The sequence below is a fragment of the Bos indicus x Bos taurus genome, chromosome 8, assembly GCF_003369695.1.
Source record: "Bos indicus x Bos taurus breed Angus x Brahman F1 hybrid chromosome 8, Bos_hybrid_MaternalHap_v2.0, whole genome shotgun sequence".
Classification (NCBI taxonomy): domain Eukaryota; kingdom Metazoa; phylum Chordata; class Mammalia; order Artiodactyla; family Bovidae; genus Bos; species Bos indicus x Bos taurus.
This window is the reverse complement of record NC_040083.1, coordinates 57,258,970-57,380,865: the sequence shown is the minus strand read 5'-3', so window position 1 is coordinate 57,380,865 and position 121,896 is coordinate 57,258,970. Positions and strand designations below refer to the sequence as shown.

At 42.5% G+C, this 121,896-nt stretch overlaps 1 protein-coding gene across 9 annotated transcripts; it reads left to right on the top strand.

The window, feature by feature from the left end:
- The first annotated feature begins 3,913 nt into the window (after positions 1–3,913).
- Positions 3,914–96,842, top strand: TLE1 (TLE family member 1, transcriptional corepressor). Of its 9 annotated transcripts, none has more exons than XM_027549539.1 (20): positions 3,914–5,245; positions 6,027–6,127; positions 7,566–7,629; positions 7,743–7,787; positions 33,878–33,940; positions 35,506–35,580; positions 50,788–50,992; positions 51,742–51,758; positions 63,100–63,216; positions 66,653–66,706; positions 67,201–67,353; positions 68,770–68,914; positions 69,970–70,160; positions 71,578–71,654; positions 87,644–87,893; positions 89,606–89,853; positions 93,259–93,406; positions 95,004–95,154; positions 96,033–96,109; positions 96,253–96,842. In XM_027549539.1, the coding sequence occupies exons 1-20, from the start codon at positions 5,222–5,224 to the stop codon at positions 96,358–96,360; spliced, it is 2,313 nt and encodes a 770-aa protein (XP_027405340.1). In that variant the 5' UTR covers positions 3,914–5,221; the 3' UTR covers positions 96,361–96,842. The 9 variants fall into 9 exon arrangements, with proteins under 9 accessions (XP_027405340.1, XP_027405336.1, XP_027405345.1 ...); XM_027549535.1 differs by having other exon boundaries at positions 35,506–35,610; XM_027549544.1 differs by having other exon boundaries at positions 5,162–5,245; positions 50,791–50,992; positions 69,973–70,160.
- The last annotated feature ends 25,054 nt before the right edge of the window (positions 96,843–121,896 follow it).

The window sequence follows — 121,896 nt, the reverse complement described above, 5'->3', positions numbered from 1 at the left end:
CAGAGGATAAAGAGGGAATTTTTTTCAGAGACAATTTCCTATGGAAGCAGAGTACTTAATATTTCATGTAAAAACATCATCAACGTATGAATATGTTAAAGGTAAAGAAGATTATGGTTAACAGACTTTAAACAGAAGACCAAAATTACAGATTTCGTGAGTAGAACTATTTTCCTTTAAATAGGCTGTAGGCAATCTGCACATATATTATTTATTTAAAACATAAGATTAAAGCTACTTGATTGTTTAAACACCATCATTTGTAATGCAGTTTGATGAGAGTTTTGTAGTATAATTATTACAGCATGACAATCACATAGGAAAAATGACCTTGAAAGGGGGCCCAGCCTCCTCTCTCAAGGAGGATGCGCTGTAAGAGAAAGAAGCCATCGAAAACCAACCATCTTTATGCACACAATTGAAGGCCTTTCAATTTTCAAATCAGTATTCTTTCTTTTCGCCAAATACTACATCAGAAGGAAATCAGAAGGCCTGGTGTATCAAACTCTACTGGTAAAGAAGCACGAGTTAAAAGAGAATTTCTTGTTGTTCACCTGAAACTGTCACAACATTGTTAATCAGCTATATCCCAATACAAAATAAAAAATTTAAATAAGCAAATAAAAGAAAATTTCTAATTTTCCCCTTTGGCAGACTAGGAAATATGGTTGAGTAGACATGTTCGCTGTGAAAAGTTATATTAGAGACCATTGGCCTGGCTGCAGTCCATGGGGTCACAAAGAGTCAGACACGATAGAGTGACTGAACTGACTGACTTACTGACTGACAATATATTAGGGATTTCCACAGTGGTCCAGGGGTTAGACTCTGGGCTCCCAATACAAGGGGCCCAGGTTCCACCCTTGGTCTAGATCCCACATGCTGCAACTAAAGATCCTGCGTACTGCAGCTAAGACCCGACACAGCCAAAACAAATACATATTAAAATTAAAACAAACAAACAAAAATGTGTTAGAAGACATTTTGAAGGGGATGAGGAAGGGTGAGAAGTAGCAACATTTTTACTCCTGTTTTAACTTCTCTGAAAGTGAAATTGCTCAGTCGTGTCTGACTCTTTGCGACCCCATGGTCTGTAGCCTACTAGGATCCTCTGTCCATGGGATTTTCCAGGCAAGAGTACTGGAGTGGGTTGCCATTTCCTTCTCCAGGGGATCTTCCCAATCCAGGGATTGAACCTGGCCTCCCACATTGTAGGCAGACGCTTTACTGTCTGAGCCACCAGAGAAGTCTTAAACTTAACTACTAGCATGTGCCAGTAAATCAAAGTAAAGTTTGGGTAAAGCCATGAAGTCTTGGTTGCCCTAGTTGTCCCCGCATGCAGAGGCATATTTGTGGAATCCAAGAACTTTCTACACAACCCTGGAGCTGATTACGGGATGAAGCAACCATAGACTGGTATAGGTGACCCAATACTATGTGATTTCAAGGCACATAGGTTGCCAATCCCAACTCAAGGAAGCTATGAACCAAGCCGCGCAGGGCCACGCAAGAAAGACAGGTCATGGTGGAGAGTTCTGACAAAATGTAGTCCACTGGAGAAGGGAATGGCAAACTACTTCAGTATGTTTGCCTCAAGAATCCCACAAACAGTATGAAAAAGCAAAAAGATATGACACTGGAAGATGAGCCCCCCAGGTCAGTAGGTGTCCAGTATGTTACTGGGGAAGAGTGGAGAAACAGCTCCAGAAAGAAAGACTCAATGGACATGAATTTAAGCAAACTCTGGGAGACAGTGAAGGACAGGGAAACCTGGTGTGCTGCAGTTCATAGGGTTGCAAGACTCAGACACGACTGAGGGACTGAACAACTAACAGGTTGCCAACCCATGGTTGTATGATTCAAAAACTCCTGTATGTGGAGCAAGACTACTCTCATCACTAAATATAACCAAGAAAAGGGGCAGTGCTTCCTTGCTATTCATTTCCAATGTCAGCAGAAATGAATAATAGAACCCACTCCTTTAACCCCACTTAATGAGCCACAATTCTGAATTTGTTTGAGAATTACTATGGCGTTGTACAGACTGGCTAAAATCGCTCCTTCAATTTTTCATTTATAATTGATATTTGGGATTGATCCAATTATAGACAAATCAATATCATACATATTTAAGAACTCCACCAGTGAAACGTATTATCTAAAATGATTCTTTTAATATTTCAAGGAAAAGATCTCTGTAAAAGCAAATCTTCGAATAAATTGTATTTCTGTTTAAATAAATGCCTTTCCATAATTCTCTTGAAAGTAAAATAATGGGAACATGGGGGCCATTAACACCAAAAACTGAAGTATATTCCAACATTAGATGAATGCTTGTCAAAGATGTGTCTTTCTCATGGAAGAATTCACCCCTATTTGGCTAAAACAGCATTATTCACTTACCAATCATGTGGAAATAGCTCAACTGAACTGCTCTTTAACGTATAAAAGCAGCAATATTGAAGGTTTTCTGTGGGATGTATTTTAGAAAAACTGACAAAAACTGGAGATTTACGCAGTATGCTCCGTTTATTTAAAATCTTAAAATCCTTTTCAAGTCAAGTTCCAGCTCATAAGAATTTTTTTCGACGTCTTTTCCACAAAGCTTCCCATTTAGCTCCTTACATAGCTTAAGGTAGGGGGGGGTACCACCCGAACTATGGGGGTGAGGTGGGCAGGACAGGTTTTTCAGGTCTCAATGCTGTTTATCCCATTGTCTCCCTTTGTTTCTAGAAATTGGAAACAGACTCGTGGTCGTGTTCCTGAGAGGCCCCTGGAACTCTCAGTAGCCCTCTTCTACCCAGTACAGCGAAATCGGGACTTTAAAACAGAAGGACCCGAGATTTCGCGCGGCGGGCAAAACATCTCATCCTTGATCGGGACGCGCCAGCCTTACCCTGACAGCTCCTCGGGTATCCTTCCCGCCCCAACTCAGGTCGATCTTTTTCCAAGGTGGTTTGAAATACTCCAATAAAAAACAATTCCTACCACCTTGAGTGCAAAAGGGGGCGTGGGCATTAGAAGCCTAGTCCTAAGCCGCTAGTGTATCTACGCAGCCAATGAGTTGCCTATTTATGCAGTTTCCATGAAGTGCACAGTCCACTCCTCGGGCATCCGCGTAAAGACAGCTCAAGGGAAAACAATCCTCACAGAAATTTTTTTTTTTTTCAGAAATTTTGAATATGACCTCACTTTCTAGAGTAGCATCGAACAGGGGCCTCCGAAAGACACCTTTGGCTTGAACTACCAAAAAGCACCCACTCTCCCTCTTAAGAAACTACGCGGTTAGTCTCCGGGTTACTTTCACTGAGATCTGAGGATTTTCATTAAAGGGAAAAGTGAACAAGTGGCAGGATTTCTGCAAACTCGAACCCCCGGCTTCCGAGGCTGCACGCTCGCGTGTCCCTCCTGCTCGCGCGCTCCCGCGCGCTCCCTCGCCGACCCCACGTTACTTTGATTGACAGCCCGGCCCCGCCGCTCTCCTTCCTACCGACCTTCCCATCCACCGTGCCAATCTCCGCATCTCGCTGCTTCCCATTGGCTGGTTTCGGCATCCCGCGGCTCCTCCAGGAACAGTTCCTCACCGAGCCCGGGAGGACGCGGCTGGCGGAGGAGTGGTGGGGGTGGATGGGAGGGGAGACGGGGGAGACGGCGGAGATGGAAGCAAGTGGGGTGGGAGAGGAGAGGGGGACCGGGTGAGACGGCCTGTCCGGTGCCGCGCTGCCATAGGCTCTGGGGAGGCTTCTCGTCAGCACCCCACGTTGGGCGCGCCGTAAGCGATTGGCTGACGAGGGCCTTCCCCCCACCCCCCTCCACCAGACAGGCTCACGTCCCCTGCCGGCTCCGCGCTCGCGCGCCCCGCCCGCGCGGTGCTGGGCGGGGCCGGCGCTGGTTAGCTCCGGAGTGTGAAACCGCGTGTTAATGTAACCGGCGCGAGAGGCGCGGGCGGCGGCAGCGGCTGGAGCGGCGGCTGCAGGAGCGGCGGCGGCGGCGGCGGCGGCGGGTACCCTGTGTCCTGCGTCCCCGAGGCAGCCGACTGCGCCACTCCCGCCTTCGCAGGACCGGGCGGGAACCGCGCCACCAACCGGGACCTCCGCCTGCCCTCGGCAACTTAACCGCCTCCGCGACTACTCCGGACTTGCCCGCGGAGTTTGCCGGCCCGGGAGGGAGGCCGAGCGGCGGAGCGCACTCTTGGGCTTTTCCTCACCGTCTCTTGGATGTCTTTCTCCGGGTCGTGAGAGAACTTTGGAGCGGGCTGGAGCGCCCTTTGAGGAGAGGCAGACGAAGAGAAGGAAAGAAAGGGGATCAACAGAGAGGCTCTGAGAAACGGTCCGGAGAGGTCTGGCCGGCGGTGCAGGACGAGTGCGCGCGGGCCGCGGCGCCTGGATGCGCCCAGGTCTGGAGGAGCAGCGGGCGGCTGCGGGATTGCCCTCGGCGGAGTAGACCCGTCGGCCCAGGAGGGTTTGTGCAACCTCGGAGAACACCCAGAGCCGGCTGCACTGGGCGTGCCAAGCCGCCTCCCGGCGCGCCCTCCGCACTTTCCCCGCCTCGTCGTCATCCCGCGCTCCTCGTCTCGGGTTAAAGCTGCGGAGCGCGGGGCGGGGAGCCTCCGCTGCCACCGGGACCTCGCACCCCGCCGCCTCACGGGAGCCTGCGAGCTCCCGGTCGTGAGCGCTGCCTGGGCCCGAGGGGGTCACCCCTGAACACAGTCAGGTTTGTTTGTGTGGGGTTAGCCGCGGGCGCCGCGCCACCTGCACCTCGCCGGCGGGCGCCTCGGGGAATACCCGAAGAAGAGGCGGGCCGGGAGAAGAGCAAAGGAGAGCAGTCCTCCTCTGGATTTGTTGCCCGGGACCGCTGCGGCGCACGCGGATTGCCGAGGGGAGCACCGAGTCACCGGGCTCGTCATCTCTCAGCCCGGGCGGCCGAGGCCCTAGGGTGGAAGCGCAGCCCCCGCGCTCTCCCCACGAGCACCAGCGGCGTCCCGCAGGTTCTTGGTGCGGCCGGGCCCGGAGTGCCCTGTGATGTGGCCCTGAGCGCGGGAGTCCGCACGGGCGGGAGCAGAGTGGCCTGTGCGTCCCGCCGAGCGCGCCTGCGTGCGTGGCCAGCGCGCTGCCCGCTTCTGCCTGGCTTCCCGGCTTAATTTTCCTCGGCGGGATTAAAGTTGGAAATTGAGCGGAGAATTGAGTTGCCCGGGAACAGAGCCGCGGCCGCCGCCAGAGCGATGTTCCCGCAGAGCCGGCACCCGGTGAGGCGCGGTGGTGGCGGAGTGGGGGGAAGGGAGGTGGCGGAGTGGTAGTTGTTCTTTCTGTGCGGTGAGGAGATGGGTGGCTGCTACAATCTGACCGAGCCCCCTGGCCTCCAAGGGTACAAGACTTGGGAGGTCCCGGGCCCTCTCCTCCTGTGTGGGAAGGGGGCTGAAACTCTCAATTCAACCCCTTTGCTCTAGGCTCCCTCCTACTTGACGTCTAGACTGGGCGGGCGGGGCGCTTGGGGAGACTGGGGTTTCTCCCGCGGCCGTATCCTCTCCCTTCCCCAGGCGGGTAGTGCGCCCCCGCTTTGTTTCTCGTCTCGCCTATTTACATATCAATGAGGCCCCGGTTCCGGCGCGCCTGGAGGTGGCCCCGGCGACTCTGGGAACGGGGAACATCAGGGAGTTTTCTCCTCTGGTCCCCCGGGTCATTATCGCCCCCTGAGGGAGGAGGCGGCGTCGTCGACGACAGTCTGGCCAGGTCCTCCACGGCCGCCGCCGGGAACCCTTGTCCCTTCAACCAGGTGACCCAGGCGCACTTACCGCGTCCCGCCCTGGAGGCTGGAAGAGGCTGCGAGCGTCATTTGAGGATCTTCGGATCTGGGAAGGTCCACCTTCCCTCTCCCCAAGTGAAGCGCTAATTGGAGTTCGGGACTCCGTTTGGTGCCACTTCTAACTTTATTTTTCGTTTATGTCCCACCCACTCTTTGATACTCCGACTGCTTTATCCAACCGCCCGCATCCCCGTCGCTCGGTCCCCCTCGCTGGTCGCCCTTAGACGCCGCACCAGGCTGCAGGCCAGCCCTTCAAGTTCACTATCCCGGAATCCCTGGACCGGATTAAAGAGGAATTTCAGTTCCTGCAGGCGCAGTATCACAGGTGCGTGTCGCGCCGCGCCCGGTGAGTGGTCGCCCGGGCAGCGCTGTGCCCCGGGTCGCCCATCCTGGTGGTGGCGGCAGCTGTACTTAGTACTTGCGTCCAGGCGGTGGCGCGTGGAGTCACAGTTAAGACCTGTCATTCACGTTACCCCTTTCCCCTGCTCTTCCCGGGCCGCCTCTTCTCTTGTCTCCTCCTCCTCCCATTGTTTCCCCTTTGCCCGTTTGCTCCTGTTCCAAGGAGCCTTTTTTCGTGTATTTAGGAGTTGCATGAGAACTGTCAATATTTGCACTTCATGTATTTATTTTGCAACAGGCTGAGCTTGGTTCAGTCAATGCCCCAGCTCAGGAGTGCAGGTTCAGAGAGGCAAAGCCAGTGTTGAAATCGCTGTTTGCCATATTAGAATGGGTTCTTTGAGGCAAAGTCCATTATGGGAGGGCAGATGCTTTTAGCTGTGCCCATCCTTAGTGGGGGTGCTGTGGATGTGTTTAGGGGATAGCTCACCTGCTTTGGCTTCATTCTGGGTTGGTTTGGGTAGGGCACGAGATTGGAGTCACATTTGTAGTCGTCTCACCTTTAGTCTCTTCATCTAATGAAAGCTGCTTCAGAAAATTTATAAAGAAAGCTATTTGTAAAGCACCCAGTCCATAGTAAATTTTCTAGAAATGTTAGTTTGTTCCCGTTTCTATGAAATCTTAGCTGATTAGAGCTAAGAAATAACTGTAATGACAGGTTTTGTTTTTGTCATGCCCCAGAGAAAGCACACAGCTGCTGGGGTGTGAACTTTCTTATTTTTGTCAGAGGCTTTCTGACTATTGACCTTTTGTCTACTTGAAGATAATAGTCTCTAGAGCTTGAAACATCCCTGCCCACACCATGTTTACCAGGAAGGGAGGACTTCAGCCCACTTTAATTGCAGAAGCTATATGACATATTTTGGCAGGGAATTAAAAAACAAAGGTATTAAAAGGGACCAACAATTGTAGAAGTAACTTTACAGGTACAGTTTTCAAACCAAGAGACTGAGTTGGCAGAGGTGACACAGCCTGTGCCTGAGACTGAAGGTTATACAAAGGCCAGATTTTGGTTAAGTCCAGGGAAGCAAACTTTGATGCAGTGAAGCAAGTAGGAGTGAACAGATGACCATGAGGAGAAATCAGTCTTCTGAGTAGATCAGAGGTTTTGACAGATCTTTTGGTCTTGGCATCAGAGCAGGTATGCACGAAGAAGGAAAAGCTTAGTTTCTAAGTGGATACCTTGCACTGTTCCTCTTATTCCTTTTCCCCATTTCATGCAAGGACAAAGCTTTTGGGTGTTTACCTAGATAGTTTATGGCTTTTCCAAATTGGTCTGTGTTTTTACTTGAAGTGCAAATATGTGAGGCAGATGTTAAAACAAGTGACATAATGTTTACATTAAGTTGCCTGTTTTGTTTTCGTAGCCTTAAATTGGAATGTGAGAAACTGGCAAGTGAAAAGACAGAAATGCAGAGGCACTATGTGATGGTAGGTATCAAAGATGAGGTTTTTTCCCTTTTCATGTAATAGTAACAAATATGTGTTCTCGGCGTTACAGAACATGAGTTAATGAAATACTTGGTTCTTTTTTCTTTTTACAGTATTATGAAATGTCATATGGATTAAACATAGAAATGCATAAACAGGTAAGCTTTAGTGAAGTCTCAAGTTGAAATGAGAAATAAAGTCATGATTCTATAGTGCTGGCTTTGTCCTCTGTAGTGGGAGGTATCTGCATGCCATGTTTCAGCCGTGGTTTCCCTTCCTGGGAATTGGGGGGCGGTGTTCTGGAGCAAGAGCTGGTTCTTGACAGTTATAGAATGTTTAAGTTCCTAGGTGAGAGGTGCTTTGGAAGTGTAAACTAGCCTGTTTATAGGCAGGTTGGAATCGAGGCTTTGACTTGACTTTACTGCCTGGATACATTTATTCTCCTCTTGGAAGACGTGGATATCCTGTCAAGTTCTGAAGTTCAGAATAGCTAACGTTTTTGTGCTGATTTGGAAAGAAGTGTGGCCCTTTGGGAGAAAGATGGGTATTCAGGAGTTTCTTTACTCAGGTTAAACAAGGTATAAGATGAACTATGGAGTTTTGGGGGCTACATAAAGCGACACTCAGGATTAGTGGCATATTAGCAAACAATTTTTAAAAAATGTCTCAGTTGATACAGGTTTGGAGGTGAAAAAACCATCCTTATATGACCACAGCATATGTTGGGAGTTGCTTCAGTCCTAGTGGTTTTAAAAGCATGAAAAGATTAGTGACTGGAAAGCTCAAGCTATGACTATGAGTTTGCAAGTTCCCATAAAATTCACACTTATGGCTACTATAATGGTGTATAAAAAGAGTATTGAGCTGGAACAAGGCACTAAGGACCTCATAAGAGAAGAAAAGCTAAATGATTGCTCAGCCCAAAGGACCCTCGATTGAGTAGTCATTGTCTGCCAAAGAAAGCATTAATGGCAGGGTGTAAGTATTCTGGAGATATGCTGACATTCACTTTTTCATCAAGACTCTGGTACAATAAGTCTTTTAGAAATCGATTGCCTCTTAAAAAATTATCATCAGATGAAGTTGCACAGTTGGACACATTTCAAAGTGCAACAATACAATTCTTACTTGATGTATATGTGCTATTTCATCTCAAACCCTTGTTTCATTAAATTAAAGAGCATGGCTGACCGGCTGGGGCACAGTGGAGAAATTGATTAGTTCAGCCTTCAGATCTTCCTTATATTCAAAGACTTTCATTAAGCAAGTGTATTTCAGAGTTGAATTCTGCTTTTGTAACTCTGCACTCTTTGATTTTTAATTCATCATAGATTTCATAATGTTATGTTATCATCGTGTACCTTAGATCTGTTCTCAGATACGTGTTTGGAAGGAGATGGTTAAGTTCAAGGCTTTTCATTAGCAGTGTAATGGGCCTTTAAAAATGCCAGTTCTGTTCCGATTTGCAAAGTTGGTAGCCTAGTTTCTGCTGGGTTTGTGTCTTTGTTTCTATGTGCTTAAAGGGGCCAGTGCCTGATTGAGGCAATTGTAACTTATTGATAGTAATTATACTGAGATATATGGTCATTTAAATGAATTATGCAAAAAAACTTGGTGGAGGATTCTAATGTGCCACCTTGTTTTTTTAAAGTTACCCTAAAGGCACATTTTTTTCCCCCAAGAAATTTTCTGGAAGGGTAAGGAGGAGATTGAGCTTTCTCTTAAACTCATGAACTCAAAGGATGTAATAACCTCACTGACTCCGTACAGGGGAACGCCACCTCTGTGTGATGTGTATTGGTGCTGGATTTATTGGGGGAGCTACAGGAGGTGTGAAATTCTCCTCGGTTCCTGTAAGTTACTTGGTGGAGGACTTCTATCAAAACGAAGAAGGGATAAGGAGGATCAGGAACCCCATGGTGTGAAAATAGTTTTCTAATGAGTTTCTGGACTCCATTGGGCATTTGTGGGTATATATTGTCTGTTCATGAGCCAGTGTGCGTTAATAATATGCTGTGTATAATTGGCTCAGTAATTTGAAAAATGTGAAAAGCTGAGAGATGTTGTGTTCTCCATAGTAGGATATTAAGCCCCCTGAAATTTGGTTTGTATTGTAAATGCTGACAGACCCTTAACTAGAGTAGTACGCAAAGCCGTGCTGTAATTCAGTTTAAAGTGGCCTTACATTTGAAAAACATCCTTCTGAATGTCACACATTAATAATAAGTTCTGAGGAGGCATTTGGTGCAGCTAGTAATCATAATTCTTATTAAAACTGGTGACGTCTGGCCCCCAGGGTGTAGCCAGGCTCAAATTGATGCTTTTTGCCGCCTGATCACCAGCATGGCCTAAGTGCTCATTATATTGTAGAGAGGGCCTTTGGAGCTCTCATTAGATTTGACAGGAATTCTCTCTAGGGGGAAACTGGGCATTAGCAAGACTCCTGACAGGCTGAAATTAGTCCTGCTTTATGGCTTATAACCAAATGCTAGCAAGGCATCATCAGGGGACACAAAAAATTGTCATTTCTGACAACATCTTTGTTACTGGAAAAAAAAAATGCAGTGATGGGGAAACTTTCCATGGAGAGTCCTTTAATGTTGTTAAGATTTGTCTCCAGCGTGACGACCGCTCTCCTCCCCACCTTTCAGCAGCTTTGTTGAGGGGTGAGTTTGAGAGATTTCAGTGTCAAATCTCACCACCACCTTTTGCGTCTGGAAGTTTGAAAGTGGAAGTACATCCAGATCAAGAATGGCATAATTGTGGTTTCCTTAGCTGGTTTGGTGCCCGCAGTCCGTGTGTCAACACTTCCTGATAAGCCTTCCCCTTACTTTCTCTGCTGCCATCTGTGGCCAGTTACCAAAAAGTCAGTGAAATCAGGGTGGTCATGGATATTTAAATCTCTAATTGTAGCATGAAGACAAAATTTTTTTCCTTTGTGCTTTTTATAGCTTCCCACCTGTCTGTCTGTTTTCAGGTAGGTCATGTAAACTCTAGATATCTCTATACAGGAAGGTGGGGACTGTTCATGAAAGCTGGAGCAATTCTGATACCACCAGTGTTCAGGTACATGAAAAAATAGGTTAACGTGAGTCTAGCTGTTTTTGAGGTTAGGACTGTGCCTAGTGTATTTGGCAGCTTGATAAAGTTTTTTTTTTTTTCCTGTCATGTGGCATGGTATTGTTTCATTTATATTTTGGGGAACAACATGCACTGTAAATCCTTACTTAGGGCTTATTTATCCCACTTGTGTACCTGTTCAGCACACTGATAAAGCCATGCCATAAGTTGTCATTAGTGGCATGAATTTGTACAGCACTTAGTTTTCAAAAGCAAATTGGCCTTGTCCTCTGAAGAAAATTGGCTAGGTGTTAGATTGGGTAGGTGTTGTGCTCTGCCTTGTAATGTGGGGCCAAATGCTCAGAGTCTGCAACTTGTCAGGGCCAAGAATCTACTGAAACTTGAGTTTGGGTCACCTGGTTCCCCATTCAGTGCTTCTTCCGTGTCTCCTCCAACCCTGCTGCCTTTGGAGGATGAGGCCAGTAGTGGAATCACACTTGAGCCTGTGTTTAGCGACCTAAATCTACTTTGCTGCGTGCCTATGTTTGATCTTTATCTGTTTTGACCAATTTCACAATTTGCAAGACAGCTTGGGGCAAGGCACATATTGTAGAAATTAGGAATATCAGCAGTACTGACTGGTGGGTGGAGGCCACAGCTGTGGGCAAGTAGAAAGTTGTAACTAACTGAGCAACACTGTCCACAGGTTAAAATAGGCCTAAGAACCAAAAAAAAAACAACCATGAAACGCGTTATCAGGATTCCTAGTTGAAACCCAGCAATGCAGTGAGTTTGATTGATTACTTTGCCTCTCTGTGCCTGTATTCTTTTGAAGAGCAGGCAGTGCTTAGGGCTCTCCAGGGTGGTGGAAGAATTTAAAAATAAATGAAAGGACTAGTAGGAAGGTTTTCTGCAGTCCTGATTGTGGGGTGGGGAAGGAGAGGAGAAGGAAGGAAAAAAAAAAAGATGAGAGCTGAACATTTCAAAACTCTGTGTGATAATTCAGCAAGCACAGTGTCTCAGACCATATAAATTTTGGAGTTAAAACTGCTTTCACAGTTTTGGTAAGTGCTTTAAAGTTCCTCTCTAGAAAGAAATGTTCTTCAGTAGTGTTTTAAAAGTGTTGTGGTGGAACTTTTAGGGGTTCACTCGTGGGTTAATTCCTTAGATGTGACCCTTATTATTTTGTCTGTACGCTTTACCTTTCTTCCTGCTTTTAAACCATGTGGGTTTTCAGTCTACAGCTTCTCATTTTGAGATCTTTTTCTTTTTTTTCTAAGTCAGCATCTCCGAATGGAACTGATCAGCTGGAGTATAGGCACTTGGAGTTAAACCTCCATCTTGTAATACAAAGAAGACAGCTGTCATCAAGGTTGGAGTGGTCCCTCACTTCATTTCATTAGCCAGGCCTGTCCTTTACAAGTAGGAGTTAAGAGATAAAGCTCCCTGTGTGTAGAACCTAGATTCCGAGGTGCAAGATTAGCCTTTGTGGGGTTTTTTTTGTTTGTTTTTATCCTTCGCTCCTTACACAGCACCCTCCTGACCCCTTCCATAGCTGGGCTCGTTGTGGGTTTCTTTCCAGGGCCATGACTAGGGTAGGTGAGTAAGGCATTTGCCTTGGGCACAGAGTTTAAGGGAGGTATCAGAAAGCCTCATTGTTGTTCAGTCGCTCAGTTGTGTCCCACTCTTTGCAGCTCTATGGACTGCTGCACGCCAGGCTTCCCTGTCCTTTACTGTCTCCCGGAGTTTGCTCAGACTCATGCCCCTTGAGTCGATGATGCCATCCAACCATCAAGCTTTTTAAATATTTTTAAAGTTCGAGATCAAAGCCAAAAAACCCGTGAGGAACAAAATGCCAGCATTTTATGTAGGGGCAGAATCTAACAGGGTTGGGAATAGGGTGAGGTGAGGCCAGGGAGGCACATGTGGGGTCAGAGAGCCGCCCTCCCCTCCTCTTTGCTCTGCATCTCCAGAGGACAGGGTGAGGTGGAATGTCCCAGTGATGTGTGGGATCTATCTTGGTGTAAGATAGAGCTGACTGAAGTCACTTATTAGGGACCCTGTTAGCGATGGGGTGGGTCATTAACAAGTTGCCTGGACCCTGGTTTCCGGCTCTGAGAAGAGGGTGATGAGACTAGACAGACTCTGACGTAGAGCTCTGCCCTGCAGAGGGGACTCACTCCTCCAGAGCAAGGAGCATCCTCCACCGGACTTCGAACCCAGCTCCGTGTATATGTCAGCTGAGGAGAATCTTGTCTGGAGGCTTCAGAGGTCCCTTCAAACAGTGTTTATTAAGAAACACAGAAAGAAAATCTGTTCCTTTAGCAAATATTTAAATAAGTATCTTGTGTGGTAGTTTCACTAAAGATATATTCAGTTACTGGCTCCTGGAACCATTTTGAGTTTCCCTAGATCTGAGTCTTTGACTTGTCTATTATTAAACTTTTGTGGTCTCCAGGCTTGGATTAAATTTGAGGAAACTAAGAAACTGACTGGGCTCTCATTAAGCCTTGACTGACTCAGTCATCTCCTATGCCCCCTGCCCCCTACCCTTCCCTTCCCTGGTACTTAGCTGTTGCTTCAGATTTTTTAAAATTGAAATTCTTAGGACCAGTACGTTTGATGTGGAGTATTTGGTTTAATGGTCTTTAATTAAATTTTAGACAGCTGTTCTGGGAGGTTGGCTGATTTGACAAGATTAGGCATTTATAGCTTCAAAAATAGTGTTCAATAATGGAACTGGTGAATTCTGTAGTAAGAAATGTGCCATAGGATTGTTCCATGAATATGGCTTGGTGCTTGAAGTAGAGAGAGAGAGAGAGAGCGTGTGTGTGTGTGTGTGTAGGCATGAGTCCCTCAAGTGTGGGAGAGATTTTCTAACTTTTTTCTGAGGCATGGTTTGATTGGAAAAATGAAAATAGTTTACACTGAAATTTTAACATAAATTAAGAGATTCCTGTATTACTATTCACTTGGCTAAAGAAAAAAAAATGGTTTCTAAAATTGTTTGCAAGAGCACAGTGATTACAGAACTGTTCAATTGATAGATCACCCAGTCACCATAATGCTTTTTGTGAAACTACAAGAAATTTTGACACAAAGTTTTACCAACTAACCTGTGATTTCAAACAAGTCTGTATTTCATTATTTTACATTTCAACTTTTGGTACCTAGTAAATTTTTAATTCTATTTGCCTACTTTAAAGCAGCATAACAGTCATAACCATGAGAATATTGTTTACCTTCATCCCCGCCCCACCATGTTTTCATACTAGATATAACAAACACATTTTTCTAGTTTTTCTAGTAGCATTATTTGCTACTTGGTCATTCTTTGACCACAAAATATGTTTGCCAGAAAAGGGAAGGATGAAGGCTATTTTGAGTATAAGGAAAATCAAACCAGAAGAATTCTGTTCATTGAATCAGCTTTTCCACTTGCCAAATAGAGGAAAAATTGCTATTAAGTGTGGTGGGTGTGCATTGCTGTGCATGCTGAAAGGGGTGGTGTACCTATTTTCAGTAGATTCTCATTAGACAGTCATTATTCATTTGATAGTGGAATCAGTTGTCTTTGAGAACATAGGTACATTTGAACTTGTATGTCCAAATCATGCTACTTGTTAAACCGCTGAAATAAATACAGGTGGTACTAGGTTGGGGTTTTGTTTTTTTTTTTTCTTTTTTCCCCTCTGCTGCATGACTTGAGGAATCTTAGTTCCCCAGCCAGGGATTGAACCTGCACCTTCAGCAATGAAAGCATGGAATCTTAACCATTGGACTTCCAGGAAATTGTCTAGGCTGGGTTTGACTGTACTGTCTTCAGTGATCTAACTAGCTTTGTACAGCCTGTCAGTAAAAAGTTAAAAAATGTATCCCCAGACTTGTTTACTTGTGAATTGGTAAGTTCTGTAAATATGTTACTATACTGATTGTTGTATACATGTATAATAAATGGGAATTTTAATTGGAGGGGTTAACAGCAAACTTCTCACAGTCTCTGTGCTCCCTGTTGGCTTGTCCGGTGTGGCCCTTGGGCCCACGGTCAACATTAACCCACATTGTAAACAGTCTTGGAACGCTCATCCTGGAAGGGAGCATCTTTAAGGGAGTGAATGGGGGGCTTGGGTCTTTTCGTCTCTTCGGTATGCCCAATTTTTCTAAATTTGACTTCCCAATCGGGTGGTTGCTTCTCTACCCATCACTCACAGCCTCTGTGTCTGGCTCTGGTCACTGTCCCTGCCAGTCTTACCTGGTCACCTCCATCCTCTTCCCTCCAGGTCATTTAATCCAGCCAAATGGGTCCTTTCTTCATACCTAAAACATGCTTTGTGTTTTTCTGTTTTCTTAAATGTCCAGGCTCTTTTGTCAAAGTTCACATGGCCTTTTTCAGTATCCTTCAAGATCCAGTTCAAATACCAACACTACCTTTCTACTTCAAGGCCTTCCATGGCTACTCCCAACAGGAGGCTGTCACATCACTTATTTTTGCTCTGATTTTTGTAGTGGTGTTTTCATGTGCCTTTTTTCTGATACTTCAACTATGCTGCAGTCTGCTTGAGGCTTGAGTTTGAGATTTGCATCTTTCCCAGTGAGTTTGAGTAGGCATTTAAAAATTAAAAAAGAAAATAAGGAGTATTTATTTATCTATTTGGCTGTGCCAAGTCTTAGTTGTGGCATGCAGGACCTTTTTTCTTTTTTTTAATGCAGTGTGTGGGATCTTTAGTTGTGGCATGTGGGATTTGGTTCCTCAACCAAGAATTGAACCCAGGCCCCCTGCATTAGGATTGTGGCATCTTAGCCACTGGACCACCAGGAAAATCCCTGAGTAGGCATTTAAGAAGCATTTATTGTGCCCCTCAGAGCCTGTAGAGTAACAATTTTGGATCCTGAACCCATATGAAAATCAGGTAAAACCTGCTTGGCAAAAAACCGTATGCATTTTGATACACATGCAGCTTTGCCAAACAATTTTGGCTCTTTGTGGACATCTTAAGATCCATCAGCAAGTCCATGGAATCTAGATTAAAAACTTGACTCTAGAGTACCAGTATGAGTCCTTATGATAAAATTAAGAGTGAAATCTGTTTGGTTTCACCAGATGTTTTGTAGGATTACAGTTCTAATCTCATCCAACCACTTTTGCTCAGATGTTTTTCTTTTGAAAAATGATTTATAGTCAAATATCTATAGAGGCTACTTAGAGAAGTTTAATTACAGTAATATATTTCAGTTTGTAGTAAAAAGGTAAAAAGAGAGAAAACAGAAGTAGTATGCTTCTGAGGTCTGGGTTTCCATGTGAATTGAGTGTGTGCATGCTTTACTGCCCTGGGAACCACCATTTATCTCCTAAGGATGACCACAGCCGCTAACAGAGCTGTGGATAAGTTGCATTACAAGCTTCTTCCAGGGCATTAGACTTGACTTAATCACCAGGTTTCTTAATAATTATACGATTGATTATTTACTTATAGAGGCTTCCCAGGTGGCTCAGTGGTAAAGAAGCCACTTGCCAATGCAGGAGACGCGGGTTTAGTCCCTAAGTTGGGAAGATCCCCTGGAGAAGGAATGACAACCCACTGCAGTATTCTTGCCTGAAAAATTGCATGAACAGAGGAGCCTGGTGGGCTACAGTCCATGGGGTTGCAGAGAGTCAGACCCGACTGAGCATGGGCATGATTTACTTGTCTTTACAGAGTTCATTCCCCCACCCCAAACATTTTGCTATGAAGAGTTTCAAATATACAGAAGAGGAGAAAGAAATGTAAAGTGAACACCCTGTATTATACCCACCTATTTGATCCCAGGAGTCTGTAAAGTAGCATTTTTGTAGTATCTCTGTCCCATATTTTGCATAGAGCGCTTGCCTTCTGCTCACCCTGAAAGATAAATAGGTAATTCAAGCCTTTCTTTAGCAACCTTTGAGTCTGGTGCACATGGAAGGGGAATTTCTCCAAGTATACACCATCTGAATAGGTGTTTATCGCATTTTGTAACATTTTCCTTCTAACTTGCCCTTTGTGTTTTTGGCGTGATTGTATTAGATGATCCACCATTATTTGGTGTTGGGGCGCTTGCTCTTATGCTCTCATCTGAGAGCAGAGGTTGGTACTTAAAAAAGCCCCTTCCCCTTTTGGTGCTTGATAATGCACCTTTCAGATGTGATCAGCAAATTCACCAGGGGAACAGCTTTAGTGTTGATAGGTAGGAAACTGGGAAGGATTCTGATCAGGACTCTGATTTTGAACTTTGTGTGAATGGAAGCTCTCCTGATGGAGAATTTAAGGTGGCCTCTCAGATGCTGTGGGTGTTACTAGGATGTGGATTGCCAGAGACCAAAACCTCTTTGAAGATCCTGGCCTGAGGAGGAGGCTCTCCATCGCTGGAGCCTCTAGGAGCACAGCCTTTGTCCTCTGTGCCCTCTTGATGCCTTGAGCAAATAGCTGGGCAGAGCCTCTTACAAGTAAGGTGACTGGCCAGTGTATTGACACTCACAGACACGATAAAAAACTGCATTAGGAGGTGAGCCACTGGGATTTGCAGTAAATATATTACAGAACACAAGTGACTTGCCGATACTGCTTGTTTAGCAGTTTGCAAGGGCAATGGCAGTATGGATTTTTGAATTAGAAGGGAAGGGCTGTTCTTTCTCTGTGCAGGAACATCTAGTTGATGGCTGGGGAGAAAATTGATTTAGAGAACAAAATGCAGCCGCCTTTATTTGTGCCATTTGAAAGGCTTCTATGGCTTAGTGAGTGTAAATAAAAAGGTTGCTTTTGGTTTAGGAAAGGGGGTCTTAAACATTGATCTGCATCTTGGTCTGGTATGGAAAGAAAAATGGTTGGGCCCCTGGGATGGAGGAAGGGCATCTGGTCCCCATGCAACCTGCAGCTATAGGTGCCCACTCAGTTCTCAGACATTTGTCTGTTTCAGCACTTTGGCTTTCAAAAGTCAGCTTCTTAGGTCTATTATTGTTGTTATTGTTTAGTCGCTAAGTCGTGTCAGACTCTTTGAAACCCCATGGACTGTATCCCTCCTGGCTCCTCTGTCTATGGGATTTCCCAGGCAAAATACTAGAGTGGGTTGCCATTTCCTTCTCCCAGGGATCTTCCCGACTCAGGGTTCGAACCTGTGTATCTTGCATTGGCAGGCAGATTCTTTACTACTGGGCCACCAGGAGTAAGCTTATTTGAGACACGAGAGTAAATATTCTTAGCTCCATGTATTGAGCCACATGTGCCCTAGAAATTGTACAGTATGTTGTTATTGAGTCACTAAGTCATAGCCGACTCCTTTTGCAACTCCATGGATTGTATCCCACCAGACTCTTCAGTTCATGAGATTTCCCAAGCAAGAGTACTGGAGTAGGTAGCCATTTGCTTCTCCAAGGGATCTTCCTGACCCAAGGAACAAACCCTTGTCTCCTGCATTGCAGGCAAATTCTTTACCACTAAGCCACCTAGGAACTCTCTGTAAATCCTTCCAGCCTCCCTTGGGTATTAATTATTCCCCCTTGCAAAGGAAAAAAACAGGCAAGAAGGTTAGGGGATGACAGTAGCATCTACTGTATAGGGTAGTTATCAGGATTGAGCGAGTTTCTGTGTGCAGGAGCCTGTACTTGGGCAGTCTCAGGACAGCTGTTCTCAGAATCTGTTATTGACTCTATTATTGATTCCTTTTAAACTATACACTGTATTTGGAATTCTAGGCCATGCTCCCTATTGTTTTTCCAAGTCCAGTTTCCTTCCTTCCTGCATCTGAACTGTTTGCTTTCCAGTATTTCCCCTCAAAGTTTTTATTGTTTGTTTACTTTTAAGATCAGGAGCATTTATCTGTAGGTTCAAAAGGGCATTTTTTTCCCTCTCTTTTTTTAATCTCCTGTTGGCAGCCTCTATGGTGGCTCAGTGGTAAACGAATCCACCTGGAGTCCAGGAGATGTAGGAGATGAGGGTTTGATCCTTGGGTTGGGAAGATCCCCTGGAGGAGGAAATGTCAACACACTCCAGTATTCTTGCCAGGAAAATCCCATGGACAGAGGAGCCTGGCAGGTTACAGTCTGTAGGGTTGAAAAGAGTCGGACACAACTGAGCACGCACATACGTACACACGCACACATATGTGCTCTAGAGGAATTAAGGTGCCTTATTTAAGTCAAACAGCAAAAGGTGCCCTTGGAAGGCAACAGTGCTAAGTAGTTAATACAGCTACCAGTGAGAATAGTTTTGTGTTGAGTTTTTTCATTTATGGGGATGGGTGAACAACAGAGAACAGATTTGGTTCATTTTTATTGAAGTGAGTTCTGGCAGAATAAAGGATGGGAGGTGTGTTTCCTATATTTTTTTTCTTTTTGATGTAACGTAGAAAATCAAATTTTGAATTGGAAGATAATTTTATTATCCTGAAAAAAAAAAGGTGTGTGGATGAATTAAAGACAGTTGTTGCTTTGTTGGAGAAAGGGAGAAAAAAAACGTGTGTCTTGATGACGTATACATACATACAGTTTTTTGGTTTATTTTTTTTTATTGAAGGATAATTGCTTTACAATATTGTGTTGATTTCTGCCATACGTCTACATGAATCAGCCACAGTTATACATATGTTCCCTCCCTCCTGAACCACCCCTGCCTTCGCCATCTACCTCCCCATCCCACCCCTCTGCTGCTGCTGCTAAGTCGCTTCAGTCATGCTCAACTCTGTGCAGTTCCATAGATGGCAGCCCACCAGGCTCCCCCGTCCCTGGGATTCTCCAGGCGAGAACACTGGAGTGGGTTGCCATTTCCTTCTCCAGTCCCACCCCTCTAGGTTGTCACAAAGCACTGGGTTGAGCTCCCAGTGTCACACAGCAAATGCCCACTTGCTGTCTGTTTTACATATGGTAATATATGTTTCCATGCTGTTCTCTCAATTTGTGCCACCCTTTCCTTTCCCCACTGTGTCCACAGCCTGTTCTCCGTGTCTCTGTCTCCATTGCTGCCCTGCAAATAGAATCATCAGTACCATCTTTCTAGATTTCATATGCATGCGTTAATATGCAATATTTGTGTTTCTCTTTCTGACTTACTTCACCCTATGTAATAGGCTCTAGGTTCATTCACCTCATTTAGGACTAATTGCCAATGAAACAACTGACGAAGGATTGATCTCCAAAATATACAAGCAACTCATGCAGTGCAATACCAGAAAAACAAACAACCCAGTCAAAAAGTGGGCAAAAGACCTGAACAGACATTTCTCCAAAGAAGACATACGGAGGGCCAACAGACACCTGAAAATATGCCCTCATCACTCATTGTTAGAGAAATGCAAATCAAAAAAGTGCAATGAGGTGTCATCTCACACCAGTCAGAATGGCCATCATTAAAAAATCTACAAAATTGCTGGAGAGAAAGTGGAGAAAAGGGAACCCTCTTACACTGTTGGTGGGAATGTAAATTGATATGTATAGTTTTCTTTGGCTATGAAAATTCTGGAGTGCATGCAAAAGTTTGAGTAGATGTGTTGCAGTATTTTCCATGTACTCCATGGGCTTGAGATTTTTGTAGACTGTCAGTTCACAATTGCTACTTAAGTGCTAGTATATGAGGAAGCAGGAAAACACACACACACCCACAAAACCCACAGGAGAGAGAGAAAAGCAGGGCCATTGGGATTAGATGGACTGGAAGTTAGACTGTTGACTCTTACTGCCAGGCATGATGCAGTAGCAACTTTTTGTAAGTATTTGGGTTAAAAGAGGTCACACCTGGACAAATTGTGCCAGTGCCTGCTCTCACGTTTGCTTAAAACCCCTGCTGCCTACTGACTTCAGTGTGCTGAGACGCCCCACGTTGTGGCTCTGTGTTTAGCTCAGGTCCTAAAGTCCTCCGAGTGTCTGTAGGCGAAGCATGAAGTTCTTGACAACCGCTTGGCCTGCCAGTTGGCCGGGGTTGCAGAGCCTTTTCGTTTTCTAAGCTGGCTGGCCCTCTTACAGTGCCTGGGCCCTGTGCTCCCTCGGAGCCAGTGTCCTTGTAGAGCTCCCGAGAAGATTGGAATTGGACCATTGAAATGTGTCCAACTCCTGTCCTTTTTAGCTCACCAAAGGCCAAAATTATACCACTAACTCAAGAGCGGCTGACTTTTGAATCTTACAAAAAAATCTCTATTTCATAATTGATTATTCTGAATGCTGTGACTGTTCTGAATTCATGAATTAAATTAAATTAATGGGGTGTCACATTTCAACTGGATTTCTCTAGGGATACAGAGATTTTTGAACTGGTTGCTAAATCTGTATTCATTCTTACTTTTTATAATGTACAGTGTCAGATGTGGCTTACCCAGAAAGAGCCCCGGACAGAGCAGTGGTGGTACACTCCTGTCATCTTGTGCAGCCATTGTTTTGCTCATGATTTTATCACAAGGTCAAGTACCCACCAAAAGCTGAGATTTTTATTTTATTATTACTTTTTCTGATAAACTCTTTGGTTTCCCTCAAAATGCTGAAATTGCTCAAGATTAACATGGAATGGGTACCAACTGTTGCTTTGCAAATTAAAATATTATAAAAGGGAAGGGGCTTTTGGGTAGACTTTGCACAGTGAGGATATTGGTGTTGACATCCTTAGAGTTTGGAGTGTAGTTTGAAGACCAGATTCTACTGTTTGTCGCATACTGGTTAATATGGCCGTAAAGAGGAGATGAATGTGGCTACTTTTCCAAGTCTATTACTCAGGAGGACTGTAAATTTGATTGGCTGTTACAATTCTAGCAGAATCATTCGATTTGAGAGCAATAGAAAGATAAGATATCCAATTACCCAAATGATTTGCAGGGTTAGCCAACGTTGTCATGGAGACACGAGTTGGAACAAATTAAATTTTAAGCAATAAAATAATCTTAAAGCCCGTCTGGGAACAAGAAAATTTGGCAGTGGCACTTACCTGAATTGAATCTTAGCTTGACACGATGTTGTTTGACATTGATATACTGTGGGGGCCTAAACTTACATATGGACCATCATTACCTTCACAAAGGAGCTTGACCAAACCAGGGAAGAGGAGTATTAGCGTAAAGTCAGGGTATTAACATTTATTCCGTGGCTTAAGTGATAATTAGGCTCTGGGTTCCCAGGAATATTTTGTATTTAATGATTGAAATGCTTTAATAATGATTAAGGAGCATTAATTGGACACTTGGAAGAAAAAAGATTCCTCAGCAGCACACAGCTTTTGGAACTGCTGTTCCCCTTTGTGTTAGCAGACGTAATAGAAATCGTGTGGATGTCTTTTGGTGGCGGGGCGGAGGTGTGTGAGCATGCATATATTTGCATGTACAAATAAGGAGATTTTTGGCACATGCCCTTGCACTGCAGACGATTCTCCATATTCGTTAGAATTTCTCCTTTGCAGTACTGCTCGCAGACTGGAAAATTGCTTTCCAAACTTGAGCTGATGCCCTAAAACCTGAGTAAGTGTCAGTCTGGGGCTTAGAAGGTTATTTCCCCTTATTAACGTATTGTTTAACTGGTTCCTGGCTTGTGCGGTGGATTTGAAAACAGCAGAGTGGCCCAGAAGGAGGGAGGCTTTTTATCCACATGTCTATTAGACAGATGGAGATGGAAATTGGTCTGAGGTCAAGCCATTTGCAGCGTTCTCACAGCCTTCGATTTTCCTCTCATCCTCACCACAGATCATCTCAAATGATTCAGTAATGACCAAAAGTGCAACATTGACCTTTATTCCCTGGTGGATTACTGTGTTTCACAGTCCAAATGGCAGGAAGTCTATTCTGTTCTTCCAGAAGAAGCTCGACATTATTGAGCCAGCCCAGCCCTGTGGGAACCATGCGAGTGCAGACCCGTGTAACACAATACGTGGGTTAAATTTGGTTTCTTGTGCTCTGGGAAACAAGAATTGACATGTCTTGAACCCACATAATTAATGGAAGAATATCTAGGATGCTTTCTAAAAACACACGAGCACAAAAATTGATTTGTCCACTTGTAAAATAACTGGTGAATGATAGGAGTGGTAACTTCTGATGACCCCTGGTTTATAAATTGTTCTCGCTTGGATTATCCAGTATTCTTTCAGTATTCTTTCATCCCTTCTTGTTTAATTCTTCCCTGGTAAATGTTAGACAACACATGACATTGATGTGTCATTTTAAAATTACAAGGTGATATGACGGCATAAGGGGGCTTTTCTTTAAATACTTTTAATTATATATATATTTGTGGTCAATCCATGTAGCCCTGACTAAATTATCTTCAGACAGCACACTTTTTACCCCCTGAAAGTAGCTTGATTGTTATGTTGGAGAAGTGATGATTATTTTTCTTACTGCTTAGATTTCTCTGTGGATCGTATTGTGATGCAATGTGATGAACAGGTGCTTTGTTTAAGAATTAACTTGTATTTATTTATGTGTGCTGGGTCTTAGTTGTGGCATATGGGATCTAGTTCCTCAACCAGGGATTGACCCGGGCCTCCTACATTGGGAGTCTGAACCACTGGGCCACCATGGAAGTCCCTTAATTTGTGTTTAAAATGCTGTTTCTCTTTGCATCCACCTGCATAGCCAAGTTAATATCCTGTGGCTCTTGAGTGTACTAATGAAGTCTGACATCTAGGATCTTTGTGCTTACCATCTTATAAATACTTAAAAGTTTTTCCAAAAGGTGATGCTTTGAACACAATTTTCACCAGCCTATCAGATTTCATTTTTTGTAAATTAATACTTTATTTTTGGCTGCATTAGGTCTTTGTCTCTTTGAGTGGGCTTCCTTTAGTTGTGGTGAGTGGGGGCTACTCTCTAGATGCAGTGCACAGGCTTCTCTTGTGGCTCACAGGCTCTACAGCACTGGCTCATTCGTTGTGGTGCATGGACTTCGTTGTTCCACAGCATGTGGAATCTTTCCAGATCAGGGCTCACACCTGTGTCCCTTGCATTGGCAGGTGGATTCTTAACTACTGGACCACCAGGAAAGTCCCCAGATTTCATTTCAATTATGATCTAAGGTGCTTTTGAGAAAGTAATTTTTTCCTTGACTTTTGATGTCACTGTGCACATTTTTTTTTTTTCCCCTCAAACTTTGATGCTTTTCTGGCACTGCTAGGTTCAGCAGAGGACTGTCCTGAGGCAGAAGCCCAACCGCAGTCTGCGATAGAGCCCCCTCCCTTCAGATTCATCCTCTGGCCACTCTAGGGGGTAACTTGCATTCTGGAGTTTGTTGGTACATGATGTTGATGGAAAAGAGAGCCCCAGGTTTCAACTGGGAATGCCAGGAACCTTGTCTTCCTTCCCAAAGGACCACCTCTCCAGCAGTTCAACCTGTGAGGAGTCAGGCCCAGAGATGGGGCTTTCCACCTTAGACTTGAGTTTGGGACTCAAGGATGGCCTTACCAGTGCATACACACACACGTCTTTCTAACTTGGGCCATTCTCCTGCATGTCACATGGCTTTGATGGCGTAGACCTCTTGATGAAGTAGCTGCTTTTCCCAGGAAGTTGCTCTGGAACAAGAGTGGCAGCCATCCTTCATGTGTATGGGTCATTCAGCTGCAACATGCTTATAAAATTAGTGAACCACTGTTCATGGTCCGTTCAGGCAGGAGATTCCTTTCCCACCATCTAGACTGGCTGAAGATTCCAACCTTTTAGGGCAACATTCATACCTATCCAGTGATCTCCAGATAAGATGTGGGGAGAGGGTATGATGAGAAATACTAAAGCTGATGATAAATTGTGCTTTATAGTTGTGTGCACTGGATGTTTGCTTTATCGTGATGGGGGGCAGGGGCACAGTGATGCAGACTGTTAGAAGCCAGTACCATCCAGAAATGGGTTTGTTGTTGTTTAGTCACTAAGTCATGTCCAACTCTTTGTGACCCCATGACCTGTAGCCTGCCAGGCTCTGCTGTCCATAGGATTTCCCAGGCAAGAATACTGGGACCCTTTCCTTCACCAAGGGATCTTCCCAACCTAGGGATAGAACCCTCGTCTCCTAAATGGGCAGCTGGATTCTTCACCACTGAGCCACAGGGAAACAGACCTAAAAGGTTGCTCTGATGAAAAAGAAAGGGTTTAAGTGTTATTACAAAGAAAGTAACTTTCCAAGTTTTGAATCAAGACCATTCTCATAAACCCGGTTTTCAGAGGCTACTTGGTTTTTGCATATTCTTGTGCAGTCTTTGTCTTTACGTAGGTATATTTTATTTTCGTAATTGTAATTTTAGCCTTCGTGCCATGATGATGTAGCCCGTTCTTCCTCCCACTGATCTTCCTGCTGTTGTATGATACTATCTAATTTCTCATGAGCTCCCTAAACGACTAAGCCCTGTGAAGAGGGTGAAAGGTGTAGGCTTGCTCTCTTTCCATTCCCAGAACAATAGGTGATTAATTCATAGTATTGTTCCGTGGTTCACCCCATGGAGTTTGTCTTGAAACCCTTCTTGTGGCACAACAGAGCGCATTTTCCTCTGACACCACCAAATGCTGTCTTTTTGCATCATGGAACGAGTCAGAACGATTTCTTGTGAGCAGCACTTTCTGAACTCCGCAACAAGGGTTTCTGAATAATGGAAATGTGCTGTTTAGGCACTGAAACAGCTGCAATGCTTTTGTCAAGGATGCATCTTTACCAAAATGACAAATTAAAGCCCAAATGCTCTGCTTGGCAACAGTTGGGTCAAAACATTTAAGTCATTAATTAGAAGGAACTGAAGGGGGAAGAATTTACACAAATACACAGCTTTGCAGACTCAACTTCATCTTGGAAAATGCAACTGAATTCTTTAAAAAAAAAAAAAAGAGGGCAGCCTTCAAGTGGGGCCTGCCAAGCTTGTCATTTGCAAATAAATCAGAAAACTGTCATTGCAGGAAGGAGGACCAATGAATAGAGTTGCTTTGTCCTTCTTTGATGGGCCCCACACTCAAGCCTGCTATTAAAAATGAATGCATTCAAGAGGCTCTGCATTAAGGACATAAACAATTAAGGGCACTTGAGTTGCTCTGCTGAGAGCTGCTGCGAAGATCCGAGAGCTTTCTCCGAAGATGCAGGCCCCTGCGATCTGCCTCACAAGGAGCCAGAGAATGGGAGCAATTAGCGTTGCTATCTCCGCCCAGGCAGCCTTCAGCAGGTTTTTCTTTCCCTTTATTTTAACTCCTCCTTGCTCTGAGAGAAACTGTGAGTGTGAAAGGTGAGCAGTGGAAGGAGAGAGTCGGCGCCCTGTTGGAAAGGGCTGGGGTCTAGAATGTGCTTGTAGAAGCTGCCAGATGAGGAGGAGGCAGAACATGCAAGTTATGATCTTCCTGTAATTGGCGTCTTTGTATTTTGATTAATTGAGCCACTGAAGGGGTTCTGTCATCTGGCCCTCTTTGTTTTGCTTTAATTATCGGGTTGAAGAAGGGACGAGATTACATTGCCATGGGTGGACTCATTTAAATGAATATAGTTTGAGCTTTCCCACAGTAGGCAAATGGCTTGCTCCAGCCTTGGTTTGTGTTCTTGCCTTGGTCTGATTTTCTAAAAAGGCATGGAGAAAGGCGATTGTCTCTCTCTGTGGCAAGGCTTTGGAGAGAGACAGATCTGATCTCCCGTCCTGCTTAATTCTGACCCTGGGCGAGTTATTTTAACCTTTCCGGTCCAGTCTCCAAGGGTACCTACACTAACTGACATTTAGAGCCTGTATGTAATTGGAGCTCAGGTGTGTTAAGCAGTAGACGCTGCCTCTGTCATGATTATTCAATTTCCAAGGTTCTCAAAGTGTGGTCCCTGGTCCAGAAATCTGCAGAGCACCTGGGACCTTGTTAGAAAGGCAGATGCTGGGGCCCCAGACCTCCTGGCTCAGAAATTCTTTGAGTGGGTCCAGCTGTCTGTTTTATCAAACCCTTCAAGTGAACCTGGGGCACTCTTATTAAACATGATAACCTCATGATCAGTATATCCTCAACTTAAAGAGATCGCAAGTCCTTTTCATTTGGATTTCCCCCAAATCGTGGCTAGTCATTTATCTCCGTCATTATATTTTAAACAGAAAAGCTACTCTGATGCATTAGAATTTCTGATAAAATTCCTCTTTCATGAGTGTGCTGGTGAAGCAAGGTGTTAGTCTGATGCGTAGCTATTGTTCTGAAGGCAGTCTCTAGCCTAAAGGGGTGGGCAGAGTACTGGAAGATTATTTGCAGAGTTTTGCATAGATGATTTTGGGTATGCTCTACCAGGCAAACATCTTGAATTATCTTTAGGTACATCAGAGACAATGTTCAGGAAATGAGAGATGTATTTGTGGCTTTGTTTTCGTGGATTCTGCTTCATTGGTGGGCCAGGTTGTCTGAAGTTAGTGCTGAGGCACTAATTCTCTTTGCCTCTGAAAGGTGAGACAGAGGTGTGTAGTTTGGCTGCTGTTGTTTATTTAAGGTTTGCAGTTTAGGACTGAGGCTCCTTGTGAAATGCCTCCTTTGCCTTGCACTGTACTTCTGCCCAAGGCAGCAGGAGTCCAGTGACCCTGTCACTGACATACGGTGGCCACGTGTTGTGGTCCTGTCGTTGGCTCAGCAGTGACATGGCCTTGTGCTGCTGTGGCCCTGTGTGGGCTCTATTGCTTTGCATACAAAGCTGAGTGTTTAAGCTTTGTTTCTGGTCTAGAGTATGTTCCAATTTCCCACTTCCACTTCCCTGGAGAAAGAGCTAGGCAGTGAACGTGGCTTCTTATCTTTATGATCCTGGGCAAATCGTTTCATTTAGGTGTTTGCTTCCCCATGTGTGATAAGATGTTTGTGAGAGGGCTGGGCACCCAAAGGGTGTCAGGGTTTGTCAGCATCCTTATGACTCAGGGCCAGGGTCCATCACAGGAGTGGGGGGCCTGATCACCCTTCCCCATTGAATAATACATTCAAACGGTAAATCAAGGGCAGGCGACATCTGCAAGGTCACTCTTGGGGGAAACAAGGCATTGATAATGCTGCCATTGCAGGATAATCACTGGTTTTATTTGGGGTATCAAATTACAGTGCTTCGCCACATGCATATGTTGTTAAAAAAAAACAAAACACAAGCACATGAACACCACAGCTTTGTTCTCCTCCTGGTTCATCTAGTAAATATGTTGGCTATTTAAGCATCATTATCATAAATATGACTTTAAAATGGTTACCTGCCATGCCTTTGGGTTGATGTCGTGTATTTAACCATTCTCCTAGTACTAGACAACTGATTTATCAGGAGGGCAAATGTTAAGTTTTTCAAAAACTCTGCAGATGGTTGTGATGTGTCGAACTACTGTTATATCTTTACCTGACTTTTTCTCTTTTGCTTTGAAACTTATGCTGCAGTGAGCAGCTTCATGCATGGAATGCTTTTCATTTGAACTATTTCCTTAGGATAAATTCTTAGCTGTGGGAAGCCTTACCAAAAGGTTTGAATAATTTCATGCTCTTGAAACACATTGCCCAGTTGCTTTCCAAGATGACTGTACCAATTTACTCTGTCATCAGTAATGTATGATTGCTCCAGTTTCCCAGAAGACTCATCAGCTTTGGATTTCATTAATTTTTTAAAAAATAAGCTAACATAACTGGTGCAGAATGACCCACCTTACTTAGAACTACATTTGCATTTTATTTGGTTGCCGCTGAGGCTGAACATTTTTTCTGGATTGAAGGCTGTCATTTCACAGACTCTGAACCTTCTAGTCAGAAGGGATTTAGAGATTATTTATTTCCTTTTGTGTGCTTTGTTTTCATGTTCTTGCCCGTTTATCTTTTGCCAGATACTTATGACCAGCTCTCCACTGTGTTTTTCTCTTGGCCTCCCACTTGGTTCGAGGAAACCAAAAGATCAGTTTGCCAGCCTTCAGCATAAGCGGCATTTTTTATGATCCATCAATTTGCAATTTAATGGTGGTGGAGTTTCCCCTCCCTAAGCTGACTTTGGGCAGGGTGCCATTGGATTGCTTTGAGACCCATGGGCAATTTACTCTTAAGCAGCCCTCGCCCTGCTTTGAGCCTCCAACAACCCTCATTATATATTACTCGGTGTGTAGTGGAGATCAGTGGGCAGCCGTTGGAAAGCGGGCTGGCTCTTCAGTCTGGTAATTAGATGAGGTGGAAGGAATATGATAAGGTGGAGAGCTGAGCTTTTAGGAATCGTGAAGTCCAAAAATGTAAGTTCAGATGCTCAGAAGATCATATCTTCAGTTTAAGAGTTCGGTTCATTGCTGGCCTTTGAGATATTTGACCTCTTTAACTCTGTTAAAATATACATGTATCTGAATCTTGCAGGCTTCCCAGATGGCTCATTGGTAAAGAGTTCACCTGCAATGCAGGAGATGCAGGTTTGATGCCTGGGTCAGGGAGATCTGCTGGAGAAAGAAATGACAATCCATTCCAGTATACATTCCTGGAAAATCCCATGGATAGAGAGGAGCCTGGCAGGCTACAGTCCATGGGGGTTTCAAAGAGTCAGACACGACAAAGCGGCTAAGCAACAACACCAACCTGACTCTTGTACTGAGATGTGATTTCTTATTGTAAACAGAGCCTGTTCCTAACACTGGTTAGGAATGGTTTATGTAGTTCCATGTTGGTCATTGAGTTTAGGATGTATGGGGATTCTGTTTTGGTTCTGTAAGGCATTCCTTTGAAAGTTCCAAATGTGGAAAGAGTATCCTGTGGTCAGTTTTGATGGGGAGGGTTCAGCGAGGAGCTGAATCAGGAGTCTTCTCCTGCTTCCCTGTTAGGTTAAGATGCATGATGCCAGCCTTGATGCTGGAAGCTGTAGGAAACTGTCCAGAAGCTTCATGTCAGATGTGATTTTCAACATTTAATCTTAGTTTACTAAATAAAGTTAAATTGCTCTGGAGGATCTTGAAGGGCCTAGAGTTTGTTTATTGGTGTTACAGGGGAAAGGCAGCTTCTATTTGGATTTGAGGTCGTCCTTAAAAGACTGGGATGAGAGCACAGCACTTTATAATAGTGCAGCTGTAGTTTACATATTAGCTTATGTGATTCTGATAAATCACTGAAGTAGATTGGTGATAAGAGACCTGGCGCTCAGCCGTTGAAGTGACTTAACTCAGGACGCCTAATACTATTTTGCTGAGATGCAAACCCAAGTTCTTGGATTATGAGGGCTGACTCTTATCACCATAAGCAAATCAGTGAGAAAGGAGTTGGCACTGATGAGAATAAAAGCTGGTTCTGGGGACTTCCCTGGTGGTCCAGTGGTTAGGAATCTGCTTGCCAGTGCAGGAGACAGAGGTCCAATCCCTGCTCTGGGAAGATCCCACGTGCTGCAGGGGAACTAAGCCATGAGTTGCAGCTACCAAAGCATGAGCACAGCAATGAAGACTCAGTGTAGCCAAAAATAAAATAACTCATAATGCACTTTAAAAAAAGCTGGTTCTGAACAGACGAACTCCTGCTGCCTTGGTGGGTGCTTGCCGTCCCTGAGGCAAGGCCTGATGCCGGGGCCTTTACCAAGCTGGGTAAGTTTTTGGGCGCAGTGTTTCCATGCAGATCTGGTTTGGGTCTGGCTCTTGAGTGCTGACTTAGTGTTGTTGCCTTACATGGTGTCAGAAATACAGACACAGGGTAAGTTTACTTATAAACAATATGTCTGTTAGCAGGTACCAAATACATCTTCATCTTGGGTCAGGAAAATGATTTCTAGGTGGAAAACACAGTTAGCCTGAAGTTTTGTTTTTTTTTTTCTTCCATTGGAGTTGTCTGGTCTTTGGAAGAGGTAGAAAGAAGGCAGTCTGAAAAGGTTATGGGACTTTCTCAACACCTGCTTAAGCAGGGTCAACTATCCAGTCTAACCTGCTTGTAAACTCTGTGGTCAGGAATAGAAGCACAGGTAGAAAACACTACTACTCGTTAATTTGTGCTAAGTTCTTGTCAGAATATCCTTATGTTGAAGCAAGAGATGATGCTGGAGGATCGCTGTCAGTTGTCATCCAGACTGTTTGAAGGGCGGCAGTGGTGGTGATGTGTTAGACCTCCCAGAGCACTGTCAGGGAGATCAGATGCGTCCTCACGCTGCCAGGAGCAGGGACTCTACAGCTGGCTCAGAGAATTTCAAGGTAAACCAGAGGTGAGGTTGGAAGCTAGATTTCCTGGCTCAAGTCAAGCTCACTTGTCAGAGGATGGTTTTAAGATTAGGAATTAGAGACCTGGCAGAGGAAGGAGACAGCTGGGACAAGATCCTTCTCTGTTATTCTTGTTTCTGTTTCTTTTCCAAACCGTTTATTTAGAATTCCCAGGACAAATGGTATGGCTTTTGATGTTTCTGCATCAGTTTGAGCTTTGATCTTTAACACTCGTCCTCCTGTTGCAGTCTTAGCTGCTCTAACCCAATTTATGTGGTCTGTGCTCTTAATCCGTACTTCTTTTATTTTCCTCTTAATATTAAAGGATTAATATTAAAGGTTTATGAGTTCGTTTCATTCAGACCAGGTCTTAACTGTCCCCTGACAGTGAAGTTCACTTCTACCTTGAAGCCACTCTGTGTAATAACATATATAATTATTAATTAAAGAGGAGATCATCTTTCCTTCTTAAACTAAAATAAATTCCATGTAGGTCAAGTAATTAAATGTAGAAAGTACAGCTGTAGCAGCACTAGAGGAAAATTAAGAATGGCTTCTTTAATTTGGGAGTGTTCTAATCCTCACCCAAAGGCCAGGAACATAGGAAGGCTATTCTTTAGTCCGACCATGTAAAAATGTAGTTATGTATAGCAAAAAACCCATACTAAGCAAGGCTGAAAGACAGGTGACAAGGTGGAAAGACCGTGGAAAAGTCAGTATTTATCTTATAGAAGGAACTACTACAAGAAGACAAGGGTGAATAAATACCAAAGGAAAAATAAAGTGGGCCAATCAATATATGAAAAGATGTTTAACTTCAGGAAGAATCGGAGTAATGCAAATAAAAATGAGATCATTTTTTAATCTATTAGATGGATAAAGATTATAAAAAGGTCAATGAAACGCAGTATTGACACTGGGTGGGGGAGCAAGCACCATCATAGACGGATACTATAAATTGGTAAGCTTCTCTGCTGGGCAGTTTATCAGCATGCATTACAGTTTAAAATATGCAGACACTTTGACCTAGCAATTTCACTTCTAGAGATTCCTTTTAGAGATCTAGGGAAAGGGTTAGTTGATGTAGAGCGTGTAATTGTGGAATATTAGGTGAAAAATAAATATCCCCCGATGTTGGGAGTGTTCAGACACCTGACTGCTTGTGTAGTGGGATATATTGATGATGTTCTTACTTATATCTGTTTTTATGGAATGGAAGGGTGTCCATGACAGGTTTGAGTGGAAGGAACAAATTGCAGAAGAGCAGTATACCTCAGGGGATCCGTTGATATCAAGGTGTCTCTCTCCACTCTGGGCTTGTGCACACACAGATAATGAGAGCTTGGGGGGTTGCTTCCCAGGATCACCACAGAGTTATTGTGGTTGTCTCTGGGTGGCAGACTTAGTTCTTGTGTATTTCTGTGTAGTATACATCTGTGGATATGTACTCAGAGTGAGCAGATGTCATTTTTAACATAGGAAAACATGAAGAGAATTTTGGAGGCCGGGTAAGAACAGAGTGCTGTTGGAATGTATGGCAGGTGGAAAGTGGGGAGCAAGGACTCAGACCCCACAAAGGGCATCTCTGCCTCTTTATGTCTTCCCAAACATACAGGGTAGAACCTTGTTGCAAAGGCAAGGGTAGCTGGCCCGTGCTTTCCAGGAGAGCCATGACCTTGTGTTCACTTGAGAGGGTGGCTGTGATCAAACGAGCTAGGTGGGGCTGACCCAGTTTTGTGATTGCACCTGGTACAGCTGTGCCCTTTTTGCATATGCGTATCTGTTAGCTCCACTTGTTCAAGCAAGGTCATGGGATTGTTCTCTATACCAGTGATTTCCCTTTCTAGTACATTTCTTCCAGTGCATGGTCTGTAACCCTGTCTCAGTGGTGGTCAGGGAGAATTGAGTTGGGTTGGCGTAAATCCAATCCCATAAAAGGAAAGGCTTGTTGCTCAGTTAACTGGAATCATCTCAGAGGACAAAAGGCAGCTCTTTTTTATATACTTGATTATACAGTTCCTGAGGTTTCTACTTTATCTCACTTATTCCATTCTGTCTTTCTCAAGGGCATGGGCTGTGCTCTTCTAATTTTTTTCTCCCCATAGTCCTTTTCATTGCCTAGTTCAGTAATAGAGGTAGCATCAGTAAACATTGACACAGAAATGACGAAATATATACATAAGGTCAACCTGGGACTCTTCAGATGTCTTTCCCCCTCCACCCCCCAAAACAAAACTGTTCTTCAGAGTTAGAGGGAAGCAGGGTTCCTTTGCATAGCTGCAGGGTGTTGGAGGAGGGGTGGGCAGGGGGAGCCTTCCTAGTCTGGGAGCAGAGCACACTGTATTCCCTCCTTTGCCAATTTGTCCCTCTTCCAGAGGGACTCCTGTGCCCTTGGAGCTGAGCAGGGACTATTCCTCCTTGCTCTAGAATAGCCTGTGCCACAGACACTCAGGACACATTTTCTTAAACTCAGTGGAACCGTGGGCTCCTGGCATTTGATGCTGAGTTGTGGTAAAACTTTACAGATATCTAGAACCCCTTGGCTTGACTGTCTGGATTTGAGTCTGTTTCAGCGGTGTTTTCTAGGCTTGTTTGAAATTTTGAAACTTGGTGAAGGCTTATTAACATTAAAGTTCAATTTCAGTTGTGCAGGAGTTGAAACAAGTGGAAGGAGGTCTTCCACTCTCACTCTGGACCTCAACTTGAGAGCCAGTCTGCTTTGGCAGTGCTTCTGCTCTCCAGGGTTCTGACTTTGGTTTGAATGAACTTGCTTCATAAAAGTGCTCTGGTATGCCATAATTGAATAAGTGTACAGAAGGGTTTGGAATCACCAGGTTAAGTGATTATGTAGCCTCAAACTGCATAGATTTTCTGACTCAATTAAACTACCCATTATCTCTTATTTAAGTGACCAATAAAACGTGCGATTATGTCTTTCTTTGCAAGTGGGATTAATATCTACTGTTTATCTCAAGATAAATATTGCTAACATAGCCTGGGAAAGCAATTTTATGCCCTTAAGAGTGAGGCAGTAGAGGACTCCACTGTTGTGTATGAAGTTTTATCTTCTGAACTGATTATGAAATATGCTAACCATTTATATGGCTTTGTCTTTATAGACTGAAATCGCCAAGAGATTGAATACGATTTGTGCACAAGTCATCCCATTTCTGTCTCAGGAAGTAAGTAAAACTGTTCAGCTGTTAAAGTGCAATTATGTTGCTTCTCTGTTTGCAAATTAGCTAGTTTTAAGATGTTAATTTTATCACAAGGAACAAGTGTGAAGAACATCTGTTACAGCTGAAGTGTGTAAACCCCCTGCTATTCCATCTCATAGATCTAAGGGCACACTGTGGAAGCAGTGACGATAGCTCAACCTTAAATTAATTCTTTTCTATGGAAAACTGCAAAATGACTATCAAGCATAAAGCTTTTCTTTTCTTCCAGGAGTAGTATAAGCTTGATCGCTTCTGATGATTAATGTGTCCTTTTACTGTTTCTTTTACTGCTTTTTAAAAATGGTTCCATCAGGGTTGACTTGATCATGGGAGCAGGTATTTCATTTGTCCTTGTACCTCAAGGCAGATTGACTTAATGCTGTCTGTGGAGGGAGTGGATGCCAATACTCTTAAGGTTAAGAGCATTCATGTTACATGTTCGTGTTACCTTGGCTTACAGAGTTATATCCATATATGAGCCATTTTATTGTTACAAAGTCATAGATAGTTTAACCTTAATATTTTGAGAGGGGAAAGCTCTTTGTGTGAGTAAACCTATGAAATTGACTCAAAACCAGTATGTTTTAGTTTTGCCTTAAAGTTTACTTTTGGATACAAGCTAATAAATGTAAAACTGTGTTTTAAGTGTGTACAAGATGCATATATCTTGAGACAGAGTGAAAAGCTTATGGGCCTTGGAGCTGGAATGCTGAGTCTCTGCTCTTATTGGCATCTACTGCTCAATGCTGGGTAGCACCATCCCTGCTATTACTATGGCAGCCTTTTCCAGTGTAGCATTTACGTGATGTTACCATTTAGATTTGTTGGCCTTTTGAAGCCTGTTGTTAGTTAGACTTTAGTAATTCGGGGTCTCTGCTATATATAGTCTCCTTTCTCCCAAAGAGACGTGCAACTTTGTTTTTATTTGTGAGTGGACCTGGGAGGTGTGTGGGCTATTTCCATATTTCCAGCCTGTGATCTCAGAGTGTGTGTGTGTGTGTGTGTCTTTCCTTTCTCCTGTGGCGGGTGAAACATCTAAGGACTAAAGGAGGAAAGGAATTCCCAGAGTCCAGAACCAACTGGTGGGTTGAGATTTGTTGACCAGAGAAGAGATTGCAGGTTTAATGTTTAAAATTTGAGTATCCAAAGGGGTGTTTTAAATGGTTGTAAATTTCTCCTGCTCAAATCTATCATAGCAAACCCTTTCTGAGAATCAGGATGATCTTCCAAATCCCATACTATTGATTTCTAAGGCTTTACATGAGCATTTTTGATATCTTTTTTTTGCCTTTCTACCATTCTGAACCCCAAATTCCCATCAGAAGTTAACTAGGGCTGTTTAGAAAGATGGGCAGCACCACTGTTTTCCTTTCCCTGGTTGTGTTCTGTGAAATATGTGTTCCAGCAAGTTCACATTTAAACTCATATTACACCTCAGTCTGTACCACATGCAGCATTTGTCTTGTTGTTGAAAGGTACAGTGAAGTTCTTGGCTGCCTCACTAATACTTTTTCTTCTTGTTTTCAAAGCATCAACAGCAGGTGGCCCAGGCTGTCGAACGTGCCAAACAGGTGACCATGGCAGAGCTGAATGCCATCATCGGGGTACGTGGCCTACCAGGTCTACCTCCTACAGTGTGTATAACCAGCTTTCATTTCTTCTAAATTTGTTGGCTTAATCTATATCTAATCTGTATATAATATGAAGTTAACCTTGACCTTTTTGATAAGTGGGAGAGGGGGAGGCAGTTTCAGGTACAGGGAAGTGGTTTCAGGTACACTGAGGTGTATAAGGGATGAACACTTGGCATAAGGGAGGTAATAGCAACCTTTTTTAGGATGGGAACAAAATAAATCTTCTTTTCAATGGAAAAATAAATATAGTTTATCCCCCTCCCTTAGGTTAAAACTTTAGGTAAAGGTTTTAAATACCTACTTTCCTTACTTCTGTCATATAACTTTAGATCCCAATTGGGGTCAAGACATCACTTGGAATTATTTCATTTTGTTATCTTTTGCTTCTTTTGCCTTTTGCTTTCCCAGGGTATTAGAACCTATGTATAACTGTTTTGATTTTCTTGTGGCTCTTTCATGAAGTTTTAAGTGGCACCCCAACGAAAAGAAAGCCCTCTTGCCGTTGAAGAAGTGATAATTGTCTGCCCTGGTGCCCTCTAGCCTTTCACGAGGTTTCTGCTCTTCTGGGTTGAGTTCAGTTAGTGCTCCTTGCTGGCAACTGGTTGTCAATCACAAGTCATTTGCTCTGCGTTAATGAGCCCGGTGAACCGTGGGGTCATCTCCTGCATGAGTTCATTCCCCACCCCCTGACCACGCCCCCTTCCTTCCCCTCAACTGCAGGATCCAGGACGGTTCTCATGTTTTCTGCCCTTCCAGACTAAGCGAGAGAAGTAGCTGAAACAAGGGACCGTCCTTTCTGATTTTATTCATACGTGAGTGCCTTGAGCGGATTCAAATCACTCATTTATCAATTTATGTTAATTGCTTGTGAGAAGATGCCCTGCTGGTCTTTATAGTTCCCTCAGACACTTTGTAATGATAATTAGACATGCTGCTCTACGGATTAAGAGTGCCATAGTGCAGTGACGGCCACAGACAATGGAACCAGTTAATCCATCAGGGTTTAAAATTACATCCCAACTGGAGATGGAGAAAAACATAAGAGCCAAGGAGGATTAAAGAATGAGCCTCAGCTTGAAAACTCTCCTTTCATCAGTTTCTCAATTGCAGATCTGCAGTCGGGTTGCCTGTGGTAAGCTATTGGCAGTCAATTAGGTGAAATAAACTGGGAGGGTGACCTTCATTTCCTTTTAATAGCTTTTTCCTCCCTGAAATGGGGAGCTTCAGTGGATTTTCAGCTTAAATTTTATTCAAGCTGCTTTATTACACTTGACAGCTTAGCTCTGCATAAACAATTCTCCCTCCTCCCCTTCACCCCAGATCCAGGCTCTGCATCTCTCCCCCTTCGTATCACATTTTTGACTGTTACTTAGTGGGCTCTCTAATCACATTCAACAAAAAACACAATTACATCTGCATTTGTCTGCTGCCTTCTGTACCCTTTTCTTGTGTAATGAATTGCTTTATTTCAGAGATCAAATCAAATATTCACTGGTACTTTTGCATGTACTGTGTTTGATTAGCAAAGACTAATAGCAAATTGTACTTGTAGCTCTAGCGCAGAATTTTTTAACCCAAATGAATGAGGATGGAAAAGCCTGTTTTGATTAAAGGAAAACATATGCAAAGCAGTTCTCAAGTACCCAGTTCAACTTTGTGGAACATGTTTGTTTTCTGATAGGCTCTAAATTTTTACATATCATTTCTTGATGGTAAAACTTTGTACTCTTTATGTCCTCAAAGCCACTGCCCAATTGTACCCATTAGAAAGGAGGAAATTGTGTTAACCACATGTTTATAGGTAATACTCATTTCACGTTGAATCAGAAAATAAAAATAACAGGTTGTTTTGCAAGGGCAGATGAATCGCTAATTTTATGAGTGGCTTTAGTCCAGGAAACATGTTGTTGAGATTATAAAGGCAGATTAGCTCTGATAGCTAGCAACAATAACCCAAATCAGTGAATTGGGCCCAGCACAAGACTTAACGCCAATTGTGAGTCTTCAGCATATTGGCATGTGCGGCTTTTATAATTGTAATGTTTGGATCAGTATATTAATTTATGTCGGCAGGCTCTTTTAAAGTTTGTAGTGATCAATAATTATCCTGCACCATAAGTTTCATGCTCTGGCATATGCTTGATTTTTGCTTGAAAGGAATTGTGTGCGTCCTGGAAAATCGAAGTAGCATAAAATTGGGTTGACAATTCAGTGGACCTTTGCACCCCTTCATTGAACATGCAGTGTGTCAACCTTTCTCCCCAGAGGGGAGGAGGCTCTGGGAGGCTGTCTGTTCCTACAAGCAGCAGCTGCGCGCAGAGTAAATGCAGCCTGGTTTGATAGCAGCTGTCAGTATTGTTCAGGGACCGACTTAGGGTAAAGAACAATGGGAGAGGCCACGGTCTTCGTCTGCATCGACTTTCAGGCTAAGAAAAGAAATAGTAATTTAACGGTTTAGACATCTATTACAAGTGTGAAAGATCATGAAAGAGTACCCTTTAAAATGCAGATGAACCGAAAATTTCTCATCCCCTTTAAGGTACAATCAAGGAACTTACTGCTTGCTTAACAGGGCTAAAGATTTCTCTTTAGCAAACCTGGAAAAAGTTATATCTTCCTAAGGACACCAGGCTTCTAAGTGAGATTAGCTGTGTCCTGGGACTGTGGATGCTCTTTTAGTAGGAAGAGAGAGGTTCTATTATTTTTTTTTCCATTTTTGTGAAGTGAATTAATGATACCTGTTTTGCACTGGCATAAAACACTTAGTTCTCATATCTGATGGGAAATACTGAATTTTAAATCTTTTCCACTGCAGCACCTGCCTTCAACTTACATAGATTACTGGTATTTAAGAAAGATAAACTTCTTAGATATTTGAGATATTTTTGGTTATACTTTTTAAAAATAACTTTGATGGTAAATTTTATAATTGTCAGAATAATAACTGCAACCCTAGATTTTGAATTTTTTTTAAGCTCTCTTGCTATTAAACATATGTTCTTGTAACAATAAAAAGTAATAATGCAGAGATCCTAATAGGCACAGGGTTTATTCACTTTGACACAAGCTGACTTGTATTTTAGAAAACAAGTTCATTGTGGGAAGGGAACTTACTTGAACCTTGATTCCCCCCCCCCCCCCAAACATTGGGATAAACAACACAATTTAATCAGCATTCCTCAAATATTTTTTTAAAATTTGGAATGCTATTAAAAATGCTCAAAATGAAATAGTTTATTGACTTAATGTAACATTTTATTTGTGGAATAGCTAATGGCTACCTGAAGGAAAAGAAAATTGACCAAAGACCTCTTTAAGTTCATTACTCCCCATTGTAGTATTTGGGTAGTTGGAAACTTAGAACTCTCCTTTACCTGCTCTGACACTAAGTAATTGATTCTAAACTGAGATTAGGATTACAAATAATTAGTGTTGTCTTTTAACTGGATTTATTATATCACATATAATTGGTTTTATATCATATAAAATTAATATGTCATACAAATATAGATATGGCTATGTACATACCTGTACACACATGGATTTTTAAAATTTGATGTGTAATTTACACGTGAAATGCACAGTGTCCAGACTGACCCCTGGCACAGGCACACACCCTTTGGGCCACACTCTCTCTCAGGGTACAGATTGTCCCCACCACCATAGAAAGTCCCCTTGTCTTCTTGTCAGTCAAGATTTCCCACTCCCTGAAGAAACATGGTTACTTTTTGATTAAAAAGTGAAAGGATAATTAGCAGAGGGCAATTTCTTTTTTAAAGAAAACAATTGCATAGTTTACCTATTTCTAACCAAATACCTGCTGCCTAACTTCTCAGTGTTTCATTTATGCTCAAAAAGGCCATTTACATCATGTTCTAGAACTAACACCCCGAAAAGATGTCATTTTCATTATAGGGGACTGGAATGCAAAAGTAGGAAGTCAAGAACACCTAGAGTAATGGGCAAATTTGGCCTTGGAGTACAGAATGAAGAAGGGCAAAGGCTAATAGAGTTCTGCCAAGATAACGTACTGGTCATAGCAAACATCCTGTTCCAACAACACAAGAGAAGACTCTACACATGGACATCACCAGATGGTCAACACCAAAATCAGGTTGATTATATTCTTTGCAGCCAAAGACAGAGAAGTCCTATACGATCAGCAAAAACACGACTGGGAGCTGACTGTGGCTCAGAGCATGAACTCTTTATTGCCAAATTCAGACTTAAATTGAAGAAAGTCAGGAAGACCACTAGACTGTTCAGATATGATCTAAATCAAATCCCTTATGATTATACAGTGGAAGTGAGAAATAGATTTAAGGGACTAGATCTGATAGGTGGAGTACCTGATGAACTATGGACGGAGGTTCGTGACATTGTACAGGAGACAGGAATCAAGACCATCCCCAAGAAAAAGAAATGCAAAAAAGCAAAATGGCTGTCTGAGGAGGCCTTACAAATAGCTGTGAAAAGAAGAGAAGCAAAAAGCAAAGGAGAAAAGGAAAGATAGATCCATTTGAATACAGAGTTCCAAAGAATAGCAAGGAGAGATAAGAAGGCCTTCCTCAGTGAACAACACAAAGAAATAGAATAAAGAAAATAGAGATCTCTTCAAGAAAATTAGAGATACCAAGGGAACATTTCATGCAAAAGTGAAGTCGCTTAGTCGTGTCCAGCTCTTTGCGACCCTGTGGACCTGTAGCCTACCGGGCTCCTCCAAGATGGGCTCAATAAGGACAGAAATGGTATGGACCTAACAAGCAGAAGATATTAAGAAGTGGCAAGAATACACAGACTGTACAAAAAAGATCTTCATGACCCAGATAATCACGATGATGCAATCACTCACACTCACCTAAAGCCAGACATCCTAGAATGTGAAGTCAAGTGGGCCTTAGGAAGCATCACTATGAACAAAGTTAGTGGAGGTGATGGAATTCCAGTTGAGCTATTTCAAATCCCAACAGATGATGCTGTGAAAGTGCTGCACTCAATATGCAAGCACATTTGGAAAATTCAGCAGTGGCCACAGGACTGGAAAAGGTCCGTTTTCATTCTAATCCCTAAGAAAGGCAGTGCCAAAGAATGCTCAAACTACTGCACAATTGCACTCATCTCATATACTAGTAAGGTAAGGTAAGTCACTTCAGTCGTGTCCGACTCTGTGTGACCCCATAGACGGCAGCCCGCCAGGCTCCCCCATCCCTGGGATTCTCCAGGCAAGAACACTGGAGTGGGTTGCCATTAATCCTTCTCCAGTGCATGCAAGTGAAAAGTGAAAGTGAAGTCGCTCAGTCGTGTCCGACTCCTAGCGACCCCATGGACTGCAGCCTACCAGGCTCCTCCGTCCATGGGATTTTCCAGGCAAGAGTACTGGAGTGGGGTGCCATTGCCTTCTCCGCATATACTAGCAAAGTACTGCTCAAAATTTTCCAAGCCAAGCTTCAGCAATATGTGAACTGTGAACTTCCAGATGTTCTTGCTAGTTTTAGAAAAGGCAGGGGAACCAGAGATCAAATTGCCAACATCTGCTGGATCGTCGAAAAAGCAAGAGAGTTCCAGAAAAACATCTATTTCTGCTTCATTGACTATGCCAAAGCCTTTGACTGTGTGGATCACAATAAACTATGGAAAATTCTGAAGGAGATGGGGATACCAGACCACCTGACCTGCCTCTTGAGAAACCTGTATGCAGATCAGGAAGCAACAGTTAGAACTGGACATGAAACAACAGACTGGTTCCAGTAGGAAAAGGAGTACATCAAGGCTGTATATTTTCACCCTGCATATTTAACTTAAATGCAGAGTACATCATGAGAAATGCTGGGCTGGAGGAATTACAAGCTGGAATCAAGATTGCCGGGAGAAATATCAATAACCTCAGATATGCAGATGACACCACTCTTACGGCAGAAAGTGAAGAAGAACTAAAGAGCATCTGGATAAAAGTGAAAGAGGAGATTGGAAAAGTTGGCTTAAAGCTCAACATTCAGAAAACTAAGATCATGGCATCTGGTCCCATCACTTAATGGCAAAAGATGGGGGAGACAGTGGAAACAGTGACAGACTTTATTTTTTGGGGCTCCAAAATCACTGCAGATGGTGACTGCAGCCATGAAACTAAAAGACGCTTACTCCTTAGAAGGAAAGTTACGACCAACGTAGACAGCATATTAATAAGCAGAGACATTCCTTTGTCAACAAAGGTCCATCTAGTCAAGGCTATGGTTTTTCCAGTGGCCATGTATGGATGTGAGAGTTGGACTGTGGAGAAAGCTGAGCGCTGAAGAATTGATGCTTTTGAACTGTGGTGTTAGAGAAGACTCTTGAGAGTCCTTTGGACTGCAAGGAGATCCAACCAGTCCATCCTAAAGGAGATCAGTGCTGGGTGTTCATTGGAAGGACTGATGTTGAAGCTAAAACTCCAATACTTTGGCCACCTGATGTGAAGAGCTGACTCTTTGGAAAAGACCCTGATGCTGGGAAAGATTGAGGGCAGGAGGAGAAGGGGGCAACAGAGGATGAGATGGTTGGATGGCATCACTGACTCAGTGGACCTGGGTTTGGGTGGACTCGGGGAGTTGGTGATGGACAGGGAGGCCTGGCATGCTGCGGTTCATGGAGTCACAAAGAGTCGGACATGACTGAGCGACTGAACTGAACTGAATCTTGGATAACATGGTGCCCGTGTTGGTACCCATGTTACCTGGTCCTAGGATAAGGCTGGACTTTTTTGGGACACTTGGCACTATTATGCTTTGTGACCTCGTACAGCCAGTTTAGCTCCATCAGCATCCATCTTCAGGTGGACAATGCCATTTACCTTGTATGGCTTTTGTAGAGGGTAAGACTGACCAGCAGCCTTTGCCTGACATGTGGGTGAACTGACTGCCCTGAACTGCAGTTTTGCCTGCCTGGTTTCTCTCGGTGCCTGTAGCACATCTCTGGGTCCAGTTGACCAAGCTTCTTCAAGGGGTGATTACTGCAGGCAGTCGGTCACCTCCTCTTTTGTCTTTTCTGGTGGTTACGTGGATATTGTTATTTGAGATTAGACCCAGCCAGATGCTGTGCTTCTGCCATTAAGTCGTGTGCTTGAATGAGTTTTAATAAGGACACAGCAGTGTAGAAGCATTGCCATTTAACTTTTGGTGAACAAACTTAAAATTCAGAACTGAGGGAAAAGTTAACTTTGGGGAACAGATGGAGAGAAGTTTGAGAAGCAAACGTGTGAGGATCAGGCACTTTTGGCTTCCTTACTCAGCATAAAGCATGAGGGACCAGTTCTTTTGTTGGCACTGAGAAGTGGCAGGGATCCTTGAGATGGAATTAGAAGGAGGGCAGAATTAGAAGAGATGCCCAGATGACCAATTCCCCTACCACAAAATGCCAGATTTCTGATAGCTGCCTCCATGCTGATTGTTGGACATAAGAAAATGTAAACAATTTTCCATAGCAGTATATGAAGGTCAGGAACTCAAGGAAATTTGGAGTTAATATAAGCAACCTTGTTTATCCTTTCTCATTTATTTGGATGGGATCTAACTTACTTTCCCCAAATATAACTTCTGTCAAGGTCTGTGGGGCTCTGGTTTGGGGCTCCAGTTTTGGTCAGGTGTGTGTATTCTTGTTTCATAGGCAAATTTATAATTCTCTATACTTTAAAACAACTTAGTATGTAATAAAAGAAGCCTAGGGTGGTTTGTGGTATCTGACTATGTGTGTTTGTGTAGGTGATGGCTGTGAATACAGACTTCTGATGTGTCAGAAGGAGCCTTTCTGTCCTGAAGAGATTGAGTTGTAGACCTAAAGGACTCCCCATTGTTGCATGAGATGATTGGTTTAAGGATTAGCAAAAATGTTGGATTATTTTTCTCCTCCGGCTGTAGCTGTCAGCCATCTATAGGATTGTAGTGTGTGAAGTTTAAGAGGATGAGGTTAGCCTCTTATTCTTATGAGTATGCAGTTAATCCCTGGAAAGCCCATCAGTAACCCAGCTGTAAGTTTCTTTATAAAACAAAATCACCCTAGGAGAATAATGCATAGCCTGCTACCACAGGAAGTAACTAAAATGACAACAAACATGGATCTTCCAGTTCTACCAGCTTCTATTTTGTGACTTACCTGCCACTTAAATTCCAATAGTTCAGCCCGTTTATTAATTTTCCAAAGGGATGGAGCAATACAGCCAAGAAGTCTTCTCTGCATCTGACTTTTTTTTTTTTTTTTTTAACTGAGAGTACAGCTAGGTATCTCTAACAAATGCAGGGCTTGGTTTCAGTGTCTGAGTTCCTCTGAATAGGTAGTGTGCTTTTAATTTATTAGGAAACTTGCTGAAGCGTTGTTTACTTGTTCATGTCCCCATATATTTTCATATGATTTTTATTTGGATTTATTAGAAGGCATTATAATATTTTCCCTCTTTTCAGGGGAAGAACTCTTCAGAATAGAAAGTAGAGCATCTCATTTTAATTATTAGATCTATGCAGGTTTTTTTAATTGATGGGTGATTTATGTACCGTATCATTCACCCTGCTTTTTTTTTTAAGAGTTTTTTAAAATGTGGACCATTTTTAAAGTCTCTACGGAATTTTTCACAATATTGATTCTATTTTATGTTTCTTTGGTTTTCTGGCTGTGACACATGTGGACTTTCAGCTCCCCAACTAGGGTTTGAACCTGCACCCCCCTGCATTGGAAGGCAAAGTCTTAACCACTAGATTGCCAGGGAAGTCCCTCACTCACCCTTTTAAAAGCACAGTGTTTTTAATATATTTACAAACATGTATAACTATCACTAATATGTAATTCTTGAACATTTTCATCACTCCAAAAATAAACCCATATTCATTAGCAGTCAAGACCCCCTTCTCCATCCCTTCAACTCCCTGGCAATGCTTAATCTTTCTATCTCTTATGGATTTTTCTGTTCTAAATATTTCCTGTAAATGGAATCACATAATACGTTCCTTTGTGTCTGGCTTATTTCACTTGGCATAATGTTTTCAAGGTTTTTGAGTCCTTTTTTTGATGAAAAATATTCTATTACGTCAGTATACTGCATTTGTTTATCTGTTCAGTCACTTGCTGGTCATTTAATTGTTTCTTTTTGGCTATTATAAATAATGCTGCTGTACATATTTGTATGAGGATGAGATGGTTGGATGGCATCACTGATTCAATGGACATTAGTTTGAGTAAATTCTGGGAGCTGGTGATGACAGGGAGGGCTAGCGTGCTGCAGTCCATGGGGTCGCAAAGAGTCAGACATGACTGAGAGACTGAACTGAAACATTTGTATAAAAATTTTTCTGTGGACATGTTTTCTTTTATCTGGTATTTATATCTAGGAATGGAGTCTCTGGGTCATATGGTAATTCCATCTAACTTTTTAAACAACCCAGTGGCTGTACGATTTTACATTCCCCCCTAGCAGTGGGTGAGAATTCCAGTTTCTCTGCTGCTTCTCCAACACTTGTTATTGTCCATTGTTTGATTCTAGTCCTCCTAGTGGGTGTGACATGCTGTCTGATTTGTGGTTTTGATTTATATTTCTCTGATGGCTGGTTATGGTGAGCATCTTTATATTGAAAATTATCTGGTTTTAGAAGTGGATCTACTTAAGTGCACATGACTTGTAAAAACTCACTCTAGTTTAGGTCTTTAAGTCATGATGGAAACAGGCACCCAGAGCAGGTAGAATGAGTAAGTCAGGGTGATGATGCAGAACAGGTTGGCCTGTGCAGGTTAGCCGAAAAACAGAAACAGAAAAGAAGAGTTTCCATCCTTTTCAGAATTTTAGGCCTTCTGGGCGCCTGCCTACATGTAAGTCAGCAGTTTTGTTTCTGTGTGCTCCTGCATCAAAATGGGGCCTTTCAGTGGATTTATTTATTTACTTACTTTTTATTGTCTTCAAGTGGCTTGTGAATTCTTGGCCCCAGCAAGCAGTTCCTGCCTGTTTATCACCCCTGCCCCTCTTCACACGAGAGGCCATCCACATAATGGGAGGTTTTCAGAGAACTCCCAGAGTAGTGTCCTTGATGTTTCTGCTGCCACACAGCTCTTCCCCACTTCTCCCACTTATTTATCGTAGCGTACCAATTTTCTTTTTATGCACTCTCCCAAGATAAGAACTGAGCGTTTTAAAGAACAGAGTAATAGCAGAAAATCAAGGAAGAGTGATTTGGAGAAAACTGTCAATAAATGCTACTTTTCACTCCCCCCTTCCCCACCTTTAAAAGTGTTTAAATACAAAGTGCTATAAATGCCACTTACTGTCACACTTTTAGCATTGGAGATGCTGTTTTGGGGCATCGTTTTAGTTCTGTTTGGGTTCAGTTTGTGGTCTGTGTGACAGTTTTCCCAAAGGTTGTAAAGTGGGTTAAATTTCAGAAATTCAAATTGATTCAGTGGTTGGTGATGAGAAACTTACTAACATCTAGTGGGGATGAGGATATTGGTCTTCATTTTTCTGGTTTCCTTTCTACTTGTATAGGCAGCTTTGTGGTGATAAATCTTGTGCTATACCTGTTTTAGAAACAAAAATGTAAAAACCACCTCACTATTACATTAAAGCTCTGAATGTAAACAGCAAAGTCAGTTTCATTATAGCAACATAATTGACCTGGGCTGCACTAGGTAAAATGTGAATTAAAATTCTAAATGCATGGCTGTTGTTTGACATGGATGAGGTTATTTTATTCCTTGTGGGTTTTCAGTATCATTAACTCAGGGTTTGGTGTTTGTTTTCTTCATCTCATTCCCAGCCTATTCAAATTGTTTGGGTAAGAATGAGTGCATTTATCTCCTCATGCCCCAAACTAAACCTTTCCCTAATCATCTCTGCGGCACCAGAACAGTCCATAAAAGTTCCCAGTGTAGCTCTTTCTCCAAATTGTTTTGTAAAATGTGAAGTTTCTGTTTGTTTTAAATTGTTACTGGAGTCAGCATAAGCAGCTGCCCATTTTGGGGGGTCGTGACAAGGTACTTGATGGAGAAAGGACAGTGAAGAGTTGAATGCTGAAAAGTACTTTTGGGTTTTAAACAATTTGGCAAATCCTTTGGCATATAAGAACATGGATTCTAACATAATGGTACAGAATTCTAGCTTAGATCTAGACCAGAATTTCTGTGTTTCAGTGTTACTGACATTTTAGGCTTGTGAATTCTCTGTGATGAGGGCTCTTCTGTGCATTGTACGGCGTTGAACAGCATCCCCAGCCTCTACCTACTGGATGCCAGTAGCACTTCTCCTCCTCTCTCCCTCCCAGCTGTGACAACCATAAATGTCTCTAGATGTTGCCAAATGTCCCTGGGGTGGGGGAAAAGGGTGTCAAAATTGCTTTGTTTGAGAACCACCTGTTTAGATTGATACATATTGCCTCAGCCACCACTGTTCATCAAAAATGCCTTTTCTGATAGCTTTGTAAACTGTTTTGCTTGTGTGTTCTGTGGTTATAAATCTATAGCCAATCACTTAAAAAAAAAGTTTACTAATTAGTGCAAGCTAATGAATGGGTAGAAGGTTGAATTTTTCCAGCCTTGCTGTCATGTTGAGAAACATTTTAGTTTCCCCAATGATTTGGGCAGGTTTGGGTCTATGGAGGACTGATGCATGTAAATTCCCTTAATTGGCAGAGCCATTGGGTGTTTTGAGGTGTTGCTGGCTGTATAGTAGTGTCTTTTGTTCTAACACGTATTTTTGAGTAGCATTCATGTTTTTTTTCTTTTTGTAAAGGTGATGGGTATTAGGCTGTCTCAGGTAAACTGGGGGCGGGGGGGACACAAAACAACATGTTCTTTCAAGAACACATGGGACAGGTCAGCTGCTCTTTTAGAGTCAGCTGTTTTAATCTCCTGGATGTGGGCCCTCTATTCATTTCCATGAATATTTTATCTTACAACACTTCTTATTTATTAAGCGTCTTCTGAGAGAAGCCAGACTATCTCTGTTTCAGCTTGATTCTTCCTTATCAACTTCCTTGGAAGAGAGCTAGAGTGAAAGATGTTTTCATTTCTCATATGTAGGGTGTTGGGAAGTGGAGACTGGAGAGATGGCACTTGTGAGTTGTAAATCTCAGAACAAATTCCCATCTGTCACTGCTGCCGAGGCTGCATTGTGGAGATCATTTTATTTCCCAGTAAACATCTGACAGTGAAGTGGATTGTCTCTGGGTGTACAGTGTTGCGTGCCCTCAGGAGTATCTCCTTACCTGGGAAGGGAGAAATGTGAAGTCATCAGTGGAGAAAGAGCTTGTCTTCTTCCTTAGGCTGCTTGGGAACTCTGGGTCTGTCACTGACTCCTTATGAACATGCCTGGGCTGCTGGGGTCACAGGAGAGATGCTGTTGAAGGGAATGAAAGGTTTTCAATCATCATTCTGGCTGAGAACCTATGGCAAGCCACTCTTTCATCTGTGAAATGGGAGCCATGATTCCCACCCTCCCTCCCTCTGGTATGTTCTAAGCTGAGGCCAGATAAGGAAGCTGGAATTATGATCTAGGAGCTCTGCATGGCAGGATAAAGAAGTAGAATGTGAGGCAGCAGTGTTCATGTTTCCTGGGTCTGCAGCATCTTCAGTAGCTGTGATTCATCCTGTTGCTATCTACTTAAGTATTCCTTTCATTTTGTGAGAGAGTTATGCTTTTTTAAAAAAGGTGGAAGAAGGCACTTTCAAGATGGCCAAGCTCAGGATGGAAGAACCTCATTGCCTCTAATAATAGACTGTCTTCATGGGCCTGAAACTCTCGAGCAGGATAGAGGTGGGGGTTACCTATGGCCAGTGTAAGCTGTTGGAGAGTTCTGTTGAGAGCCATTTGCCTAAATGTTGGGTTTAATCTTTCAGGTCTGCTTCACAGCTAAGGCAAAGCCCCTTTATTTTGTAAGCTTAGTCTTCTTTTTAGTAATGAGAATGCTTTCCAGTTCATCTTTCTAAAAACCAACTTGGCTTTGGCAGAAAATTCCCTTCCTTCTAGCGTCTTCAAATGTCACCTGAGACTGCCTTAACTCTGACATAAAATCCCACGTCTGGAGTCATTTTTTGGTAACTCCATTTAGGGGGGAATTTTAGGGGGGTAACTGGGAGGGACGGGGTGCAGGGAAGGGTGATAGGGTTGTATCCTCCACCCTGTAGTTAAAGTCCTTCCCCTCTGCTTAGCCTCGCTCATCTTCTTTTAATCAGTGCTGCTCTTAATTACCCCACTGCACCCACTTCTGTATGCATCACTGCCTTCCCCCCGCAGCAGCCGGACATAGCTCTCACTCTCCGAGTAATGATAGTAATCGCTGGTAGGGCAGACCTGTTCCTCATCCTTCTCTGAGCACATTTCTTATGGCAGGTGTCTAGTTCCTAATTAAGTGCTAATGAGCATGCCTAGTGGACCGTGATGCCTCTGCCAGCTTCTTCAGTTTTATGTCCTGCTATTGCTGAGCTCTTAAAAGGTGACAGAGCAGGAATTAGTGTCTTTGGGATGACAGGAAGGTGATTTTATGCATAAAGAAATTGTTATTATGATCTCAAATGGTGAATGAGTAGTTTATAAATACTTTCCAAGAATGCTATTAATGTTGCTCTCTGTGACCTCGCTCCCTTTTCCAATTTCCTTCTCATTAGAACTGTGCTCTCTTTGGAAGGAATGGAAGTTTAAAGAGGTTGGCTTCTAAAGATTTTTAAAAAGATACTAGGAGTGGTTGAAAATTCACTGTAAGATAACTGTAGACACTGATTTCTGCCTTTTAGCTGCCGCTTGCTCTTGAGGGCTGGAAACCTGTTTAGTATTCAATCAAATATCAGTAGTTGGGGTGGAAATTACTGAAGATCTGGCATAAAGATCTAATATATTCAGTACACGCAAGGGGGTAATAAATAAAACTAGTAATTGAGTCCCAGGGAAGTGAGCACAAATCAGAATCTTAAGAATTTCCTAACATTACACCTTAGAAATTGAGCTTTAATCGTTTTTACTATCTCATCAAAAATGAGTTTTATGTTGGACAGCTGAAATGCAGCCAGATTTATGGTGGAGGGGCCATTTCTGGGATACTTTTTCATTTCCTGTAGTGTGTCTTAAATATAATATATGAGAGCAATGGTACTTTTTAATATGAACCGATTTATAACTTCTGGAATGGGTTAAGCGATAGAGGTGAAGGCATTTAGGAACGAGGGACTTGGTCATCAAGAGTGTTTTCCTCAGCAGGCTTCTTAGCCTCACTGTATCCCGGTGTCTTCCTCTGTGACATGGAGAGGGGCTGGTTTGGGGCATGAAGCTCAGGAGAAAGGAAGGGATAATCAAAGTTCTGCCTCTGTGGTTTCTTTGAGTTGTCACATACATGTCTCCCTGAGGCCTCCCTCTGTGTGTGGTAGTACCATGACGGCCCTTCCTATGTTGACTTCACTCCCCTCCCACCTGGTGGGAGAAACTCAGTGCCTTGAACCTGGCCCCCTGTGAAATGGGAATATCAGTACTTCCTCATTTCTGTGAGGGTTTGATGAAGTAGAACTGACTTAAGATGAAGATAAACCTTGATGAAGTAAGGGCACACCAGTGCATAAGAGATGCTAGTTCTTCCTTCTTTCTGGGGATGTTAATATTTGGTTTTGTCTCATCCTACCATTGTGTTAGGTTAACACAAGAATGCTGGGGTAGAATGGAATCGCCTAGTAACCTGTGACTCGTTGAGAATATAGGTACTATATTGTAGGATGTATATCTGTGCCTCCCCTGTTGTAACCTTTCTGAAATCAGAATGAACCCAAAATCTGTGGCATCTTAGATTCAGTGACAGCACTGGATTTCAACCCTGGAGCTGCCTAGAGATGGGACTAATATGTGAGGGCTTACTTACCTATCCAAGCTTGCACAGCTATGCTCTCAGGGTGTGAGTTAGGCCAGAAAGTGACAATGTTAGTCTGAAGATTATGTTTTGGGAAGATTATATGATATCAGGTAACTAAGCAGATGCAGGCTTTTGATGGACTGAATGTACTAACCACATTTTTTTTCTCCCTTTCCTCCCTCTCTCTCTCTCTCTTTGCTGTGTGTGTGTGTAACCTCCTGATCTGTCTCCTCCATCCTCTCATGTCATGTCTGGTTTCTACCCGGATGCCACCACCACCGCCGCCACCACCACTCTTTGTTTCTCTCTCCCTCTTCCTCTCAACCACCACCTCCAACAGCAGCAGCAGTTGCAAGCTCAGCATCTTTCTCACGGCCACGGACCTCCAGTGCCCCTCACCCCTCACCCTTCGGGACTTCAGCCTCCTGGAATCCCGCCCCTCGGCGGCAGTGCCGGCCTCCTGGCGCTGTCTAGTGCTCTGAGTGGCCAGTCTCACTTGGCAATTAAAGATGACAAGAAGCACCACGATGCAGAGCACCACAGAGGTGAGAGGCCGGGCAAGCCAGATTAGGACCTTGTCCTAACACTCTTACAGTGCTGCAAAGTTTGTGCACCGCTAAAGAAAGCCCCAACCCATACAGAGCGCAAACAATGAGCTAAGAGGAACTGTCTGTCGCAAAGCTTGGCCACTGAAACACAGTTCACCCTGGAGGTTTTCAGGGTTTAACGTGGGCATCTGTAGATTTCTCCATCTCTTTAGATGGCAGGCATCTTGACATCTTGGCAACTGCCTCGTTAATGCCAGTGGCCTGTACCATATTATGGAAAACTGTTAACTGCTTAATTGGGTAATTTTCAAAGAAAGTAATGTTGTTAAATGGGGCGAAATAAGAAGTTAAATTTGAAAGTGAATGTGTTCAAATGAAAGGTTTGATAATTGCATCTGTTACTACTTAGTTTCATAGGCTTTAATTCTAGTATGCATTAAATATTGGGCAAAATTGCACTTGACTAATTTTTTGAAAAAAAAAAAAAAGAGTAATTTATTCTGTCAAGAAATTTTTAAAAAATAGGCTTTTGTGTATGGTTAAACTGTAAATCTTATGTTTACAAAATACTGTAATTTTCAGGAAATCACTGTATTAGGAATGTGCAATGACTTATATAAATAAAAGCCATTTTTAAAACTGTTTGGGGCTTGTGTTCTAATTATTCCCCCCTTTTTTTTATTTCTGTTCTTGCCTCTGTGTCTGAACGGGCATGTCTGTGCGTTTCTTGGTAACCTCGGGAGCAGACAGAGAACCAGGCACAGTAAGTACCCCGACTTTATGTGCCTGCTGCACATAAAAACACGTTCCTCCTCCCACCCCCACGGTGCACCCCAGCCGCCTTTCTGTACATATAGGCACAGACACGTGTATTCTACTCTATCTCTCTCAGCAACTTGTTTTTTTTTTTTAGTATGTCTGTTCTCTCCCCCACCCCCCATCTTTTGTATAAAACTTTTTATCAGATGAGAGGGAGGCAAAGCTAAGATTACTCACTTGAAAATACACTTTGATCCTTATGTGCCCCATTTTAAAAATGTGTTTATCATTGCACTTCGAGTCCAGGTTTACCTCTAATGTAAGAGAGTATTCATTTTTTTCTTAAGTCAGTTCTGCAGGCAAGAGGTCATAATCCATATATGAAATTGGTTAGTGTTGTGTTATTTCTACCTAAACCATCATTATCCTCTGCAAATGCATCTTAGTTGCTAGGTTTCTATATCTGGTTTTCTTTTCATAATCGTCCTTGGAGTGTGAACTTGAACTTTATTTTAGTCCAAAGAACTGAGTCTTTGAGTAATCTCTCAAAACCAAGAAAATTGAGTTCACGGAGCTCTGTGCTTTTTGAGTTCATTTTTTCACCAGCCTAAATCTCAGTATATATTGAGTTTCCTGCATAATTATTATAGAAAACTCATGGTAATGGTTATATAAAATGGAGAAACCCGCTTTATGTACTATTTGATCTGTTCACATATCTGCCAGTTACTTGTGGGGTTGCCTGTCTCTAGAATGCACCTCTCATGTTGTGGAGCAAACAGTGAGAAACTGGCCCCTTTTCAGCTAAGATAACCTGAAGTTTTTACCCCTTCCCTCCTTCCTTTTAACTTTCTGAACATGACAGTATTTTGATGATCTTCAATCTAAATATGGTTTAAAAATGAGATGAAGTGAAGTGAAGTGAGCTCGCTCAGTCGTGTCTGACTCTTTGCGACCCCATGGACTGTAGCCCACCAGGCTCTTCCATCCATGGGATTCTCCAGGCAAGAATACTGGAGTGGGTTGCCATTTCCTTCTCCAGGGGAACTTCTCGACCCAGGGATCGAACCTGGGTCTCCCGCATTGCAGGCAGGCGCTTTACCCTCTGAGCCACCGGGGAAGCCCTACTGAACTTTTAAATCACTCTGATACTTTCTTATGAATCTGGGGGGAAGATATGTAATTTTTTTCAGTTTGAAAAGTTTAGGTCCCCTCTCCCTCCACCTTCTGGGTAGAATAGTAACTGTTTTAAGAATTTTCTTTGGGACCAAGCTTGGTATACTTTATGTGTCAGAGTATATTAGGGGAATAGATAATGGTGAAAGGATGAGAAAGCTGGTTTTGAAATTCTTGTTCTGTAAGTTTTCTTTGGAAAATGTTAGGAAGGAAAAAGAGGGGAGAAAAAATTAGACCTAGGGAATAAAATCACCTTCTCCCAAAGTACAGACCTAAGTAAACTGATACATGGAGGAACTAACTTGATTGATGGGGAAGTTGTACCTTAAAGAAGTACAAAATAGTTCTTCAGTTTCAGGCAGCTGTGGATTGTTTTTAAGTCCAGCTAGTTTGGTTATTAGTAAGTCCATGTTGAGTTAGCAGTCAGTGAACTTTGAAGTCCAAATGTGGTAGATACATTGCATAAACCAATGTATGATAAAATACATAGTTACTTAATGTTTTGTTTGCATGTCTCCTTTTTTACACCAAACTTCTGTCAAGTCTTAATTATAATTTCAACATTTTCAGAAGTATATATACTGAGTTTCCTGCATAATTATTATAGAAAACTCATGGTAATGATTGTATAAAATGGAGAAACTAGATTACTTTGTAACCTAAACATTTAATTCAGTCTGTAGAGAGGAATTAAATTGTTCACTGTCCATATAAGTGGGATTTTGCTGCAGTTATGTAAAATTAACTAACTCTCTTCAAACTTTATGTAAAATTAAATATGAGACTCAGTGGGTAATGAGATGATGTGTACTATTAACACCTAAAATATTATAATACTTAACTATTTAATAAAGTGGTTTGAATTATGAAGTTGAATTTTACTTGGCAGATAAAGTCAATTGATTATACAGGTGTTTTGTTTTTTCACTCAATGAGGGGTTAAGAGCAGTGGCTATCTAGGGCAATGATTTTCACACCTTGTGGTCTCAGAACCTTCATATCCTTAAAGTAATTGATGACCCCAGAGAACTTTTGTTTATGTATGTCACATATTTTGAAAATCTCTGGGTTAGAAATAAAACAGATTTTTAAATTACTTAAACAGATAGTTACTTAATTGTGTTAAATAACATTTTTAGTGAAAAATAACTAATTTCCAAAATAAAAAATTAGAGTGGGAAGAATGTCTTTGTTTTTTGCACATTTGCAAATGTCTTTATTGCCTGGTTTAAAGAGGGTAGCTGAGTTCTTGTCAATTTTTTGCATTCTGTTTGTTGACATATATTGTTTTGGTTTAAGTATTAAAATCTGCCCACAAAGAGACACCCTTGAGGTCCTTGGACCAAACTCTTGAGAATCTCTGCCATAAATAAGACCAAGGAGTTCTGAGAAATTCTAGGCTGGCATATAATTTTATTTTTTTCCTACTCTTCTTTCTATGTTGAACAGACATTTTTTATATCCAGTGCAAAAATCAAGGACTTACAATAGATCCAGAGGGAACTGTTGAGTGTGTATGTATTGTTATCTGAGTCTAAACTATTCCATTCGCTAGTTGAAGGTTTTATGGTGGGAAAACAAATGAATTATAATGTAACCTGTTTTATGTAAAACCCAGGAAAGGAGAGAGCTAAGAGCAGAGAGGACACAATTTTTTAAGTTTCTCATTTCTGAAAGGGATGAGTGGTAAAGCTAGTAACTTAAGAGAGGTGTAATTTGCTGTTTGGCTATTGATTTTAAATTAAGATTTGACTACTGTTTTTCTAATTCACAAACCTTTTTTTATTTTAACATAAGCCTATTTATCAGAATGCTACTACTGAGCAAAGAAATGACCTGACAAAAGCCTTTATTTCTTCAAGAGTAATAAAATTTAGATACTCAAGTTAATTTAAAGATGAATTGCACCAAATTCATTTTGGCTGAAGAAAATCTCCTTTAAATTAAGTCTGCTTGAAAGACTTGGAGTTAGAGAATTGACAAGGAGCTGTATGGCTTTTAAGAAAATGTGATAGGATGTTTATTTAAGTACTCATTCATTAAACAAATATTTATTGACCATTTACTATCTGCCAGGCACTGGCTGAGAGCACTGCATATACTTGCTGCCATTTTACAGTGATGTCTTGTGATGTCAGAGTCAAATTATGTGTTGAATGAAAAGCACTGAAATACCTCACTCGTGTGATCATTACTTGGAACATCTAGAAAAGGGAGGAGACTTGAGCGGGCTGTCTGGGAGAGACTCTAGAATGGGACGGTCTGTAAACTTAGGCAGGCTCCTGAGTGGACTTTAGAAGGCCCTTGAATACCCCTAAGATTGTATGTAGAGTACTGTGGGTGAGTGCTCTTATGTAATGCTGGGAAAAGATCATAACTCTCACTAAATTCTCCATGGGGGGTTCCTGGCTCTGAAAAGTCTTAAGCACTTTTCACCTGCTTTAGGTCAGAATAGTGCATCACCATCATTTTCTTCCTAGGTGGTACTAGTAGTAAAGAACCCACTTGCAGGAAACATAAAAGATCCAGTTCAGTCCCTGGGTCCGGAAGATCTCCTGGAGGAGGGCACGGCAACCCACTCCAGTATTCTTGCCTGAAGAATCCCATGGACAGAGGAACCTGGCAGGCTACAGTCCATGGGGTCGCAAAGAGTCAGACATGACAGAAGTGACAGCACACATCTCTTTTCTCACACGCAAAGCACAAGGAGGTTGGGTGCTTCTGTTCATACAGATCATCTTTCTGAGGGACTCTATTACCACTCCTGTAACTGATTTCTACAGTTCCCATGCTCACATTTAGAACTTATAATCAAGTGGTTATGACAACCATCACTTGATGTTAAGATGGTGTCTTTATTTTTTTCTTCTCTAGCTGTTGTACTTGACTAGTTAATTGGCAGAGGCAGGACCAGAGCCTAGTTCTGGACCACCCACCCCTTCCCTTTTTCTGAAATGACACTGTGCAGAATAAAGGGCAAAGAGGGAATAAGCTACGAGGCTTGCTTTGGGAAGTACTTCACCCTTGGCTGTTTCTGAAATTTTATTTTTTTGAATGTCACATTGTCTCCTCATGGCTTTTTATGACCATGGCAGTGTGGGGGTGTGTGGGGGGGAAAGGAGCAGTGATAGAAAGAAGGTAGGTTTTGGACTAAGGCAGACCCAGTGGAATTCTGGCTGCACAGGCAGTATTCCTCATCCTTTTGGACCTTCTTGTCTCCTCTGTAAAATGGCGATGGTGGCTGCCTGCAGGGTAAGGGTTCAGGACCCACAAATGGAAAGTCGTCAGACCTGCCATTGCAGGCCTTTAGGCAGGTCCTCCCTGCATCTGCCTGCAGGGGAGCCAGACAACAGGAAACATGTCGTTGGTCACCTTCAGCATAGTTACTTGTGGTTTCCTTTCCTTCTCACACAATGTGTGAGGCTTCTGTGGCGATGAGGGCCCACTTGACTGAGCGGCTGGTCCTGATTATCTGTGTGTCAGCATCACGAAACACACCCCAGTCTCTTAGGAACTTGATCAGTTGAATGATGCTGGAATCCATCAAAGGTAAATGGGGGCTCAGAGGAGGTGTTTTCACCTAAACATTGATGACTTTATCTTGGCCTATGCCAAGGAATTGTGTGGAGACAAAGGATAAAACTAAGATGAATTACCTGAAATCTCTATATTTAAGGCACAGTAGGAAACACTTACATTTTCTGAAGCAGTGGCCTCAGTAGATTTTTCTTTTGGCAGAACTTAAAACACTGTACTTAAAAAAATAAAATAAATCCTCTGGGAAAACCAGCATCACTGCCGTGAGAAGGGTGAACCCCCAAGGGAAGGAGGACCCTGGCGGTTTCTTGCTTGTTGGGAATGGTGTGTTCCTGTGCCAGGTGAGGTGTCTGCTTATCATTTTCAACATCCCCTCCTTAACATAGTACAGCAAACTGTATCTTTCCGATGAGGAGAGATGGGTGTAAGTGCCGTCAGATACCAGATACCACAGTCCAGTCCTGACCCATTGCTTTCTAGTTTCAGGACCTTTTTCTTTGCAGTAGAAGCTTCTCACCAGGGGCTGGCAAATGAAGAGGGGCAGTAGCACCTAAGAGCGCTTTACAAACATGCTTCTAGAAAAGGTTTGAGATATAGCTTGATTTTTGCTGTGACCAAGGTCCTGATTAGGGGAATAAAGGTGTTATGAGGTCATTTAAAGATTATTTTTAAGTAGTTATGTTTCTTTTCAGCTTCATAGTTTTTATTGAAAACGTTTTATTTTGTTTTACCTGGAGAAGGAGGGTGGAAAAGCAAACTCTGGACCTAGAGAGTGACGCTGAAGGCATTTCATGGTTTAGCACTTTCAGCCCAGATGTCACTGGGTGTGTGTCTATAGCTCTTTTATCTTGAACATCCTCTCGAGTCACCCATCTGCATCCAACAGTGCTGAGTTCCTAAATGCAGGTGCACGAACATGTATTTTCTTTTAATTTTTTTTTTATTGTTCTCCCCATATTTTGCCTTCAAACCATGTGAAAAATAGATGTTTACCCTTCAGACCTGCTTCACAGCCAATCTTCTGAGACATGTTTTCTATGTTTCCACACATCTCTATTTGCTTCCACATTTTGCCATTGACAAGTGGGGATTCTGTTAGTTTTATACGTTAAAAGTGCATTTGTCACACAGAATGCATGAATGACCAACTGGACCGCAGCACAAAGTACGCACAGAGTGACGGCTTAATTGGTACCAGGTGTGGATGAGGCGGTGCACAGATGTGATGGGGTGTGTCGTTACCTAATTGTTTTAATGTTCACTGAGAAGTTAATTGTCAGCGTAGAGTGTGCTAGCAAATTAGGTTCCCACTGCCTTAGTGTAACTGAGGATAAATGAGGTGTCATGAGTTTCCAATCTGTACCTCTGACACAAACACTTTTCCTGTGAGGAGGAGACTGTTCCCAAGGGGAATCAGCATGGCAGCTAAAGAAATCCATTTGAATAATGTGCATTATTTTCACATTAGGGAAACCTGTCTAGCTTTTGCTGTCTCCATAAACGGGTTTTCCTTTCACATTTGCTGCTGGTGGCTTCAAGCTTTAGATTTGGCTGGCAAAAGAATTGCTTTGAGGTCTCAGAGTAGATGAAGGTAGACGTGAATGCTCTTATAAAGTGTTCTGGCAACACTAACAGTGTAAACCAGCTCTCTTTCATATATCTGGAATTTACCTTCCAAAATACCTCAGTGTACATGAACAGCCATTCTTGTTAAATTGCCCAAGAAAAGTAAAATTCTCAAAACAAGACTATAAAGACTGTTTATTATTCATATTAAAGCAGCTAAGTCTCTCTATGTTGGTCTTGAGTAGGTGGGTGTTCAGAGCATGAAATAGAAACATTATTTTCCAGAATGGTCAGAATAAAGGTAACACAAAGTCCAAATCTTGGCATTTTTTTCTGATTCGACTGAATGCTCTTTGAAATTCAAAAGATTCTTCTATTTAAATTGTAAGTTCTTATAGGAAGGTATGGTTTGTTATTTACATGTATGGATTTTATTTTTACTTTAAGAGATTACATTGTCCACTTCTACCCGCTAGTTCAAATACCACCAACTCTCTAGTTAACTTGGGCCCACTCATCTTGAGCAGGGAATGATCTGGTGTGTTTTTATGCAACATGTTTCCCCTATTTGGGAAATTGTGCTCTGAATCTGACCACAGGTTATAACATTTGAAGGCTTCCTATGCTTTCTGGGTAGCTTTTTTGCTCACTCTCATTTCTGTTCTTAACCATCACATCACTGTTAGTGCAAGAAGGGACTCTCGGGAAGCACAGGGTAACCATAGTGAACAGTTCACCTGTTGTCAGTTCACATGCCCAATGAGGTTTTAGGTTCTCAGATATTCCAGATTTTAGAAGGGATGGGTCCCTTCTTGTGGTTCGTACCTTTTCTCTGTTCTTAGACCTCATCTAATCATTTCATGAATAGTTTCTTTATATAGATGGAGAGAAAAGCATGCCAGTTGGGATAACGGGTCTTTTAGACACTCTGTCTCTGGGCTGAACATTCCAGGGGGATCTTGTTTTCTTTAGAGACTTTTTCATCTGCCTCTCCCTTTATTGTTTTACTTGGCTCTGTTCCCACCAGTGTGTGTAACTTGAAAGGTGCAGAAAATCATCACGGTTTTCAAATTTTAGCTTATTTTGAAAACAGTGTGTTTTTAGATCTTGATTTGCTCAGATTTGTAATATCCCCCATGGGCTGTATGAAACTTCTATTTTTGAGTTCTTGTAAGAAAGACATGAGGTAAATAAGATGATTTTGTTTGGTTCTTAAGAAAATTTTTAAACAAACGAAAACTTATATACAGTCTGGAAATCCCAGCTCTCGGAACATTTGTAGTAGAAGTCTGCCCAGTAATTATAGTGTTTGAAAAATTCTGGCAGATAATTAAATTTTACCAGCTGCAAGGTGAAATAAAACATCAAGTTTCTTGGCTAGAATTCGATTCTATCATTCAGTGTGGTAACACTAGTTTTCATGTTGATTAAAAAACTCTGATTCACAATTAAATATTTATTTGGCAAATAAATATTTGAAAAGTGAATTTTACTTGATGAATGCTGTTTGGGAGATAAATACCTTTCAAAATACAGACTCTAGGGGGAGAAGCAGTAAATAAGTATATGGAACCACTGTTGGCAGTAATTGATGGGGCATGAAACTGGGGCTGTGGATACCTGGGCTATTTTGTTGCTGTCTGCTGGGGTGTTTCTTTAGTGTGATTCTTGGGTTATAAATGGCAGGAATCGTGAGTGGAAAGCCAGGAATTTGGGATTGTTTTCAGGTCATTTAAAACTAAGCTGTAAAATGTTTTTGGTGTTTGATATTATGTTCACAATTTTGTTACGGTGGGCATATACCAAGTAAGGCAAGATGTGTCTGTGTTTAGGAGGTGGTGGAAATCCAAGAGAGCATACATTAGTAGCTATTATATCACATTAGAATTTCAGGCTCACTAGGTTAAAGAGCCAATATGACTTTTAAGTGAGAGGTATTTGGGGGGGTCAAGTATTTGGGTACAAGTATTCAATGTACATAAACTGAGTTTAAAAATCACTCTTTTGGGAGTGCAACACTTTGACTTAATGGACAGAAGCTTCTTGACTTCAGGAAAATCACCTCCCCTTCTGGACGTCCTCTAGATAAAACAAGGGGGATAAAGGCAATGAATATGTGTTAAGGTTGCTTTAACCTCATCAGAGGTTTGGTCCTAACTGTCTTCAGTAACTTGAAGCAACCTCAGTTTTATTCTTTTACAAACAGGCTCTTCTTAAATGTTGATTGAATATTAAACTTTAATGTTAAATATGATTCTCTCTTGTCCTCTTTCAAATCTAACAAATCAAAATAGAACCATAAATTTTGAAGGACCCAAAGGATATTCAGTCAGCACCCAGGTATAGTCTCTTCATTCTTAAAATGTGTGTAAAATGTCTCAGAACAGCCATCAGAATGACTATTCTGCTGCTGAGCCCTGAGGAACGTAAGACAATGTGTGAGAACAAAACATAGCACCAGGGAAGAAGACTTACGGTATCAGGAGACATCCAGCACTACCCATGTGGTCACTTGCGGGTTCTGAGGATCAAATGAGGGAATTGTGAAAGATGAAGGTCACCTAGGCAGTAGTTTAGCAAAACTGTTGCTGCCAACAGTGCATTGAAGTTCATTAGGTTGGAACTATTTGCTTAAGTCAAGAACAACAATGAAAGCAGTGTCAGAGCTCGAAGATGCTGGGGACAATTACAGCAAACAGGGCACATGGGAACCACAAGAAAGTGGTTTGTCACAGGTGGGGCTGCAGCGGGGGCCAGGCACCCCCTGGCTCCAGACTGCGGCTGTCCCAGGCCTCTCTAGCCCGCACTCCTTGCTGCCGTGTTTTGAATCAATTTTATACCATCAAAGGTATGATGAGACATTTCATTTCGTAACTTGTCTCAATCTTCCATCTGAATGGAGCCAATTTTCAGATAAGCAGGAGTGCTAATTACCAACCCCATCTAAATTTAGAAGTACTTTCAGAGCTTTGCAGAACTCATTCAGATTATAGGCCTCACTTAAGCTGCTCAAACAGGAATGAGAATTTAACTTCTGACATGGAAATGCAGAAGCCTCACAGCTCGCCAGGGTCCAGCCAGAGGAATGTTATTGTTTCTAGCAAAAATTGCGTTGTTCCTAGAAGGTACGTCGTTTACTTTCATGATCACAGTCCCATTTGATGAGAAAAATCAGATCATTAGAAAGCTGTCTTTGAGTAGCTGAGTGGTTTGGATGCCCAGTGCTAGTTATAGCAGGAGAGCTGCTCAGGAGACCCTGGAGAAAGAGACTTTAAAATTGCCAGTGGACACCGACACTGCTGTGTTCTGCTGGGCGCATGCGTAGGTGTCCGGTTGAGAATGATGCAGCCTGGCCCTCACTGCTTCTGGTCAGAGTCTGGAGGAAGAGACTTGGGGGCTGATATAATCTAGAACACAGACAAGCGTGTTTGGACACTTTTTCCACGTGAGCACAAGCTGCTGCTCCCCTCCCCAGTGCGTGTGTTAGCTCTTCACAGGAGTTTTGTTAAGTCTCCTGCGTCCTGTCAGGCAATGGGTCTGGGTCAGAGGGGTTAGTTTTTAGCAGACGTTTGCCAAGGTAATTAGTTCAGGGATCCAGCCGGCTCACCTTTCAGCCCCACACTGTGCTCGCGACATTATTCTGAGCTTCTCTATATTGAATAGTGTTGGTTCCTACCACTGCTTTTTATGTAAGCCTCCCGGCATTTGTGGAGCTTGAACGGTCATGAATGAAAGCTCAGCTGCTTCAGAGGCAGCCTCTGAAGTGGGCAGAGGGGCTTCAGCATGCCTTTTGATTTCCTCCTGAGTGTGGTTGAGCTGAGAATGTTCCCATGGTGGGGTCCCCAGTTTTCACAGGGCACAGAAGGGGGGCGGTTTGAGAGCAAGCCACCTGGCTAATTTCCTTGGGCTGGTTAGGACGGAAGACCCATCCAGGGCCTCTAAAAATGGACCTTTATTTAAAGATTTTGCTCCTGGTTTTTACTGCATTAGAGGTGGTCTTACTTTAAGGTTTTCCCAAGCCCCTTTGTATTTTAAATTGCAGCTTAGAAAGGTAGCATCACTGTTTGTTGGCCGCGGACTGAGTTCTCCAGCATTTTTCAGAAATTGGGGTTATCTGGGCTTTGAGAAAGGAAGTTTTTGCACAGCCAGTTCAGCATTGTTCAAGGCAGTAACACATCACTGAACAAATTGCCCTCTTGCATATGCTAATCCCACACTTAAAAGAACTCATTGTAACATGTTCTGATGCTTTAGCCCAAGGGGAGATGGGAATTGAAGGGATGTCAGATCGTGTCATGTGACCCTCAAATATCTAAAATGCCTGTTTTCTTTGGGTCAGCAGTTCATACTCAGCACATGTGAAGGAAAGTATCCTGTGTGGTTTGTGGAAAAGATTAGTCCTTGTTCCTGCTTTTGTGTGTGGGAGCTGGCCTTGCTGTTGAAGATTCACTGGCTGGAATTCCTGCTTTGGGTCTTAAATTTCAGTGCTCTTGGCAAGGAACACCAAATCTTATTTTCAACAATAAATTAAAAGAATTCAAAAGAGTTCCTTCATTGTGACTGTGGAAAATGTGATTTGCCTTTTAGGAAAGCATGCTGTTAATCCCACCCGCTCTCTTTGTGTCTTTTTAGAAAGGCCCACATTGACTCTTACAGTGACAGAATACGTCTAATAGAGTGATCTCAGGTTTTGCTCATAGACATTCGTATTCCAGACCAGGGAGTCTCAGTGGGAAAGAATAAAAACACATCCACATATAAACAGCAGGTTCCCATTTCTCTTAAGAACAAACAGAACAGAGGAGCAGTTTAAGTGAGTAGGGCCAGAAGGATCCACGAGGCTTTGGATGGCTTGATTGCATAATCAGGGTCTCCCTTTTAAGTGCTTAAATCTCTATAAATGTTTGCCATCTACGTCCTCAGATGAGACGAATTAAATGGAATGAAAGGCTATGTAGGTATCACTTTTCCAAATCGGCTGTCACATCCAGGTTGGGTTTTCATGTGTACAGAAAGACTTGGGAAGAAATCTGTGATTAATTTTTTTTTTTTTTTTGGCCTTGCAGAGTAATTCCCTCTTGGTCCCAGACAGTCTAAGAGGCACAGATAAACGCAGAAATGGACCCGAGTTTTCTAATGACATCAAAAAAAGAAAGGTGGACGATAAGGACTCCAGCCACTATGTAAGTAAATAAAGGGCTTGAAATAATATTTTGTTTGTCTTCTTGCTCACCTTCTAAGTGAGTCTATTAAAGATCTGATAATTTCACATACCTTAAAATAATGTATCAAGAGGATAGATTCTTACATTGTAGGATATTATTTCCCTCTAGAGCTGTAAATTATGTATCTTCTAGGCTCAGTATTAAATTTTGGGCTTTCTTCTGCAGTTATTCATAAGAGGGGATACAGAAATGTAGGACTAGCTTCATGGTGTGTGGTCTGAGCCAGCTGCGCTGGCCCTGCTCTTAAAAGGAACCTGTCTCACCCTTAGTTTCATCCTCTGCTCTCCACCATCTTTAAATGCTCAATTTTTGAGCCAGGGCCTGTATTTTCATTTTGTCCCAGGCCTTGCAAAATTTGGTACCCTGTCGTGCTGAGATAATGAGGATGAGAATTTGGTGTCACCAGCTGCCTTCTTGGATGCCACTGTGGTAATAGATTCAGGTCCAAATTAGGCCTTAAGTCAGAGTCTGTCCTCTGCTGCAGCGAGTGGTGCAGTGATAAAAGTCCGTGGTAAAAATGGAAGAAACACTGGGGGCATCTTGTTCAAACCCTACAGATGAGACCACACAGCTCGATATGAGGACTCTTGATTCAGATCTGGCTAAAACCACATTCATGAGGAGAGCAAACCAAGCCAAATGGCCATTGACTGTGGTCTCGGGGTCATAAACATTGCATCTGACAGATACCTTGTCATTCCTTGTGTGTCCGTGAGTTTCTATTTCAGGATGGACACATTATCAGAAGTGTGAGAGCAGAGGGTGAGTTGAGCCATTCCCGGTTGCCCCTGGAGGAGAACGTGTCCACCTCCAGCTGGCTGCTGTGCAGAGGTTTCCACGCTAGGCCTCTGTCTCCTGCTAGCTGGCACAAGCTGAGGGCTAATGTAGTGTTTAGAAATGGGTAACAGTTCTTGAGCAGCACCTCAAGGTAGTGCCAGGTACTGTATCCTTCTGTGTGGCTTGTTTCACTTAACTCTCAAAACCACCCTGTGTATTTGGTACCATCCCTCCATTTCATAGATAAAGGAACTGCAGCACAGAGCTTTTAAGTGATTGGCCCAAGGCCAGCGTTAGTAGCAGAGCCTGGAGACAGCCTGACTCTAGAATCCATGCTCTTGGTAACCATGCTAGGATTCCCAAAGCAAGAGCCTAGGATTGGATGTTTTGGCGCAGAATAGTGGTACCTACTTTGTTCCATAATAATACTCTAAGAACCCAAATTGTTGATCTCCCCACCCCAGCCCAAGCCTTTTTAGTATGTATTTGCCCCTTATCTTTTGCCCAGCACTTGTGTTGCACACAGATACTTTTATATATGACATTGATTGTTCGTCAGCCATGACATACCGAAATTTGCACACTTGCCAATGATACAATTCTAAGTTGCTCTGTGCAAGGCTCGTGTGGATAAATTATTTAGTAGTGAGTGATGTAGAATCCGTGGCTCTACATGACTTTTTCGTAACCTGCTGCTATTAGCTGTGTCTAGTTGTATTGGTAGTTGAGGGCAATGTATTGAGATGATGTTGGAGAAGGTGGAGCAAAGGACTCAGACCTTAGATGTTTGATGACAGATATGTACTGTACTGTGAAGGTTTATATTTGGGGGATGATCCGATACAAAGCTAACATTTACATTTCAGACTACTTAGGGATGCACTTCACAGTTCCATTTTAAATAAATGAATTGTCTGCTACTTCTTACCAGTTGGTCTGTACATTACATTAACCTTTTTTATTTTCCTACTTTTTTTTCCTAAAGGGAAACCCCTTCAGCTTGTATTTTGTCACTGTCACCTGGGTTCCTTTCTTTCTTTCTTTTAATCAGTGTTTTTTGTTGTTGTTGTTGTTTTGGTTGGCTGCACTGTGCAGCATGCGAATCTTAGTTCCCTGAAGAGGGATCAAATCCGTGCCCCCTGCAGCGAAAGGGTGGAGTACTAACTGCTGGACCACCAGGGAATTCCCATACCTTGGGTTTCTTAGTACCTGAAAACGTTTGTGATTTTCTGTGGGCTTTGTTAAGAGAAAGCACATTTTTTTTAGTATTTTTTCTTTTATTGCATGAAAAAATACTTCTTTCAACAGACTTATTTTAAATTACCCAGGCTTCCTCATTGGTTGTAATTTCTTGATATTGCTAGTGAATTGCATGGGATTTTTATAACTATGACTAAAGCATATCTAGTCACACATTATTGAAGAAAGTCAATTGGGTCTCCCTCGTATAACACTTTAGGTATGACTAGATAAAACATTTAAGATGTGAATTTAGAGTTGGGGGTGTCTTTCTAGCTGGACTTGGGGTCCACAGAAAGTTAATGGGTTTGCACTTATACTGATATTTCTCAGGCATTATTAGTGTATTCTTATTTGACAATGACATCAGTATAAGAACTGTGTAGATCATAAACCCGGGGCCTGCTCCTTTTTGAGAATTAGGGCCCATTTGCGATAACCTGTTTTTTTGTATGTCGATTGTATGACTGTGAACTAAAGAGCATAGGCCTTTTGGCTAAGAAAGCTTCTTAACCTTAGTTCAGGGCTTCTTCAGCCTGCCCTGAACTTGATGTAAGAGTGATCACGTTATTAAATTGAACAGCTTTTTTCTGAAGCTTTTTCAAATTCAGTGCAACCATGGAGTTTCCTCTGATGAGCCAATTTTATGGCTTCATGTCAAGACCATAAAAGCTCTACTGTAGGATGCCAGTGCCCTCCAGATACTGCCATCCTATCTTCCTTCCATCACAAGAATATTCCAAGTTGATTGCTAAAGAGCCAGTGTGAGGTTAGATTAGATCTAGGTAGTTATTTCAGCCAGTACTTAGCTTTGTTGTTTGTACTTTATTTTTGCTTTATTTATTTTTTTGCTTTATATAACTTTTTTTGTAGTAATTAGTAACCCCATGGGAACAAGGTCCAAATTTGTCTTTGTAATTATGAATTGCCCATGAACACTAGAATTGTTGACAGCCTTCAAGGTGATACATATAAAAGCAATGGTATGAAATTGTGTTCTTAGTTTGAAATCCATTGGGGAAAGATCTCTTAAAGAGGGACATGTAGTTTTTGGATTATAAGAGATTGAGCTGTTGCAAACATTTATTGAGTCTTTACTGTGTGCCAAGTTTTACAGGATGCCATCACCTGTATACACACTGTGACTGTATGGCTGGTGTGCTATTGCAACAGAGTTCCTGCCTGGGGCTCTGCACCTCCCTGGGTCAGATGAGAAGGGTAGAAGGTGATCTTAGTTACCAGGGCGGGCATTCTGTAAGGGACCCTGTAGGCATGTCCCAGGTCATTTTCTAGTCTGTCTGCTACCAAGAACTATAGGTATTTCATTGAGCCTCAATCCCTTTAGTAAATGGCATTAAAATCTCTTTTTTTTTTTCAGGATAGCGATGGTGACAAAAGCGATGACAACTTAGTTGTGGATGTTTCTAATGAGGTAACCATTCTCTTCATCAAACTTTATTTTTAGAGCAACTTGTGAGAGAAAGGACGTGGAGCCAACGTATGTTGGTCTTTTGCAACTTTACACATTAAGAATTTACTGAGTGTTCATAGAGCAGTAATGGTCTAAAAGCAACACAAACTGGTTTCTTTAAAAAAATAATCGGTCTCCCTAACCATTTTGGATTCCTAAGTTGGTGTCTGGTGCTCCTTTCTATCCTGTGCCCTCTGGGCAAAGTAGGTGAGCATGAGGGGAGACACAGTTGTTTCTAGATTTTTTTCTTTACAGTGTCTCCACCGGTGTGCTTGCAGACACCATCCTGTTCATTGTAACAACAATATTAGGTGCATGCCCTCAAATCGCCCAAATCTCAAGGACTTTGAGCACTCTCCTTTAATTTGGAGAATTGGTATGGAAACAGAGTGTGTAAAGGGAAAGATCCATCTGTTGTGAGTGAAATCATGAGACCTTTGCTTGTGCTTCTGGAGGACCCCTCATCTCCCCGCGCAAGCCCCGCCCATTCACCCAGGGAAAATGGGATTGACAAAACCCGCCTGCTGAAGAAAGACGCCTCCAGCAGCCCGGCGTCCACTGCCTCCTCGGGAAGTTCCACTTCTTTGAAATCCAAAGAAATGAGCTTGGTAGGTCATAAGAACTGTCACTTGCCTATTTAGCAGTTCGGTTTTCTTGGGGAACCAGAGGTTCCCTAATGTATTTGAAATATGGGGTTTTTAATGACTGAGTTATATTTTTAAGGGTTTTAAAGTGAAACTCATGGTTCTGTTCTCTGTCCCTGGGTGATTCCTTTTTCCCACTGGGTCATCTCTTCTGGGCCATGGTTAAGCAAGATAAGCTTCCGTGCCTATTGCCTGCTTTCTTGGGGGATGTGTCTGTGGCACAGACTCTCTGAAACTTCTTACTTGACAAATGGTTTGAATGCCTTAGGTCCTATGAAGTCCTTCACTTTCTTAAGCGGTGCATTTCCCCTGGTTTTAGACTGACCCGTCCTGTCAGGTCATGTTGTGACCGGGTTACTGGGCAAATGGTGATGTACTCAAGGTGGCACCAGAGGTAACCTGGACGTGGGGAGGGATGAGGGTGGTATCAGGCCCATTCATGCTCTCAGTCATTCACCAGACATTGTGGAGTGTCTCATCTCTCCACTCACCATAACTGCACCATAACAACCCTGCAGTTAATCCCTGTGTGGTCCCTCAAGGCATTATCCCATTTCACTGATGGGGGGGCAGGCCTCAAGTTGGCAAGCTTGAGGAGCCTGCCAAGTTTACACAGCACATGGACTCCCAGGCCAGAAAGAGCTGGGGTCTGTCTAGCCTATGTTCTTTGCTATCCCAGAGCACTTCTCAGACTGGCTAAAAGGACACGAAAGGTTGAGATGCAGAAGAAGGTGCCCTGTGACCCTGTTACCATCTTGACTGCCGAAGGCCTCTTGCACTAGTGGGTCCGCACTGTTTATGTAGGCAAATGGGTGCTGCTGCTGAATGCCAAAGAGTTATTTTTTTTAGGTACATCTCTTAAAATGACAGGGCTAGTTCTAGGGCTTTTGCCTCTGAAATGCTAGTTTGCTTCTCATCAAGCTGATGGCTCAGCTGTCTCTCTCTGTCAGTCTCAATCCCACTGCCACCAAAAGGCAAGGGTGGAAAGGTTGGTAAGGGGGTTCCTCCCTCTGATATTCTCGATGATGGAGGCATTTGTTTCTGAGTGACCTAGAACTTTCCTCTGGGTGGTCATCATTCTTACTTGGACTAGATCCGAAGTCCACAAGCCTGATGGAAAAATACTTTTTAAAATAAAATCTGCGGAGGAAGGCGTGTGATCATGTTCTGTGTCTCTAGCTAGAGTTTTAATTCTGGCAGGAAGAGGAAAGGTCAACATTTCTCACTCACAAGTTAATGCTGTCAACATTGTGTGGATTTATGAAAATTGGCCGAGGGAGTAGCTAGAAGGTGCCCAGTGTTCCAGCTGCTGTTGTGATAAATTGTGTAATATGGCTTGGATTAAAAATAATACTCATTTAATTTGTTTAATGATACCAGCATGAGAAAGCCAGCACGCCTGTGCTGAAATCCAGCACACCGACGCCTCGGAGTGACATGCCAACGCCGGGCACCAGCGCCACTCCAGGACTCCGTCCAGGCCTCGGCAAGCCTCCAGCCATGGACCCCCTTGTCAACCAAGCGGGTAAGGCATTGCCTCTCGTGGGCTGTGTTTTGTTTTTCTCTTTCCCAACTTGATTTGTCTGTTCATCTCATTGTGCATTTCCCCGTGAATATGAGAGGTGCTTTCTGCCTGCCTCCCTCCTGCTTATCTCTGAAAAGCTGTGATAAGAAACAGATGTTTGTCCTTGGGTTTCAGCAGCTGTACCCTGTTCAGTCTCCGACTGTTTACATTTGGCTTTTCTTTTATTTCCAAATAATCCAAATCCCAAGGACTTCAATAAAGTTTCTGATAATTATTCCGCGCGTAAGCTCCTTACCAAACTATCATTGTGTGTCTGAGATTGCTAATGTTGACTGAAACAGCCGGTCTGGCCGGCCCAAGTGTGTTTCTTGTGTGCTTTAGTTGGCCAGTGTTCTGCTGGTACATCCCTTAGGAATCAGTGGTCTCTCTTCCAGGAGAAATTGGGAGGGTTTCACTGAGACTCCAGCCCCTGAGCAAACTCATAACTTTTAACTATATCTTCCTCCCTGGGAAAGGGAGAATGTAATACCCTGGACCAGGCGGTAAAGAGGCCCCAGAATATTCCTCCTAAACCTGTGCTCTTGTTTACATAAATCTAGGATCAGGTTTTTATTTGAAATTGGTACCAGAAATGGAAAGTTCAAGCTGAAGGAAGAATTATGGATTTTTATCAGGAAAACGTTCTGAGTTTAAGTCAGAAGGTGGTGCTTTCTGTCAATTAGGTACAATAATGCTGCTTAATTCTCCTGGTTTCCCAGTGTTGTCAAGTGGAGGTACAGGGGGAAATGTGTGGGCAGTGCTCCCCTTGGAGTCCATTCTCTCCTGGAGAGGAGTTCAGCTGTAGGGAAGAAGGGACCAGGACCCTATGTAGGAATTGGAGGTGATACCTTCCCCTCCCAACAGCCCCCTAGACCCCCACACCCCACCCCTCACCCCCCACACCCCCAGCCTTCCCTCCATCTCTATAACAGGAGGCACTGAAGAGGGCCCTGAAATTGATGATCAGGCTGCTTTGAGTGGCCAGGTGAGTCACTGTGGCTTGTGCTTCCTTGCAGCAGCTGGCCTGAGGACACCCCTGGCGGTGCCCGGCCCATACCCCGCACCATTTGGGATGGTGCCCCACGCAGGCATGAATGGTGAGCTGACCAGCCCCAGCGCCGCCTACGCCAGCCTCCACAACATGTCACCGCAGATGAGTGCAGCTGCGGCCGCTGCCGCCGTGGTGGCTTATGGGCGCTCCCCAATGGTGAGGATAGCAGGGACTGAGGAAGGGTGTGGGTGGGGACCTGCGGAGCGCCAGCGGCTGGCAGCCCCCACACCTGCAGACAAAGACCCAGTGTCTTCACTGCTTCTTCTTGTCCACCTTCATCAACGTGCCGCTTCATTAAGTTAAGGCCAAACACTTTTTGTTTTACTGTTTTTGTGGATGAAAAAAGGCAGTGTTTAGGAGCTCCTTCCGTGGTTCAGGGGACATCTGGTTTTCTCCCACCAAGGTAGATTTTTTTTTCCTCTGGAAGGCGATGAAATGACTCAAGTAGCTCACAGAAGCCTTTTCATTCGTTTCTTGACATTTTTTTTTTCTCCTCTTTAATTCTTAGGAAAAAATATTTGAGAAGCCGTTATTTTCTCTTTCCGTGCTTATATTATTCTTTAAACCCAATTGCATGACTTTGGCGTAAGCGGTTATCTCAGCTCAACAGGGAGAAACACAGAGGGACTGAAGTTGTGGGGCAGGGTCTCCTTCTCGTCTGCCTTCTCCCACCCTGTAAATGACTCCTGCTTGACCAGGAAGAGATAGAACTTTGAGTAAAGGAAAAAGTTGACCGTGTGGTCCTTGATTGCATCAGGAAAAGGGACTAAATTATAACTCATAGCAAATGAAAGTCCCCAAATCATTTCTGTTGACTGTTTGAAATATGGCATGTGCATTTCTCTCCTCTCCCTTCTTCATTACCTCCAATAACTGGAGATGATATTAAAGTGCATCGTTTTCCCCTTCCTTTTTACTCCTAGGAAAGGCTGTGTAGTGGAGGGCAAGATCATTTAAAGCAAAGGGGGCAGCCGAGGGACTAGGTGCACAAAAAAGAGAGTCCATGTGTGAATTTCTAAGCATTGACTTAGACCAGTGGCATGAAACTGGAGGTGATTTTGCCTCCTTGGGACATTCGATTGTATCTGGAGACACTTTTGTTCATCAGAACTGGGGGGTTGCTATGGGCACTTAGAGGGTAGAGGCCAGTGATGCTGCTAATTATCCTGCCATTCCAGGCCAGCCCCCAGCCAAGAATTATCTGGCCCAAAACGTCAATAGTGCTGAAGTTGATAGTCACGTTGTCCTGGGCTCAGACAGCGTATGTTCTTTGTACTTGTTTGAACAGGCAGAACATCCTAAGTCCACAGGACGTATTTACCATGGGAAGCTGGTTCTCAATACACAGATGGATCCTGTGCCATCCTACCTCCCAAAAAAGAAGTGTGTCTTGTGGTATTTAGTGAAGGCTGTATTATTTCTTGCATTATAATTTTTCTTTTGGGAAATGTTAACACGTGTCCCTGTTTCTGTTGCTTTGGGGATTTCTGAGTTTCTAGTAAAAAGTTTTTAGTGGTGTCACAAAAGTGCCTACCCTGCATAAACTGAGTCTTATGCCTTATTCTGTTCCCAGGTTGGGTTTGATCCTCCCCCTCACATGCGTGTACCAACGATCCCTCCAAACCTGGCAGGAATCCCCGGGGGGAAGCCGTAAGTACCTCTAACTCTTGGGTTCTGTTTTAAAGGCGGTTATTTAGTCACAGGTATCAGTGCACTAGAATTCCAAAGGGAGCACAGGCTTGGGCGTTTCCAAGGAGATTTCCACTGTCTTTTCCTGAGGAGTGTTAACACTTTCTATAAATAGACACTGGGTAGGTGTCATGCCTCTGTCTTCTCACTGTGGGTGATCTCATGCATTTAGTTATTTCTGGAGAGAAGCTGTTGGAGACAGGGCCAAGGAGGGAGGTGAGAACCAGGGATGGTCGGTCCCCCTTGCTTGACCCTTCCTCAGAAAGCTGCTCTGCCTTGCCCCTGGGTTAGAGGGTGCCTGTTGGAGGTTTCCCACAGAACTGTGTTGTGGGCAGTAAGCTGTCACAGACTTGAAGTCTCAGAAAAATGAAATGTGCTATTTCCTTACCCAGCTCAGTGCTACCTCTTCCTTATTTTGGTGGAAGCAAGAGTTGTGTGAAAGGTGGGGGAGTTCCGCCCCCCACCCCCACCCCCCCGGCACTCCAGTAAAGTTTTGCTGGGTGCCTTCCTCTGGGAGAGCCAGGATTATAAAGTGTAATATGGCATGATGGGAAGCAGTGAGAGGTAGGTTAAAGGGCAAAAGAGCATTCAGAATTTGAAAAGCCCTGTGGGTTATTCTTCCAGGGTCACTGAAAACCACCTGTTTTCCATAATATGTTAGTAATTAGAAATGTGATTTCAAATAATTCCTAAAGTTCTTCATTTTTGTACAAAGCAAGCTTGAAGTACCAGAGTCTGTCTGTCTTCTCAGCAAACACTCTTGTTTCCCTAGGTAGAAGATGGCAGAAAGCTGGTTCCAATTCACTGATTTTTTTTTTTTCCTCCCAAAAGAGGTGCATGTCACAGGCCTTCAGTTTTTTTTGTTTTTGTTTTTGTTTTGCTTATACCCTTCACTTTCAAACGGTTGCATTCAGCTGTTACTTACATGTCTGTTGCATACTGCATTATTTTGAGTGGTCCGTTCGACTACTTGGTCATCCTTGTGTGGTTTTTATTGCAGCCTTGCTTCAGAAGACGGGAATCCTTACTCTATCACCTGCTTTTAGAAGGCAGATTCGCACTGCTCCTCTTTTCCTGCATTTTGATATCTATTTCATGATAATTTGACTCATGATGAACTGAAGCTTTGGTTTGTATTAGGAACTAGTAGAGACGTTAAGAATTTACAGTGACATCTTGGCCCAGGGAAGAGCAGAACTGGGAAGCGGGGCAGTGTTGCAAATACTTTCTTGGCTGGTAGATCTCTTCTGACTGAAAGGCTTCAGTGAACTACTGACCTGTGAACTACTATGTTGTGCTTTCTTAGGAAGGCCTCAGGGTGCCCATCGGTATTTCTTACCTGTGGTTGCTGGCAGAGTAGCTAGCTGTCATGTGTCCTTCTGCCTGGTGAGTGGATAAGGGGCACATGAGTACTGTTGAGCTAAGAGACAGTCATTAATAGTAACTGATAAATCTTCAGAGAAATATTAGGTAACTAAGGCCAAGTTCAACTAACCATTAGGGAAAGCCAGTTTCTGCAGTCAGAGCTGTGGAGGGTGTGCCCAAGACCCCACCCTGGATGTGAGATGTGAGGAAGGAGACTGGAGGTGGGCAGAGCTGACAGCCATAGAGTTGGTCCTGAAGGCTGGTATGAGGGATGGTTAACTCAGACCCAGTTCCTAACAGTTGTGTGTGCAGTTAGACACCAAGTTTATACTTTCAGTGAACATGCTTCTTAGAGCCAAAAGAGTCATGTTCTTGACTTGCCAGCACCTTGGACTCCCCGTGTTCACGGCTCAGACCGCAACAGCGGACTGAGAGGCAAAGCTGTGAGACTCATGTAACAGTGGTTTTCTCCCCTTGATCAAAAAGGGCACTGGTCTGTGGATCAGAGGTGTCACTGCTTTCTAAAACAGTTAAGATATTTTTTGGATTCTCTTTCAAGATTAAGGTATTCTCTTTTAAGATATTATGGGAGGAAGATCAAATTAATTGGTAGCAGAGGGAAAAATGAACTTGCCCACTGTCCAGGATCTGGGCTATGCAGTCTTACTCCATGTATTAATCCATTAATTAGTTTGAGAAGACATACTGTTCTCATCGTTTAGTAAAGTCATACTGCCCGAGGCAGTGCTGTTCAAACCAACTATGATGACAGACCAGTTTTTCCCTGAAATGACAAAGATTGAGACTCCTGTAAAAGATAGATAAAGATGAGTAAGGAGGAAAAGATACAAAATACCAGTCCCAGGGTTTTATTACAAGAGACAGCAGTCGTGAGTTGACTTGAGTTGCTGGGTAAAAGTCTCTGGGAGAGTGGGCACCTCACCAGGGGCAGCAGTGAATGTTTGCCAACCACACTGAGCAGTGCCGTCTGAGGCTCATAAGAGTAATGGTGACAAGCCACCATGTCTAGGGGAGGGTGAACAAAGTGGTAAAAATTTTCCAGTGTCTTTCTCTGAGAAATTCCAATGGAAATAATAATTGGAAAGGGCAAATGGAAGCTCTTTGTAGATGTTTGATGGAGAACTGTGTGTTAGGTACCCAGCAGGCTCCAGGAAAGACAGTGTTGGTCATCCCATCTCTGGGGGTGGCTACTGATGTTGGGTGGACCTTAAAGAAACAGTAAATACTTGAGTTACGTTTGTGACAAGTGCTGAGTGCTGTGAAGGCAGAACAATGGTGATAGACAGACAGGTAAAGAGTGACAGAGTTGGTAACGGCTTCCTTGGGGTAGGGTAGATATGCAGAAAGCTGAAGTTCACTCAAGAGGATAGGGCAGAGCTGGGCAGAGGGGGCTGGGAGGGTGGGCTGTTGCAGGTATAGGGGACAGCAGGCTCCCAGCACAGAGAAGCAGCTTGACAATTCACGGGCAGGTGTGGTACAGCCGGGAGAGTTCATTTAGGGTTGGAGGGACCTTAGAAGTGCCTCTAGTGTGAATGCTCATCTGTGGTTCAAGTTTCCTATAATGGCCTCACCAAGTGTCTGAGCATCTCTGACTGATTCTCTAGTGATATCAGCTCATTTTCCCTGGCCCTTTGAAAACTCTTTGAGCCCTTGAGTTGAACTCTGTCTCCCTGGAGCTTTTACCTGTCAATCCTGTTCTTATCCACTCCCTGGGACCACACAGTGCTCCACTAATCCAGCCTTCTCAAGACAGACAGCTCTTGAGATCTTTGGAGACCACCATCTCTCCACCACGTGTGTCTTCCAGCTGAGTGTGTCTGTAGCTTCAGCCTTGATTTATGGGATATGATTTCAGGTTCCTAGGCCATCTGTCAGTCACTCCACTTCCTTTCCTGTCTTCTACAGATGTCATCCAAATTTGCTGAATAGGCTAGAGGACCCTATTGGGAGCTCACAGCCTGATGATGGGGAGATGGTTTTAATCAAGTAATCACAAAAATAAATGTGTAATTAAATTGAGGTAGCTGTGACCATACCATACCAGTCAGGTATGACCTAAGTCAAATCCCTTATGATTATACAGTGGAGATGACAAATAGTTTCAAGGGATTAGATCTGGTAGATGGAGTGCCTAAAGAACTATGGACAGAGGTTCATGACATTGTACAGAAATCAGTGACCAAAATCATCCGAAAGAAAAAGAAATGCAAGAAGGCAAAGTGGTTGTCTGAGGAGGCTTTACAAATAGCTGAGAAAAGAAGAGATGTGAAAGGCAGGGGAGACAGGGAAAGATATACCAACTGAATGCAGAGTTCCAGAGAGTAGCAGGGAGAGATAAGAAAGGCTTCTTAAAGGAACAGTGCAAAGAAATAGAGGAAAACAATAGAATGGGAAAGGCTAGAGATCTCTTCAAGAAAATTGGAAATATAAAGGGAACATTTCATGCAAAGATGGGCACAGTAAAGGACAGGAATGGCAAGAATCGAACAGAAGCAGAAGAGATTATGAAGAAGTAGGAAGAATACACAGAAAAAAAACTACACAAAAAAGGTCTTAATGACCTGAATAGCCACAATGGTGTGGTCACTTACCTAGAGCCAGATACCCTGGAGTGTGAAGTCAAGTGGGCCTTAGGAAGCATTACTATGAACAAAGCTAGTGAAAGTGATGGAATTCCATCTGAGCTATTTAAAATCCTAAAAGATGATGCTGCGAAAGTGCGGCACTCAATATTTGCTCAGCAAATTTGGAAAACTCAACCATGACCACAGGACTGGAAAAGGTCAGTTTTCATTCCAGTCCCAAAGAAAGACAGTGCCAAAGAATATTCAAACTACCATACAATTATGCTCATTTCATGCTACCAAGGTTATACTCAAAATCCTTCAAGCTAGGCTTCAGCAGTACTTGAATCAAGAACTTCCATTTCTAGTAGCTGAGTTTAAAAAAGTCAGAGGAACCATAGATCAAATTGCCAGTATTCATTGGGTCATAGAAAAAGCAAGGGAATTCCAGAAAAATATCTACTTCTGCTTCATTGAGTACACTAAATCCTTTGACTGTGTGGATCACAACAAACTGGAAAATTCTTAAAGGGATGGGAGTACCAGACTGCTTTACCTATCTCTTGAGAAACCTGTATGCAGGTCAAATAGCAACAGTTAGAAAGTTACATGGAAGAACTGGCTGGTTCAAAATTGGGAAAGGAGTACAACAAGGCTGTATATTGTCATCGTGCTTATTTAACTTCTATGCAGAGTACATCATGCGAAATGTTGGGCAGGATGAATCACAAGCTGGGATCAAGATTGCCGGGAGAAATATCAACAACCTCAGATATGCAGATGATACCACTCTAGTGGCAGAAAGCGAAGAGGAACTAAATTGCCTCTTGCTGAAGTTAAAAGAGGCTTGAAACTCAACATTCAAAAAACTAAGATCAGGGCAGCCAGTCCCGTTACTTCATGACAAATAGAAGGGGAAAAAAGTGGAAACAGTTACAGATTTTATTTTCTTGGGCTCCAAAATCACTGTGGATGGTGACCGCAGCCATGAAATTAAAAGATGCTTGCTCCTTGGAAGGAAAGCTATGACAAACCTAGAGTGCATTTGAAAAAGCAGGGACATCACTTTGCCAACAAAGGTCCATATAGTCAAAACTATAGTTTTTCCAGTAGTCATGTATGAATGTGAGAGTTGGACCATAAAGAAAGCTGAGTGCCAAAGAATTGATACTTTTGGATTGTGGTGCTGGAGAGGACTCTTGAGAGTCATTTGGACTGCAAGGAGATCAAACCAGTCTATCCTAAGGAAATCAACCCTGAATATTCATTGGAAGGACTGATGCTGAAGCTGAAGCTCCAGTACTTTGGCCACCTGGTGCTAAGGGCTGACTCATTGGAAAAGACTCTAATGCTGGGAAAGATGGAATGCAAAAGGAAAAGGGGGTGGCAGAGGATAAGATTAGATAGCATCACCAACTCATTGGACATGAATCTGAGCAAACTCAGGGAGATAGTGAAGGACTGAGGAGCCTGTTGTGCTATAGTCAATAGTCCATGGGGTCTCGAAGAGTCAGACATGACTTAGCAACTGAACAACAATAACAAGAACTGTGATAGAGGAGTATTGTTTTCTGAAACTCTGAAAGCCTGATCCCATTTGGAGGGTTAAGGGAAAATTCTTGAAGAGTTTGAAGGGGAAGGGCAGAAGCCTCTAGGTAGAGAAACCAGCATATGCAAAGGCCCTGTGGCCTTTCATTGTTTCTTATCAAAGAGCATGACATTGCCACTATTCTGTACTTGTTCTGGTGTCAGCGTGATCTAAGATCTCAGTAGCTTTCCCAACCAACCTGGACATTTTTCTCTCTCTCCCACTTCTGACTTCTCTTGACTTCTTTTTGTTGAAGGCATCATCCCATTTCTTACATCTGTACTCAGACTTTAGGTTTGATGCTTTCCATTTTACCCAGTCTTATTATTTTTTAAAATCCTCACCAAGATTGTGGCAAGAGTTTTCTGTAATGAAATATTTATCTGATCTTATCTGTTTCTTGCTCAGAAATCTGCAAAAGGTGCATATAATCTCCTGATGTAATCCCTCTGATAGAGTCACCTCAGCTTGTTTTTCCAGCCTCATGTCCCATATGCATTGCATCTCATGCTCTGGCTGAATGGGATAACCTTGTATTCCGTGAATGGCTCTCCTCCTACTTGGAGCAACTTCCTCTCTAACTTGTCTCTACCTGTTCCTGCAGAAATATTTTCTTTAATTTAAAGACCACTTCAGGCTGCTGCCACCTCCCAGAAGCCTTTGCTGATGCCTGTCCCACATATGATCTCTCTCCACCAGCCCCTTGTAAGTCTTGTGACACTTTCCACACTTTGGCCTTGAATTATAACCATGTGTACAAGTCCTGTCTCTATTTGCTTCTTCCCCACTACAATTAAAGCTTCTGAAGTCCTCTTGTCCCCTTGAGCCTTGATAGCCAGTAAACAAATACTTGCCGCGTTGACAAGGTGGGGGATGAGCCCAGGATTGTGTAAGGCCGTATGATTCATCCTTTTCCAAGGGAGAATGCAGTTTGCATTTTAGAGACATGCAATGCTGATTTATAAGCGGTTGCTCTCACTGTGTTTCCAAATCCTCAAGGCGAAATTTAATTGTTGCGTTTTGTCGACTTAATTTGAACTTACTTTGAGTTTTAGGAAATTTATTCCCTGAACTCTGTGGAGCTCACTGATAAAAAAAGAAACCTAGAAGAAGTTTAGACAGATTGACATCTTTGTTATACTTTGTGCCTCCCTCCTCTCAAGATGTTTTTTTCCTGGCCTAAGGGCACCGCTTTCCTCCCCACAAATACTTGGGGCCAAGGTCTACTTGCCTCATACAGTAACATCTAGAGGTCAGTTGTAACTCACACTAATAATAGTTTGACTCAAGATTCCAGCTAAGTTCCAAGTTCCCTCACCCTGTGTTTTAATGCTAGACGTGTAATTGAGAAATCTTCCACCCACTTGTTTAGTGTTTAAATAAACCTTCTAAACTACCTTTTTGGAGTTGCAGCCTAATGGGAAGAGAAAATCTAAACTACATTTGGGGTAAAATTGCCTCTTAAGAAAATATGTTTTGCAGCATTGAAAAAGGCCATCCAGCTTCTAGCTGAGAAAACGTTTTTGTGGCCAGTCCCCTCTCCCTCCTGTCCATTCCTGATCTTGCTTCTGATCCCTGTGCTGACCATGTCTAGATTCCACACTTGGTTTATTTAGTGGATTTGGAAATCAATTCAGCCCCTGCCCTTTTTTACTTATTATGATATTTGTTTTTTTTTTTTTGTCTATTAAGTGCATAAAGGAACATGCTTATTTTGTGCTATATTGTCACCATGTGTGTTTGAGTTTAACTTCTCTTTTTCTACCTTTGAATGGTCTAGGACTGTGTCCCTAATTTCTTAGGTTTATATTGAAGTGTAAGTCCTTTCCTTTTGATCTGAGTTATGTTTAGCTGCTGGACAATCGTCCCTTCCTTTTCTCTCCCTTTTTACCTCTTCAGAAATGGCTTTCAGCTTACTAGACATAGCTTGTCTTATCTCTTAAGTGAATGCTGCTATTTACCTGCAGTGATTGGTTCCTTTGCTAGGACTTTTAAATGGAGCTTTGAAGTGGCTGTATTTTAAACTTGTCTTTGTCTTACTTTTTGTCCACGTGTCTCTTGGTTTGTATCTTGTCCTGCATAGGAGCCCTGTTGCTGCCCCAGCACATTTACAGTTTGGAAAAATTTAATTGATGGAGAAAGTAGGGCCTTAGAATCATAAATGCAGACTTTGATCAGAGAACTTCTGGTGTATCAGCTAGACCATCTCTTCTTCATTACTTTGTCTAGTAATTTTTTTTATATCTATTTTAAGAAGTTCTGCATTCCCCTTTTTAAAATATGAGGATAGCTGTGTATTCAACTAAATAAGGGGAAAAGTCTCCCATCTTAATAGTTTAATGTCCTCTATTTGTATTTTGTTACTAAAGCCCTCCATTGATGTAGAAATGCTATCTTCAAGTGGGGTGAGGACTGCACCTTGATCTGCATGTTTACTGTTTGGGAGGATGCTCAGAGGCCAAACTGAGAAAATCCTGTGAAAGAAGTAAAGGATTTAACAGATGTTATAAGCTAGGCATGCAGACCCTAAAAAAAAAATTAAAGGTAGAGCTTGTTAGATTGGCAAAGAAAGATTTTTATCATTAGTAGATGAATTATATACCTGAGGACTTCCCCCCCTCTGAATCTTAGAATAATATGGCTCTGATTTTCTTATGAGTCCACATCCCAACAGCCCCAGCCACCACCTTCACTCTACTAGTTCTTGTGGCTGGGAGCATCATCCAAGATCATAACTTAACATTGTTCTCATCTGTCTTAGAATGAGCTAGATGCCACAGCCCTCAGCCCTCAGGGCTCCTTCATGAAGCACGTGGATGATGCCTGGTGTTCTCTTTTTGTGTAAGGAAGGTGTCTCCATCCTGGTGGGCCCCACAATCCCTCTTGAGGCGAGAGTGTCAAAGGTGGTGACTTGGAAGTGAAGTAGAGGTTAGAGCCCCACTTCTGTGATTGGCTGGCCCCTCCTTTGTATGAGCTGAGTTGAACCTGTTATGCATGCTCTCTTGTCCTGCTTTCCCTCCTCTGTAAATAAGAAGGGATGGCGAGCTGTCTCCTGTGACATGGGAACCAAAGGTTGAATCTATATAATGCTTCCTACTTTCCTGCAAGTACTTTCCCACATGACATCATTCCCCCCACACCTCAGCAGTCACATTTACAGGGTATGTTTTGTCACAGCACGCTGTAAAAATAGGGAAATGCAACCCAGATAACTTCTATATGGTCTCCACATCTCACTAGTGACTAAACTGAAACTCTGGCCTGGGTCCCCTCACTTCCTAAGCTTCACCGTATGCTCTTCAGTACCCAGACTCAGGAACCAGCTTGTCACACGTGACCCACGGCAACTTCCGCCACAGCTGATGTCTGAGGGGTCTCTCATCCACCAGGTTCTGCTGATGGGGTGGCCTGTGGATTTCACAGTTACTGTTGTTCTCATTGCCTCTTGTTCTGCTCTTCATCAGCTCTGTATCTCTGGGACTACCTCTCCCCTTTGAGAAACCACCTCCTAGGCACATTTAGTATAAGTTTTATGGGAAAGTTGGCTGGCAGAGCCCAAGTGGACTCCCCACCTTTCTGTAGCTCACTTTCCTTACTGGAGCAGTCTTTCATGCCTCGATTCGTAAGTGATTAGGTAGCAATTAATGAGTTGAGACATTCGGATTCTTCTACTGAGCACCAGCTGTATGCTCGCTGGTGCAGTCATCCCGCCTGTCCCCAGAGGACTCGGGAATGAGACAGATATAACTGTGGGCAGTCGTCCCCAGCATGATACCGATTTATATTGAATCAGGGCACTGGGAAGGGACTCATGGCACCTGGGGAGTCGAGGCAAGCCGCGAGAGTGGGGAGGAGACGTGCACTGAAGGGGAGGCAGTGCTATTCCAAGCAGGAGGGAACAGTTTGTGCACTATGTGGGGATGTGACAGTGTGCGATATTTTAGGGGAATGGCCTGTTGTGCCACACGGCTAGGAATTTAGGCTACAAGATGGTCATATGAACTGAAGCTCATAGGCACTCAATTGTGAAGGCTTGGTGAGCCATAAAAAGTGAGTGAAGGTTTTGATCTGATCAGATTTTTTTTTGATACCTGTTAATACAGCAAGAAATTCTCGCTCAGGAGGGCCAAGTCCACAGGCAGCAGGGTCTTGGCCACAGCCTTCATCGCCAGGGTCCCTGGTTCTTCATTACTGTGTGCTGGACCCTGCCTACTTCCAGCAAGCCCACAACTCTAGCACTGACTACGGAACACAGTGTAGTTTTATGAACAGGGGCCAGTCTGCTAGGGAAACCACCTGCTTCCCGGAAACACGCTGCCATTTCCCAGTTTGCAGCACCTGCAGGGACTCAGGGTGCCTCCATCTCTGCTGTGTGCCCCAGGAGTAAAGAGTCCCTGGTTCCAAAAGAGTTCAGTTTCATTCAGGTTTTAAATCTGTGATGTCCAGTGGGCCTTTTTCTGTTCAGTTCTGCCACCAGATTTCAGAATTAGATCCTGATCTGCAAGTGCTTGATTCAGACAGCCGGGTCTGGGGACTCAGCTCTGAGGCTCTGGGGTGTGGGTAGATGGCCCCTAACCGGGCCCCACCACCCAAGGCTCCTCATTTCCACCCCGCAGTTGGCCACAGTGCTTTCTCCAAACATCCTCCACTCGTCTTTGCCTGTGCTGTCTCCCCACATAGCCTTTTAGGATTTATGGGTATCCTGGTTTTCCTGGCCTCGCCATCACCACAAGCTTTCCTGGCTCCCACCCCACACCTTCCTCCCTTTCCGCATTCCTGGCTGTCACACTTGTCCTCTGGTCAAGATAAGAGCCCTGGATTCAACATCGCCTCACTTTCCTCTTTTTAAGTCATGGGTATTTAGTATCTACGCTGTCATTTCCTGAAGGCCCCTGCAGGTGTCAAGCACAGTGTTAAGTGTTTTGCACTTTTGCAGCTGCTGGCCCTTTTTTTCCTTACTACCATCCCTGAGGCCCTTATGTTTCATTATTATTTCTATCTTGTCGATCAGGAAACAGATACGTAATAGGCTGCAGGTAGTTAAGCCCCTTAGGAAGACCATAGTCTATGAGGCTGTGAACTGGGGCCCCTGAAGCTCATGTCCCTTTAAATCCAGGGTCTGGGCTGTCAACCTGGCTGTGGACCCAGCCTACAGTGGTCAGGAGTCCTCCTCTTCCCTCTTTCTTTCTTTTTAAAGATTTCTTTCTTCGTTTTTGGCTGTGCTGGATCTTCGTTGGTGTGTGTGGGCCTTCTTCAGTTGTGGCGAGTGGGGGCTGCTGTCTAGTTTCCGTGTTCAGGCTTCTCATTGCAGTGGTTTTTCTTGTCACTGAGCACAGCCTCTAGGTGCTCATGCTCAGGTAGTTCAGGCTCACGGGCTTGGTTGTGCTGCGGCACATAGGCTCTTCCTGTGTCCCCTGCATCAGCAGGTGGATTCTTTGCCACTGAGCCACCAGGAAAGCCCCTCCTCTTTTTCTTGAATAAACAAATCCAAGTTATTTTTTTTTAATTTTATTTTTAATTGGAGGATAATTACAATATTGTGTTGGTTTCTGCCACAGGTCCCCTCCCTCTTGAGCCTCCCTCCCATGAATCCAAGCATTAAAAATAGAGGCACATGTATAGGAAAGTACACAAATCACGTGTGTATAGCCCAGTGACTTGCACAAAGAGCACCCAAGAAACCTTATCTATGCCTCTTCCAGTCTCAAGGGGAGCCACCACCCCAACTTCTAATACCAGAGGTAAATCCTGCCTGTGTGTGAACTTCTATAAATGCGGTCATGCCATATGCATTCTTTTGTGGCTGGTCTCTTTCTAAATTCAGGCATGAGAAGTATTTATAAATGTACACTATCTATTTATAAATACCCACTCCTAATTGATCTTACTTTTCCTAGTTTCTCAGTCAGTAAAAGGCAAAGTTTACTTCTGGGACCTTGTCAACATTGTTAGGATGTGCCATTGAAGTGGGCTTTCTCAAAGACACTCATGTTCTTCCTGGAGGTGAATAACAGATTCCAAGCTGTTTCATTTGCTTCCCTGGTTTTCCTTTCCATCTTTCCCTCTGTGAGCCACACCTGCTCTGTGCCTCGTTGGGGTCTGTTCATTTGATTAGGCTCTCCAGCACAGCGGGCAGCACCAGCTTCCTCTGAGGCCCCCTGTGACTGATGTATTAACATCCGTATGGGTTTCCCCTGGGATGGACGAATGTTCACAGCTTCTGGCAGCAGTTCACTGCACTGTGAATCAGTTTTAAAACTGCCTAAGTATGATGATCACAGACCTCCTGTGTGGTTTAAAGAAGAGGACACCTGGGAGAGAGGTGGGTATCTTCCAAAGATAAGCATACAGCTCTCCGTCTGTACTTTGTGCATCTGTTTTAATCTGGAACATTTAACTCTATAATAAGCCGAGTTCCAGGGGAAGCAGATAAAATTTCCTTCCCCTAAAAATCCAGATTACTGGGAGAAATATCAATAACCTCAGATATGCAGATTGGCACCACCCTTATGACAGAAACTGAAGAGGAACTAAAAAGCCTCTTGATGAAAGTGAAAAAGGAGAGTGAAAAAGTTGGCTTAAAGCTCAACATTCAGAAAACTAAGATCATGGCATCTGGTTCCATTACTTCATGGGAAATAGATGGGGAAACAGTGTCAGACTTTTTTTTTCTGGGCTCCAAAATCACTACAGATGGTGACTGCAACCATGAAATTAAAAGACGCTTACTCCTTGGAAGGAAAGTTATGACCAACCTAGATAGCATATTCAAAAGCAGAGACGTTACTTTGCCAACAAAGGTCCATCTAGTCAAGGCTATGGTTTTTCCAGTGGTCATGTATGGATGTGAGAGTTGGACTGTGAAGAAAGCTGAGCGCTGAAGAATTGATGCCTTTGAACTGTGGTATTGGAGAAGACTCTTGAGAGTCCCTTGGACTGCAAGGAGATCCAACCAGTCCATTCTAAAGGAGATCAGCCCTGGGTGTTGTTTGGAAGGAATGATGCTAAAGCTGAAACTCCAGTACTTTGGCCATCTGATGTGAAGAGTTGACTCATTGGAAAAGATTCTGATGCTGGGAGGGATTGGGAGCAGGAGGAGAAGGGGACGACAGAGGATGAGATGGCTGGATGGCATCACCGACTTGATAGATGTGAGTCTGAGTGAACCCCGGGAGTTGGTGATGGACAGGGAGGCCTGGTGTGCTGCAATTCATGGGGTTGCAAAGAGTTAGACACGACTGAGCAACTGAACTGAGCTGAACTGAACTGAAAAATCCAGAATTGCTAAAATGGCACCTGATAGAAACTGCCTACCTGGAAGTGCCCACCTTGATTTATGGCAAAAAGAAAAGCTAACCCTCACATCTGCCGTAACTCTTTAGAAATTACAGAAAGCTCTAAGAAGCAAGTTTTCTCCCCATGTTGACCACCGTTCATGTGTCATCTTCAGACCTAGATTGTGGTGCCTGGTATTTGGGTCACATAAGTTGGAATGTAGATAGACTTCAACCCCAACTCTTGTGGTCTTATCTTCAAGGGCAGTAATACAATGCTTTTTGATTCCAACCCCAAATACCCTGTAATAAATGGCATGCTGCTGCTAAGTCGCTTCAGTCGTGTCCGACTCTGTGCGACGCCATAGACAGCAGCCCACCAGGCTCCCCTGTCCCTGGGATTCTCCAGGTAAGAACACTGGAGTGGGTTGCCATTTCCTTCTCCAATGCATGAAAGTGAAAAGTGAAAGTGAAGTCACTCAGTCGTGTCCGACTCTTAGTGACCCCATGGACTGCAGTCTACTAGGCTCCTCCGTCCATGGGATTTTCCAGGCAAGAGTACTGGAGTGGGGTGCCATTGCCTTCTCCAGAATAAATGGCATAGGTTCAACTAATTCTAACGTGCATGTATTGAAACATCATGTGGACCTGATAAGGACTAACAACACCAAAGGATACTGTGGGCTAAAAAATAGAAGATTTAATAATAAAAAAGAAACAGACTAACTGATGTAGGAACAAACTAGTGGTTATCAGTGGGGAGAGGAAAGCGAGGAGGGACAAATGGGGTAGGGAGACACAACTATTATGTGTAAAATAAGCTACGAGGATATTTTGTACAACACAGAATATAGCCAATATTTTACAATAACTATAAATGAACTATAACCTTTAAAAGTTGTGACTCATGTTATATGCCTGTAACTTACATAATGCTATATTAGATTTCAATTAAAAAATACAGATTTAGTGGTCTAGTGACATAAGTGCCTTGATCTATAATTGTTTTATTTGCATATTTATTTCCTATGACATTCTGTGCAGTTCCCATCATGTGTATTCTGTCATTCAAATTAAGGGTAATGTTAAGGATTTGGGCCAAATAGCCATTTAATATTAGTTATTGGAACCAGTTTGCCAGGAGATAACATATCTAAGATTCCTTTTGCCTTTTTGTACTCTAAGATTCTTAGAGTCTAAGGAGAAATCTTTTCATATATTTGATACTTTGTTTTTATAGAAGAAAAATAAGGACAGATATTTTATTTTCAAGCTTTCATAACTTTCAAGGAAGTTATATGGGTTTTATGTGCAAGCAGGTAGAAACCTGATATCTTGTATCAGTTTTCAGTTTTGTGCATGCTTAGTTATTTTTCAAACTTTGAGTTAGCATTGAAATGAAAATTTAAGTTCTATATTTAATACCCATGGTCTTTAGAATCTGTTAAGGGACTTCAAGGTGCCAATGATAAGTTCCAGAAGGAGCCCAGACTTACCCCAGAGCGTTATGGGAAGGAGAAAACCCTACATACTTCGTTTGTTGTTTATGTGTTCGGACTTATAGAGGTTTAATGTTGCACTTCTAGATTACCAAGTGATGCTCTGAATAAGAAGAAAGTGAAAGCGGTGGGCTTCAAAGTGCCTAGTTCAGATGTGGGTGGGAAATATTATCACTCCTATTTCTTCCATCCCCTACAGGGTCTTTACTTTGTAGAGATTTTATAGTATCTGTAATATATTAGTGCTTGGAGTTTAAGAGATTAGATTGTTAAAGAAAAAATATGCTTTAAGATTTTGGTTTAGAAACAAGTGTACATTGGGATTAGTGAAAGTGAAAGTGAAGTCGCTCGGTCGTGTCCAACCCTCAGCGACCCCACGGACTGCAGCCTTCCAGGCTCCTCTGTCCATGGGATTCTCCAGGCAAGAGTACTGGAGTGGGGTGCCAACATTGGGATTAGGTATTAACTAAATACAGGTATTTGTCTGTTTTTAACAGGGAAGAAAATAATAGCCAAAAAAACATAGAAGTTCATTTCCCTCTCCCATAAAAGATACTGGCTGTCAGCCCAGGGCAGGTGTCGCAGCCCCATAGTGTCATCAGGGTTTGTGCACCCTATCATTTTGTTTTGTGCCCCTCAGCAACTGATTTCCATCTTCAAAGTCATGTTGTGACCCAAAAAGGCTACGGAAGCTCCAGTCATCATGCTTATAGTTCAGTTAGCAGAAAAGAGGGAAAGAAGAGAGAAGGCACACTCCCTTCCCTCTTTTTAAATTCTTTTTCTTTCTTTTTTTTTTAATTAATAAACTTATTTTTTAGAGCAATTTTAGGCTAACAGCAAAATTGTATGGAAAGTACAGACAGTTTCCATATCCCCCAGATTCCCTTTCTTTTAGGTTATGAACTAAGTGCTACCCAGCAGCTTCTGCCTACATCTCATCAGACAGAACGTGGGCATACCTGGCCAGAGCAAAGCTGAGAGGAGTCATCTTTTACTGGGAGCTTTGCTACCTTTGATAAAACTGTGTTTTGTGGCCAAAGTAGACAGGGAGGTAGTTGAGGAGGAAACTTGAAGTCTTTATTTAACTTAAGACATTCTCTTTTATTATTTTATGTCAATTATGCAGAAGAGTTTTAAGTCCAAACATTAAACTGGTACATTTAGAAAGCTGTTTTTGTTTGTTGATTTTGAAATATACTGTACCATGTGTAATTATTATGAGCTCGTAAGGGCTTCATCTTAAGCATCAAAAATAATCATTTTAAATTGTACTAAGAAATCATACAATTATACTAGGTACATAGAAGGAGGAATTTTATGGTAATTTGGAAGTACATTTAGTGTTCTTTTGAAGGAATTTATTTTATGAAATAAAGCACAATTTAAAAATCTTTATAAAATTTTAAAATCTTATTCAATATATATATTTTTTTAAACCCTAGACTTTGGCTATTATTTATTTCATTTGTTCCATCAATAAACACTTCAACTTCTATTGCTTTCAAAAGGAAAGCAGAGCAAGAATCTTTCCTTTGTCTTTTTCATAGAAGTATACTGTGGTAATGATTAATTGCTTTATGATAAATATTTTTTCTGTCTTCTCTCATGTTCTTCTCCCTAATCATCCCATCTCCAAAAGCGCATACTCCTTCCACGTTACCGCAGATGGTCAGATGCAGCCCGTCCCCTTCCCCCCAGATGCCCTCATCGGCCCTGGCATCCCCCGACACGCTCGCCAGATCAACACCCTGAGCCATGGAGAGGTGGTGTGTGCGGTGACCATCAGCAACCCCACGCGACACGTGTACACGGGTGGGAAGGGCTGCGTCAAGGTCTGGGACATCAGCCACCCCGGCAACAAGAGCCCCGTCTCTCAGCTCGATTGTCTGGTGAGTGAGAAGGAACCGGTGCACCAGGGTAATTTCCCCTTGGAGACGCAATAAGGAAATCGCTGTCGGGGCCTGGGTTTTATTCCCATTATGAGGAAATGGAAGCCCATTCTGTTTCCTGTGTTAGCCATTTAGCTCTCCCCACCCTCTCCCCTCAGCGTGAAGGTTTCATTTGTTGCTATTTCAGTGGTTAAATCCCAGAGTTGATGGATTTCTCTTAAAAAAATATTTCAACGGTAGTTTACAGAAGCTGTTCTTGTTTGAATGTGTGTTCAGAAGGGGGTGTCCCGTTTAATGGATGGAGGGCAGCTAGGCCTGGACTCTGAGCCCTGTACTCCACTCCACTTTTAATTTCCCTGCAGCCTTTGGATAAATATTGAAGAGTAAACATCTGATAACATGACATAGAACCATTCTGAACAGGGGCTGTGTTTTCAGGGAGATCTGGCTGAGTTTTATGACCTTAACTTCAGGAAAGAGTTAATAGATCACACTGCACGAAATCAGGGCAGCCATCAGCAGAATGGGGGTGGTGGGGTGGGAGGGAGTGCTCCCTTCAAGCACCTATGCCACCTCCCCACCCCCACTCCCACAGTAAGAGAATACCATGTTGCATTTTTAGGGATCATAGAACATGTTGGGACATGTCCTTTACAGAGTACCCATGTACAGTACCCATTCATAGACCACGTACCATTGGCCTTGGGCAGACTATAGGCTACCTTGTGGTCCTTGACCCACAGCCTGCAGGGCACACAGCAAGGATTCTGGAGAGGGTGTTTCCAAAAAGAAGACAGACTATGGTTTTGAGATGAAAAGGATCTTTGGGATAGTCCTTGATTTATTTTTGTAATCAAATAACTTAAACATATATCTATTAATGAAACATGAGGAAACATACTTAAACAACTTAACATTCTGTGGTAGTAGGAGAGTTCTGTAACACTCATTTTTTTGAAATCACACTGGTTACAGTTTCTCTCCTCTTTGAACAATAGGCCATGGTTAAAGCACAGTAAAGACTTTGGCTGTTTCTGTTGGGGATGTGGTTACTTCTTTGTTGGTGGTGGCAGAGGCAGGGGGGTCATTTTAGGTTTCACCTTCCTTTCTAATGTATTGGTTTTGATAGATAGATGCCTTCTTTTGTTGATTTCTTTGGCCTCTGGATTGAAAGGCTTAAATATGACAGCAGCCAGGTTACAACTGGAGAAAGCAGCTGTGTTAAATTCCCAGACAAGGATACATCTGGCTAATGAAGACACGGTACAAGCCTTAGGCAGAGAGACTTAAGAGTAATGAAAACCAAAACCCAGGCAGCAAGTCTGCATTTTGCAAATAGTAAATAACAGGGTAATGAGGTCAAAGATTTCTAAACTAGCTTTGAAAAGTGGTTTTTTTCATAGAGAAGTACATGTATACCCACCTTCCATGTACTGATGGTCTCAGTTTCGTCTCTTCAGCAGGAAACTAGGCAGCGGTGGGAGTTATATGTGAGCCTTCACATGCACTGAGCAGTCCTTTGAGGTTGTTTTGTTTACTACTCTGAAGGAGCCAGTGGCCATCAGACCCGGATCTTTACTATAGACTGCTTGCTTTGCTAGTGTCCGTGAAATACCACTTTTTAAGTCAACAACCAAGATAGCCGTTAGAGAACATAGCATTGTTACTGCTTGGTCATGCATTATAACAATTGAATTATGTTTATTTCACAGAACAGGGATAACTACATCCGTTCCTGCAAATTGCTCCCTGATGGCTGCACTCTCATAGTGGGAGGGGAAGCTAGTACCCTGTCCATCTGGGACCTGGCGGCTCCCACCCCGCGCATCAAGGCAGAGCTGACGTCCTCGGCCCCCGCCTGCTACGCCCTGGCCATCAGCCCGGACTCCAAGGTCTGCTTCTCGTGCTGCAGCGATGGCAACATTGCTGTGTGGGACCTGCACAACCAGACGCTGGTGAGGTGAGCGGGGGTGGTTTCCTAAGTTGGGGCTCCTTGGGTCAGAAAGGCCCCCTCCCCCCATTTCTCCTACTTCTCTGCCTGCCCCCAAGTTCTCAGCCCACACAGGCCAGGCTTGGAACGGGGTGTCAGGACCGTGTCGCTGCCCTCAGGGGCTTACACTCTTGCTGCCATGCTTGGGTGTCACCCAGACTTTGTATTTACCTCCTTAATGTTCCTATTCTTCATGCCAGATTTGTTTAAAAAACATCCCTGGCCTTTGCCAAGGGGCAGAATACCATGGATTAGATGGAGGTACAAAAGGTCCTCAACGCTAGATGTTTTTGGCTTTGCCTGGAACCTCATATGTGCAAACAGGAACCAACTGATACAGGATAACAGAAAATCAACAAAAGAACATTAGAAGAGATTCCACGAATTTAACCCACAAAATGGTTTTAAAGTAGCAGTGTTTCTCAATAACTAAATAAGCCCTGTCCAGGGGTCATTTCCCCCAGGAACAAGCCTAGCTGCCTGGAATCTGCCACCTTTGTGTCCCTCCTCGGCTCTGGCCAGCTCCCTCCCTCTGGCCAAGTTGATGCTCATGTCAGAGATGTTAGAGAAAAGCCTTTTGAAAAGGAAGCACCGGACTTCCCTGGTGGTCCAGTGGTTAAGAATCTGACTGCCATTGCAGGGAACATGGGTTCGATCCCTGGTCTGGGAAGATCCCACACGCCATGGGGCAGCTAATAAGCCCATGCGCCGCAACTACCGATCCTGTGCTCTGCAACAAGAGGTCACCACAATGAGAAGCCCATGCACCACAGCTAGGGAGTAGCCCCCAACTCACCCAAAAAATAAATGAATAAATAAATAAAGGAAGCAGTGATTAAACATCTAAAGCAGAATGGGCCTATGTTTTGCCCTTTCATGTCACAGTTCATCTTCACTTAGAAACATTGCGTGTGGTACATTTTTAGACTCATAGGTTACTTAAGCAGAACTCCCTCCATGCTTCCAGGCCACGGGCTGGAGGGAAGGAAGAGAGCATGGAACTCATTAAAGCGGCTCACTCTTCAGCCTTTTCTGTAGAAATCTACCAAGTCTTACCACACCAGGCTCTGTCCCTGCATGTGGGTGACAGTCTGCAGTTATTTTATTTTATTTTTGTCACTCTGGGCAGCTCAGAATGAGCAAAGTGAACAACTGGAGCCAGAGCCAACAGCCACTTCAAACTTCTAGCCTAGTGATTGTTAGTTATTTTTTCTTTGTTTTCTGTTTTTTTTTTTAACTTAATAAATACACTTTCAAAATATTCATTTGAAGTGCTTTTCAAGTATTCATCTGTTTAACCCCTGTCACTTGTGCTTTATCCTGATGTTATCATGGAGGCGCTGCAAAGGGGTTTGGGCACCCTGCCCTCTCGTGTGCTCTGAACTCCTGCTCTGTGCCAGCCCCTGGGGCTTAAGTACCTGTTGGATATGATGGGGTCATGCCTCACACATCTCTCTGTTTGGACTGGCCACATGCAGCTGGTGGCCACCCTGTGTGACAGGGCAGTGCAGAGTCTGTTGAATATCTGTGTATGTCTGTGACCCAGCACGTTCTGAACAGCCCTAAAAGCTGCTTTCTAGGAGCCTTAGTGCAGAGCTGAGATGGGTGGATGGAGGGATGGAGAAATGAGCACCAGCTATGTGCTTAGGTCCCCAGAGAAACAGTTGTTCTCAAGGAGTACAGGTATTTCATGAGTTCCAGAGATAAGAATTCAGAGGCTGAAATGAAAAGGAGGTCCTTGGGTTTCACAAGGTTTTTGAAGATGGAAAAGCAGCACTTTGGAAAGGTGGGGTAGGACTACAGTAGGCCTGGGGGACCAGTGGGGACACCTTGGATGCAGGCTGGGACTTTGAGGGACAGAGTTGGGGTGCATGGGGGAGAAGACCATGGTGGAAGTTCTGAGTAGTTTTCAGAAGAGAGACTTTTGAAATACTGCTTTGTATCTTGTCTCAGAATTCAGGGCAGCAGTGGAGCTCACATCCTCTCCTCCATGCCCTTTACATTCCAAGCTCAGCTTTAAAGTGTGAAGCTCTGTGGGAATAATAAGGTAACAGGAAGAAGAGGCAGTGGAAACTCTGCTCTGCGTGTTGAGTTCCCAAGCAGTTCTCTCATGGATTCTGCCTGGTTTGCCATCGTGATCGAGCCTTGGAACACCTCTCACCTATTCCAGTCACTCCCCTGCCTGCTCCCTCTTGGTCTGCAAAACCAGGCCCATGACCCCCCACACCATCAGCCCTGTGGTGGGTTACATCACCCTCCCTTCAGCAAGCCCCACTTGAGGCCTGGCAGAGCATCTGTGCTCAGCAGACCCCTGTTGGTTGGTTATTCTTGGTGGTGATTCATTGTATGTGTGTGTGTGTGTGTGTGTGTGTGTGTTTAAGTATAGTTGATTTACAATGTTGTGCTAATTTCTGCTGTACAGCAGAATGACTCAGTTAGATACATATATACATTTTTTTTAATATTCTTTTCCATTATGGTTTATCTCAGGAGATTGGATGAAGTTCCCTGTGCTGCAGAGTATGACCTTGTTGTTTATTCATTCTAAACGTAATAATTTGCATCTACTAACCCCAAACTCCCAGTCCATCCCTCTCCCTCCGCCCCATCCTATCCTTGGCAACCACAAATGTGTTCTCTGGGTCTTTGGTGGTGTTTATTGACTGAGGCATGAGATTCCCCTTCAAGAGAACAAAGGCCTTGTGCTGGAATTCCAGGCAGGACCATGCCCAGGGGTCAGTCAGCAATCAGCTCTCTCTGCCCGTGCGTTTGAGTCAGGAGGCTGGCGTGCCCATTTGTCTCTGGGAGTCCAGATTTCCTAATGCAGGGCTTTTTCTAATAGAGAACGCGAGGTTGAGTCAATACATGAGCTCATGCTTTGCTGGCACGAAGGGCATCTCGGTGCTACTCACTCATGGAAATGGGTGTGCTCCTGGGCCCCGAGTCTGTGGTGTGGTGATACAGGCCTTTGCGGTTAGAGGCAAGGCCTGCTTGTAAGGAATACACTTGGGATTCTGTGTGTTTGTCTTTTTTTTTCCCCCTTCTTTTCACACTTAAACACTTTTCCAGACCTGGGAGGAATTTCACCTTCCAGACAGATTTGTAAAAATAGCTCTTGGAGTGTATTTAACTTCTCCTGTGTGGTGACCTAAAACAGCATTCCATTTCTTCAGCACTTGGATCATGAAAAAAGGAAAAGAAAATCTGCAGGTGCCGTTTCCTCTCCTCCTCGAGGGAAGAAGGTTGGTTTGATCTTGCACATCAGCAGACACCGAGGAGATGACACATGCCCGGCGAGTCCAAAACTAACAACACAACAGTGTTTACCTTGAGCTCTGGCAGGAAATCATTATTCAATCTGGTTTGTTTTATCAGGCAATTCCAGGGCCACACGGACGGGGCCAGCTGTATTGACATTTCTAATGATGGCACCAAGCTCTGGACGGGCGGCTTGGACAACACGGTCCGGTCCTGGGACCTGCGCGAGGGGCGGCAGCTGCAGCAGCACGACTTCACCTCCCAGGTGTGTGCTCGTCCCTCCCCGGGACCCACACGGTGCTCGGTGTGTGGCACCCTGCCCCCACCCTCACCCCCAGGAGAGTGGACGCTAGACAAACAGACCAGACTTTCATTTGAGGTACACACACACACACACACACACCCCCCCCCCCCCCAAATCACCCTGAAACACTTAGACTGGCTTTTAAAATGCTGTAGGTAAAGACTTGTTAGTTGTTTTGTTTATCGGTGAATTCATTGCAGGAATTTGTGCCGTGAAGAAAGTACAGGGTCTGATGTGTTGTCCATCTTCTCACCATCTGATGTAGGGGTGAGAGATGATTTGATTCTCATATAAATAGACCTTTAAAAATATGCAGGGATGTCACAAGGAGTAGAGAAAAATCACAACAGCTCTACAAGTTAATTCATTTCACTTACATCAGGGAGCTTAAAAAATACAGTGGTATCTCAGTGGATGCCTGTTTTATTAGTCATCCCTTAGAAATTGGACTCATGGCTGACTAGATTTATGGAGTTTTGAAATGATAGGAAAATGGCAACTTTGATTGTGCATTGGGGAGATTATTTAGATGTCAAGTGTCTGAATCTAGGCCTGTTTGGGGAAAGACAGTGCATGCCATGTTAACTGTTTTCTGATGGTGGAATTGTTTTATTTTATCATGACTTATTTACTTTTTTTTTGGTAATAAAAATAATTCGACTCAGAAAAGTAGGACAGAAATGGAAAGCAACTATACGTTCAACTAAATTTCATGTCCCTGTCAAAATTTTGTTGAGTTCCTTATAGTCTTCCCTGTTCCCTTCCAGCCCTGTTTCCGTTATGGTTAGGATTCTATTTTCCGTCTACATTTTTTTATTTAAAAAAAAAAATTCTTATGAAAAATTTCAAATATATATGAGAACAGAGAATGTTCAAGCATATATGAAAGCACAGAGAATTATATGATAAACTCCATATGCCCATCATCCAACTTCAGTTCCTAACACATAACCCTTCTCATCTGTCATCCCTGCCTCCAAACACTGGATTATGTTTATTAAAGTAAATCCCAGACATTGTATCATTTCATCCATAAGTATTTCAGTTAGTATCTATAAAAGACAGGCTTTCAAGAATCCACGTGCAGTACAGGAGACATGGAGTTTGATCCCTGGGTCATTAAGATCCCCTGGAGGAGGAAATGGCAACCCACTCCAGTATTCTTCCCTGAAAAATCCCATGAATAGAGAAACCTGGAGGGCTATCGTCCATGGGGTCGCAAGAGTTGGTTATGACTTAGTGACTAAACCACCACCACTAACTATAAAAGACAACCCTTTCAGACAACACACATGAATACCTTTATTAGTTCCTGGGAATTTACTTCTTGGTTTTATCACACATGGAGTAAGTGTTGTTTTTCTTTCTCTCAAGTTGTTCCTTCAAGGTCTTTAACACTTGACTTATCTGGGTTGGGTTGCTTGTCCTGTAGACTTGGCCACAGCCTGCGCTTTACTTAATACATCCTCCTGTTCTTGCTAGTTTTCCCCTTTGTTGTCTGTTCACTTCCCAGGTCTATATGGGCAAACTACTCAGTGAGCCTCTCTGCTTCTTGTAGATATTCTCCCTTGGGTATTGCCCAACTGGGGAGTGGCTGGCTGTGGGCATGGAGAGCAGCAACGTGGAAGTCCTCCACGTGAACAAACCTGACAAGTACCAGCTGCATCTCCACGAGAGCTGTGTGCTGTCCCTAAAATTCGCTTATTGTGGTGAGTTCAGCTGAAAGGAAACTGGAGGATGCCGGTGGCTGAAATGGAAAATACTTCTAAAAAAATACAGTGGAGATCATATCTGGAAAAAATGTTGTTCTCTGAGCAGCTGGATGCAATCATTCTATTGTCTTAAAATTGTCCCTCAGAGCATAGTGATGTCTGTTTCAGTCTGTTTCCCTAATTTGAGAAAAGTCAGCAGGCGATAAAATTGCCTAATACAAGGTTTTGACGCATGTTTGTTTTTAGTAAAGAGAATCAGAAGTGTGGGTGGAGGGCAGTTAGGTACCCCTCTGAGGGGGATGGGTGGGAATTTGTAGGAGAATGGGGCAGGTCATTGTAGACTGACCAGGATGAGGAGCCCATGGTCAGAGAAGGGAGCATTTCGGGGCGCCCAGACCATTACAGTCTGCAGTGAGGAATATGAGAGAAGTTCATGGGGAATACTTATTCATGAGATGAAGGGTGGATTAATAGCTATCACATTATACTGACCACATTCTATGTGCCATATATACTATCTGCCATTTAACTTAGATTCCTCATTCAATCCTTTCTAGTCCCATTTATCATAAGGAGACTAACAGAAAACAACTTCATTGATTGACAGAGGACCCACTGTGTGCTGGGTGTAAAGCTACTTGTCATGTTTCCAGTGGCTAATGGGACTGAAATGGTCCCTGCCACCGCTTTGATTAAACCCAAGATCACAGGTGGTTCACAATGGAGCCCATATTTAAAACCTGCCTTCTCTACTTATGTCACACCCTTGGGCATGATAGCTCATAATTAAACAATGCTCTGAGTTTGATTAAGTTCAGGTAGCTAATATATACCAGGAATTTTGATCTTATTACCTATTCCTTTGCTAATTCTAGGTAAATGGTTTGTGAGTACTGGAAAAGATAACCTCCTCAATGCTTGGAGGACCCCCTATGGAGCTAGTATATTCCAGGTAAGTCAGTGCTCCTCACCCAGAATGGCAACAGTTGGACTACAGTGTTCCTGATGATGCTGGAAGTGAAGGTGCCTTGGAGGGACAGGGCCTGGAGCATCTCTATTCCACACCAAACACACGTCCATTGTTTTCTCTTCCAGTCCAAAGAGTCCTCATCTGTGCTCAGCTGTGACATCTCTGTGGATGACAAATACATTGTCACTGGCTCAGGGGACAAGAAGGCTACAGTCTATGAAGTCATCTACTGAAAACATTATGTGGTTTAATGTTTATAGTTGAATTGGGCCAAAATGTTTTGAATTTGTAGAAATAGAAAAGTCATAACTTTAAAAACACAAAAACCTGTTTCCAAACCTTGACACAAAACTACTTTGCGTCTACAAAGAGGAGGCAACGAGCACATCAAGAGAAGGTCACCTATCTACCTAGACCAAATGGAGCACCGAGGCAACGTGGACAGAGGGGTGAGGGTTGGAGGCTCCAGGAACAGAGCCTGCCGGCCCAGGCAGAGTTCATCCTTTTCTTTCTGTGAGGTCTGCCGAGATTACCTTTCTGTTCCTTGTGGTTTCCCTCCTATCTGTCCTTGGTAGATCAGTGGTGTCTCCAATGAACTTGTTTCCTGGTTTTGCATCTTGTGAAATGTTTTTTTTGTATTTTTGTTGAAGGTTAAACATTTGTATAAATTGTAAATATATTTGGTTTATTACAGTAAAGGCTTTAGTACCAATAAGTGGTTTTTCCTTCTCCTCCATTATTGTTTTTAATCATTGGTGTGGGTTCTATAAGCAAAGTTCAGAAATTTGTACAGGAAGTTTTAAAATGCGCTTCTCGTTTTATAAATATATTTGGTCACAGACTCCTGCTGCACTAGGACCTAATTACCTCTTCTGAGTTAATCAGGAAGTCAAGAGGAAGAATAATAAGTAACCAAAGGTTTATTAATGATGATTTTATTTGGGAAGCTAACATAACATGACTTAAGCCAAGATTCATTCTTTTGTTTGGATACTCTTGTGATTCGAGGTTGTCAATTAAAACTTTACTTTTTCTTGGTGATTCACTGGGAGACAGAATACTCTTTTTTTATAGGAAAGCCTGGCACTTTCAAATCTATAGTCTCCCTTTACAGGCTTTACATTTCAAGAAATGAAGGTGACTTGGGTTTAGTGCTAAGACTGATGATATCCACAAAGGTGTGGAGTTCATTAAACTGTAGAAGAAAGGTGAGGTGCCCGCTGGTTTTATCTCATTAATACTTATTTGATCTATTATATTAATTGACTTAAGCCAACCACACCCAGCACTTTGCTCCATCCTTCTCATTAAGGCTTTCCCTACAGCTGCAGCCCTTCCTGCCTGTCATTAGTCTGGTCTTTATCTTCGTGGACAAGCTTCTACTAATTTGATTAGATGGAACCTGTAACCCTGGGCTTTTAATAAGTTGCCATGCATGATTCCTCCTGAAAAGGCCACATGGCTCATTCTTTATATACCTATTATTTACTGCTATATTTTAAAAAATCATGGTTAATAATTTCAAGCCAGGTTTTCTGGCTGTTTAAAAATAGCACCTAAGGAATTTTATAATGTCCTTATTTTCTTATGATCCAGCAAATTGTTGGCAATTTGTCTTAATATTTTTTATTTGTTATCCAGACCATTTTGTTTTTATATACTTAACAGTATTTTGTTTACTTTTTGCCAAAATAGTGTTTATGTACAGTTTGTTAAATATTTTCTCTTCTCATTAAGTGGATGGCAAAGGCCTAATTACTGAAGCTGATTTCTCTCTCATCCCTTCCCTGTATAATGAAGTAGGTTTCTATACTACAGACTCTGATGGGTTCATAACATACTGTTTACCTTTTCTGGTCTCTCTCCTTCCTGCCTCACCTTCCCTGTTTTCTGTAATAGTAGAGTAGAGGTTAAGTTGCTATAACAGCACCCAACAATACAGTGGCTCTGAGACCACAAAGGGTTTGTGTCTTACCCACTTATGACCCAGAGACCCAGGCCATTAGTCAGCTCTGGGCATCCACAGTTACTCCCGTGGTCTCTAGTCCCAGCCTTCAGAGGGACTGGAGTCCTCCTTCCCAGAGGGAAAGAGTGGGAGTCCAGGGGAAGGGTGTCCTCCCAGGCAGGTGACTAGGAATTTCTCTGTCATTTCCATTACCAATCCATTGGTGGAGACCTAGACACGGGGGAGTCTGGGGGTTATGGTCTCTTCCTGTGCAGTGGGTACCCATGGAGAAGGGAGAATATATTTGGAGGGATTCTGGGTTAAGGAAATAGTCCCATTTTCTGTTAGTGCATTTTCTCCCTTCATGCTTTATGGTTTCCCAAGCTCCCAATATTCTTTCTCTCATGGGATTTTCTGAGGGTCTAGATCTTTATCAGTTCATCAATTATCTTCAATTTGATGAAACCACTTCCATTTGCTTTTGGTTGAGACTCTAGTCTGGTCCCAGAAGAGGTGTTCTGTAGAGCTCATCCCTCTGTTCAAGGTTCGGAATCTTGGGGGACTGCCCAGTTGATTGTTTCTCCACTCGCAAAATGGGAATGATAAAATAGTCATGCCTATATCTCAGGGTCTTGAAGATCAGAATCTGGTGTGTGAAGCATGACTGGGAGCACCATCTATGAGTGGGAGATTTGCTCCCCAACTATAAAGTTAGGAGACCCCACCCCTTTTCCCCAGGAAACATGGAATCATGTGATTGTTAAAATCTGGGTAAGCCAAATGGTTATGTACCTCTTGCTTTGAAAAATGGATTGTGAATTAGGATTCAACAGATTCAGATCCATCTAGAGAGCCATGCAAGCAGGTTTGCATATAAAAATATCAAGAGATGATTGTCATTATCCCTATAGAAGTAACCAAGGTTCAGGGAAGCTGTGTCCTCCTGACCTCATGGGAGATAGAACCAAATTCAGGCTTATTCTTTTGAGTTTCATAAAGTGGCCTGTGATATTTCCAAGCTCTCCAAATTTCCTTTTCATTTCATTTGAAATATTTACAACTTGCACATTTCTCTGGTGTATATAGGTGTATGAAAGTGAAAGTGTTAGTTGCTCACTCATGTCTGACTCCTTGCAACCCCATGGACTGTAGCCCACCAGGCTGCTCTGTCCATGAAATTCTCCAGGCAAGAATACTGGAGTGAGTAGCCATTTCCTACTCCAGGGGATCTTCCTGACCGAGGGATCAAACCCACACTGTTTGTCTCAGTCTCCCACACTGCAGGCAGATTCTTTACTGTCTGAGCCACCAGGATTTATGACTAAATTTAAGCAAATGATTGTTTTCCCTATTCTTTTTAATAGGTTTTATTTAATATTTATTTAATCTTTTTTTTTTTTTCTATCACTCACAGTCTTAACCTTGAATGTAGGTTTCTGTCATGTTCTCTTTCATGGCATTGAAGTTTGCTGGATAATAATTGAAGGCCTAGTAAGATTGGTTTTGTAATACCTTTTTCATTACCAGATGTTTCTAGTACTACTTATTTCATAATAACAAAATATTTCATCAATATGATAATTAAAAATTTCAAAGTTTCTGTTATTTGACAGATGATAGGGAACTGTTTTATAAATTGTAAAAATCCTCACAGTGGCCTAAGAGATGGGACTTTCTTTTTTTCTTGGCTGCATGGCATATGGAACTTCCCTGGCCAGGGATCAAATGCGTGACCCCTGCATTGGAAGCATGGAGTCTTAGCCACTGGATCACCAGGGAAGTCCTGAGAGATTTTTCCATCTTTGAAGATTCTTTGAAGAGTTCATGACTGGTAAGTAGCAGCTGGCTCCAAAGCATTCATACAGGGATTTTAAAAATTGCAGTTTTGCTAATGGCACAATGAGGTAGTGACTTTCCCAAAAGTTTCCCAGCAAATCAGACAGAGGGGATCAAATTCTTAATTTCAGCATGCTGTTTAATTCCATCAAGGGACTGTTGCCTCTGCCATCAGCTTGAGCATGAGGAAGGATATTTCATACTTTCCACTGCTGTAGATCATGGCTTGTTTGTTTCTCAAGGATGTCTTCTCTGTACTCTTCCTTTGGCAATGAAATCATCAAATCACCACAGTTTCAGGCTTCCCTGAGCAAGATGAAGCTTGTGTGAGGCGCATTTTCTGCCCCAGGAAACTTACTCTCCAGATAGCCAAGGCTTCTCTGGCTATATAGTTGTCCTAGTACTTAAAGAGTTATATGGTTTGGTGTTAGTTGGATTCCTGTTTTTAGACACATTGTTTTCAAACTTTAGTCTGCATCAGAATCACTAGAGGACTAGTTAAAATTCAGATTTCTGGGCCCCAGTCTCAGAGTTTTTGATTCACTAGGTCAGGGTAGGACCTGAGAATCAGCATTTATGACAAGTTCTAGTTGGTCTTGAGGCTGCTGGTCTGGAGACCACACTTTGAGCAGAGCTAATCTAGAATAATTACACATAACTGACAGAATGTGATCCACTGGAGAAGGGACTGGCAAACCACTTCAGTATTCTTGCCTTGAGAACCCCATGAAAGGTATGAAAAGGCAAAATGATAGGATGCTGAAAGGGGAACTCCCCAGGTCGGTAGGTGCCCAACATGCTACTGGAGAACAGTGGAGAAATAACTCCAGAAAGAATGAAGGGATGAGCCAAAGCAAAAACAATACGCAGTTGTGGATGTGACTGGTGATAGAAGCAAGGTCTGATGCTGTAAAGCAATATTGCATAGGAACCTGGAATGTTAGGTCCATGAATCAAGGCAAATTGGAATTGGTCAAACAGGAGATGGCAAGAGTGAACATTGACATTCTAGGAATCAGTGAACTGAAATGGACTGGAATGGGTGAATTTAACTCAGATGACCATTATATCTACTACTGTGGGTAGGAATCCCTTAGAAGAAATGGAGTAGCCATCATGGTCAACGAAAGAGTCTGAAATGCAGTACTTGGATGCAATCTCAAAAATGACAGAATGATCTGTGTTCATTCCCAAGGCAAACCATTCAATATCACAGTAATCCAAGTGTATACCCCAACCAGTAACGCTGAAGAAGCTGAAGTTGAACGGTCCTATGAAGACCTACAAGACCTTTTAGACCTAACACCCAAAAAAGATGTATTTTTCATTAAAGGGGACTGGAATGCAAAAGTAGGAAGTCAAGAAACACCTGGGGTAACAGGCAAATTGGGCCTTGGAATACAGAATGAAGCAGGGCAAAGGCTAATAGAGTTTTGCCAAGAGAACGCACTGGTCATAACAAACACCCTCTTCCAACAACACGAGAAGACTCTACACATGGAAATCACCAGATGGTCAACACTGAAATAAGACTGATTATATTCATTGCAGCCAAAGGTGGAGAAGCTCTATAGAGTTCGCAAAAACAAGACCAGGAGCTGACTGTGGCTCAGATCATGAACTCCTTATTGCCAAATTCAGACTGAAATTGAAGAAAGTAGGGGAAACCACTAGACCATTCAGGTATGACCTAAATCAAATCCCTTATGATTATACAGTGGAAGTGAGAAATAGATTTAAGGGACTAGATCTGATAGAGTGTCTGATGAACTATGGACGGAGGTTCGTGACATTGTACAGGAGACAGGGATCAAGACCATCCCCATGGAAAAGAAATGCAAAAAAGCAAAATGGCTGTCTGGGGAGGCCTTACAAACAGCTGTGAATAGAAGAGAAGAGAAAAGCAAAGGAGAAAAGGAAAGATATAAGCATCTGAACGCAGAGTTCCAAAGAAAAGCAAAGAGAGATAAGAAAGATTTCCTCAGCAATCAATGCAAAGAAATAGAGGAAAACAACAGAATGGGAAAGACTAGAGATCTCTTCAAGAAAATTAGAGATACCAAAGGAACATTTCATGCAAAGATGGGCTCGATAAAGGACAGAAATAGTATGGACCTAACAGAAGCAGAAGATATGAAGAAGAGGTGGCAAGAATGCACAAAAACTACACAAAAAAGATCTTCATGACCAAGATAATCACAATGGTGTGATCACTGACCTAGAGCCAGACATCCTGGAATGTGAAGTCAAGTGAGCCTTAGAAAGCATCACTATGAACAAAGCTAGTGGAGGTGATGGAATTCCAGTTGAGCTATTTCAAATCCTGAAAGATGATGCTGTGCAACTGCTGCGCTCAATATGCCAGCAAATTTGGAAAACTCAGCAGTGGCCACAGGACTGGAAAAGGTCATTTTCATTCCAGTCCCAAAGAAAGGCAATGGCAAAGAATGCTCAAACTACTGCACAATTGCACTCATCTCACATGCTAGTAAAGTAATGCTCAAAATTCTCCAAGCCAGGCTTCAGCAACACGTGAACCGTGAATTCCTGATGTTCAAGCTGGTTTTAGAAAAGGCAGAAGAACCAGAGATCAAATTGCCAACATCCGCTGGATGATGGAAAAAGCAAGAAAGTTCCAGAAAAACATCTATTTCTGCTTTATTGACTATGCCAAAGCCTTTGACTGTGTGGATCACAATAAACTGTGGAAAATTCTGAAAGAGATGGGAATACGAGACCACCTGACCTGCCTCTTGAGAAACCTGTATGCAGGCTAGGAAGCAACAGTTAGAACTGGACATGGAACAACAGACTGGTTCCAAATAGGAAAAGGAGTACGTCAAGGCTGTATATTGTCACCCTGCTTATTTAACTTATGCAGAGTACATAATGAGAAACGCTGGGCTGGAAGAAGCACAAGCTGGAATCAAGATTACTGGGAGAAATATCAATAACCTCAGATATGCAGATGACACCACCCTCATGGCAGAAAGTGAAGAGGAACTAAAAAGCCTCTTGATGAAAATGAAAGAGGAGAGTGAAAAACTTGGCTTAAAAGCTCAACATTCAGAAAACGAGATCATGGCATCTGGTCCCATTACTTCATGGGAAATAGATGGGGAAACAGTGTCAGACTTTATTTTTTGGGCTCCAGAATCACTGTAGATGGTGATTGCAACCATGAAATTAAAAGACGCTTACTCCTTGGAAGGAAAGTTATGACCAACCTAGATAGCATATTCAAAAGCAGAGACATTATTTTGCCAACAAAGGTCCATCTAGTCAAGGCTATGGTTTTTCCTGTGGTCATGTATTTATGTGAGAGTTGGACTGTGAAGAAAGCTGAGCGCTGAAGAATTGATGCCTTTGAACTGTGGTGTTGGAGAAGACTCTTGGGAGTCCCTTGGACTGCAAGGAGATCCAACCAGTCCATTCTAAAGGAGATCAGCCCTGGGTGTTCTTTGGAAGAACTGATGCTAAAGCTGAAACTCCAGTACTTTGGCCACCTGATGCAAAGAGTTAACTCATTGGAAAAGACTCTGATGCTGGGAGGAATTGGAGGGAGGAGGAGAACGGGACAACAGAGGATGAGATGGCTGGATGGCATCACCAAGTCGATGGACATGAGTTTGAGTGAACTCCGGGAGTTGGTGATGGACAGGGAGGCCTGGCGTGCTGCAATTCATGCGGTCGCAAAGAGCCGGACATGACTGAGTGGCTGAACTGAACTGAATCTAGATTAATAATCTTTACAATAGAGCTGTCAGTGTTTATCTAGAGAGCTATCAACTATTGGAGTATATTCATATTCTCTCATAATGCTGTATTTTTAACTTTGGGCTGAGAATTAAAAGCAAAATGGCATAAAATGTAGACATACTGTGGTGAAGTTGCTGTTTCATTAGTCTCTGTTCCCAAAACTAACTTTTGAAGTTGACTATTATAATAGGTCTAAACCAAAATTGAGCCCTTAAAGTTTTTTTTTTTTAACAACTTACCCATTTTTCAATGTGAATTGTGTGAGTGTTGTAAGGCTTGGAAAACCTACCATGATGACCTCATATAGTAGAAGAAGCCTTGAGAATGTACACAGTGTTTGATGGAAGTGGTGATGCATAATTAAGAGTTAGAAATCATTCTTTGAAAACTGGAATACTTACTATATGTAGGACAATAAGCTGCTGACTTTATCAAATGTCTTCATTCTTCAAATTATCATACTAGATTCAGTGAATCAGCAGTATTTATTGAATAGGTGACCTCAGCATGTGGCAAGGTGGTCACTGGGCTGACTAAGGTGAAATTATTCCATTAGGAGGCGCTGGAGAAGAATCTACTGGTGGTAATGGAGCAGGATGTGGGAGAGGCTTTGCCCTAAGGAGACCCACAGTAGGATGGGCAGGCAGCTTGCGGCAGTCTTGGATGTGAATTACTCATTTGACATTAGCTGGCGAGGGTAGCCAGTGGGTACCATTCCAGCAAGCATTTGGAAGAACATCCATGTGCCAGGCACTGGGCCAGATGTTTTCTCAGAAAAAAGTTTTTTATTCATGAGAGTATCCTACATCTCTGACTTGGAAAATAGGGCAAGGTACAAAGAAGAAAATAAAAAATAAAAATAAAATACCACCTAGAAATAATACATTATCGTTTTTATGTCAATTATGTCAACTATAATATAGATGATTAATAATGGTGAGCAATTTGTTGAGTGTTTTCTATGTGCCAAGGACAGTTGAATATTTTGTATTATCTCACTGAATTTTCACGGAAGTCCAATGAACTAGTTACTGGTTTCATACTCATTTAACCAGTGAAGAAACTGAGATTCAATAACCAACTTGAGATCACACAGCTAATTGTTGGCAGAGTAAGATTTAACCCAGGCAGTCAGATTCCAAAGCCCATTGTCTTAATTCTACAGTTTAACCTCCTTGCCCAAGTGGTTTTGGAACCTGGTGCTCAGTTTTTCGTTTTCAGCTCGAGGTATAATTGACAAGTAAAACAGTAGGTATTTTTATTGTAAAGTAATTAGCCTCTAATTTAAATAAATAAATTTAAAAAAAAGTATTCGTTGCTGTTTTGATTGTTACTGTTTTCCCTTGAGATGGACGTGGGCCTTCTCAGCCTGAAGAGAGCTGGTTGCTTTAGAGCTATAGTTCTATGTTGGCTAACTGAGGTTGCCCTGTACACACATTATTAAAATTATTTCCAGTTATGGATAGTTTAGCTCTTCAAAAAAAATGAAGAATAAAGTGTCCAACATGATGAATTGATATATGTATACACTGTGAGAGGATTCTCCACATCCAATTAATTAACCTGGGCTCTTTTTTTTTTCCACATACTTTCTTTTTTTTTTTTTAAGTGAGAACACAAGTTTATTTTCCTAGCAAATTTCAGTAATATGATACATTATTATTATCCTCAATGTTGTTCATCTTATATCTGTAAATCTGTACCTTTTACCAACCTCTCCCTATTTCTCTCACCCCCTTCAGCCTCTGGCAACTATTCAACTCTGAGTGACTTTTTTTTAAGATTTCACATATAAATGATACCATGCAATATTTGTTTTTCTCTGTCTGGCTTATCTCACTTCACTTAATGCCCTCTAAGTTATTCTATGTTATCACAAATGCCAAGGTTTCCTTTTTAAATGCTGAATAATATTGTTTTATATATATGTATGTATATATATATTGGAGAAGGCAATGGCACTCCACTCCAGTACTCTTGCCTGGAAAATCCCATGGATGGAGGAGCCTGGTAGGCTGCAGACCATGGGGTCTCAAAGAGTTGGACACGACTGAGTGACTTCACTTTCACTTTTCCCTTTCATGCATTGGAGAAGGAAATGGCAACCCACTCTAGTGTTCTTGCCTGGAGAATCCCAGGGACGAGGGAGCCTGGTGGGCCACTGTCTATGGGGTCGAGCAGAGTCAGACACGACTGAAGCGACTTAGCAGCGGTAGCAGCAGCATGTATATATATACCCATATACATACATATGTCACATTTCCTTTATCCATTTGTTGATGAACACAAGGTAGAATGTTTTTGTTATACCTTGGCTATTGTGGATGATGCTGCAGTGGGGGTGCACATATTTCTTTAAGATGATTTCATTTCCTTTGGATGTCTACAAAGAAGCGGGGTTGCTAGATCACATGGTAATTTTTATTTTTAATATCTTGAGAAACCTCTATCGTATTTTCTGTAGTGGCTGAGCCAATTTACATTCCCACCAAGAGTTCCCTTTCTTCATGTTCTGGCCAGTGTTTGTCAGCTCTTGTCTTTTGGTTATTCTAACAGATATGAGATGGTACCTCCTTGTGGTTTTGATTTGCATATTCTGATAATCAGTGATGTTGAAAACTTTTTCATGTATTTGTTGGCCTTTTGTATGTCTTTTGGGAAAATGGCTATTCAGGTCTTTTGCTCATTTTAAGAAAATTAGGTTATTTGAAGATTTTTTGTATTCAGTTAACTTTATTAAAATTTATTCACAAACAACTTACAGTGCTGAATTTACTATAACTTGCCCTACCACTTATTAGGCATATAAGCTATTCCAAACACTAAGATACAATTCTTATAAAGCAAATGTTTGTATATCATATTCTCACCTTATTTCTGTTCCTTTCCTTAAAATTAATCCCAACAAATGGAATTACTGCATCAAAAGATAGAATGATGTTTCAAATCTTTGATATTATTCACTGCCAAATTGCCTTCCAGAAATATTACTACTCCCAGCAAAGCATGGCAGTGGTAACTTGTTTCATGGCAAATAGATGGGGGAAAGTGGAAACAGTGATAGACTTTATTTTCGTGGGCTTAAAGTCACTGTGGACAGTGACTGCAGCCATCAAAAGAGGCTTGCTCCTTGGAAGAAAAGCTATGGCAAAGTTAGTGTATTTAAAAGCAGAGACATCACTTTGATGACAAAGGTGCATCTTGTCAAAGCTATGGTTTTTCCAGTAGTCATGTATGGATGTGAGAGTTGGACTATAAAGAAAAGCTGAGCACTGAAGAATTGATGCTTTTGAACTGTGGTGTTGGAGAAGACTCTTGAGAGTGCTTTGGACTGCAAGAAGATCAAACTAGTCAATCCTAAAGGAAATCAACTCTGAATATTCATTGGAAGTTGTGATGCTGAAGCTCCAATACTTTGGTCACCTGATGTGAAGAGCTGACTCATCTGAAAAGACCCTGATGCTAGGAAAGATTGAGGGCGGGAGGAGAAGGAGGCAACAGAGGATGAGATGGTTGGATGGCATCATCAACTCAATGGAAATGAGTTTGAGCAAACTTGGGGAGATGGTGAAGGACAGGGAAGCCTGGCATGCTGCAGTCCATGGGGTAGCAAAGAGTTGGACACGACTGAGTGACTGAACAACAATATTGTTCTTATTCTAAAAAATATTTGCTAATAATAGGCCATAAATGACATTTCGTTTTCCCGTTTAGTTTTGTTCTAACTTAGATTCATTCTTTGAAAGGATCCTGAAGAGCTTCAGTCAGTTCAGTTCAGTTCAGTCACTCAGTCATGTCATTGATATCCTATCCCCATACTTAAGATGTCTGTTCTGTTAACGATTCCTAGAAAACCTTTCATAGACTCTGGAGAGTTTCTTTTGGCCATTTAAAGTAGATGTCCAGCTTTTTCAAGGTAGCTTTCTCTTGTATAAACTTGTAGGTTTTAGTTTTGATATTAAGGATCAATAGTTTTTAATAATTAACTGTGTTAATATTTTCCATCATTATTCTTTGCTGGCCTCAAGGAATTCATTTAGAAACCACAATGATGGTAAACCTTAGTAATGAATTAAAAGCAGGGGACTAGGATGTACTTCTGTACCATTTTTGTTGTTTTTGTTCTGTTGTTTCTGTAGTTGCATGAGTAATATCCCACTTGTAATGAGGACATAAACCTGGTACTGTTACCAGTATAACGCATTTGGAATCAACTCCCATCAGGTAAGGATCCCAGGGGTGATTCTTAGTTATCATTTGTGTATGGCCTTGGGCAAGCTTCTCAGTCCCTCAGGGTCTTTCTTCAACTGTCAAATTGGAATAAAAACGCCTATGTCATAGAACTGTTGAAGAAATTAAATAAGTTGCCTTTTCTTTTTTTTTTTATAAGAATTCAGCATTGAACAATTTTAAGAAATTTGAGATTTTTAAAACAAAGTTTAAGAGTTTTTATCAATTTTTGAGACTTTATGTTGAGAATTTAATATGATGCTGGTCACATTTTCTTTGAGAAACTGCCATTTGAATCTGAGTTGTGCTAACCACTGAAGTCACCTGCTAGTTATTACTTGTGATTACCTTGGGCAATGAAGAGGTGGTCTCAGAGTGAACTAAAGCTTGCACATCAGTGATTGGCATGGTCAGCAACCCCAGTTTAGTCTGTTCAAGTGCATCTGTGGATCTTGTAAAGTCAGGCCTTTGCATCCAGGATGCTCTGAACTGACATCTTTCCGTAGAAATAACCAGACTGGAGTGTCAACTTTTGTAAAGGCAATTTCTTTTTTTTTTTTTTACTTAAAAAAAAATTAATTTATTTTGATTGGAGGCTAATTACTTTACAGTATTATGGTTTTTGCCATACATTGACATGAATCAGCCAATGGTGTACATGTGTCCCCCATCCTGAACCCCCCTCCCACCTCCCTCCCCACTTGCTTGTCCCAGTGCCCTGGCTTTGAGTGCCCTGTTTCATGCATTGAACTTGGACTCATCATCTATTTCACATATGGTAATATACATGTTTCAGTGCTATTCTCTCAAATCATCCCACCCTTGCCTTCTCCCACAGAGTCCAAAAGTCTGTTCTTTTGCTGTCTTGCATATAGGGTCATTGTTACCATCTTTCTAAATTCCATATATGTGTGTTAATATACTGTATTGGTGTTTTTCTTTCTGACTTACTTCACTCTGTATAATAGGCTCCAGTTTCATCCACCTCATTAGAACTGATTCAAATGCATTCTTTCTAATAGCTGAGTAATATTCCATTGTGTATATGTACCACAGCTTTTTTATCCAGCCATCTGCCAATGGACATCTAGGTTGCTTCCATGTCCTAGTTATTGTAAACAGTGCTATGATGAACATTGGGGTACACATATCTCTTTCAATTCTGGTTTCCTCTGTGTATATGCCCAGCAGTGGGATTGCTGGATCATATGGCAGTTCTGTTTCCGGTTTTTTAAGGAATCTCCACACTGTTCTCCATAGTGGCTGTACTAGTTTGTATTCCCACCAAAAGTGTGAGAGGGTTCCCTTTTCTCCACACCCTCTCCAGCATTTATTGTTTGTAGACTTTTGATAGCAGCCATTCTGACCAGCATGAGATGGTACCTCACTGTGGTTTTGATTTGCATTTCTCTGGTAATGAGTGATGTTGAGCATCTTTTCATGTGTTTGTTAGCCATCTGTATGTCTTCTTTGGAGAAATGTCCATTTAGTTCTTTGGCCCATTTTTTGATTGGGTCATTTATTTTTCTGGTATTGAGCTGCATAAGCTGTTTGTATATTTTCAAGATTAGTTTGTCAGTTGCTTCGTTTGCTATTATTTTCTCCCATTCTGAAGGCTGTCTTTTCACCTTGCTTATAGTTTCCTTCATTGTGCAAAAGCTTTTAAGTTTAATTAGGTCCCATTTGTTTATTTTTGCTTTTATTTCCATTACTCTGGAAGGTAGGTCATAGAGGATCCTGCTGTGATTTATGTCAGAGAGTTTTTTGCCTATGTTTTCCTCTAGGAGTTTTAGTTTCTGGTCTTAAGTTTAGATCTTTAATGCATTTTGAGTTTATTTTTGTGTACAGTGTTAGAAAGTGTTCAGAAGTGAAGTGAAGTCACTCAGTCGTGTCCGACTCTTTGCAACCCCATGGACTGTAGCCTACCATGCTCCTCCATCCATGGGATTTTCCAGGCAAGAGTACTGGAATGCATTGCCATTTCCTTCTCCAGAGGATCTTCCAGAGCCAGGGATTGAACCCAGGTCTCCTGCATTGCAGGCAAACACTTTACCGTCTGAGCCACCAGGGATGTCCTGAAACAAACAATGAAACAAGAAAGTGTTCTAGTTTACAGGTGGTTGACCAGTTTTCCCAGCACCACTTGTTAAAGAGATTGTCTTTTCTCCATTGTATATTCTTGCCTCCTATGTCAAAGATAAGGTGTTCACAGGTGCGTGGATTTATCTCTGGGCTTTCTATTTTGTTCCATTGATCTATATTTCTGTCTTTTTGCCAGTACCATATTGTCTTGATGACTGTAGCTTTGTAGTATAGTCTGAAGTCAGGCAGGTTGATTCCTCCTCCAGTTCCATTCTTCTTTCTCAAGATTGCTTCAGCTATTTGATGTTTTTTTTTTTTATTTCCGTACAAATTTTGAAATTATTTGTTCTAGTTCTGTGAAAAATACTGCTGGTAGCTTGATAGGGATTGCATTGAATCTATAGATTGCTTTGGATAGTATACTCATTTTCACTATATTGATTCTTCCAATCCATGAACATGGTATATTTATCTATCTATTTGTGTCATCTTTGATTTCTTTCATCACTGTTTTATAGTTTTCTATATATAGGTCTTTTGTTTCTTTAGGTAGATTTATTCCTAGGTATTTTATTCTTTTCATTGCAATGGTGAATGGAATTGTTTCCTTAATTTCTCTTTCTGTTTTCTCATTGTTAGTGTGTAGAAATGCAAGGGGTTTCTGTGTATTAATTTTATATCCTGCAACTTCACTATATTCATTGATTAGCTCTAGTAATTTTTCTGGTGGTATCTTTAGGGTTTTCTATGTAGAGGATTATGCCATCTGCAAACACTGAGAGTTTTACTTCTTCTTTTCCAATCTGGATTCCTTTTATTTCTTTTTCTTCTCTGATTGCTGTGGCTAAAACTTCCAAAACTATGTTGAATAGTAGTGGTGAGAGTGGGCACCCTTGTCTTGTTCCTGACTTTAGGGGAAATGCTTTCAATTTTTCACCATTGAGGATAATGTTTGCTGTGGGTTTGTCATATATGGCTTTTATTTATGTTGACGTATGTTCCTTCTATGCCTGCTTTCTGGGGGGTTCTTGTCATAAATGGATGTTGAATTTTGTCAAAGGCTTTCTCTGCATCTCTTGAGATAACCATATGGTTTTTATCTTTCAATTTGTTAATGTGGTATATCACATTGATTGAGTTGGAAATATTGAAGAATCCTTGCATCCCTGGGATAAAGCCCACTTGGTCATGATGTATGATCTTTTTAATGTTGTTGCATTCTGTTTGCTAGAATTTTGTTGAGGATTTTTGAAATGGTAATTTCTAAAGAGACTTGGAATTGCTTAGCAATTCTCGTAGGGGTGCTGCAGACTTGTTTCAGTCCTGACACCATCTGCTGGCAACTGGCATACCTCTACTCTACATAGCATCTCTCAGCTCTGGGAAAAAGATGCTGACAGTGCCAATAAGTGGATTTCACCTTAACAGGTTAGATTGGGAGGATACTGTTCATCTCTTACAACAGGGGTACCCAACCTGATCTGGATCTAATACCTGATGATCTGAGGTGGAGCTGATGTAATAATAATAGAAATAAAGTACACAATAAATGCGCTTAAATCGTCCTGAAACCATCCTCTCCCCCATCACCTCCCCAGTCTTTGGAAAAATTGTCTTCCATGAAACCAGTCCCTGGTGCCAAAAAGTTTGGGGATCAGTGTAACTCTGATTATTCAGACTGTTCTCTCTAGGAAGAAAATGTGTGTTTCAGTATCCCTTAGAGTTTGGGTGGTGTATATCTCTTGCAATTTTAAAGGCTGTATTATGCATTTTACCCAAAAGGGAGTGTGCTATAAGGCTTGCACAATTTCCACCTGTTCTGTTAATTGTCAGTGTTAGCATTTTTTGGATGCATGTGGCCATTGCCCTTGCTGTGAGCAAAGCATTATACTATTTCTTTATTTTATTCACTCTGTGTCTAGATGGAGAGGTAACCAGTGTAACAACCCAGCTTTACTGTATGCTATGGAACTGATAAGTAAGCAAGAGCCAACATGCAAAGCCACTTACAAAAGTGAGGCTGGAAGGTCCAGGAATCAAATTACTGTCTTATTTTATACATACAAATATCTTTATAGATCTATGTCATTAAGGGCTATAAAGCTTAAAAGAAACAACAACAACAAAGACGCTGCAAACCTCTTCATTCTAATATTTCTATTTTTGGTGTATTTCCCTTAAGTCTCTTTCTGAGTATATTCACATGTGAGCACAGCACTCATTTGACTCTAGTGTATTCCACTCTTCACATTTATCTATCACAAGTTCTTCCTCCCCACCTGCATAGTCTTCATTTATTTTTATTGGTTCCATCAAATGATACACCACCATTTATTAGACTACTTCTGCAATGTTGCATGGTTATTGTTTTAACCACATTGTCACTAATAACTACTACTGTATTAAGTATTTCTATAGGCAGAACCTTTTTCTTCTTTTGAACTATTTATTTGGTATAACCTTAAGGATAGGATTGTTAGATCATAGGGTGTGAATGTATTATAATTCTGTTTTTCACGTCTGTAATTGACTTTCTTATTTACATAAAAGTAAAATCTGTTCCCTCCACCCAACACAAGCATCTCAACCAAGAGTTTTATTTTTATCAAGCATTTCAGGTGTAATATTTCCTGAGAATGTTTTATATGGCAAAATGAAAGAAAGGAACACACTGTTTCCCTTTTCGTAATATGAACCATCAGCACTCAAGTGAGGCCTATGTGCCGAAACCTATGCCCTTCTGGTTTTCTTTCTGATATTGTATGAAGTGACCCGTATCTCACTTCTGCGTAAAAGACAGTTGATGAGAAAGACAAAGCTCTTGTTCTTTAGGTGAGTGATTCATTGGTTGATTGCCTAGAGTTTTCCACTTGGGAGCAAATTCCTTCGGTGGTTTCCAGAGCTTGAAGAGACATTAGTTTGCTTTTCAATTTATATGACCATTCTACTGAATCCAGTGAGCAGCACTCTGCAATTGTAATAGCTCTGATACATAACTTCACATTTGGAATGTAAAGTGCAACCATTCTTAATAGTTTGGTTTAATGGCCACTCTTTTCTTTTTCCTATGGTTTCTTGTATATTATTTTTTTTTAAGCAGACAGCCATTCCAATACCACCACCTTCTCCATTTAATGTACTCTCTACAGTGAAAATCCTTTTAAAAACAACTATAGTCCCTTGGAAAGCAAATCACTCAGTATGAAAAAACATTGATCTATGGGAAAAAATGATCCAGTGAGCCCTACTCTGGAATTTTTGTTTTGTTTTTTTTTCTCCTCTAAGAAAAGTGAGCATGATGTATAAGAAAATGCATGAGTGAACGATCTGAGCCATCGGGGAAAGCTGTTGTGACCTCCAGGATGGCTGTTTGTAAGGTCCCTGGCAGACCATCACCTGTATATTTGTTTTACTTGAATGACTAGATTTTGAATTAAAAAAAAAAACAAAAAACCCTTGTTTTATATTTTTTAATCCTTATGAAGTTTCAGGTCACTTCTAATTCCTTTTCGTCCTTCACCCCTTTGGCTCATCCCACGAACCATACCCTTCCTGAATCGCTCCTTCAGTGCTATCTAACAAGATCAGTAAAGTAAGAGTTCTTACTGTCAGCTCTTGGGGTAGAGGGGCAGCATCCCTGATTCTGTTACCAGGGAAACCAGTATCAGCTGGGTGCGAAAGGTAAAAGGTTCAAACATTTTATTTGAAATAATGAAATAACCAAACCCATTACTCCCCCTCCTCCCCCCACCACCTATCTAATGTCAATTTCCATGGAAACAGGAACAGAAAAGCCAGCAACTGACAGTAAACTCACATGTCTCTCAGTGGCAGACATCCTTTTGATATCCTCAAATGTCAATTTGCACAATCCCATGACATATCCTTGGGCTGGAAAGATTTTTAGTTGAAGAGTGAATAAAATAGAATTCACTCAGCCAAGATGTCTGTTCTTCTAACCTTTTATCAAACAAATGATAATTCAGGAATATGGTTCAATTGATTATTATATTATTGCTTTCCATCATTGCCACTTTGACAACGTGCACACCTTGTCTACCATGTTTATCTTCCTAATTTCTGGACTAATGCTTAGCAGCAATGATGACTATCTCTAGTGGCTGTCATTTATTTTACCAGATATTTTGGCACTCAGAATATATGAGCTTTTCATACCCTCAGTACATAGGATGTAAATCTTAGTGTTGTTTTTAACTTTTGTCTGTACATTTGGTCATGCATACATTCATGCTCAGTCGCTTCCATCATGTCTGACTCTTTGAGAACCCATGGACTGTAGCCTGCCAAGCTCCTCTGTCCATGGGATTCTCCAGGCAAGAATACTGGAGTGGGTTGCCATGCCCTTCTCCAGGGGATCTTCCTGACTCAGGGATTGAACCTGTGTCTCCTGTATTGCAGGTGGATTCTTTACTACTGAGCTACCTGGGAAGTGCACATTTGATCATATTATCTACTAATTAATTCATATATATTTTAGATGTTTTCCCTTCTAGAAGATGTGGGCTCTTAGAATGAAGTAGTTGGAAATCTTAACATACACATCTAAATAATTGAAAAGTTCTAAGTTGTCCCTAACATCTGTGGAGCTGAATCTCCAACAAGTAAGGGAACTACTGTTAAAAAAAAAAATGCCTCATCATGGCTGCAGTTGGAGAAGGCAATGGCACCCCACTCCAGTATTCTTGCCTGGAAAATCCCATGGACAGAGGAGCCTGGTTGGCTGCAGTCCATGGGGTCGCTAAGAGTCAGACAGGACTGAGCGAATTCACTTTCACTTTTCACTTTCATGCATTGGAGAAGGAAATGGCAACCCACTCCAGTGTTCTTGCCTGGAGAATCCCAGGGACAGGGAAGCCTGGTGGGCTGCCGTCTATGGCATCACACAGAGTCGGACATGACTGAAGTGACTTAGCAGCAGCACCAGCAACACGGCTGCAGTTCAATTGAACATTTCAGCAGAGGATGGTTATTTGTTAGTAATGTGAAAAAATTAGTAGAAGGGACTCTTTAAAAGGAACAGTGCTTCAAAGTGATTTCAGCTCTCACTGTTGCCGTATAGAAATGTTGGATCACTCACAATATGAGTTTTTGCCTCTCCAGTTGGCTTTTGTTAAAAATATGCTTTAGTATCCCATCAACTCCAGGCTTCTCTACAAACATTGGTGGTGGTGGTGTAGTCACTGCGAACATTAGACTTACATTATTTAGATTAAATCGACTAGATGTTCACTATTTAAACTTTAAACCTCAACAGATTTTGTACTTGGTAAATATCAATTGCTACCTATTAATGGTGATATGAAATATGTAAACTTAAAATTCTTTAGCACAAACCTGCCTTATTTATAAAATGCATCTGCAGAGCAGTAACCCTTTACGACAAGTTCTGCTGGAGACCACTCTGCCCTCATCAGCCACGTTCCTCTCAGCATCCATGGCTGGGGGAAGCTTTCCTTCCTGTTAGCCACAACTCAACACGTTTTCTAGGGTAAGGTGTTGAAGAGTTGGTTGGTTGTTGGTTGAATGACTCACACAAGAAAAGTGCTGAAATGGATTTTGGTGCTGGCCCTCCACCCCCTCCTGAGGGCAGAGAAACATGAAGATAAATCACCAGTTACCCAATATTTTCACAAGCTAAAAGACATTAAACTTAACATTTTCTCTGCTCCTCCTTCTCTTCTTTCCTCAAATCGACTGTGCAGTGGGTGAGGATGACGTCCTACCTGGCTTGTCTAAAGCCCTTTAGATGCAATTACAACTTCTTTGAGGTAGACTGGGAGATACAGAGATGTGTATAAATAAGTCTTTGATTTGATTTAAACAGAAATTTCATTGTGTGTAGTGTGTGGTTCCTTATGTCGGCTCTTGACAGCCATTCAGAAGCAGGTTATTAAATGTCTTGCCTTGCGTAAGTGCAAGAACTTTTGGAATAGCTTCTTGGCACAGTCACAAAAATATCAGTGACTATCCTGTTAGAATGGGAAAATTTTCTCCCGGTGTTTCCATAGGCTGTTTCACAAGATTTTCCTGTCATCACTGTCTGTATTCTGAACAACTCTAGTTTACGACTACTTTTGTTTTAGGAATTACAATTCTATAATTTGCCAGTGATTAAAATCCTTAGAGTCATTCAGATCCCCATGTCAAAGATTCTGGCATGTGAGGAAAATCATAGAAGAAATGAATGCTGATCAAACTCTAGTTGACAAAAATAAACATTAGAGTAAACCCTAAAGTCAGTAGTGAGTTATACTTTATTTTCTGAACTTTAGGAAAAAACACAGAGGCATGTAGTCATGTGTAAGCGACACTGCCTGGTGCACTTTTTATTGAATCGTAATGTTATTTTAATCACCAGTAAAATCCCAGAGCAAATGCATATCTGCATCACACTCCATAACAAGAGGGGCAAAGGAAACCAGCTTTCTTTTTTTTTCCCCCAGTTTGATTAGAAAGTTTTTCTCCATCCAGGCTTCAGTGGAAGCATTTGCTACCTAAAAGCACTAGACTTTTTAAAATGCAATGTTTGAAATATCAAAGGTGAAAATAAACATATGGACAGGCCCCCAAACTCCAAATTTGCTCAGCCTGGCAAAACAGATAATAATGTGCCTTTTAAATATGTGAAAAGTAAGAGGATATTTGTAAAAAGCTATTTACTTCATTCAGCAAACATTTACTATGTACAGGTCACTGAGGTGCTATTTGAGGGACATAACTGCACTATGGATAACATTTATTGAGGACATTTATTGACATACAGTGGTATGTCAGGTACTTCTTACTCTATTTGCCATATTTTATTTTAAAATAATAATAAGACATGGTATCTGTCCTGATGGAACTGCATCAAGGGCCAGGTTTAGGGTGAGGTGAAGACTGAAAGTTTAAGGTGATGCCAGAAATCTCAGTGATCAAGATAAGTCACACTTTACTACAATATTTAAAATATCAAAATTGGAAGCAGCTTAAATGTCCATCAACAGGGGAATGGATAAGGAAGATGTGGTACATATATACAATGGACTATCACCCATAAAAAAGAATGAAATTGTGCCATTTGCAGAGATGTGGATGGACCTAGAAAGTGTCATACAGAGTGAAGTAAGTCGGAAAGAGAAAAATTATTATAGATTAATGCATATATGTGGAATCTAGAAAAATGGTATAGATGAAATTTGCAAGACAGAAATAGAGACACCTGAAACCTAACAGCTTTATGCTAATTACAGAATACTTGGTGCTGATTCAGATAACATTTGGAGGATTTACAGAATCTAGAATATGTACTCCTGATTGGGGTTCTTTGATTCCTAATTAACTGCTTCTGGATTAAGGGTTCTGAAGTAGGGTTCATGCTAACTCAGCAACCAGGGAGACTGACATTAACCTACATGCACATATGGAACATTGATTTTCTTGAAGTCTCTTCCTTCACCTCTTTAACCAGGCAGCAACCTTAAGCCCAAGTAGAACCCTGTTCTTTACAAGGTGCTATGTTGAAAGAGGGTAGGAGTCTCCAAGGGAGAAGGGCAGGGTTGACACTTGAGCTTGGGTGGACAACAGGGGCCCATCCAGGAGGAGTCAGGAAAAAAGCAAGAAGGCCTGCACTGACTTTTGACTCCCACTAAGTGTTTTTAAATCAGTATTTCCCAATCTTCCTCAGGTTGTGGCACATACAGAAAAGGAAAAATTCATTAGATGTAATGGGGGAACACAGAAGACTCTTGAGAGTCCCTTGGACAGCAAGGAGATTCAACCAGTCAATCCTAAAGGAAATCACTGAAGCTCCAATACTTAGGCTACCTGATTCAAAGAGCCAGCTCGTTGGAAAAGATCCTGATGCTGGGAAAAATTGAAGGTGGGTGAAAGGGACAACAGAGGATGAAGTGGTTGGATACCATTACTGACTCAATGGACATGGGTTTAAGCCAACTCTGGGAGACAGTGAAGGACAGGGAAGCCTTGCATGCTGCAGTCCATAGGGTCGCAAAGAATCAGACACGACTTAGCGACTGAACAACAGGGGTGCTGCTCCATTTGTCTTCTTATCACATCAGTTCTTTTCAGAATAATTTCATGCCAGTTGCCTCTGTTTCTTCACCTTCAGACTCAGCAGGCTTTTAATCCCAGCCACACCATAGAAACTGCTTTTGATGAGGTCACTGATACCCTCCTCACCAAATCCATTGGCCAATTCATGTTTTTCTTGTTTGACCTCTCAGCAGCTTTTTAAGCCCATTGATTACTCTGTCCTAGAAACACTCTCTTGACTTTGGAGACAGACAAACAGGTTGCTTCCTGCCTCTCTGGAAGCCAGCTTCTCCTCACTGGCACTCCCTGTTCCTTTACTCCCTCCAGCCACACTTGCCTTCTTTCTGTTTCTGACACATGCCAAATGTGTTCCAGTTTGTCCAGTGCCTTTGTGCCAAACCATTCTGCCTCCTTGGTTGCCACATGCAGAATCCTGATCATCCAGTTCACATATCACTATCTCAGAGAGTCTCTGAGCTCATGATCTAAAGCTACCCTCCACCTCATCTACTTCTGTTAATTTTTTTATGCATGTATTTTTGTCTTCCTTAAGACTGTGAACTCCTTAAAAGCAAACTCAATATCTGCCAAACTGAAGATACCTGTGAAGGACTTCCCTGGTGGTCCAGTGGTTAAGAATCTGCCTTCCAATGCAGGGGATGCAGGTTTGATCCCTGATCGGGGAACTAAGATCCCACAGGCTATTAAGCCTGTGTTCACCCTAACTACTGAGACTGTGAGCTCTGGAGCCCACACACCACAACAAGAGAAGCCTGGGTGCCCCACTGAAAGACCCTGTGTGCTGCAACTAAGACCTGACAGCCAAATAAATAAATATGAAGATACAAGTGTGACAACTAGCCCCCACGATGGCTTCCAGTTATCTTTGCCTCCTGGTACTCAGGCCCTTGTGTTGCCAGGACTAACCTGTGTGACCAATAGAATACTAAGAAAGTGACAGTATGGGACTTCCTGCCTTGGCCTTTTGAGTGGCTTCCTTTGGGGGAAAGAGTTGGACACGACTGAGTGACTTCACTTTCACTTTCATGCATTGGAGAAGGAAATGGCAACCCACTCCAGTGTTCTTGCCTGGAGAATCCCAGAGAAGGGGGAGCCTGGTGGGCTGCCGTCTATGGGGTCGCACAGAGTCAGATACGACTGAAGCGACTTAGCAGCAGCAGCAGCAGCAGCTGCCATGTTGTGAGGTCACTCAAGTAGCCACCCCATGGAGTAATACTGAAGCTTCTTCTAACAACCAGCATCAGTTTGCTAGCCATGTGAGTGAGTCATCGTAGAAGCAGATCCATAAGGCCCAGTCCAACCTTTGGTTGACTTCAGCCTGCCAATATCTGACTACAACCTCGTCAGAGACCCATATACCAAGCCAGAACTGCCCTGCGAAAAGAAAGAAAAGAAAGAAAGTGAAGTTGCTCAGTCATGTCCGACTCTTTGTGACCCCATTGAAGATAGACATCCATGGGATTTTCCAGGCAAGAATACTAGAGTGGGTTGCCATTTCCTTCTCCAGGGTATCTTCCCAACTCAGGGATCAAACCCAGGTCTCCCACATTGCAGGTAGACTCTACCATCTGAGTCACCAGGTAAATAGTCAAGCCCCAAATTCCCAAAAAAACAATGAGAGATAATAAATGAGTATTGTTGTTTAAAAGCCATTACTTTTAAACAAAACTTTTGGGGTAGTTTTTTATGCAGCATTAGATAATTAATGCAAATACTTATATTTTGGTTACTTGAGGAGCCTGCTCAACCTAGCAACTAAATTCCTGCTCCTCACTTAACCAAATTTGACTTCACTGTGAATCCACAAAACATCACCAGCCTGTCAACAAGTGTTTATTGATCACATGCTATATAGCAAACACTGCTAAAGCAGCTAGAGATGCAGAACTGAGCAAGTTATGACCCAGCTCTCATAGCTCTTGGTATAGTTTGGAAGACAAAACCTCTTGATATAACTTAGGAGACAAATAAAAGCATGTGAAAAGTCAAGGACATAAAACAGATTTCAAGATGATGATTTCAGAGGAAAGCAATGGATCTTAGGGTCTGCTGACCATGAGAACTTTTCATGGTAGAGATGGTGGGGGACCTACATGAAAATATGGCCTAGATTTAGAATACTTGTGGTTCTCAAATGTGAGAGTGCATCAGAACCACCTGGAGAGCTTGTTAAAAACCTCAGATTTCTATTCCCAGAGCCTCTAATTCAGTCAGTCTGGGATGGGGTCCACAAATTTACATTTCTAACCAGTTCTCAGATGCTGCTGCTGATGCCCGTCCAGGGACCACACATTTTGAGAAGCCATATTCCTCTAGATGCCTGCTACTCAGAGTGTGGTCCACACACCAGCAGCATCAGTATCTCCTGGGAGCTTGTTAGAAATATAGATTCTCAGACCCCACCCCATTCCTACTGAATCCGAATCCGCATGTTAACATGCTCCCCAGGTGTCTTGTGTGTACACTGAAGTTTAAGAAGCACTGCTGCAGAGGAAAGGTCATATTCCCTTCAACAAGCTGGGCGAGGGCTATATTTGCTGAGCACATGAGGTCGGGCACAGCCTGTGTATATGAGAGAATTCTTCTCTACGGTCAGCCCATTTTGGTTTCATTGATTTTCTCAGGCAGACCCTTTTTTTCACTCATTGATTTTTGCCGCAGCTGGAGTCTTCCTCATCAGTTCTCTGCAGATAATTTCAATTCATTTTGAGTCATTTCCTCACCAGCTTGGCATTTCTCCCTTGGCACTAGGCAGTGCAACTAATTGTGCTTGCCTGAGACTGACTGGTTGTGAGACTACCGTGGAAAACTGCAAAAGGTCACAGGAATACTGCCCTGTGCAGAAGCCGAGAGGTTTGGATGCCTTCTGGAAAGCCAGGGAATTTGAACTTAGCAAGGCTTCGGGGCCCAGTGATATTCCTGCTGTTTGCTAAGTGAGAAGCTGGTGACAAAATGAGCATGTCTATGGCAATGCTTTAAACACAACTGAAAAATTCCATGCTAACTTGTAGAAGAATGGCTGTTTTCCACTGGTGATTATGAGATAGAGATGTGGTGACATCAGCTCCTCTAATGTTCAGCCCAAGAATTTTATCTTGTGCCTTGTGTGCTCACACTAAGGCCAAGCTGCTCCCACGAACTTAGGAGGCTGCTGTGTCTGCATTGTCATGCCAAGACACGAGAAAAAATGCTGCTCCTCAAATCTTCTGATACCAAAGTTTCCTCTTTTCTTCTGTTTTTTGTGGGTTTTCACATTTTATTCTATTAACTGAAATCACTTGTTAGCTTTATTCTTCTGGGAGTAACACGCTCTCTTTATGAAGCTTGCTTTCCCCCTTTTGGTCTTGATGGTTTCCAAACTCATCAAGTTGTATACTTTAAATATGTACAGCTCTTTATATGTCAATCTTATTTCAATAAAAGTGGCTTAAAAAATAAGCCTTTAAATCACAACAGTCATTTAGCAAACATTCTTTGTCTTTAGGTAGACAAACATGATCTCTTTAAGGAGGAGAGACACACTTATTTTCAAAAAATAAAACAGTGTGATGTGTTACATATAAATAGTGCTGAACTTATACAATCATTCAATTCTTTTAGGCAGAGCTTCCCAAATTTTCTCTGTTCACAGCACCACAGCCCCAAAAGAAATAAGAATATCTAACATTTAAAGGCCACCCACTCCAGTATTCTGGCCTGGAGAATTCCATGAATTGTATAGTCCATGGGGTCACAAAGAGTCGGACATGACTGAGCAACTTTCACTTCACTTCCATTTATTTAATAGTTAGGATCAAACAACTTAATAATACTGTGTCCTATAGACTTGGCAGCCATTTAA

Excerpts from the sequence above, each read along its gene's own strand:
- TLE1 (XM_027549535.1), top strand. The coding sequence starts at position 5,222 with ATGTTCCCGCAGAGCCGGCACCCG. Across the intron at positions 67,354-68,769 it reads AATCCAAAGAAATGAGCTTG|CATGAGAAAGCCAGCACGCC; the intron begins GTAGGTCATAAG and ends TAATGATACCAG. Across the intron at positions 68,915-69,969 it reads CCCCCTTGTCAACCAAGCGG|CAGCTGGCCTGAGGACACCC; the intron begins GTAAGGCATTGC and ends GCTTCCTTGCAG.